Source organism: Oryctolagus cuniculus, chromosome 5 (genome assembly GCF_964237555.1).
Source record: "Oryctolagus cuniculus chromosome 5, mOryCun1.1, whole genome shotgun sequence".
Classification (NCBI taxonomy): domain Eukaryota; kingdom Metazoa; phylum Chordata; class Mammalia; order Lagomorpha; family Leporidae; genus Oryctolagus; species Oryctolagus cuniculus.
Window position 1 is genome coordinate 120736386 of NC_091436.1, and position 144179 is coordinate 120880564.

A 144179-nucleotide genomic window follows, 5' to 3' on the forward strand; every position below is an offset into this window, starting at 1 on the left:
AATAAAACAATCACTCAGAGTAGTAAAATAAGGGTCATATCAGTACCAGTCCTGATAAGGTTAGAATAAAAAAAGTTATGGAGGCAAGGCAATTTTTATTTCTATTACATTATTATATAACCAATGTACAGATTACCAGAATAGGGTTTTAAAAATTGTAAGAATCCTCAATAATATTTTACATCCAAAAAATTTCAACCCCCAACAGTTTGGCTCCATGTGGACATTTATGAATGTGCTATGTTATATCAACAAAGCAAAGAGTAGGTGGGAGATACTGTCTGTTGCTTGGCAAGTTCTCAAACAAGTTTATCTGGAATGTCCGTGAGCTCAAATAAAACAGTTAGAAGTAATCCTTGTTTATCTTTTATACATACTTCATAATTCACTCCTTAAGGACAAGGCTTCGGCAAAATGGGCAACTGGTAGAGTTGTTCAGCAGCCAACCTTACTCTCTCTTGCTACTTCCCCTTTCTTTCTCAACCTCCATGTTCAATTCCATAATTTCTTAGGAAATCCATGGAATTTAGGCCTCTTTCAATTGAATACTTGTGGCAACCATTTTTCCTCTGACTACACAGTCCATCTCTTTCAGGCTTTCTCCATACTTTTTCTCTTCCCTCTGTTAAATAATAATAATAATAATAATAATTCTTTTTGTATTCTATGTAAACCTTTCCTTATTTTCTAATGGGGATAGTGCAGAATTTAAGAGTGTGGGTAGTACAGCTAAACTTCCTATATTTAATTACTGCTGGTGTTATACATTAACTGTATGATTCCTTGGAAGGGATACATTATTTTTGCCTTAGTTTCATCAAGTAAAAAGTTAACATAAAAAAGCACCAATATAACATGGCAAATAATAATATGTAAAGCCTGTTCAATAACTCTGGCACTCGGCCAGCACCGCGGCTCACTAGGCTAATCCTCCACCTGTGGTGCCGGCACCCCAGGTTCTAGTGCTGGTCAGGGCCCTGGATTCTGTCCCAGTTGCTCCTCTTCCAGTCCAGCTCTCTGCTGTGGCCCAGGAGGGCAGTGGAGGATGACCCAAGTGCTTGGGCCCTGCACCCACATGGGAGACCAAGAGGAAGCACCTGGCTCCTGGCTTCGGATCAGTGCAGTACAGCCGCAATGTGCCGGCTGTAGCGGCCACCTGGGGGGGGTGAACCAACGGAAAAATGAAGACCTTTCTCTCTGTCTCTCTCTCTCTCACTGTCCACTCTGCCTGTCAAAATAAAATAAATAAAATAAAATAACTCTGGCACTCAGTGAATGCCATTTCTTCTAGCATGAAAACAGGGATTCTGTTTCTCCTGTTCACGATGGTGTAACTATCACTGCTATATCTCCAATAGCTAGAACAGGGCTAGACATCACTGTTGGATTAATCAGTGTGGTCTGTTTTAAATTTATCTTTCTATATTTCTCCCCCTTTAGAGGCCTGCTTACTCTTTCTTTCCTCTGTGAGATGTCTTTGTTTCCATTTTAGCATTATTTCCTTCTGAGGTTTCTATCATCTATCGCTGACACTCTTCTTGTCACTTATGTCTGGGTTTAAGATTTTTAGAGTAAAGCACTGAAAATTCAAATTTGTTAATAATTATTAATAATGGAGTTACTTATGAAAACATAAAGAAGAAATCCTTAACCGAGGAAAAGTGAAAATAAAATAACATTCTAGATATAATCGCTTGCATTAAATTTTAATTATTTTTGTTTCAGTCTTTTGTAGTTTCAGCTGTTAATCTGTCACTTTCTATTGGTTTTATTTTGATTCAAATATGAAACTAGTTAAAAGAATGGTATAATAAATAGTGTACATTCTTCACCTGGACTCATTAATAGCATATTAACCCATTTGATCTCTCTTGTTTTCTCTCTCCACACACATACACAACTATGTATGGATTCTTTCAATACAAATTATTTGAAATTAAGTTACAAAAATCATATTTCACTCCTAAATATTTTAGCATTCACTTAGAAATGCCAATACCTCCAACAGACCTAAGAAAATTCCCAGGAAATCATAACATTATTTAATTTAGAATCCATACTTAGTTTTTTCCAATAGTCCACAAAATGTATATCTTAGTCTTTAGTTCTTGAAAGTTCACAAATGGTTACCTTCCTTTAGTCTTTTATAATCTAGAATGCAGCACTCATTTTTTCCCTTGATATTGATTTTTTTTGAGATATCGGGCCAATTGTCTAATAGAATACTCCTGTATGTGTTTTTCTGATTGTTTTCATTCTGTTTTTTAAAAATTTATTTATTTATTTGAAAGTCAGAATTACACAGAGAGAGGAGAGGCAGAGCGAGAGAGAGGGAGAGAGGGCTTCCATCCGATGGTTCATCCCCCAGTTGACCACAACGACTGGAGCTGCACTGCTCTGAAGCCAGGAGCCAGGAGCTTCTTCCAGGTCTCCCACATGGATGCAAGGGCCCAAGGGCTTGGGCCATCTTCTACTGCTTTCCCAGGCCATAGCAGAGAGCTGGATGGGAAGTGGAGCAGTCAGGATTTGAACCGGCGCCCATATAGGATGCCGGCGCTTTAGGCCAGGGTGTTAACCCACTGTGCCACAGCGCCGGCCCCTGATTGGTTTCTTATATGCCATTCTTATATGCCATTCAAGAGGTAGAGTCAGAAAGAGAGACAAAAGAGACCCATAGAAGGAAAACACATTCACTAGTTCACTCCTTTAAATGCCTGCAGTGTCTGGGGCTGGGCTGGGCTGGGCTGAAATTTAGAACCAGGAGCACAATCCAGATCTCCCGCCTGGGCGGCAGGAACCCAGTTACTTGACCCATCACACTCTTTTCAGGGTCTGCAGTAGCAAGAAGCTGGAGTCAGGAGCTTGAGCCACGTATGGAACCTAGGTATGCTGATGTGGTATAAAGACATCTTATCTAGAGTCTTAACCCCTAGCCTAAATGCTCAGTCCTAGTTAAACGCATTTCCTTATGGATGATATGTTGCATTTCTCATTGAATCATATTAGAAGGTAAAGTGTTAGATTGTTCCACTGTTACTCATCTAAGCTGATCATTGGGTTTAGATGGTGACCTCCAGATATCTTCAGTATAAAGCTGTAGTTTACCTTTTACAAGTAATAGGTAATATGTAGAATGAGAATTTGATACTATGTTATTCTTTTTCCCAATAGCCCTTTATCCATTGGCTTTACTATCCATTGATAATCTTTGCTGAACAATTACTAAATTGAGTATTACAATACTCACTGGCAATTTTCTGTTTTGCCATTCTTTTTACATTTACTTAGTAGATATTATCTGTAAAGAAGAGCTTTTGTGAGCGAGCACTGTGGCTTAGTGGGCTGAGCCTCTGCCTGCAGCACCAGAATCCCATACGGATGCCGGTTCATGTCCCGGCTGCTCCTCTTCCAATCAAGCTCTCTGCTATGACCTAGGAAAGCAGTAGAAGATGGCCCAAGTGCTTGGGCCCCTAAACCAGCATGGGAGACCTGGAAGAAGCTCCTGGCTTCTAGCTTCAGATTGGTCCCACTCCAGCCATTACAGCCATCTGGAGAGTGATTCAACAGATGGAAAACCTTTCTCTCTGTCTCTCGTCTCTCTCTGTAACTCCACCTCTCAAATAAATAATAATTTTTTTTTTTGCTTGCCACCTACCTCAGCATTCATATCACTAGGGATTCAAGGATTTATTTTTTAAAACTCAATGTGTTATGCATTAGTATTATTTTTAAAATATTTATTTATTTATTTGAAAGGCAGAGTTACAGAGAGGCAGAGGCAGAGAGAAAGAGAGAGAGAGAGAGAGAGAGAAGGAGAGAGAGAGAGAGAGATATCTTCAAAATGCTGAATGCCCACTGCAGCCAGGCTTGGTCAGGCCAAAGCCAAGATCCAGGAACTCCATCTAGGACTTCTACATGAGTGGCAGGACCTAGGTACTTGAGTCATTATCTGCTGCCTCCCAGGGTACACATTAATTGGAAGTTGAATTAGAAGTGGAGGAAGCAGGATTGGAACCATGGTACTCTGGGGATGCAGGCATCCCAAACAACAGCTTAATGCAATGTGCTATATGCCTGGTCTTGATGTAATTGCTGATGCTCAAATTATACCAAATTTTGCAAATGGCAGCTGTTATTACTCCAATTCTATTTCCATTAACATAACCTTATTTAATTTTTGAGCATTTTCTCATTTTTTGGCTCAAGATGTTCTTTCCCTGCCTCAGTCCAGGAACCAGCCTTTTCTCCAAGCGTCCTCCTCCTCCAGAAGCTGTTTAGAAATGAATATCTGAGCCGGCGCCGTGGCTCAATAGGCTAATCCTCCACCTTGCGGCGCCGGCACACCGGGTTCTAGTCCCGGTTGGGGCGCCGGATTCTGTCCCGGTTGCCCCTCTTCCAGGCCAGCTCTCTGCTATGGCCAGGGAGTGCAGTGGAGGATGGCCCAGGTGCTTGGGCCCTGCACCCCATGGGAGACCAGGAAAAGCACCTGGCTCCTGGCTCCTGCCAGGATCAGCGCGGTGCGCCGGCTGCAGCGGCGGCCATTGGAGGGTGAACCAACGGCAAAAAGGAAGACCTTTCTCTCTGTCTCTCTCTCTCACTGTCCACTCTGCCTGTCAAAAAAAAAAAAAAAAAAAAAAAAAAAAAAAAAAAAAAAGAAATGAATATCTGACGGCAGTCTCACTGCTTCCCAGGAGTTGTTACTTGTAGGCCTTTTCAGTGGAAAGAGCTAGGGAATATATATTATTTTTAATCCCAGGTTCATACATTGTTAAAAAAGTCAAAATTATGTAAAAAGAATATATTCAGAGAAATCTTGCCTCAGCTTTGTCTCTACTACTATTAGGCCACTTTTTTTTGTTGTTGTTAAATTCATTTCTGGTTTAATTTTCCTGAGTTTCTATTGGCAAAAATAATCAGATACCACTGCAGATATATACTTTTCTTATTCTTTCTTGCATACTTTGTACATATAGCTTTTTTCTTTTACTTAAAAATATAGAGAGCTTATAGATTCCAAGCATAAAAAAAAGAGAAATGTTAATTACTTGATTTGACCTGTTTGTGCTGTATATATATATATATATATATAGAGAGAGAGAGAGAGAGAGAGAGTGCTAATCGAATGTACAAGTAGCACATGCTAAATAAACATAAAATTAGCAATAAGTCATGGAAATTATTTCATGTCATAGAGAACTTTTTAGTACTCCATTGTGTGGATGTATCATAATCTACTCGACCAGATGATTAAAGATGGAAATTTAGGTTGCTTCCCATAGCTTACTACTATAAATTAAATTGCATGAATGACTCTATGTAAATATTTGCTTTATATTTATAAGAGAATCTCCAGGGTAAATTCCTAGAAGTTGAATTGCTAAGGTAAATGCATAAATATTATATTCACTATTACCAGATTCTCCTCATTGGATTGCAAAATATTGAATGATCATTATTGATGTATGACTAGGCCATATTTCCATAGCTTCATTAACCTGTATTTTCAAGATTTTTTATTTTTGTCAATCTGATAGTTAAGAAATGGCATCTCCTTATCGTTTAAATAGTGGGTTTTTTTTTGTTAGTTAAGTGTCTTTTTGTATGTTTAAGGATCATTTTGTAAATTTTTTTGTGAATTAATCATCTGAGTTGTCCATTTTTCTGCTGGATTTTAGTATTTTTTCACATCTCAATTTTTTTTTAAGATTTATTTATTTTGCTTGAAAGTCAGAGTTACAGAGAGAGAGGAGAGTCACAGAGAGAGAAGTCTTCCATCCTGGTTCACTCCCCAATTGCCTGCAACACCGGAGCTGCGCCGATCCGAAGCCGGGAGCCAAGAGATTCTTCCATGTCTCCCACGCGGGTTCAGGGGCCCAAGGACTTGGACCATCTTCTACTGCCTTCCCAGGCCATAGCAGAGAGCCGAATACGAAGTGGAGCAGCTGGGACTTGAACCAGCGTCCATATGGGATACCGACACTGCAGGTTTGGTAAGCCACAGTGCTGGCCTCTGTTTACATTTTTTAAAATAAAGATTTATTTATTTATTTGAAAGGTGGAGTTACAGACAGACAGAGGGAGAGATAGTGAGAGAGGTCTTCCATCTGCTGGTTCATTCCCCAAGTGGCTGCAATGGCTGGAACTGGGCCCGTATGAAGTCAAGAGCAGGAGCTTCTTCTGGGTCTTCTCACTTGGGTGCAGGGGCCCATGCACTTGGGCCATCTTCCACTGCTTTCCCAGTCCATAGCAGAGAGCTGGATAGGAAGTGGAGTAGCTGGGATTTGAACTGGCGCCCGTATGGGATGCCGGCGCCACAGGCGGAAGCTTAAACTACTATGCCACAGTGCTGGCCCCAAAAGGCTGTTTACATTTTACAGAAAATAACCCTTTATCTGTGATATAAGTTTCAAACACTTTCACATAGTTTGCCATTTTTTACTTTGGCTGTAGTTATGCTGTTTTGCCATTGAAAAATCACATGCACATATGCAGATGCACACACACATGTATATTTAATTTATTGACAATAATTTTTTTCTTTTACTGCTTCTGAATTTGGAGTTTTTGTTGGAATGGTTTTTACCTGTCTAGGTTAAAAAATTAACAGGTGTTTTCTTCTAGTATTTGTAAGGCTTCTTTTCTTTCAACATTATTTATTTATTTACTCCTTGGATCAACTTGAGGTTTATTTTGGTATAAAAATGGGTATCCAATATTATTTGATTCTTTTCTAAATTATTGTCTAATTTGCTCATTGCCATTTATTTACATTTAAATTTCATTTTTATCTGAGTGATTTGAAGTGATACTTTTATCTTATTTGAAACTTTCCTAGGTACTTGTAATTATTTCTGTACTTTTTCTTTTTTTTTCTTATTTTACTGTTCTACATAATCATGGGTCATTACATTCAAATTATGGAAGCTCCACTGTATGTTTAATACTGATGAGACTACTCTCCCTTTCACTATATATTTTTCAGATTCTATATTGCTATTCTTATTTTACATATTTACATATGAACTCTAGAATAAGCTTATCTACTCTTAGAAAGATTAAAAAAAACAAATTGTGTTTCTCTCCCTAAACTGGCATCTTTATTATACTGAATCTTCCATTCAAGAACTTTGTGTGATCAATGGAACATTTTAAGAGAAGTATCATTTTCCTACTTTTACCTATAAAACTGAAAAAGCAAAGGCTTTATGATCTTGACTCTTTTAATAAAGAGATAAGAATCATTTGTAACATAGTTATACATGAATTGAACATGTTAATACTTAAGTCATTGCTATTTAAAATGCACAAGCCTTCTGTATAAACTTCATAATAATTATAAATGAAATTAGAATTCAATGCACATTAAAACTACTACATATTACAAATTATATTATCTCATTTTATAAATAATCAAGTATATTAATGTGTTTTTTTATATACTACACACCTATCACCCACCCTCCACACAAACAGGAAGGAGAGAAAGAGAGAGAGCGAATGAGAAAGAAAAGAAAGAACTCAATTGACATACAAAAAGAATTTGTAATATGCACAGAATAAAAAATATATGAAAATAAATTCATTAAAATCAAAGAACATAACTTTCAATAATAACTGTTTCTTTCTCTATAAAATTAAAATATGTTTATATTTGTTACTTGTTTAAACTATTCAGCTATTGGACAGTAAGGTCAAATGGGAGATTATGGCAAAATCATTTGAGATAATTTCAATGTTATGTAACAAGATTTTAGAATGTCATCTCCTTTAATGTGGTAATTAAGCTTATAGGAATCTGCTGAAAAATAGCCTAAAACTAGCAAAAATTCTAATGAAATAACTAGAAACAATTCAAATGCTCCCTCTACTGAGAAATAATCTAGAACTAAAATCTGACATCTAGTGTTCACTGCAGTAACTGCTAGTGTTGACTAATGATAGTCCTATTATTAAAAGCAATGCCTTTAGAACTGGGAGGGAGTGGGGAGGAAGAGGGTGGAAAGGAGGAAGGGAATATCATTATTCTTAGAATTTTATTTATGAATTACACAGAATCTGTTCTCTCTCTCTTTTTAAAGATTTGTTTATTTGAAAGTCAGAGTTACACAGAAAGGAGAGGCAGAGAGAGAAAGGTCTTCCATCCACTGCTTCATTCCCCAGTTGGCCACAATGGCTGGAGCTGTGTCAATCTGAAACCAGGAGCCAGGAGCTTCCTCTGGGTCTCCCATGCTGGTGCAGGGTTTTAGCACTTGGGCCATGTTCTACCGCTTTCCCAGGCCATAGCAGAGAACTGGATCAGAAGTGGAGCAGCCGGGACTTCGAACTGGCGGCGCCCCTATGGGATGCGCCAGTCCTGGAATCTGTTCTCTTTGTTTTAATATTACATTAACAAGGAAAAAAGTTCCAGAAAAAAATAAAAGCAATACCTTTTAATAGAACTTAAAATCTAAAAGCATGGGGGCCGGTGCTGTGGTGTAGCAAGTAAAGCTGCTGCCCCACAGCACCAGCATCCCATATGGCGCTGGTTCCAGTCTCGGCTGCTCCATTTACGATCCAGCTCTCTGCTGTGGCCTGGGAAAGCAGTAGAAGATGGCTCAAGTCCTTTGGCCCCTGCACCCACATGGGACACCAGGAAGAAGCCCCTGGCTCCTGGCTTCGGATAGGCACAGCTCCAGCAGTTGCTGCCATCTGGGGAGTGAAGCAGCAGATTGAAGGCCTCTCTCTTCTCTCTCTCTCTCTCTGTAACTCCGCCTTTCAAATAAATAAATAAATCTTTGAAAAGTAAAAAGAAAAAAAATCTAAAGCATGGTTTGCCTTGGAAACTTGTAGATAGATTTGTTAACAGAAGAGAAAGTTACATATATATTAGCAAGGAGAATATCCAGATATTATAGTTTTATAATTTTTTAAATCACAAAGCAGGAATTAGAAAAGATAAAAAAAAATTCCCTCATGAAAAAAACTCCACTCATAAAGTGAGTAAAATTGAGATAGAGCTGGGAACATATATGATACCAGTAGGTAGGAAGTGGTAAGGAAAATAGGAGAGTCTGAAAGTGGCTACCTTTTGTTTTTTATCCCATTCTTTGGGTACAGCATAGGGCCAAGATCAGAAAAAACAAAGGGCTATCAGCAACTGAATTTTAGAAGTGGTGGTAGGGTGGAGAATCTTTGATTACTAGAAACTTGGGGAAAGTGAACTAGATTGTTAATTATAGCTACCCTGTCACAGAAAAAAAAATCTGTATTTTACACCTCTACTATTTTAATTTTCCCTACTGACATAATGTTAATGCAACCATCTGACACAAGAAGTCGTCTGTGTATTTGGTGCTACACTGTTCCATCAGCTACCTTTTGCTTCAGTTTCATTTATTTGCCCCTAATGTTTACCAAGGTTAGGGAGAATAGATATCAAATGTCCAGTGTGTTATAGACAATTTAAGAAAATGTAAGATATAGTAATTTCCTGCTCTTTCTCAAAATACAAATCTTATATTATTAGATGACATTCTACTTGAGAGGATGTATCCCAATATTGTACTGCCTTATTTTTCTCCCAAAGTTTGAACAGATTGAATTTTTAATTATTCACCTTTATTTCTCCTCAGTGGGCCCTGGATAGAATGAGTATTCATTCTTGCTAAGATACACAGATGCTTACAAGACCTAGCCAAGATCCATTCGGAACAGATAACTACACGTCACAGCAGAGCTAAGTGTGCTGCCTATACTGAATTCTCTGATTGTCACATCTAGCCATGGCTACACCCCAGAAAACTTGATGCCAATTATCAAGGTATCCTCTCCCTCCCTAAAAGCCATTAAGTTGTTCTGAGAACTATTCACCCATCTCTTTACCCTGTTTACCACCATGGTTGAATTTCAAATAGATTGTACATACTTTTCTGTAAGAGCTTTACATTGAGTATTGTCATATATATCTTTCCTGTATTTGCAATAATAGTTTTCTAGTATTTTATAGAGTTCCATTGAATGGCTGCACTCTGTTTAATCAGTGAGTTCTTAAAATACTTTTTGTCATTACAAACAATGCTAGAATGAACACAGATTTATATAAATTTTAATATTTTATATAATTATATATTATATAATTTATATTCTTTTAAATAAATTATATACATTACATAATTTGTATTATATTAGTATGATACATTTTAAAAATAAAATTGTCAGGTCAAAGGAATATACATTTTTTATATTCAAGGCTGTTCTCAGTTATTAGTTCTTATTGTGGTATAATATACATAGAGAACAGTGAAGTGCAACTGTATAGCATTTTCACAAAGTGAATGCCTTTGGGAAACCTACTCAGGTCAAGAATATGAATGTTACTAGAATTCCACAAGCCGTTTTCATGTCCTCTTCTAGTCACTGTCTTTCTTTTTTTAATTTTTTTTTTTTTTTTGACAGGCAGAGTTAGACAGTGAGAGAGAGAGAGAGAGAGAGAGAGAGAGAGAAAGGTCTTCCCTTCGTTGGTTCACCCCCCAAATGGCTGCTACGTCCGGCGTGCTGCGTGGATCCACAGGGCCAGCCTCTAGTCACTGTCTAAAGCTGTGTTAATGAAGCTGATTTTGGACTCTATATGAATGGAAATAGAATCATAAAATTTGTAACCGTATTCCTGGCCTCTTTTTGGAACGTGTATTTAAAATATGTGATGGTGCAATGGACATTTTTTTTGTTTTTTGTTTTTTGTTTTTGTTTTTTTTGTTTTTTTCTTGACAGGCAGAGTGGACAGTGAGAGAGACAGAGAGAAAGGTCTTCCTTTGCCGTTGGTTCACCCTCCAATGGCCGCCACGGCCAGCATGCTGTGGCCAGCACACCGCGCTGATCCAAAGGCAGGAGCCAGGTGCTTCTCCTGGTCTCCCATGCAGGTGCAGGGCCCAAGGACCTGGACCATCCTCCACTGCACTCCCTGGCCACAGCAGAGAGCTGGCCTGGAAGAGGGGCAACCAGGACAGAATCCAGCGCCCCAACTGGGATTAGAACCCAGTGTGCTGGCGCCGCAAGGCGGAGGATTAGCCTATTGAGCCGCGCCAGCCGCAATGGACATTTTTAAACTTATTTATTCTTGACCTCCCAGCATAGATTCACTCCACTAGCCATCCTCTATCTTGAACATTCTTTCCTTTCTTTTCCAGTTGCCTCATGTCTTTCCGCCTATCTTTTGACCATTCCTTCTATTCCAGAGTATTCTCCATTACTCACCTTAAATATCAGAAATAATCAAGGCTCAATTATAGCAGTCTTAACCCAGCTCATGGATTTTGTTACCATCTACAGGCTGACATTTCCTAAATTTGTATTTCTATTCCAGACAACTTCTTTGAGCTTAAGATCAAGAATCTAACCCAGTCCCATCAAGACCCAGCATTCCCAGAATGAACATTTTCCCCTCTCCTAATCACCCTAGATGTGGCACTTCCCAGTGCTTCTGATCTCAGGGAAAAATACAGCTGGCTTTGGATTTCACAATAGAGATTTCTAGGAGCCATAAATAGTTTCTCTCTCACCATACATGACAGTCACTAAATTTCTAAGGCTGGTAACTTTTTCTCTAAAGTAGCTCAGGTAATTATCTGCTTCTCACCATCATGATTACCAGCATTCAAATCCAAGTTATCATCATCATCTCTTATTTATACTACCCTACTAATTTCCAAACAGTCTGACACTCCAATTACAGGTTAGCTATATATTACATCAGAGAATTTTCTTCAATCAGCAAATAAAGCACATGACTTAGATCCATCCTACTTCTTTTTTAAAAAAAAAGATTTATTATATTTATTTGAAAGTCAGAGTTATACAGAGAGAGGAGAGGCAGAGAGAGAGAGAGGTCTTCCATCCATTGGTTCACTCCTCAATTTGCCGCAATGGCCTGAGCTGTGCCGATCTGAAGCCAGGAGCAAGGAGCTTCTTCCGGGTCTTCCCACGTGGGTGCGGGTGCCCAAGAACTTGAGTCATCTTCTACTGTTTTCCAGGCCATAGCAGAGAGCTGGATCGGAAGTGGAGCAGCCGGGATTTGAACTGGCCCCCATATGGGATGCCTGCACTGCAGGCAGTGGCTTTATCCACTACCCCACAGCTGCAGCCCCTATCCTACTTCTTGAGTCTCCCTCTTCTTTTCCTTTCCTTTCTCTCCTTATGCCTGATATTTCTCTTTATAGTCCTTAAAAGGGTCAGAAACAGGGTGAAAGTTGAGCAATTATAGCCAATATGGTCATCTAGAAGATTAAAATAAGAAAAGCAAGGAGGTAAATACAATTTAGTAAAAAAAAAAAATTAAATCTAAAGTCCGTTGTTGGGGTGGAAAATTTAGAATGCAATGAAGGGGTCAGTGCTGTGGCATAGTGGGTGAAGCCACCGCCTGCAGTGCTGGCATCCCATATGGGTGTCGGTTCAAGTCCCTGCTGCTCCACTTCTGATCCAGCTCTCTGCTTTGGCCTGGGAAGGCAGTGGAGGATGGCCCAGATCCTTGGGCTCTTGCACCCACATGGGAGACCTGGAAGAAGCTCCTGGTTCCTGGCTTCAGATCGGCGCAGCCCCGGTAGTTGTGGCCATTTGGGGGAGTGGGCCAGTGGATGGAAGATCTCTCTCTCCCTCTCTCTCTGCCTCTGCCTCTCTGTAACTCTGCACTTCAAATAAATAAATAAAATCTTAAATATGGAATGAGATAAAATAATCACCTTCAAAAGAACTCCAAGCCACTTATGAGGCCAATTAGCATCATGACTAATAGTACAGTGCAGTTGTACACTGTGTTTGGACTCTAACAAACCCAGGTGATGATCGTGACATGGCCACTTAAAGCATGCATATATTTTGGTGAATCATAAATCCTCTGAGCCACAATTCTCACAAATAGAAGATACCATCGTTCACAAGGATTAATTTATATATATCCAGTGTTTGGTGCAATCATCAGAACATAGCTAAATGTCAAATAATAGGCAAAATATCCCTAGAAAGGAAATAAGTCTATAATAATATTGCCATATAACAGGCAGAAGTAACCTATGCTTAATCAATGCCAAAGATAATAACATCCCTGGGGTAGAAACTAGGCCATATTCTCCCAAGAGATTTATGGACTCTGGTTACTAGTGCTCTTCCCTCTGCCTCCAAGGATAAGTTTCCAGGTAACCACTGGCTCAGGATGACCTACGATTATATTCATTCTCAAGGTGTCTTTTTTTATTATTATTAAAATGTGCTCACTTTAGCTAGTTTTTTCCTTTCCTCAGAATAAACACTGGATTTTCCATTGTCATTGCAGTGAGGATTTTGTGGACTTGATGAGGGTATGAAGTCAATATTTTATATATGGTTAAGTCAACTTTCTCTAGAGTAGAAAATCCAGTTATTGTATTCATGCTATTGCAAGTAGAGAATACAGCCTGGGATGTTTATCTTATTTTCCACTGTCCTTGACTTATATACACAATCAATTTGAATCCAAATTATAAAAAAATGGCAAAGATAAAAGAATAATAAATGTATTCATTTAATTATTTATGCATTTAAATTTCCAATGTAAAAAGGACACATGATTTGATGAAATAAAAGATTGAAATAAAAATGACAGCCTTCTGGCTTGATCTTCATCCTGATTCCATATAGAATATGATCTTGAAGAAATCATTTGTTTTTCCTGGTCCTCAAGTTTCTCATATAAAATGAGAGAGTTAAAGTTTATTACTTTATTGGGGCCAGAGCTGTGGTATAGCAAGTAAAGCTGCTGCCTGCAGTGCCAGCATCCCATGTGGGCACCAGTTTGAGTCCTGGCTGCTCCACTTCCGATCCTGTTCTCTGCTATCGCTTGGGAAAGCAGTGGAAGATGGCCCAAGTCCTTGGGCCCCTGTACCCACATAGAAGACCCAGAGGAAGCTCCTGGCTCCTGGTTTCAGATGGGCGCAGCTCTGGCTGTTGTGGTCATTTGGGGAGTGAACCAGCAGATGGAAGACCTCTCTCTCTGCCTCTTTAACTCTGCCTTTCAAATAAATAAATAAATCTTTAAAAAAAGTTTATTACTCTATCTAGATCCCAAGAGTATCTACACATGCATATAGAAAATATGAATGGGATATAATACATAAACACTTCTACACTTGTTTGTGCATCTTCACAGCTAAATGTGATTTTTTTTAAATGACAAAGAAGACTGTAAGACCAGGGTCCTATAGTAAGGTTATAGGAAAGGTTTAGTACTATGCTAACTTTTGTTTATAGCTAGAATACCTACTTCTTCATATATCCAAGGCAACTGAGAAGTGGGAACCTGTGTCTATTATATATTTACCTGAATCAGGAACTACAGTGGAGGGTCTATTCTTCTGTGTTGCAACCTGCCCTCCAGGTGCCTCAGTGAAACACTAAAATGTGCAAATGACTGCATTTGAACATTCCCAGTGGAGAACACAGCTGAGAATCTAAGCAGAAAGGGAAAGCCAGTAACAAAGAGGGAAAACACAGGACAACTTACAGGGAACTTAATGTAGAAGTGGTAGGAACAGAGGCTGGTGACACATAGCTGGGTAGTTTTTCTGCAGTAGGGAACTGGTACAGTTGTGAGAAGCAGAAGCTTAAAACTCAACAATAAAGCAGTAGCCACAAAGTCCTTTGATAATCGTTTATTCGCATGCAGTCATTCCTGCAACTGAGCTAAGAACTTCTGACTTCAGGAATTTTTTCCTACAGTGGATCCTAAAGGAGGATAATCATTTGTCTGTTGTCAATGACAGCTCCTGCTGACCCTTGATGTTATTTACCATGGAAAACTGAGGTGGGAATAATCAAAGCTCCTCAGGCTAACTGAGTATGTCTTTTCCATGCCCCTTTCAACAACCCAAGGTTCTCTCCTTATTTTGGTTTAATTACCTCTCATTGCCATGTAAGAGAGTGCATATGTTCAGGTAAAGTAAGAAAATTATTGGAGTTTCACTGAATTAGACCGGAGAAAGCTTTTGGGGTGAGAATAAGCCTATGAAAACGACAAGGCAAGAACTCAGCATGGACACTCTTCAGGAGGCTTATAGATGCCTTGTTGTCATCCAGGACATTTCCCTGAGAGGGGAATCCTCGGCTTTGCAACTTCCTGGCTAGCGTGAGGGCCACCAGCCGGCTATAACCTTTTCTACGATGATCAGGCAGGGTATAGCCATGGCACATGGTGGCAAACTGATCTGTGATAGCCCAGGAAACTGGCTTTCCCTTGTCATCACGTACACACACACTGGGGAAGCAGGAGATGAGGTTGGCAATGTATCGGCGACACTGCTCATTGCCGCCCCTTGACCAAGTCTGGTTGAGTAGATCAGCATCAGCAACACTCAGGTAGGTTAGTCGTGGGGAAGACCCCGTTCTAGAAAAAAAAAATTGGCACAAGAAGAAATATGAGCACAGAATTATGTGACTTTAAATAAATCTCTCTTCTTACTGATTCAAACTGAGACACTATCCTTGGGACAATGTCCAACACTCAGTGAGTTGGAATCTACCATTTCTCACTTATAAGCAACTTTCAGGGTTTCATTTTGGATAAGACAAGATACTTAAACCAAATTAAATCTTCTAATTTTACGACCACTTGTTTTTGTCCTCAGTATAGATTAAGGAATGTGTTTCAGTTGGAAAGTTAGGCTTAAGGTTTCCTCCATACTATAAGTCCACTATACTGGTATACAACCAACTGCAACTTACTTTATTTGTAAACAAATCAAAACATAACCAGGAGTATAACAAAGAGCTGAATTTCATCCAATTACAAGCAGCCAAGCTAGAGCCCATCACGGGCATCAAATCATGCTCCAATAAGACAAATGCCTCATGACACCATGCCTAACTAAGGCAGATATCTACCTTCAGACAATCAACTGATTTCTCTCTACTTTGCTACTACATCTAGCCTAGAGAAAACGCTCTGATTTTTTTTTTTTTTTAGACTTTATTTATTTGAAAGGTGGAGTTACAGACAGAGAGAGGGAGAGAGAGAGAGAAAGGTCTTCCATCTGCTGCTTCACTCCACAAATGGCCACAATGGCTGGAGCTGGGTTGATCTGAAGCCAGGAGCCAGGAGCTTCATCTGGGACTTCCACGTGGGTACAGGAGCCCAAGCTCTTGGGCCATCTTCTATTGTTTTCCCAGGCCATAGCAAAGAGCTGGATCAGAAGAGTAGCAGCCGGGACATGAACTGGTGCCCATAAAAGATGCTGGAGCCACAGGAGGAGGCTGCACCAGCCTCATTTGGTCCATATTTATAGGCCTTTCAATCTACTTACTCCAATGTTATATGTTTCTATTAATTTACTGTATAAAATCTCTGATGTTAAATTTTTTTTAAAAAGGAATTGGTGCAATTCCTAAGAACTGAAACAAATTACTTAGTTGAAAACCCTTAAGGCTGATCATGCCTCAGAATTTGTTTTCTTTCTTGTAGTTATCAGTATCACAAGACCATCCTCAGTTATTGGTAACAGACTAGTAATGTCACTCTTGCTATAATTGTTTTTGATTTTTTTCCTTTAATTTTTATGAAATATAAATTAATATAAATTTATGTTTTCTTTTTCTAGGGGCTGTGTGATGTTAGCTCACATTTCAGGCATACTATCAGCTTTGGCACTGGGCTAGTCAGCTCTCCATGAAGCGTGAGTAAAAACAAATATAACTGGTTTGATAGCATTTTCAATCCAGTTTTTGAAAACAAACTTTAAAGCAAGGGCAAAGAAGCCTCAGGCATAAATGTGGCTGCAAACAAAAACTCTGCCAAGAAAATGTTTTAGGAATAGTAGCATTAGACTTTGATCTTGCAACTGAGAGCAAGGTATTCAAAACAGAGTCTACAAATTTGAGTAATGACTTAGATATTGAGTAATGACTTAGCAATGGCTTAGACATTAAAACCAAATTGTCTAACTTCCTTTGCAGAAGAGAATGGTTCAAGTTAAAATTTGACTTCACAAAGTAATGATAAATGAGATTGCTATATCAATTGCCGAATGTTATCATTACACATTATACACATGGTATTGAAATAGCACACTGTGCCCCATAAATATGTACTACTATTATGTCAATTAAAAATAAATTAAAAAATTTTTTAAAAGGCCTGATTAGAGAAAGAGGAAAATATTAAATAACACCTCAAGGATACGACAGTGAGTGGAAATTCAAAAGGACAAATGGCCTTCAAATGGACAAATCTTCAACAAAAAAGTAATATAAGAAATAAAAAGTTGAAGGGAAACCTATATGCCACAATAAACTTCAGATATATTAACCAATCCCAATGTATGGACTTTATTTGGATGTTCATTCACTTTTAAAAATACAATTTGGAAATGTGAATGCTAAATATTGTCAACAAAATTTTAAGGGGTTATGCATTAAAGAGTTAACATAATGGGCTTGAGGCCATTATCCTTAGAAAGGCCAGATTGCCTATCTGGAGTGGTGTCTGGGATCTGAGTGGTGTCTTGCCATTCCCAGGACTGACATAAGTAACTGATGGTCTTACTGTGATTAAACTGTTCAAACTATGTGGTTTATTCTGAACACCTGAATTCTTTCTGGGACTCTAGGAATTTGGACTGTGCTAGGCAGAGGATGCCTCCAATAAAGATCTTTGGCACTGAGTCTAATCAGCTTCCTTGGTAGATAGTTCCTCCCTCCCTCCCTCCCTCCCTCCTTTCCTTCCTTCCCTCCCTTCCTCCCTTCCTTCCTTCCTTCCTTCCTTCCTTCCTTCCTTCCTTCCTTCCTTCCTTCCTTTTAAAAATATTTGTTTGAAAGGCAGAATTATAGAGAGGCAGAGGCAGAGAGAGAGGTCTTCCATCTTCTGGTTCACTCCCCAGATGGCCACAATGGTAGGAGCTGCGCCAATCTGAAGCCAGGAGTCAGGAGCTTCTTCCAGGTCTCCCACATGGGTACAGGGGCCCAAGGACTTGGACCATCTTCTACTGCTTTCCCAGGCTATAGCAGAGAGCAGGATTGGAAGTGGAGCAGCCAGGACTCAAACTGGCACCTACATGATATGCCAACACTGTAAGCGGCGGCTTTACCTGCTACGCCACAGCTCCAGCCCTGACAGTATTTCACATATGTTATCATAATTCATTGCTGAGGAATTAAGCACATCCTATGTGACTCCACAGGGAAAGGATTTTTGAAAGCTTCAGCCTAGATTTCTCTGGACTTCATCCATCTATCTTTTCCTTGTGTTGATTTTGCTTTGCATGGTTTCATTGTAATCAACCATAGCAATCAGTATGACTGTATTTGCTGAGTCTTATGAGTCAAGCTAGTGAATTACAAAGCCAGTGAGCGGTCTGGTGGAGCCTTGATATATGAGTGATATTAAATTTTTGCTTTCTTTTTTTTTTTCAAAAGAAAACATCACTTTTAGTGACACATCTTGAACTATTTAAGGATAGTATCTGGAACATTTCCTTCAAGACAATACAAAAAGTTGGAACAAAGTATATAAGAGTATGAACTAAACCAGGTTAACCAAATAATGGTGAGAGGTTCTTTATATTATTCTCTCAATTTTTGCATAATTTAGAATTTTAATAATTTAAAAACAATATGGAGTAGCTATTAAACCTAGGGGTTAAAGAAGCCCATGTTGCATATTGGAGTGCCTGGCTCTGGCTTCTGATTTTAGCTTCTTGCCAAGGGAGACCTTGGGAGGCGGGAGTGATGGCTCCACGGTTAGGTCTTTGCCACTCACATGGGAGTTTGGGATTGAGTTTCCTGGCTCCCAGCTTTGCCCGTGGCCTAGCCCTGGCTGTTGCAGATTTTGGGGGGGAATTGATTAGCAGATGGAAGTACTCCCTCTCTCTCAAATTTATGAAATGCAAAGACAATAAAAAGAAAATCCAATTCCTTTTCTATGACTTAGAATGCCCATTCTTCTTTAAGTTTAGTCTGTTTTGCTTAACAATTACTTAAAAATTCACCACAGAGGTGAAAAAAACTAATATTTACTGAAGTGGGTACCTTTCAAGTAACTTACTTCAGCTTCTTACCCCCAAAACAGTAAAGAAGATCTTCTAATTTAATTTTTGAGAATAGACTAGGCTCAGAAAGATTAAGCTGAAGAGAAGACAGTTAGTAAATGACAAACAGGGACTCTAACACATGATAGAAGAATGAATGCAGATAGAAATAACCCATTTGGAAGTACTGAATTCTGGAAATAGACTTCGTAGGATTATTGCCTGGCTGCCTAATTTATTCCTGTGATTACCTTACTTCTTAACAGATGGAATAATAAAAATAATACTATTTAGCCATTTCCAAGTTTTATAAGAAGGCTAATAGGTTTCATACATTCTGTGCTTGTCTCTAGAAAGCTCACCAAAATTATACAGTGTCATGACATCAACAAAAACAACAACTTTGAACACAGACAATAGAAATTATGTAAAACTTTTTTGGAGATCAGGACACAAAAGAATGATTTTTCTATGTATATTATAAAAATAACAAGTATTTTGAGTTAATTCCTAATAATAGATAAAAACACTGATTTGGTTTTTAAGGAAATTGAGTAGTTAAGTACAGGGAAGAGAAAAGCAATTGGTACTCTGTCTCAATTGCTTCACACTCATACACACACACATTCAAACACTCACAAATTTAGTCTCAATGACCCAAGTCCAAAATGACTTCTATCTATCTTTCTACAGCTCTAAGTCTTGCCCCAAGTGCAGAACTTGATTTACATACAGAAAATGGGTATCTGGCAGAGATGAAATAGGAGAAAAATGAACAGCCTTAAAGGAAGTTAGTTTTACATCCAACTGTTTCGAATTGGCAACAGCTTTGGAAACATCATATAACTCATTCTGAAGCCCTGAATAAAGACATAAACAGAGATGTAGACATTTTATTTGAAAAAGCATAAGGAAAATTTGTTATATTTTATATGGAGTATCATTAATAACACTTTTGCCACCTGTGTTATTCTAACTACTTTATATATAGACTATTACATATATTCCCTGTCTTATTGTCAAACTTTTGTAGAACTTTCCAATTTCCATCATGATGCTCATTTTGGCCACCCACGTGACGTTTTCTGGAAATTTCTGGTGAGAAGTTGTAATTTATTGTAGAAGTTTTTTTTTTAATTTTTTTGACTCAGATTAATTTAAGCCTTTTGAAGTGATGGATCATGTTTCATAACTCTAATAAAAGTCTGTGACTTACCATACAGGTGGAAGTGTAAGAGTGTAGACTTGTCTGGTATAGCAAACCAATTTGAAAGATTCTCTTCTAGTATGTTGACAAAATGTAAGTTGCAGCATCGGAGGTGTAAGCTCAGTGCTAGTGAGGCTTATCCTGAACTTAAATCACTCAGATCCCACTTGTTTATCACAGCTATCCTATGTTATCTATAAATCTTTATTCAGTACTTGTGTATATAAAGCTCTGTGCTGGGCACGGCTTCACATTGGTACATGAAAATGGTGTGGTCTCTGCTCTCATAGAGCTTCCAGCAGGACTCTTCTTTACCTTTCCAGATCCGATCTACTCTATCCTTTTCAGTATTTCCTGACTGACTGAGTCCTCTAGAAACTGAGGAAGAGGCTTCTCCTCTTCCTTCCTTATGTAGTGGGGCTTGTTTCTTCCTCTTTGGTGAATGTCTTCTAAGCAGAGCCCTAAGACTTCTTGAACACGGGAGTCGGAAGGCATGGTAAATACAGTATTTTATCTAAAACTTGGCTCTTTCCTCATAAAATTAAGCCACTGAAAACAAGCAGGTTAATGCCATTCTAGTTAATGCCATTAAAAATCACAGACACTATGACTGGCATCCCATATTATAGCACTAAATGACATTTAAGTAACTCAAAAGACATGAGAAAAAGTAGGCAGTGCTAAACAAAGGCGTTCTTGTAACACTACAACACAGAAATAGTAAAAACATAAAATGTATGTATATGTGTTTGTGAATGTGTGTATATCTATATATATACTTATATCTCATATATATAAAATAACTATATACATGATAAAAAGGAGAAAAGCATGACTACATAATAACCTCACCTTGTATTTGAAAAACTTGGTCCCAGTTAATAACATCATGTTCTTCTAGTAACTGTTGGTAAGCCCTTATATCCTTGTAGAACACAGCATAGGCATTAGTATAATGGTCAAGGTTATCCATCTCAGTCTAGGACAGAAGATGTAATCAGAAAAACAAACATATTCTCTGCAAAACTCAAATTCTAAATAGATTTGATATTATTAGTTGGACAAGCCTATATAATTTTCCATGATCAAAATCAGCTACCTAACAACAGGGAGGTGGGCATTAGGCTAAAATGTTGTAGTGAGGGTAAGAAGATATTTTGAAACTTTTGCTCGACTCCTTTTTCCTGAGATTAGGAAGGTTTTAAGACATATTTCACATTTTAAAAATATTTATTTATTTATTTATTTGAGAGAGAGAGAGAGAGAGAGATCGATCCATCGATCTTCCATCTGCTGGTTCTCTCTCCAGATGATTCCAACAGCTAGGGCTGGGTCAGGCTGAAACCAGGAGCCAGGAGCTTCATCTGAGTCTCCCACATGGGTGGCAGAGGCCCAAACAATTGGGCCATCTTCTGCTGCTTTCCCAGGCCATTAGCAGGGAGCTGGATTGGAAACAGAGTAGCTGGGACTCAAACCAGCACTCATATGGTATGCCGGTGTCACAGGGGGAGGCTGTATCTGCTACTCTACAATACTGAGTTTTATTTCACATTTTACAGGATTTCATTTATGTATCCACCTTTGAGAGTCAGAACTCTCAGAATCTTCTCAGTGTGGTCAGGACAGTACATCTTTGGTCACTTGACCTTCCCTCCGGTCCCAGAAGAATGAGGTAGATGTTTTCTTTTCAATCTTTCCTATTTATTAACATGACCAAAGTCACTAATCACAAGGAATCATTCATCTAGTGGAAAATCTAGTATCTACAAATCAGTGTGTGTGCTTTATGCTTCTAGAGATTTGGAAAGAAAATACTTTATTGTTTGGGCTAATGACCTTTCATATCCCTGACACTATGAAGCCAAATTAAGAAACTAATGGTGAAATATGTAGCATATTAATATAACATATATGGCTATAGTTATACTATACTCTATATCAAGTCATTTCTTTCCAGTTGATGCCAGTTCTTTTACTGTTTTATTAATTTATTTGGGAATCAGAGAGAGAGAGAGAGAGAGAATGAACCAGACAGAGATACAATCACTGATTCACACTCCAGATGTCCACAAGGGCCAGGACAAAGCAAAAGTTCCTGGGAGCCAGGAACTCAGTCTAGTTTTCCTTGTGAGTGACATGAACCCAACCACTTGAGCTTTCACTGCTGCTTCCCAGGGTTTGTATTAGCAGGAAGCTGGAGTCAGGCATGGAACTCAGGTCCTCCAATGTAGGACGTGAGAATCCCAACCAGCATTTAAACTGCCAGGCTAACTACTCACACCATGATATCAATTTATTTTTATTTCCTTTCAAAACTATACCTGTTTTTGTCGCCGAGTGATAACAACTTTGAAGTCTGGCCATGAATCCAATACCACTTCCTTTTGAAAGGGATTCCCACGATTTATATTCATCACTGCTCCAAAAACCTGAGCCAGACAACATTAGGGTTTGGTTTGTCAAGTCAAAAACTGCTGTTTCAATTGCATCTCCCCTTCTTCATTTCCTGTTCTACCATTCAATCATAGCAGAGAGGGGAAACTGCAAATATATTCACACACACTCACACAATATACATACATACAAATTTCTCTATTGTTATTTTAACACAGTGCACATGGAAGCTGATTAAAAAACATATACAGAAATCTGTGAAACTCCAAATTTATGTTCTTACAGTATAATAGCAACAGGTACCAAACTGATAGGTTTTCTGAGTGGGTGCTTGACACCTAGGTGGGCAATAAATACTTGTAGAATGAGTCAGAAGTGACTATCTCAATTTAGATTTAAGGCTCACACATATTTAGAAAAGTTCCATAGATAATTTGGATGCTCATCTCTTTTGAAGTTGACTATATTATCTGAAAACAACCTGTGAGATATAACTTCTCCAATTCTGAACTAAATCAAACGTCATTGGCAGGTGATATAAACCCATATTTAAAAAATAAACACTTGCAGGCCGGCGCCGCGGCTCACTAGGCTAATCCTCCGCCTAGCGGCGCCGGCACACCGGGTTCTAGTCCCGGTCGGGGCGCCGGATTCTGTCCCGGTTGCCCCTCTTCCAGGCCAGCCCTCTGCTGTGGCCAGGGAGTGCAGTGGAGGATGGCCCGAGTACTTGGGCCCTGCACCCCATGGGAGACCAGGAAAAGCACCTGGCTCCTGCCATCGGATCAGCGCGGTGCGCCGGCCGCAGCGTGGCGGCCATTGGAGGGTGAACCAACGGCAAAGGAAGACCTTTCTCTCTGTCTCTCTCTCTCACTGTCCACTCTGCCTGTCAAAAAAAAAAAAAAAAAAAAAAAAAAAAAAACAACAAAAAAAAAACACTTGCATTCCAGATTTGTTGGGGCAGGCTTTACAAGCATTCTCTGTGTGTCAAAGCTCTGCCTTATTCATTATTGTATTTACGAAGCTTAATACAGCTGATTCTGATGTTTGGTGACTGAACAATATTGGGATAACATTAGAATTTTATTCTGTGGCATTTCACAATTTATTGGCCCACTAAGAAAAATGTCCATCTTACAAAACAATTTTTATATGTCATATATATGCTTATGCTTACAAAAGTTCAAAAAAGTTATGGTATTAATAAGGATGGCTGAGCTATTTGCCAATGCTCACATCATTTTTATAATAAACAAAAACTGGAAACAATTTAAATGCCCGCCAACAGGGGGATGAATAAATAAATTGTGGTATTTTCATTCCATGGATAACAAAACTACAATGAAAAGGAATAGACTACAACTACACGGATTCACTATGAATGTCATAAACACACAAGAAGTTAAGTAAAAGAAGCTAGACACAATAACAGACACTTCTTGTGTGATCCGATTTATACTTCATTCAACAACAGGCAAGACTAAATTATGCTTTTGAAAGTCAGGATTTTGATCGTTTTTGGGGAGTGGGGAAACAGTGATTAGAAAGGAGCGTTGCAGGTGGGGAGAAGTGGCATCTGAAGACAAAGGTATTTATACGCTTTGTGAAAATTCATTGAGCACTTTCTAGTATGTGTTGGAGTCCCATGAAAAAAATGGAAAAAATGTTTTGAATTATAAGGGCATTGGAATCTACTTTTCACTTTCTTTATCACTAAGTTAAATTACTCAACTTTCCTTAGTCTAAAACATTACATAACGTTCTTGTTTTACCAGTCTGTGACCTCACTCAAACATGTGTCTTTCCAAGTAGAGTTTGGCTTATATTAATGTGTAACATAGATCACACTTGGTGCAAATCCAAAGACTGAAGTGATCTGGAAGGATCATGTTTGTTTTGTTAATCATTAAATTCTGTGGTTGCTCATCTTACATAGGCAGAGTGATGTTTACCAAAATGTTTTCATATGAGGAAACTATACATCCATATTCAAGAATGTGGCCTACATATGACTGGAATGTTCAGAAAGTTAATTGGGAAAAACTTTCAATATTTAAATTCTGAAAGAAAAAACTCTATTTTTGTAGATTTGGAACCAATGGAAAGATTTGGCATTGGTTAAAAATAAACAAAGAAACAAGTGAACTCTACCAATAGCTATTTATTCAAAGGGTAAACATTGAATGAGAAGAGGGAGTGGCTAGAAGGAAATAAAGACCCTGGGCAGGTCAGCAGTTAGAGCTTGTGAAAAAAATGTGGAATATCTTATCACTTAAACACTAAGCCAAGGTTACAAGACACAGTCATAAACTGCACAGATTGGAGGAAGACTGGACAAATCATATTTTCATTATGTTTTTATTCTCTAACACCTTTTACCACCCTGTGAAGGTTGGTGAAACTGTAATCCAGAGTATACCATTTAGACTTAAGCACAAGATCATGGGCAGTGAATCTGAAACAGTTTACTGGTTCGAGCTTTTTTGTTTTCAATTGCAAGAGGCATAGTTTTGAACACACAATGCATGAAAATGTATATTGCTCAGGGAGGGAGAGCCCTCTCTCTTGACCTTTTTCATTGTCCTAGACACTCCTCTAACTCTTGCTACAAAAGCTGTGGCAAACTGCTTCTCAGTGTGGCAGTTTCTTTAGGGAAATATTTCTTTGCACTCTCTCTTTTGCTTGTCACAAGGAAAAACAGCTTTCCTTGGAGCAATTCCTGCTGGAGGCTGATCATTTGATGACACCCCAAGTGAATGGGGCCCTGTGTCTGCTAACAAGAAATTTTTTTAGGTATTTCAGGCAGAAGAATTGGCTAGACATGTTATTAAAGCAAAGGAGCCTAATATCTTATTCCATTAAATTATTAATTTATCTCAGTGTCAATCTTCAAATTGGGAAATTTGGGTCAGATGGTCCTTTTAGTACTTTTCAGACCCATCACTCTATATTATTATTCAGATTTTTGCTACCACATACCATTTAAGCACAATCAGTAATGCAAGATGGCCTGATTCAATCACCATAGTTCTGTGCACTAGATGACCCCATTCAGGTCACTTTTGTTCAAGTTTTAATGAATAGGATTACCCAAGGTATCTGTTAAAAATAGTCTCTCTCTTCAAAAATTCTGATGATTTTTCCTCCTGGGTGATTTGCATTCCACTAACATTTGAAAAGCACTGTCAAGGGGGCTATCTCTGCTTAGAAAATTCAGCCCTTAAGAGAAATTTCATTGCACTCTGTACTTCCTTTCCCATTATCAAGTGCTTATTATAGTTCTATCTTACATTTATTGTAATCTTTGACAAATGACAACTTCCATAGTAGTGCTGAGTTTTCAGTGAGTACTCAGAAGTTTAGAACAAATAGAGGCTTTTAAATCAAGGGTCATTTAAAAAATTCAAAAATAAAGATCTTGAAATAAATTAAAATAATTTTCTAAAACCACCTCAGGGCCAGTGTTGCAGTGTGTGGGAAAGCCACAACCTGCAACACTGACATCCCATATGGGCACTGATTGGAGTCCTGGCTCCCCCACTTCTGATCCAACTCCCTGCTAAGGGCCTGGGAAAAGCAGTGAAAGATAGCCCAAACGTTTGGGCCTCTGTGACTGAAGCCATCTAGGTAGTGAACCAGCAGGTGGAAGATCTTTGTGACTCTCTATGTAACACTTTTAAAATAAATAAAAATCTTTAAAAAAATAAAACTTTCAAAAACAACTCCTCTCCCCGCCATGAGCTTTAGTATCATTGTTTTCCTCTTAACTTCGAGGGTACCTTAATTCATACCCTTTGACATTTAAAAAGTCATACAATTTGAATTTATTTTAGAAATATTCTAGCCCAGCATTATCTACATTTGTCCAGGAGTCATGTAGTGTGACTGTAAAATATACAATTCCCTGGGCCTTACCCACAATTCAATTGAATTAATTTCTAGCAGGAAAGGGCTGGGAAGCTGTATGTTTAACAAGTGCCCCTAGAGAGTCTTATCAGAAAAAATGAGAAACAACCACAAGCCCAACATTATGTTATGGATTAATACAATAAAGAAATTAAATACTATTCTTAAGTTTTTAGTACCTTGAGTGATTCAGGAAAATGACTCTTCAATATTTTCTCCAGTATCAACAATTTGGTAGAACAATTTAACACCAACATCTTCTCTGGAGCTGCTGCAATTCCACACCTAATTAGAAACTTGGAAGTGAACATTTTTAATTTTTGCCTGTTCACATGCATTTCAGTTTAATAGTATCCTGTTTTCATTGGGTATAATTCTGACTGCCATTGCTTCCTCTGAAGAGGGAAGGAAGGGAAGTGGAGAGGCCCTACGGTGAATAACTGAGAGAACACATGGAAATGGAGAGTGTGAATGACCTAATCCTGGACAGATAAGAGAATGATTAGAGTTAAGTCTTTCTTATTACACCCATTATTGTACTCAACTCTTTCTTCAGGGCACTTACAACACTTGTAATTTTACATTTAATTATTTGTGCTTTCTTTGACTTAGAAATCTTTTTTATTTTTTAATTTGACAGGTAGAGTTATAGACAGTGAGAGAGAGAGACAGAGAGAAAGGTCTTCCTTCCGTTGGTTCACTCCCCAAATGGCCGCTGTGGCCTGTGCTGCACTGATCTGAAGCCAGGAGCCAGGTGCTTCTTCCTGGTCTCCCATGCGGGTGCAGGAGCCCAAACACTTGGGCCATCCTCCACTGCCCTCCCGGGCCACAGCAGAGAGCCGGACTGGAAGAGGAGCAATCGGGACTAGAAACCGGCGCCCATATGGGATGCTGGCGCCACAGGCGGAGGATTAACCAAGTGAGCCTCGGCACTGGCCCAGAAATCTGTCTTAGGTAGCCTGTGAGTTGCATGAAACTAGGGATCATGTCTGCTTTGTGTTCTACTGTGTCCGCAGCACCTGCTACAGGGCCTGGCACATAGTAGGAACATTCTAAACAGACATTGAATGGTTTAATATGAAGCTCAGGGTAAAAATTGTGGGGTTAAATAGGGAAACTTTTGTAACAATACAATGTGAGGCGAAGACTAGAGACAAACCTGGGAAATTCACATGGTTACATGGAACAGTCTCTAGATAAATACCTAGACTGATCAAGAATCTGATATGGGCAGACTTATTCCACATAAAATTAAGAAAAAAAGGCATAAATATAATATATACAGGCACACCTATTCCTATACACTTGTATTTTCTAGATTGTAGGGCTCTACCTTCCCTGAGTGTTTTTCTCAAGAAAACTTTCCCGTAGCACTCTAATAATCAAGATTTGACTGATTTTGGGGCCTGTGCTCTGCTGTAGCAGGTAAAGCTGCCGCTTGCAATGCTGGCAGCCCATATGGGAACTGGTTCAAGTCTTGGCTGCTCCACTTGCCATCCAGCTCTCTACTATGACCTAGGAAAGCAGTAGAAGATGGCCCAAGTGCTTGTGGCCCTGAACCATGTGGGAGACCTGGAAGAAGCTCCTGGCTTCTGGCTTCAGATCAGCCCAGCTCAGGCCTTTGTGGCCATTTGGGGAGTGAACCAGTGGATGAAAGACCTCTCTCTCGTTCTCTCTGCCTCTGCCCCTCTGTAATCCTGCCCTTCAAATTGTAAATAAATCTTAAAAAAAAAAAAAATGTGACTGATTTAAAGAAAAAAAGGCTCCCATACAGTCATTGTAGTGGAGCTAGCCACTTAAATCTGGGCAGTCAAGCACTAGGATGGTGAAGTTAACTAAACCAGACATGAGAACCTGATGCTTCTGGGATTGTTGTAGAGAATAAACTTGCCAGACAGAAAAAGCTATTTGAGCTCCCAATGTGGTATCTCTGGGTGACTACAAGGTACTCAGAATGTTCAACTATGATCTACCTAAAAATAGCAGCAAAACCATCATGACAATTATGTGAATATGATCTGGGAAGCATACAATCAAGCCTTGTGGGAGCTAGTTTACTGAGCGGTTCAACTGAGGTGTTTGTATTCTCTGCAGAAGTCAGGAGATACCGAGAACAAGGGCAGCACCAGACACATAAGAAGTTTTTTTTCCATTTGGGTAATCTCTAAATACAATTTTACTTTTACTCAATGCTCATATTAAATCCATTTCAAAATGAAATTATTTTGTAGAGCAGTTGATCATGAATCTCTTTATTAGGTTTTATGTATAGAAGATTTTTACGTCCTAATACTTTGCAAAGTAACTAATGCAAAGAGTAGGAATTACAAGTCATTGTTGCTGATTTACTGATTTATTACCTGGTTTGTTCCCAAAAGCTCCAAAATCATGTAAGAAAATAAATAAAGTGTATCAAAAAAAAATTAAGCTTAAAATCGCAAGGTAAAAGCAGAGGCATAAAATATGGAGTCAAAAGTGAGGCTATCATGTAAAGCACACGGAATACAGCACTATACATCACAGATTCCATATTTGAGAATTCACCTACTTGCTAAAATTTGTAACCCCAGATCAGTACTTGCAGTGTTTTGCAGTCACTTGCAGATGTGTGCAGAGCAGCAAAACACAGGAGTCCCCCAAAACATGCTTCTGGCTGAGGTTTGACAGTGTATAATCTGCTCTCTTGTTTCAGTTCTTGTATTGTAAACAAGTGTAATTTTCATCCTCTCCTGCTTGCACTTCCATTCTTTTGGTCAATGATTTTTCTGTTTAAAATGGCCCACAAACCTAGTGGCTAAAAGCTTTTCAGGTGCTTTTAATTCCAAAATGATGTACCTTACAGAAAAAATACATATTTTAGATAAGTTGGGCATGAGTTATACTGCTCTTGACCATGAGTTCAGTGACAATGAATGAACAATATATATATAAACTAATGTGTCTTTGTACAAAACACACAAAGAAAGCAGGGTTATGTATTGACTGATGAAACCAGAGGCCTTTTGGAACCTAACTATTTCCACTAGGAGCAATGTTTCAAACACTGGCTAATTCAGTGTCTGAGGTGACTTTACTGAGTCTAAATATCACTAACAATGAGAATTGACTGTGCTTGCAGGAGGGAAAATCTCGCTTTTGACTACAAGCTTTCTAGTAGCTAACATGTAGAGAGAAACAAACATGATTTGTTACATGAAACAATTTGCCTATAAAATTATTCTTGTGCTCTTCCTTGGCTTTTACTTGCTTTTCACTTAAACTCTCTGAAGTTCAGCTCTCCTCTTGCTTACAGTCCAAACCCTCCTTGATCAGGCATCAATCTCCCTTCCTAGCTTAGGAGCTTGCAACTCACAAACAAATTACTCAGAGTGACAAAATCAGAGGCATCACTCCCATGGGTTCACACAGAGAGGACATTATAATGAACACTCAACATTGGACAAATTAACATAAACTTGTCAAGTGCTCTGTGTTAACACAAAGATTTTTAAAAATTCAAAGATTTATTACAATGTCACAAAACAGAATGCAGAAATTCTCAGAGAAGTGGGATTTCTTTTAAACATTTAAAAATTATATTAGAAAGTCATAATGATAATAATTAACCGAAAGCTACTAGATCATAATGTCATATTCTTACCACTCAATTAGATTCTCCATAATATGTATTACAGAATCGGGAGGTAAAGGTTTGTAACTCCTTTAACCAAATTGGTGTCCAATGTATTTGTCAAGGAAAAGGAATATATGTTTTAGAAACTAAAGTTTCTGTGGGATATTTGTGTATTCATCAGCACAGAGCAAGCACCTAAAATATTTTATTAATATTAATAATACAATGAAAGTACAATTTTTCCCCTTGAGAAACTTAATTCTTATAAACAAATAAAAGATGTTTTTGTGGTGTAGCATATGTCATGTAAAATGCAGTAGTGAGTATTTTTTAAGAAATAAGAGATTTTTTGTAAATATTTGCAATCAATGCTAGGAATTATTTTCATACTATAGGTTTTTTGTTCAGATTATTCTCTTCTCCATTGCTCTGGTTATGCCTCCATCACAATGCAAAGAATTTAATATTTTGTAATGCTTATTTTCCTTAAAAAGAAAATCTGAATATAGGATGCTGATTACTTAAGGCTGGGAAGGGTAGAAGGGACAAAAGGAGTTTAGATAAAAAAAAAAAAAAACAGAGGAAGCTGGGTGTGGTTCATTAATTGTGACACACTAATATGAGGTATTAATAGGGAAAATTAGAGGAAGGGTATGTGGGAAGCTGTACTACTACCTCACAATCTTTGTTTTGTAACTTTAAACTTAATAATAAAAAATAAGCCAGTCTAAAATGTTAAAACAAAGAAACAAAATAAAACCACACCAACATAAAATAATCTTTTTCTATGAACTTGAATGCAATTAATTCTTTCTATAGGCAGTGAATTTCACTTCTCTATTTCTGCATTATTTCCTGTAATTATAAATTATACCAATAATTTGTAACTTATTAGTCCAAAGAAAAAATACTTACCTGTTGTTGAGTATACAATCTGAAACTGAGGTCTTTAAGCTGTGTACTAGTGTGCAATAGCTCCTTTAGTATCAGTGGTAAATTTATACTTCTAGGCTACTTCCCTAATTAGTCCTTAGTGGGAAAAAGAGGGAGGGAGAAAAGAAAAAAGTGCCCACACCTGTGTAAGGGGAGGCGCGTATGAGATCAGTTAGGTGAAAATCACCCAAACACAGCACAAGTGTTTTCATTTCATCTCTTCCTATCACACTTGGGCTAATAGTGTAAAAGTCAATGAATACTGATCTTTATTTAGAGATGTATGTATTCTGTACACAAAAGCTATCCATTCATCAGGATCTCATGGAAGAGAATAAAAAGGAATGGGAATACCAGGCAAATGCGGGTTAGGAGAAGGAAACATGATACAGGTACTGATTCTTGAGTTATTTTAATCTGTTCAGAAGAAAATGATTTTGCTGCACGAAATTCCCAAGAGTTTAATGTTTAAAGCAGTTATTTGTGGAATTGAGAATAGTTGTGAGAATCTTAATTCCTCTACCATATTGTTTCAAATGAAAATTTATCCAGAATTTATTCACTTCCCTTAAGTGGCTGTAATTTCAACGGCCATCTAAGTGCTTACTTGGGCAACTCAGCACACAATACCTAAGTCTGTCTTGGGATAAAAGCAATACAAATGCCTCAATGACATACGGTGTACTTCAATTTGAATGTGGCCAAATGGAGGGTACTATTTGTCATCTTGATCTTTCAGAAATACTGGGACATTCTTTACTGGATAAGACACTGGGATAAGTAATACAATGGCAGTTGGTACTGGAAAGTGGCAGGATGCAAATAATACTGTCTCTTCATCATCTTTCTCTTTGTTCAATCTTAACAACACCACTTCAAACCAATCTTTAATATGCTAGCACTTCACAGCAGAGACCATAGTAATGAGGACAGCGAACAGCAAGGCTAAGAGAAAGTGGTTCCATGGTGCCTTAGGAAAGAAGAAATACATTCACTAGTCCCTTAACAAGAAAAACTAGTCCGAACACAAAAAATGCTCAGTCATGTTAGAAAGGTTAAAGCCCAACTGAGAAATCTGAATTTCTCTCTGCTTTTGCTTTTCTTCTTTCCTTTCTCTTTCTCAAAGCTGAATATTTTTTGATAATGAATGAAACATGAGAGGATTTACAAGGCTTATGCTTAGAAACTAACCCAACTTGAACAATTCAAATACTAATTTTGCCAGCTGCAACTGGGTATTTACGGTAAACAGAGAATGAAAAAAATTCTATACAAACCAACAAAAGAAAGTAAATCCCTTAATTATAGGATCCAGTGCAGGTGTCTCATATTTAAACAAAGCCTGTTTGTTAAACATATAAGAGGGTAGGAGAAAATGAAAGGGCTCATACATAAAGAGTTTTAGATGACTGACATTACACTAAGGTCTGCCATGAATATCTGCAGTCTCTTGTCATGTATTTCTCTTCCTTCAGGATTACTAGGCACCCACTTTCCAATATATTCAGAAATTTTCTCTTTCAGTTTTTTTAGATTTATTTGAGAGTTACACACGTACACACACAGTGAGTGAGAGAGATCTTCGATCTGTTCACTCCCAAGATGGCTGCAATAGCAAGGGCTGGGGCAGACTGAAGCTAAGAGCCAGGAGCTTCGTCTGGTTCTCCCGTGTGTGTGGCAAGGGTCCGAACACTTGAGCCATCTTCTGCTGCTTTCCCATGCCAGCAGCAGGGAGCTGGATCAGAAGTAGGGCAGCCAGCATAGGAACTTGCACCTATGAGATGCCACTGTCACAGGCAGTGGCTTTACTTTCCATGCCACATTGGCTTCTAGGTCCCCACCCCCCCAATCTTTGTCAATCTGATAGGTGAAAATACTTCATTGTTTTAAATGGGATGTATGTGATTATTATAAGGTTGGTCATTTTTCAAATACTTGCCATTTATAAATTTTCTTTTGAGAATTAATCATTTTGCTGTTGGTAATCTATTTGTTATTGATATTCTTAGGACTCTTCACTAATAGGGATTTGATTTCTTTATTTTATATATGTTGTGGGTATTTTCTACTCCATGCTGCCTTTGGTTTGGTTTAGTTATTTTGAAAATTTTAACTTTAAAATGTTCCAAGTTTTATGCAATATTTTATTTTCTTTATAATTTTAATTTACATGCACATAAGGCTTTTGGTACACTGAGACCTACTATTTACTCAGTTTTTTGTTTCTATTACTATATGGAATTTTCTTTACTTAGACTCTATTTAACATTAAGAAGCTGCTCATGCTGTATGGTTAGCTAGTTTTCTCAGGACAATTGACTGAATTTGCTTATATATAGTTCCAAATTTCATTTGAAACACTATCTGTATCAATTGCTACATTTTCCCCTCTTCCATAAAATGTATCTTAGAATATAAACTTTCTGGCATTTACATTTTCGGTTACTAGAGAAGAGCGGTCCCATATGAGTATTTAGCATGGCCAGTGCACAGGAGAACTTACATGGGGGGCACTACATAGGAAGAATGCATTCTGAATTATTAGGGCCATGTGCAGTTGAAATCTAAATTAATTTAGATCTGTAATTAACCCTTAAATTCTTCACTCAAAAAAGAGTGTATCAAAATGTCACCTTTAAAGAAAATATTGTAGATTCCTCAAAGTTAGATCATATACATATTGAAGCCACAACAGGGCAGCATGACCAGTTTATGCGTGGTGATATGAACAGAGGCAAATAAAATTTTGGTTGACTTTTCATAATTTGTTAAACTGATGTTCTGAGAGATATGACATATAAAATGCACATTCTTCTTCTGACCAAAACTTACTATACATGTCATGATTAATGATAAAAATTAGTTAGGATTTGACTAATCACTCTAGAAATATGGAAGCTTTAGGTTTCCAAGTGAAAGGATTTCAAGACATTTTGTAATATCTTTTACTTTCAGTTGCCTAGCCATGCTTAATTTCCTTCAGACTTTCTTTCCCTCTAACATCTATTAATGGTCTTCTTTGGCATTATTTTCCAAGAGGATATTGCTTTATTTTTTTAAAATTTATTTAAGTTATACAAGTTTCATGTATTTCATATATAAATATTTAGTTACATAGTGATACTTCCCTCCCTACCCTCCCTCCCACCCATGCTCCAAGCCTTCTTCCTCCTCTCTCTCCTACTCCCTCTCTTAATTTTTACAAAGATTTATTTTCAATTTACTTAACACTCATAAGGTTAACCCTACACCAAGTACAGAGTTCAACAAATAGAATGAAGAATACTATTCCTCAAAAGAAGAGACAAGGGCTGTAAACAATCATCATGTAAACAGTCATCTCCACATGTCTACTTCACTCCAATACATTATATTTTGAGTACTCTAATAGTTACCCCAGATCAGGGAAAATATATAACTGTCTTTTTGGGATTGGCTTATTTCACTAAGTTCATTGGTTTCCAGTTGCATTCATTTTTTTGTAAAAGACAGAATTTCATTTTTTTGCATTTTTCTTTATCCAGTTGATGGATATCTGTGTTGATTCTATATCTTAGCTATTGTCAACTTAGCTGCAAATAACATGGGGGTACAGATAGTTCTTTTATGTGCTGATTACTTTTCCTTTAGGTAAGTCCCCAGGAGTGGGATGGCTGGATCATATGGTAGGTCTATATTCAGATTTCTGAGGTATCTCCATAGTGTCTTCCATAGTGGTTGTACCAGTTTACACTCCCATCAACAGTGGATCAGGGTAACTTTTCCCGCACATCCTTACCAGCATTTTTTGTTTGTTGATTTCTGTATGAGAGCCACTCTAACTGGGGTGAAGTGAAATGCCATTTGAATTTCCTCTTGAAAAATGCCTGGGGCCAGTGCTGTGGAGTAGGGGGTAAAGCCACCAACTGCGATGCCAGCATCCCAAATAGGTGCCAGTTCAAGTCCTGGCTGCTCCACTTCTGACCTAGCTCTCTGCTATGGCCTGGGAAAGCAGTAGAAGATGGCTCAAGTCCTTGGGCCCCTGCACCCACATGGGAGACCCAAAAGAAGCTCCTGGCTCCTGGGTTCAGATTGGTCCAGCTCTATCTGTTGTGGGAATATCTGGGAAGTGAACAAGTGGATGGAAGACCTCTCTCTCTCTCTCTCTGCCTCTGCCTCTCTGTAGCTCTGCCTTTCAAATAAATAAATACATCTTTAAAAAAATATTAGGAAATTAAAAATTAAGAAAAATGCCTGTTCAAGTCTTTTGCCCTTTTCTTTACTGGACTATTTGTTTTGTTGTTGTTGAATTTCTTAGTTAATTCATAGATTTTGGATGTTAACATTTTATCAGTTGCATAGTTTGTAAATATTTTTTCCCATTCTGTCAGATGCCTCTTCATTTTGCTGAGCGTTTCTTTTGCAGTGCAGAAGCCTCTCAGTTTGATGTAATCCCAATCATCAATTTTGGTTTTGATTGTCAGTGCTTCTGGGTTCTTTTCCAAGATGTCTTTGCCTATGCCAATGTCTTGCAGAGTTTCCCTAATATTCTCTAGTAGTTTGATGTTATTGGGTCATAGATTTAGTTCTCTGATTTATTTTGAGTGGATTATTGTATAAAGTTTAAGCTAGGGATCTTGTTTCATACTTCTGCATATGGAGATCCAGTTGCTTTTGACTCTTGTGCTGAGATGCTTGAGAGTCCCCATGACATGTGGTCTTTCCCATTACAACAACCATTAAACTCACCTTGTTTAACTACAGAGGTGTTTCTGATGGTCTCTGCCTGAAGAGTATTAACAGAATCATGGCACTTTCTAAACTAACTGACAAAATATTTTCGGCCAGACAAATAATAAGAAATTGCAGTTATTTTATTTTACAAGTAGGTAAAAATAACCAAGAAAATATTGCTTAGGCATGATTTCTGATATATTTAAATCATAATTTTTGTATTTATGTGTATAACTTTATTATCATAATGACAGACAAGGGTTTTTGTTTTAAGTGGATAAATGTGCATAGATTCTTTTTTAATAATTTTCTTAAGTGAAAACATGCATTGAAAGCAGCAGAAAACAAACATCCAATATCTATTCACTAACCAACCAAAAAAGTAAATAAAATGTTGATGCTACCTTCGAAGTTAAAAATACCCAACAAACCTTAACTCTACATAAAGACTAAGGAATTAGGAAACATAGTGCAGGCATTTGAGGGTTTCTCATGTTCCAGTTGACCAGAAAGAAACTGCAGCTATAGAATGAGTGATAGCAAATACTTATGGTTTATTCATTAGGTACCACATAAACACTTTACATATATTAAATTATATTATCCTAAGTTCTCTGTGGTAACCAATAAATGAATTCCAAACAAAAAGATCATAACTATTTTTAGTTTACAGTTTTAGGCAAATAATTAAAGATATAGCAATATAAATACTGATTTATTAGATTAGCAATTGATGAAAAAAGTTCAGGACTATATTAGATATTAATGATAGAACTACAGAGACTAATTTTATTTTTTAATTTATTTTTAAAATGTTATTTAATTAAGATGAAGATAGATGGATGGATTGATTGACTTACTTCCCAAATGTCCACAACAGTCAGGGATGGGTTCGGGCCAAACTCTGGGGTCAGGAACACAATCTAGGTCTCCCATGTGGGCTGCAGGGACTCAGCTACTTGAGCCATCATGAATGATTCCCAAAATCTGCACATGAAAAACTAGAGATAGAGGCTAGGCTAATCCTCCACCTAGCGGCGCCGGCACACCGGGTTCTAGTCCCGGTTGGGGCGCCGGATTCTGTCCCGGTTGCCCCTCTTCCAGGCCAGCCCTCTGCTGTGGCCAGGGAGTGCAGTGGAGGATGGCCCAGGTGCTTGGGCCCTGCACCCCATGGGAGACCAGGAAAAGCACCTGGCTCCTGGCTCCTGCCATCGGATCAGCGTGGTGCGCCGGCCGCAGCGCGCCAGCCATTGGAGGGTGAACCAACGGCAAAAGGAAGACCTTTCTCTCTGTCTCTCTCTCACTGTCCACTCTGCCTGTCAAAAAAAAAAAAAAAAAAAAAAAAAAAAAAAAAAAAAAGAAAAACTAGAGATAGAACTCCAGGAAGCTGTAGCTAGAAGGTAGCTGAACGTAGGCACTACAATGTGGGGCACAATGGTCTTAACCACCAAGTCAAACACTTGCTTCCAGAAGTTAATTTTAAAGTGCATATTAGGAAATAACAAGCTTCAGTGCTTATAATATCAGTATATGTTAACAACTACAAATTCAAAAGTAAAAATTTAATATGGAACAATATAAAAAAATTCTTCAAGAGGCATCTAGTTTCTTATAGGCTTCTTCGATGAAGATTAACATGTTTTTCACCTCGGATGAAGTATGAAGAACATCCAAGTCCTTTAGGAGAGCATCCTGGTTTGGAATTAGTGTCAAAATTTCTTTCTGTGGGTAAGATAGTATAATTCATTTTAACATTTTATTAGGAAAAATGTCAAATGTATGATAGAGAGAATTGTATAATAATCTCTAGTACACATCACCCAACTTCAATAACTGTCCACTCACAGCCATTCATTTTTCAAATCTATCTTTCCCTGTTCTTAGTCCTATTGATGGATTATAGGTAGGAAAATCCTGAATTATTTTTTGAGAAAGTATGATGATTTTCAACTGCTAAAATCATTTACACTACACTATCTACTGAGATCCTTTGAAGAAAGATAAAAAGTATCAGTGTAGAATTTACTACAAATAATACAGTGCTATCTTATAAAGTGCTATAAGCAATTATTAGAAACATATGCAAATATAACCATCAAAGTTTACTTCAAGAAAGATATCTTACAGTTAGCATATGTACAAATGTATAGATATAAGTAATAAGGGTGTACCCTGCATTATCTGTAATACAAAAATTATTTCTATCAGTAATTTACAAAGCATAGTATTATGTATCATGTAATCAAATGTTATACAGCTAGTGATGAAATAGGATATGTTTATATATATATCAATGTATGTGTGTGTGTGTGTATATATATATATATATATATATATATAAATGACTAATTAGGTACAGTGAATATGGTAAATGAGTACTTACCTGAAGTGTGGGTGCTTTCAGACTGTTCTGAGAAAGCTGTGGAAGAGAGAGTACCCCGCTACTACTCATTTGAAGCATCTAAAGTAGAAAAAGAAAGTTAAAGATTATTTCAAAAGGCTTATTTCTCTCATCTCATTATACTCACAAGTGATTCTGATAAGTTTTTTTTGGAAAACTTTTATTTAATAAATATAGATTTCGAAAGTACAACTTTTGGATGATAGCGGTTTTTCCTCCCATCTCAAACCATCCCATCTCCTATTCCCTCTCCCATCCCATTCTTCATTAAGATTCTTTTTTAATTATCTTTTTATACAGTAAAGATTTCAACAGATTGTACCCCACAGACACACAAAGTTAAAGTACTGTTTGAAGACTATTTTTACCATTAATTTGCATAGTCCAACACATTAAGGACAGAGATCCTACATGGGGAATAAGGGCACAATGACTCCTGTTGTTGATTTAACAATTGACACTCTTATTTATAATATCAGTAATAACCCGAGACTCTTTTTTTTTTTTTTTTTATTATTTGACAGGTAGAGTGACAGACAGTGAGAGAGAGAGAGAGAGAGAGAAAGGTCTTCTTTACGTTGGTTCACTCCCCAAATGGCCGCTACGGCTGACGCTGCGCCGATCTGAAGCCAGGAGCCGGGTGCTTCTCCCTGGTCTCCCATGTGGGTGCAGGGGTCCAAGCACTTAGACCATCCTCCACTGCCCTTTCAGGCAGAGAGCTGGACTGGAAGAGGAGCAACCGGGACTAGAACCTGGCGCCCATATGGGATGCCAGCACTGCAGGTGGAGGATTAACCAAGTGAGCCACGGCACTGGCCCTTTTTTTTTTATTTGACAGGTAGAAGCTCTTGTCATGAGCTGCCAAGGCTAAGGAAGCCTCTTGAGTTCACAAACTCTGACCTTATTTAGACAAGGCCATATTCAAAGTGGAAGTTCTCTCCCCCCTTCAGAGAAAGGTACCCCCTTCTTTGATGGCCCGTTCTTTCCACTGGGATCTCACTCACAGAGATCTTTCATTTAGGTCATTTTTTGTCACAGTGTCTTGGCTTTCCATGCCTGAGAAAGTCTCATGGGCTTTTTAGCCAGCTCCAAATGCCTCAAGGGCTGATTCTGAGTTCTGATAAAATTTAAACATTGAAAATTACACCCAAAGTTTAGCAATACTTTTACTCTAACAATAAAAAATGTTTTACCTTCTGCTCCTCCTCTTCCACCTCACTTGCCAGAATCCGTATTTTGTTCTTTAGGCTTTGAATCTTCCCAGTCATCAACTCTGTGGTCTCCACTAGTTTATCTATTTCTTCCTGAATCAGAAAAAAAAATTACTATTTTTAATTAAATATATTATTAAGCTCTAGCATATGTTGCTATATATGTGCATTTTAAAACATCATGGATATTAAAGTACTTTTGGAAGAAACTGGTGAATTTATTTTTATTACAGACTTCCTAGAAAGCTGGTTTGCCAATATAATATTTCATCACAAGGGAATAATTTTCCTGGAATGTGGAGGAGAGATATCCCATGTACATAAATGCTTCCCTAAAAATTTAGCCAAGGCTTCCAGGAACAGACATCCTGGAAGAACCAAAATTAAATCTTGCAGAGCCCAAGGACTGATGACAGCAAATAGAGCAGACTTCCTTAAGAATCATACAGCTTGGTGTAGCAGAAAAATTCCCAATTTAGTTTTTCATTTATTTAGTAATGTTTGAGTATCTGCTACTTTAATTTGCTAAAAGAAAGCAGGCTAGGAATGCATATTAATGAAAAACAATGTTTCCCACATTAAAGGAATATATGATTTAAAGAGAATGACAACCTAAAAATGAGAAACCAAAGAAAAGAGTATGAAAATATCAGGGATGTGCTATTTGCAAGCCAACTAGACAATCAACTACCTTCTAGTTTTCTGAAGGGTATTAAGTGCTGCCCTACTTTGAAATCTAATCCTAGCAATAGATAATGATAAGCATTGCTTGTAGGGATTAAAGAACAAGTGATTAAGTCCTATAGAAAAAATATAGACATAATCACTCTTAAATCTTGCTCGCAACACAGTCAAACTCTGTTTCTATGTCTTTCTCCAAATAGCAGAAGCAGAAATGTTGTTGGTAACTTCAGAAGTCTTCCTCAAGAAACATACGAAGGTTCTTCAAAAAGAAATTAAAAGGTAAGTTTATTTTTTGTGCAAAAAATTTTGAAATCCATGCATACAATGGGGTTTTAAAATTTTCATAGAAATGCATATTATGAAACAACTATTTGTAGATTTCAAATATTTTGTCAACAAAATAAACATCTTTAAATTAAATTTTTTTCACAAATATTTTGATGTATCTTTTACTGTAGCTTTCTGAATTAAATTTTTTCAAAAAAAGGGTACAATGATACCTGCAATGGTTTGCAACAGCTCATGGGATGCTTTTATATAGTCCAAGAACTATGAACTAGTTATTACATTTTAAAGGATGGGTAGAACAATAACAGAACAAAAGGATATGCAACAGAGACTCTATGTGGTACACAAAGGCTAAAGTAAATGTCTAGCCCTTTATAGTCAGAGTGCCGATCCCTGGGTTTGTAAGATTTGGGACCATGAGCTCCACTCACTAGAATGTAAACTCCACAGAAGAGAGTTCAATTTTTTTATTGTGGAAAATTTCAACTGCAGAAAATAAGACAAGATGTTATCACGAACCCTCATATACCTATTCCAACTGTAATTATTAACTCATGACCACCTTATTTTATCTCTAACTCCATTCATTTCTCCTTCCCCTGTACTATTGTGAAGCAAATCCTAGATATCCTACCATTTCATACATAAATACTTCAGTGTGTAGCTCTAAAGGACTTAATAAACACATGACTGGGGCTGGCGCTGTGGTGCAGTAGGTTAATCTGCCACCTGCGGCACCGGCATCCCATATGGGTGTCAGTTCGTGTCCCAGCAGTCCTCTTCCATTCCAGCTCTCTGCTATGGCCTGGGAAGGCAGTGAAAGATGGCCCAAGTCCTTGGGCCCCTGTATCCACATGGGAGACCCAGAGGAATTTCTTGGCTCCTGGCTTCGGATCAGCGCAGCTCCAGCCATTGTGATTTGGGGAATGAACCAGCGGATGGAGGACCTTTCTCTCTCTCACTGTCTGTAACTCTCTCAAGTAAATAAATAAAATCTTAAAAAAAAAAAAAAAAAAAAACAAAACACACACATGACCATAAAATCATTATCACATTTTAAATCCTAATACATTCCTTAGTACTAATTATATAGTTAATGCTCACGTTCCTGATTTTCTCATAAACTGCAACTATCTTTACATTTTGTTTGAACAGGTTCCTAACTGGATATGCTTTGTTGATACATATTTTTAAAAACATTTCAGAATAGTTTTACTTTATAAAACAAAAATTTTAACGCAGTAATACAAAGAGTTCCAATATATCCCCCATTTCATTTCCCTGTATAACATCTCATGTTAGTGTCGCTGTCACAATTAATGAACTGCAACCAGCTCCCCTTATTATTTTTTTAACCCAAACTCCTAGCCTCTCCAAGCCTCTACTAATTAAATAATCTGTATTGGGATTTTTTTTTTTTTAATCTTAGTTCTCACATATAAAGGAAAACATGTGGTGTTTATTTTCCTGTGTCTGGTTTATTTCACTCAATGTGATGTTATAAATGACAGGATTCCGTTCTTTTTAAATAGCTGAATGGTATATATACCATATTTCTTTAACCATTCATCTGATGATGGACACCTTGGTTGAGTCTGTATTTTGGCTCGTGAGCAGTGCCGCTAAAAACATGGTAAAGCAGGCATCTCTGATATAATCAATTCATGTCTTTTGATACCCAGTAGTGGGATTGCTGGATCACATGTTAATTCCATTTCCAGCTTTTAAAGAAAGTTCCGTACTGTTTTCCACAGTGGCTGCACTAATTTAAATTCTCAACAGTGTGCAAGAGTTCCCCTTTCTCAATAGCCTTGCTATCATTTGCTGACTGGGTGGGGTGGTATCTCATTGTGGTATTTTTTTTTTTTTTTAATAGGGGAAGGCCCAGGCTCCATTTTTTTTTTTTTTTTTTAAGATTTATTTATTTGAAAGAGTTACAGAGATGCAGAGGCAGAGAGAGAGGGAGAGAGAGGGAAAGAGAGAGAGAGAGAGAGAGAGAGAGGTCTTCCATCTGCTGGTTCACTCCCCAGATGGCTGCAATGCCCGGAGCTGCGCTGATCTGAAGCCAGGAGCCAGGAGCTTCTTCCAGGTCTCCCACATGGGTGTAGTGGCCCAAGGACTTGGGCCATCTAACTACTGCAGAGAGCTGGATCAGAAGTGGAACAGCTGAGACATGAACCAGCACCCATATGGGATGCCAGCACTGCAAGCAGCAGCCTTACTTGCTATGCTGCGGCGCTGGCCTCCCTCAATTCTTCTTAAAAACGTCTTTATGATTCTGAAAATTTTGTTTTTATTTTATCTTCTATTTATAACAGACATTATCTATTTTTTATTTGCTTCAGTGTTTCTTCTATTCTGCAAATCTGAAAGATATTTTTTCCTTTTATGTATAATTCTTTCCTGAATTTTGTAACATTATTTGTTGACACTAATCTGGTTTAGGATTTTTTCTATACCTCTGTCAGTTTTCCACATTTCTTTCAGTTAGCTTGAAAAATGAGGTTAAGTAGTCAAATATTTTGTATACATCCTTTAGGCATACTTTTGTTGTCTTTAAAAATGTTATTTTTAGTCTTCATTTTCAAAAATTCATATGCCAATTCTGATTTTGAAATCCGATGTCACAGTTTTTATAAGATTAGTTTAGAAGTTTTTATAAACTAATTTTCTTTCCACAGGACTCTCAGAATTTTGATCACCATTGATTGCCCTTATTCTACATCATCTCTTAGGTTAGTTACAAAGAACATGTGGCTGAATGAGTAAAACTTCTGATACTGTTAGAAGTTCTAGAAAATTATCATCAGAAATAACTACACTGCAGTAGGAAAAGATATGTTTCTAATTAAGCCACACACTAAAAAAATTAATGGATAAGACAGCTTACTAACTGCTAGTTAAACGATCTCTTGTGCGAAGAACTCTTCTGCCTAAAAGGCTGATGGTGCTTCCACTGAGTAACTGACTACCAAGGAGACCATGAACTACACTTATGCTCTGTCATTTGGATGTCTAATTTAAACTGTAAACAAGATACGTTTCCAACAACTGAAAAAAGCACATTAAGGTTTATTACTTCAGAAAAACTTAAACTGATTTGTAGAAACAGTAAATGTTAAAATAAAATACCATTATACTTTAAATTATATTAAGATAAATTAATGCCACCTAAATGTTTATTAAATAGTGGTATTAGTACCAATACTGAAAAAATGCCCTGAAAACAATGTAATATTAGGGTAAAAATTAAATATATGTTAAAACTATGAATAAAGTGAAGCACCCACAATGAAACATAGCCCTATTATCTAACAATATATGTAGATTTGTTTTCCAGAAACCTATCCCTTCAACTTTATTCTCAATCCTATGCAAGAACTGGATTATATTGTTTGTGATTTTTGAATTAGAAATTCTTGGTGATGTATTCCTTGCATAAGCTATTGCTATTGAAAACTTACTGAAATGTTAAAAAAGATTTAAGCACCACATCTACAAACTATTTAAAAAAGCCCAAAGGATATATGTGGCCTGATATTTTATTTTATTTTTTTTAGTTTTTGTAATTATTTGGCAAGTTTTTAAGGTTGTTTACAGATCTACTAATTAAATGCTTAAAATTAATTATGACAGTTAATATTATTTTCCATTAGGATGCAAAATAACATAATGCTTAAGAATCATGCTCTTGGGACTGGCACTGTGGTATAGTGGCTTAAGTCACAGCCTGTCGCACTGTCATCCCATATAGGCAGTTTGAGCCCCACCTGCTCCACTTCTGATCCAGCTCCCTACAAACACTCCTGGGAAAGCAGTGGAAGATGGGCCAAGTCCCTGGGCCCCTACACCCGTGTGGGAGACCCGGAAGAAACTACTGGCTCCTTGGCTTCGACCTGGCCCAGCCACAGTCATTGCAGCCATTAGGGGAATGAATCAGTAGATGGAAGAACTCTCTCTCTCTCTCTCTCCTCTCTAACTCTGCCTTTCAAATAATTAAAAAAAAAAAAAATCATGTTCTGAAGTGAGCCTAAGAAGGTTTATGTCTCACGTTTAAGCAGTTTGCTGAAAGCTCAGTTACAAATAGTAGTATTCTTTTTACTGCATTTGTGAAATGATGATTATTTAAGTTATAGACTCTTTAAGCCATTGAAAGAAGTAAAGGATATTACTATATTATAATATTCAGTACACATTAGCTATTATAATGACAAAGATGATGATGATTGTATTTTCTTGTCATATATAAGGAAAAATAAATATGTTTTGAAATTTCATTTAGTGAGAAGTTTCTATAATTTGTTAATTAGAAATAATAAGATAGTTCAGTTCAAGTTAGTAGTCTGGTGAGAAGAACAGGACTGCTATTTGACAACAAATAAATCAGAAAAACTTCAACTTAAAGGTCCGAAAGTCAAGCAAACTTTTGACTTTGATTAAACAACAACAAAAAAATTAATGAAAAAGTTTGCCCAAGAATTAGCATTCAATACTGAAAGAATATCATGTTAATTTTAAATACTTTTAATCTCTTCCTTTTCCCTAAACCCTCTAATTATGGATTCTCTTCAAATTTCATACCTGTAGTAATGTCAGACCATCTTCATTAACTCTTTCTTGTGCTCTTTCCATATTCAGTAGACTTGACACATTAGTTAAATCTTTTAGCTTTTTGGAAGGGGCTTTGAGAGTTTCATACAGTTGTAGCAACCTAGAGAATACAATCAAAACATTATTTATTTATTTATTTGAAAGGCAAAGTGACAGAGAGGAGAGCCAAATAAAGAGATCTTCTATCTCCTGGTTAACTTTTCAAATGAAAACAGTGGGGTCTGTGCCAGAATGAAAACCAGGAGCTCAGAACTCCAATCTGGGTCTCTTACATGGGCGCTAAGGGTCCAAGTATTGCAGTCATCTTTCCAGGAACATTAGCAGGGAGCTGAATCTGGAGTGAAGCAGCCTGTGACTTGAACTGGCACTTTGACCCTGAGCCTTAAATCACATTTATTTAAGAGAATGCAACCAATACAAGAATTTTCACTTGTTACTCAAAGCAATTTCAAAGAAAACTGAGTTTCATAAAGTTTAATACAGATAAAATACTAAGACTAAAGAGCTGTGTTCTAAACTATTATCAAGATTTCAAGATATACTACAGGGCAGTTATAATCAAAACAGCCTGCTACTGGCAAAAAAAAAAAACAAAAACAAAAAAAAAAACAAAAAAACAAAAAAACAGAATAGAAGGTCCCTTTCTAGGAAGTTTGTTCTAAAAGTTAATTAAAGTATATAAACAACACATAATAACCACTTATAAAATGTTTTTTATAGAGCAGTTTCTTCTAGGAACTATAGTGACTAACAATTTTGTTGGCCTAGGAACACCATGTTTGATCACTATGTTAGGCATATTGTATCAATCACACTCTCTGTAGCTGTTGTCACAAAATCAGTACAAGGATAGGTTGTACAAGGATAGGTTTATCCCCTCAAATGGACCAATCAGAGACTACCTCTCAGAAGTTTCTAACTGAAACTAAGGGTCATTTCTTCTTTCTTCACAAGACTAAAAAAAAATATATAGGGAGTTGCCTATGACCACAGTTTTAATCTACTGAGAACCACTGAAAATTAAAAAAAGTATACTAAAAGAAAGGAACCATCATGCAGACAAAAGAAGAGAAGCGACTAATGTATGAAAAAGAGTTCCTATGGTGAATATCAATTTGGGATGTGCTAGGTTAGACAAAGTGAAACAAACTTACTTACTACAGGGCTTTTTATATGTTAAGGTGCCCAAATATTGCTTCTCAAACAGGACTTTTATTCAGTGATTATCTATAAGAACAAGTGTTTCAAATATACTTTCAAAAATGCCACCCTACAAAATTTATTAGAGTCCATTAGGATCAGTTTGCTATATACTCCTCTGCTGTATCACTAGAAGTTACAGTATCTTTGGTATGGTTACTCTGGGAACTAAAGAGAGTTGTGAAAGTAAAAGTGGGAAAACAAGCAGGCCTTGAGATATAATACATACACACACACACACACACACACACACGTTTGGGGAGTGGAACTGGTTGAACTGGAAGGTGGAAGATCTCTATGTAACTCTGTTTTTCAAAAAAATACTTAAATTTTTTTTTAAAAGAACATTTGAGAAAAAACCTCTATTAGTGACTTGCCACAGGTGAAAAGCTATAATATCACAGAAAACAATTATGTCTTGCTTGTGCAAACAATGGAATACAATATGAAGTGAAGGAAAAACAGCATTAGCAAAAATATCAGATAGAGGAACGTGGTACAAAATGAAACAAAGTAGTTGAGAAAATAATTTTCAAATATCAACTTAGTACAGTGTGATGTAGTTTTGCAAACTTCTGTGAAACTTATCAGAAACATCTAGGGAGAAAGAATATATATTTCCAAATTGTTCAACATCTTAAAAAAATTTTACATTCCAACAATGTCTGTTTTAGCAAAATTATTTTCTAACCATTTCCAATTTCATAACTACATTACCTTTTCTTCAGACAGTTGAGATGATATTGAATTTGTTCTTTGTCTTTAATACTATTACTCAAAATTGTTCTAGAAAATAAAAAAAAACTAAATATTAGTTTAAAACACAAATAATACAATGTGTATTTTTTCTCTCTTATTTCTCTGACATGTCCCATTCACTCGTTAGGCAGGATCTATCAATTTGCCTTTTAAATTAACTACATCTTAAACAAGGGTACATTAAAGTTGTTTTTCTTTTGTTATTTCTATTACATTGTAGAGTAATAATTAATTTATATTTCTGAATCCTCTGACAAAGTTCAGTTCCATGACAGCAGAATAGTTTTAGTTTTTCTGTATCCCCTCTAAGATAGTGGCATCCATATGAAGTATCACTTTCAACGTAACTTCTTATTAAAGAATCTCTATTGACAAAACAAGCTAAAATTTTATATACAGATCAGGCTACATAGACTCGGTTTTTATTTCACTGATGGAATCCCAAGTTTCTAGAATTAAAACTTTTTTTATTGATGGCTAATATCTTCTTCTGAGATAGAAAATTGCTCCATTTCCATATATATATATATAGTAATATTTAGAAAGATGTTTATGGCAAATACATAAGTAGGAACCAAGAGTGAAACAGAAGTATTTTAGACTCACATTATTACTGATTCCATCATAGTTTGCAAATGCTCTCTGGTACTCCTTGAAAGAGGCTGCCAAGTTTTTCTCTTGGTGGAACTTATCTTTACCCGTTTTAGATTTGTTTGCCCTGTCATTGGTGATAGAAGAGACTGTTCAATCCAGAAGGTTGCATGTTTTTACTTAAAAATTGATTTATTCAATTTAAAAAGTTTATGTACATATAAGAATCAAATACAATAAAGTTGTATAACTGTTTATTTTGTTGTATAACTGTTTATTTTGTAGTGCACAGCTAAAGCATGTCAGGTGTTGAATATAAAGTTGCTATTAGGTTAACTGGAATACTATTAACTAATACTAAAATATAAACTCAAAGCAAATGATTTAAAGTGAAGAATAAAGCTATAATTATTAAAAATTTGGTTTTCAAAAAAAGACCTGAATTCCTTAAAGGTTTCATTGGGAAGACTAGAAAACTATTTCTATCAAATAGCAAATGGCAACTGGAACAAAACAGCTCAACGAAACCACAATATTCAGTGTTGACCAAACTTAAAAGAAATAAACAAGGGAGATATAGTATCGGCTGTCATTAAAACTAGTTTTAGAGAGAAAGAATACTAAACAAATTACAGATGTGCAAAACAGGCCAAAAAAAAAAAGAAGTACCGCTTGCTATGGAAGTATAAAACCACAATCTGGTCTTGAGTGAAGAGAGGTAGGGAATCCTTTCACAAAGAAGCAATGCTTAAGAAAATACACCGGGGGGCCAGCACAGTGACAAAGTGGGTTAAGCCCCTGTCTGCAGCACCAGCATCCCATTTGGGCACTGATTCAAGTCCTAGCTGCTCCACGTGTGATCCAGCTCTCTGCTAATGTGCTTGGGAAAGCAGCAGAGGATGGTCCAAGTGCTTAGGTCCCTGCTACATATGTGGGAGACCCAGATGAAGCTCCTGGCCAACGCAGCAACCTGGGGACTGTATCAGATTTCTCTTTCTTTGCCTCTGTCTCTCTCTCTCTGTAACTTTGCCTTTCAAATAAACAAATAAGTGTTTGAAAAGAAAAGAAAATACAGTGGGGCTGGCACCTGCACCTATATGGGACACCTGAAAGAAGCTCCTGGCTCCTGGCTTCAGCCTGGCCCAGTCCTGGCTGTTGCAGCCACTTGGGGAGTGAACCAGTAGATGGAAGATCTCTGTCTCTCTCTCTCTTTCTAACTCTGCCTTTCAAATAGATAAATAAATATTAAAAGAAAAGAAAAGATGTCTACTCCAAAAAAACTCACTCCAAACTAGTTCCTATCAACTTAGTGGCAAAGAAGCCACAACAGTATTTTACTAGAGATGCTAAGAAAATTTCAGCTGACCAAATTACCTGAGTAACTAGTAGTACATATTTTTCCAAAAATGCAAATGCAGTTATTACTATCTTTTGCTATTGTGGAATTCATAAGCAAGATGCTGAGAACTTTCTCACAAATACACACAAACTTGAAAAAGACACAGGTTAAACAGTATATACGAATTAACTACCTTCAGAAGACAGACGTTTTGTATGATTTTTATTTCTTTTTACTGTTTTTCTAACCTATAGGAGAAAACACATACACACACACAGAATAAAATGTTAGATAAAAAGAGCCTTTTTTTGGGCAACAGAGTTATCTAACAGTATCCACATACTTTCTGATAGAACAAAAATATATTACTACTTTTATGTGGCACATAGGCAGAGAATATAAGAAAGTGGTTCTTGGACAATGGTGAAAGAATTTTGTACTTCATCAAAAAATGTTTTAACTAAATCTTTACTCTTACAGCCAAAGTATTACATACTTTATCTATAAAACAAATATAAGCATTGCCTAACAAACAGGGTAAAACCCAGGCAAAAACAAAAAACAAACAAACAAACAAAACCCACCCCTGAGTAAATCATTTACTCTTTTTTTAAAAGAGGGGCAAGATGATGGTAGGAAGGAGCTAATTCCTCCCAAACTACCTTTTCTCTATGTCAATAAAAATCTAGTCAACCACAGACATATTTCACTTTCATTTAACAAATGTCTTTTAACAAATGGATTTGTCCATTTTATTTCTGGTCTTCCATTTTAAACATGCTAGCAATGCCTCATGATACTCTTTTCTCCAAAGAATACTATGGTAAATGCCTTTTAGAAACTGAAGTAAACAACAATTTTTATCTGGTAACTTTACAAATCATGTTGCAAGAGCTCCCACACAATGATATGAATTACAATTTGTAGTAAAACCGACTCTTAGTCTTCACATACTTTTTCAAAGAACAGATGATATTTCTAACAGTTCTAAATGATAAACTTGATATTTTCATTACCTCTTTCTCTGGCAACTTTACTTCTTCATCATCAATTTTTCTTTTTGGATTTCTTTTTAACTGCTGAGACTTCTTGGAAACATTTGTTTTACCAGGCATCTTCATCTAAATAGTGCAATTATAACAGTTCTCCAAAAATCTGTGCAGATGAAAAAAACACAGAAAAATGCTAAAGCTTTACAAAATGTTTTGCTTTAAAGATTAACTATAATAGTTCCAAATTCTTTAAAAAAAATTAAAAGTTTGGAAATAGTATGCTGTTTTAAAAACATTTAAATGTATTTCAATACAACTAACTTTGGCTGTCACCAGAAAGAGAATATCTAACCAAATTATCTAATTAAATTTTATTCCTTGAAATTACTTCCATTTGTATGGCTTTAGAAAAGCTTTCAAACCTCTTACTTTATACTCCCCCATACAATAACAATATCTCCCTGTTTAAATTTAAGATAATGAAAACATAAAGTGGTTAAGTATAATGTCAGTCCAAAGAGTATTACTCAGGTCTTAAGTAATGGACTTAACATTCCTCAACTTATGCCAAAGACTAAAGGAGATACTTTTTAGAATTATATTGTCACTCTATGCTGTGGAAACTCATGTGATGGTCTGTCACTTATAAGGATTTAAGTTGTAATACAATTTGTGCTATCTGCATTTTAACAAGGGTACAGGGGATACTGATTACCCTGTTCTCCGATGTCAGTGACAAGAATGAGAGTAACTCCTTTTCCCTTTCTAATAATCATTTATTAACAATTTCATTTCTGATAAAAGGAACAGGGGAATAGGCTACTTTTTTATATTAGACCATAAATAGTATAGCTTAGGGTTAGGTGCAGTATACAAAGAATATGTGTACACATGTATGGGTGTGACTTTTTTTTAATGTGTATAAAGCTACCAATATAAATTAGTCATTAGCACTCTCCTAAACATCCAGAATTAATTACATCAATATAGTTCAAATATATATGTAGAGTTTGTAGAGCTAGAAACAGAAAATAAAGGAAGTACTCTGGTAAATCTATTTCCTTACATTTTAAAAGCATCAACTTTTTTCTTTCTTTCTTTTTCTTTTTCAGTAAGACTGAAAAATATAGTGGGAAAAAATTAGCTGAATGACCACAAGCTACTTTTAGGGACTACATGTCAAATCAGTTAAAATCGTATCAGGTAACAAAATATCAATTTTACTCAGGTCTCCAACAATGTGCTATCTTCTTCCACACTCAGTCTCTATGCTTTGTTCTATTCCTAAGACATCTGATTCCTTCACTTGACATCCATGCCCTATACTGAGAGTGCCACTTCTGGATCTCTCCTGGAAGGGTTGACATGTAGGATAGTTCAGTTTGCTAACTGAATAAAAGCACTGAGGTAAGGGGCAAGTAAGGGCAGAGATATCAGATGAATAGTGATGCAAATTCTTCTTTATTACTATTAATTAGAGGTAAAGTCTACATCCACTTGTCTTTTTTTTTTTTTTTAAGATTTATTTAATTTAAAAGGCAGAGTTAGAGAGAGAGAAGGAGCGACAGAAAGGGAGGGAGGGAAGGAGGGAGAGAGAGACAGACCTTCTATCCACTGGTTCACTCTCTAAATGGCTGCAATGGCTAGAGCTGGGCCAGACTGAAGCCAGGAGCCAAGAGCTTCTTCTGGGTCTCCCACATTCGTGAAGAGGTCCAAGCATTTGGGCCATCTTCCGCTGCTTTCCTAGGCACATCTGCAGGGAGCTGGATTGAAAGTGGAGCAGCCAGGAATTGACCTGGAGCCCCTATGGGCTGCAGGTGTTGCAGGCCGCAGCTCTAACCCACTAAGCCATAGTGCTGGCCCCTCTCCCATTACTCCTTAACTTTATCTCCCTAACTAGATTTGATTTTCTTAATACACTTTGAGTAATTCAGCCTCCCTTGCATACAATGTATGCTTTTCCTGAGCTGCTTTTTCCATCTCTTCCTACCCTCTCAGATCATGAGCCACCTCCATCCCAAAGTCTTCCTAACTACTACATTTTACTTCTGAGTCTGTGGGCTCTTGCCACTTATCTACATTTTTTTTTTTTTTTTTTTTTTGGACAGGCATTGTGGACAGTGAGAGAGAGAGAGAGAAAGGTCTTCTTTTTCTGTTGGTTTACCCCAATGGCCGCTGCAGCTGGCACGCTGTGGCCAGTACAACGCGCTGATCCGAAGCCAGGAGCCAGGTGCTTCTCCTGGTCTCCCATGTGGGTGCAGGGCCCAAGGACTTGGGCCATCCTCCACTGCACTCCCGGGCCACAGCAGAGAGCTGGACTGGAAGAGGAGCAACCAGGACAGAATCAGGCGCCCCGACCGGGACTAGAACCCAGTGTGCCAGCGCCGCAGGCGGAGGATTAGCCTAGTGAGCCGCAGCGCCGGCCAAAACAATTTGGTTTTGTTAATCATCTTTCCTTGATAGTTTCTCTTTAATGTGCAATCAGCACATTGAATTCTTAATTTAATTTACTAACTGGTATAATCCTTTTCAAGTACAGAAAATGAGAGTAACAAAAGTTTCAATAGCAATTTGACAGAAGAATTTTATTTGTGTTTAATCTTACCTGAAAATAATTGGCCTTGACTATGGTCTTTTGAAATTCATTTTTCTAATTAATATATTATTTATTTTTAAATAGACTTTACTTTTCAGATGTTTTAGGTTTACAGCAAAATAAATAGGAGTTCCTATTTATTCCTTGCCGACACCCAGCCACTCCAATCTCTCCACTATCACCATTTCATACCAAAGTGGTACATTTGCTACCATTCAAGGACCTACACTGACACATTGTATCACCCCAAACCCATACTTTACATTAGGGTTCATTCTTGGTGTTATACATTCCATTAGTTTGACTTTTAATTTAATTCACTTTTAATTGTATTTTACAAAAGTATCAATTGTGACTGAAAGCAAAAACAAAATCAGCCCTCTGCCCCAGTTTGCTAAGTACTGTTTTTGCTGGTACCTATTTGAGGCAATTGATCACAGGCACGAAAGTTTCTCAACCTTAGCACTACCAACATTTTGGAAGAGATAATTCTTTGCTGTGTGAGGCTGTCCTCTGCACTTTAAGGTGTTTAGCAGCATTCATGTTTTCCATCCATTAGAAGATAGAATATCCCCACCCCAAAGTAGTGACAACCAGTGTAGTTCCCAGACATTGTCAAGGTCCCTTGGGGCAAAACAGACCTAGGCTGGGATCCAGTGCCATAGTGGTTAAGTGCAAGACACAGATGAGAATACATTGTTCAGGCTTCAAATTCTAGCTCTGCCACTTAACTAGCTGTACCAGCTTGGGGAAGTAAATCAACTCGGTTTCCCCACTGGTAAAATGGGTTAATAAAAATATCAACGTCAAAGACTTTGTAAGGCCAAAATGATTTAGTACAGATTACAACATGTGTATATATATATGGCACTTAGGACACAGTAATAACTCATTAAATAAAAGCTATCATTTCCATTACGGTTGTGCAGAATGCAGTCTATATAAAAATGAACAGAAAGGCAATATTTCTAGATCTACAGGAAACCACAGCCTAGTCAGTAGGGAGAGAGGAATACAATACACACAATGTGATAAATTCCATCAGACAAATGAGTAAATTACTATCTCCAACTGGTTTGTATGTGTATGTGTGGGAATATAAAGTATTCAGAGAAAAATACTAGAACTATGTTTTGATATAGTTAGCCAAAAGTAAGAAAAATGAAATATTCAAGAGAAAACAGTAAAAGCTGAATGACAGGGCAGTTCGAAAGAAACTGGAATGTTTAGGGACAGGAAAACTCTAACGAGGCTTTTAATGTGCAAGGGAGGAGTGAAAAGAAGGAAGGCTGGGCCGGTGGTTTCCGGCTGCAGGTGTACTGGAATACCAGCGCACCGTAGAAAGGAGGCATCCGGGCAGTCTTGTTTTCCTCACCCGCTTGCTCAAACTGCTGAACAAGTATCTCATTCTACACCTCCGAGTAGGCACAAAAGACGAACACGAACCCTGCCAAAGCAAACCTCACTACAGGCTGCGGGAGAGGCTCAAGAATGCTGATGACGATCAGAGAAACATGGAAAAACCATGTGTGGCCTCGCTCCCTCAAGCCTAACCAAATGTCTCTGCCCGGCTCTAAAGGGCAGATCTGTTTGAATACCAGACGTTTTCTCTTCAAAGGCTAGATCATACTCCTTTAATAAACCTGTGTATCACAAACACGTGGACTACAGAATCTAGCCCTCCACTCGGACCCAAGGGCATTAAGCGCAGACGCGACTCACCACAGACTGACGCTTCTTCAACCTTCCAAGTAATTCGCGCCCAAACACTCGAAAATCGAGAAGACCCGGAAGTAGACCGTAAGAAAGCGGAAGGAGGCGGGCATCTAGGCCTACTCGTAACGTCATCAGAAACGCGCCCTCGAGAGCGCGATCTGATTGGCTGGAGGGAAGGCGGTGTCGGCCTCCGCCCCCCAACGCTCTGCCAGGTGTTTACACTTGCGCAGTGCGGGAGAAAAGAGCGTCCCGCTGAGTGGATCCCTGGCTACTCCTGCCCCGGGCGCAGAAAAGCAGTGGTACTCACCCACAGGACGGAGAGAAACGGACGGGACAGTGAGTAGCTCTGTGCACCTGGAGTCACGCCAGCCTTTCGCATCGCTAAATTCTTGTGGCTTCTCGCGCACCTCTACTCTCCTGTGAGCCTCTGTCCTTTATTTCCTCCTTCTTTTACTTTCTGCTGTGACAGGTTCCCACTCTTCTCGGGTTTAGATTCTCATCCCGACCGATCACTATTTTCCGGCGAAGTCCTTGAGAATTCGGAAGTACTGCCGGGGAGAGTGGTTTTAGCACTCCCCGGAGCCATTGGCTCTGTCATGTGTGCTCACCAAAGCACCCGAAGTGTTCCCATGGGCAGAGGTCATGCCTTGTACAATTCCCGAGGGATGCACTGGATCTACGGCTGCGTCTCTTCTAGGTTCTGGTTCATGGTGTTGTTTGCTTAAGAGGTGGCGAGACTGAACGTGACTTCTGTGGGTGGGGTTAGAGTGACAGATGGGATAGGAAAGAGAAGTCTAAACTGAAGCGGAAATTACTAACGTTTTCAATTTTGTCTAGAAAGAGAGCACTTTTTTAGAAGTTCGGAGCCCTGGAATTTTAAAATCTGTATGTTTTCTCCCTGTATGTTTTGTATTTAATGATTACTTTATGCTAATATTACCTTTAATTTGCATGTGCTATGTTGCCATCTCCAATCCAGATTGGCTAACATTGGAGATGATTTAGCCCTTCTTGAAATGCCAGTGTGGAACCACGTGTGAATATATACACGTTGCAGGTTTTTTCTTTCAGAACTTATTTTCTCTTGACGGACGCGTTTTACAGCTAGTAGGGTTTCGTCATTGCTCTTTAAGAAATCCTAATCATCAGTAACTTGTACTCATTTTGCATAGTGCTTTGAATGCTTGGGATCTCTCTTGATGGATATTCAGAGAAAATTTTGAGGGCCCATTGCCACCAATAATAGTTGCCTTCTTATCTAAAAAAAAATGGTATCTGTTCCTGCCTCTGCCAGTTTGCCATGTTGATTGTCAGGAAATCGTTGTAAAAGCTCTTTACTAGCATTTGTCCAGGTTTAAGACAATCTTATGAATATTACGAGTAGAATGAACGGGATGTTTCCTCTCCAGATTAAAGCCTCAGGCAGTTTTCATATTTACCTTTTATATCATTACTACAAAAATGGTCCGGTTGTAACTTCATTATTTTTCTTGTTCACCTTTTAAGCTGTTAAGTATAAGCAGTGCTTACAAAAGGTGGATGGCAAGGACCCCATGAATTTGATAAAATAAAAGTCATAATAACTTTTAAAAAATTGGTGCTGTTTTTGTTGTGTTTCTGTTTAGACTTTGTTCTATTGCTTTTTTTCTATTTGGAGATTCTGTGTTTACAATGATGTATCCTGATTCTTTTGCTTAATACTGTTTGAGCCTGTCCCTCCTCCCACCCTTGTAAGAAACTAGGCATAATATAGTTTTAACTTTTTACTTATGTATAATATACTTCTAGAAAGTACACATGTTATAATTGTAGTTTGGTGAATTTTCACAAAAACTTGAGTTATCAGCTGCTACTCAAAACTCCCCTATTGTTCTCTTTCTGTACTAGCTACCACAAATAACTACTCTTCCAACTTCTGACACCAAGGATTATTTTTGTCTATTTCCTAAATATAGTTTAAAAACTACATAAAATTCTATCATTTGTATATGCTATGATTCACTTACTCTGACATTGTCAGACCTTATGAAAACTATTATTACAGCAACTTTCCCAGGAATGATATTTTGCAGTGGAATGGCTGAGACATTTCTAAGACTTTTTACAAATGTTACAGTTTACTTTTTAAAGTAGTAAAATCAGTTCATACTCACACTAGTAGTTTGTGTCTTGTTTTGAAACTCCTTAATGAGTGTTATATCTTTTTCTTTTAAACTTCATTAATTTGATAGTTAAGAAATTGTATGAAAAATATAATTTTACACTCACTTTAGTTATTGTCTTATACAGAATAATGTGCAGTGAATACGTTAATAAAGAGTACATCTAGAAGCTTTTAAAATAATAGGCTCTATCTTGAGGCTGTGTGACTCTGACAAGTATTTAGGAATTCAGGCGAATAGTTTGTTATGTGGGATTTTGATCAAGCCCTTTGTCTCTGAATCTTGATTTCTAAAAATCTACAAAATGCTGACATTGGACCCAATCACATAGTATAAATCTATGCTATTTATCAGGAGTATACAGTCTTAGTGTTGGAATACTTTATAAATTGCTGGAGAAGTAAGTTACTACAGAAGTTATTCAGCCCAACTTATGTGTTCATGGAGAGTTTATGAGCATATTAGTTAAATGCGAAGACTTGAAACCTAGCTGTCTAGGTTCAACTGCTGGCTCTTCTGTACCTCAGTTTCCTAATCTGTAAAATGGGAATAATATTAGTCCCTATCTCTTGCTGGTGTTGTGAGGATTAAAACTGCTACTTTCTGAGAAGTCCTTAGAGTCTTCTATGTACTTGGCACATAGAAACCTTGCATATTGGAGATAATGCCTTCACTCAGTTAACCAAAGGAGATTCTGAATGGAAAGAAGAGCAAGAGCTAATACATAGAACCTGGGTATTTGCAGTGAACAGTAAGTAATCTAATATTTCTAGAACACAAACGTCTAGAGGACAAAGGCAGATATAAGTCCAAGAGGTAAGCAGAGACCAGGTCATGTAAGCTTTGAATGCCCAATGCCTGTTTGTCTTTTCACCACATTTTTCTGTTACCTAACCCAATGTTTGTTACAAAGTAGACATTTTGAATGAAAAAAAAATTAGGATGCTTTACTATATCCTCCACAGAACTAAGAGCCTCTGAAACATTTTGTGAAGCATGTAATAGAGTCAGATTTGCAATGCTGTCCTGGTGTAGAACTGATTAGAGGGAACTAACAATATAGTCAGTAAGACCAGCTAAGAGGCCACGGAAGAAGAGGACTGGAGCTGGAACAAGGATGGTGACTATGGAGAAGAGAAGCTAGCATTATAAAGTATCAGTTACAGGAAGCAGAACAGAGGAAGAGGTAAAATCAGACTGATATACCTTTTTCCTTTTCCCTTCTCACCAAATAGCTCCCATCTCTTCCCGTGTTTCTCTTCTAGGTCCGTTCTTATTCCTGTTGAGTGTATCCTTGCTCCACCATGTTGAGGGCTAAGACTCAGCTTTTTTCACGTTCACCCCATTACCTGAGGGGGTTAAAGGAACCAACAAGCTCCAGGATAATAAGGCAACGATGTCTACATCAGCAACAACCACTTCATCCAGAATGGGCTGCCCTGGCTAAAAAGCAGCTGAAAGGCAAAAACCCAGAAGACTTAATGTGGCACACTCCAGAAGGAATCTCTATAAAGCCCTTATATTCCAAGAGAGATACTAAGGACTTACCTGAAGAACTTCCAGGAGTGAAGCCATTCACACGTGGGCCATATCCCACCATGTATACCTTTAGGCCCTGGACAATCCGCCAGTATGCTGGCTTTAGCACTGTGGAGGAGAGCAATAAGTTCTATAAGGATAATATTAAGGGTAAGTTTTTACTCTGAGACATCATATTTATAAACCTCCTAATCGTGACTTTTTTTTTAACATTTTTTTTTTTTATTTGACAGGCAGAGTTAGACAGTGAAAGAGAGAGACAGAGAGAAAGGTCTTCCTTCCTTCCGTTGGTTTACTCCCCAAATGGCCGCTACGGCCAGAGCTACGCTGATCCGAAGCCAGGAGCTAGGTGCTTCTTCCTGGTCTCCCATGCGGGTGCAGGGGCCCGAGCACTTGAGCCAACCTCCACTGCCCTCCCAGGCCACAGCAGAGAGCTGGACTGGAAGAGGAGCAACCGGGACTAGAACCCAGCGCCCATATGGGATGCCGGCGCTGCAGGCGGAGGATTAGCCAAGTGAGCCTCACCGCCGGCCCGTGACTTTTTTTTTTTTTTTTTCAGAAGGGAAGCTAGTTAATCTCTGTAAAGATGATATTCGCTTTATAAATTTGTAAAGACTATACTCTGAAAAAAAAGGGATATTTAACTTTCCATGGTCAAATGAACAAATGAGTCAGAATAAAGTGCTAAATCCTTGAAAATAAACAACTCCTATGTGCACATTATAGAAAAAGACAGGTAAAATGAAATTGTATGGAAAAAAAAGAGATATAGCATTATTAGATTAGGAGCTAGATGGGAGGGTATTTTAAATAATACTCAAAAGAACTAGTAAATGATTTAATGTGTTGCCAATAAATTCAGTACAATCTGGTATTCATTTTCTGAAAATAGTATTTACTAGTTCTTGCTTATCTATAATATAATCATATTTTTGAATGTTAAATTTGAGGATTTTTATGTTTTTATTGCCCATGGAGGATTGAACTTATATTTAGTGTAGACCATTTTAGTTACTTAAAAATTTTGTGTGGTTTTTATAATTCTGTTCCCAGAATGCCAGGATAGTCAACACATCCCATTATGATCACGTAAGATAAAATAACAAGAAAAAGTAAGCATCCAAATGTTAAATATTAAATATGTTAACTATATTTGAAAAGTTAGATCTTTTCATGAATTATATAGATATTTTGATCAAAAACTTTGATATTAAAAAAATAGAATATCTCAGCTGGTACTGAGATAGGGCAGATATTGTGTTCCTTCCATTCTTATAGTGAGATTCAGAACTTAATTTCTGTACTTTAGCACATGAGAAACAGTTGACTCTCTTAGGAACTTAAATATCTTTAGGTAAATTTGTATTGGCATGTTTGGACATAACAATGTTATAAAAGTATGCTATGTTGAGACGAATCAGCACTCTTCATAGTGTTAATCAGTTACCTCAATGCGAGACTTTTTAACCTTACATTATTTTTCTTTATATTTTTAGCTGGTCAGCAGGGATTATCAGTTGCCTTTGATCTGGCAACGCATCGTGGCTATGATTCAGACAACCCCCGAGTTCGTGGTGATGTTGGAATGGCTGGAGTTGCTATTGACACTGTGGAAGATACTAAAATTCTTTTTGATGGAATTCCTTTAGAAAAAATGTCAGTTTCCATGACCATGAATGGAGCAGTTATCCCGGTTCTTGCAACTTTTATAGTAACTGGAGAAGAGCAAGGCGTACCTAAAGAGAAACTTACTGGTACAATCCAAAATGATATTCTAAAGGAGTTTATGGTCAGAAATACTTACATTTTTCCTCCAGAACCATCCATGAAAATTATTGCTGACATCTTCCAATATACAGCACAGGTATACTTTTTGACTCTCACAGGTTTTGCTATGGTTGTTTGAATGTAGGAATTTTTTTTTTTTTACAAAATGCTGTAAGCTAATTTGAATTTGGTAACTCAGTCTGAGGAGTAGTTATAGTATACAACTAGGGTGTTTTATTGTTTTGTAATAATTTTATGATCTGTCATTACCTGTAGGAATCTGAGGAATAGACATTTACTATATTGCCTTTATTGTTTTCTTCTGACATGTGGTAGAATCAAAGTCTCATAATTTACACTTTATTTGTATCCAGTGGTGTTGGACACATAGGGTGGATCATGATATCTGTTTTATTCCTTTTGAAAGCTGGATTGGGAGGTATTACTTACATCTGAACCCTTGACTAGGCCCTACTATTCACCCTTGGGTTAGATTCATCTTCCTCAATGAGCGAGAGAGAGAGAGAGACAGAGACAGAGACAGAGGAAAAGAAGGCTCCTACAGTGTTTCCATGGTAGCAGCAATCACTCTGGAGAGGAACAATTTTTTTCTGCATTTCCTTTGAGCAATTCATTTTTTAAGGTTTTTATTTATTTATTGAATACAAATTTCATATGTATAGCTTTTAGGACTGTAGTGTTTGTTCCCCCCATTCCCACCCTCCCACCCCCACTCCCTCTCCCATTCCATTTTTCATTAAGATTCGTTTTTAATTCACTTTATATACAGAAGACCAACTCCATACTAAGTAGAGATTTCCACTGTTTGCACCCACACAGACACACAAAGTATAAAGTACTGTTTGGAGACAGTCCTACATGAGGAGTAAGTGCACATTGACACCTGTTGTTGATTTAACAATTGACACTGAGGCGCTTGTCATGAGCTGAGCAATTCATATATATTTTCCCTATGTTTCACACTTTGGGTCTTGTTAGCAGTGATCTCCTTCTCCTTACCTACCTTAAAGTTTGCCCAATACTTCATGGCAAAGAGAATATCTTTGCACCATCAAATCTTTTTTTATCTCTTGCCTTCTTTTAATTATTAACTCAGAACTCTTGCAAGCATTGGCTACACTCCACATTTAATATTTAGCCTTTACAACTTTGCAGTTTTATTTCATTTCATGTATTACATTTGTCCACATGAGCGTATTGAATAGAATTGTTTGTTTCTTATCACTTTTTTAGATTTCAAGAACATTTACACAGGAAGATTTTGTTTGGGAATATATGGCAAACACAAATAGCAGTTGCTCAAACTATTTAGAAGTTAATTATCTTTCTTTTAAAAAATCAGAGGGTAGGTTATGGGCTTGCTTATATGCTACCTCAACAGTTACCAGGGTTCCATCCTCCTTTTAACTTTCTTGTCCTCTCTTGTTAGAGTTTCAGCTCGTGCTTAAGGGAGAAGGTGGACCTCCTTGGTGGCAGAGAAGGACCCCACACCTCTAATTTAAAGGGGGCTTGCAGGAGGAACACCCAAAGTCTCATTTGTATCTCAGTGGACACACATAATATTAAGAGAAAATTGTACATGTAACTCTTAATACATTGGCCCTCTAAATTTATGGTTCCACTACTACAACAGGAGAGAGGAGAATGGTTATTGGAGTAGACTGTAGTAGTTTGTGCTGCTAAATACTTGGGTATTTCACTGTTTGAAAGATTCTGATGTCATAAACAAATTCATAATTGCTTTATATAATCCCTCATACATGTGATAACATACCAGCTTCAGAGGTAGACCACAAATGTTTTATTTATTTATTTATTTATTTAAAAGATTTATTTATTCATTTGAAAGTCAGAGTTACACAGAGAGAAGAGAGGCAGAGAGAGAGAGAGAGGTCTTCCATCTGCTGGTTTACTCACCAATTGGCTGCAATGGCCGGAGCGCTACACCGATCTGAAGCCAAGAGCCAGGAGCTTCTTCCAGGTCTAGCATGCGGTTACAAGGGCCCAAGGACTTGGGCCATCTTCTACTGTTTTCCCAGGCCATAGCAGAGAGCTGGATTGGAAGTGGAACATCCAGGTCTTGAACTGGCATACATATGGGATGCTGGTGCTTCAGGCCAGGGCGTTAACCCACTGTGCCACAGCGCCAGCCCCCACAAATGTTTTATTAAAGTACTTTGTATTTTTTAAATTTCTAATTGTGACAAAATGTATGTAACATAAAATTATCTAAAACATTTGGAAGTATACAGTTCAGTGGCATCAGGTACATTCACATTGTGGTGCAATCTTTGCCACCTTCTAACTCCAGAATTCTTAGATTTTTCTTCTTTTTTTTAAACATTTTTTTAAAATTTATTTATTTGAGAGATAGAGTTACAGACAGTGAGAGGGAGAGACAGAGAGAAAGGTCTTCCATCCGCTGGTTCACTCCCCAACTGGCCACAACTGCTGGAGCTGCACCAATCTGAAGCCAGGAGCCAGGAGCTTCTTCTGGGTCTCCCATGAGGGTGCAGGGGCCCAAGCACTTGGGCCATCTTCTACTGCTTTCCCAGGCCATAGCAGAGAGCTGGATGGGAAGAGGAGCAGCTGGGATTAGAACCAGCACCCATATGGGATGCTGGTGCCACAGGCAGAGGATTAACCTACTGCGCCACAGCCTCCGGCCCCTCTTTGATTTTTCAAAGCTGAAATCCTGTGCTTAGTAAGCAAGAACTCCCCCTTCACCTCTCTACCCTCAAGCTGCCACTGGCAACCACATTCTTTCTATAGCTCTGAATTTGACTACTCTGGTTTCCTCATATAAATGCAATCATATGATATTTGTCTTTTATGATAGTTTATTTTGCTTAATATAATATCCTCAAGGCTTATTCATGTTGTAGCATGTGTCAGGATTAATTTTTAAGGTTGAATAATACTTTAATACTTCAATGTTCTGCTGTTTCTACTATTCCTAAATTCTGCTAGTAGCCTCCTCTGCATAGAGAAGTACATGTTTCCTTGTTTCATATATGTAAACTCTAAACTGAGTCTTTCAATTCCATGCAATTCTATGCCCTCATTGATTTTATGATAGACTATTTTTAAAAAACTCTTCGTTAATTATAAATTAAATATTTGAAAATGTAAAATATATAATTATATTTTGGATATATGGTGTAAATCATATACTACATATGATAGGTCCATGTTTTCTGTGTATATGGTATATTTAATCCATACCATACATTAACAATGAAAACGACATTTTTTTGTTCCTTTCTATGTTAAAGCCCTGGGCTGCATTTTTTGGCATCCTATATGGGCACTGGTTAGAGTCCTGGCTGCTTCACTTCCAGTCCAGCACTCTGCTAATGTTCCTGGCAAAGCACTGGAGGATGGCCCTAGTACTTGGACCACCACACCCATGTGGGAGACCCTGAAGAAATTACTGTCTCCTGGCTTTGAATTGGCTCAGCTCTGGCCGTTGTAGCCATTTGGGGAGTGAACCAGCAGATGGAAGACCTCTCTCTGTCTGTACCTCTCTGTGTAACTCTGTCTTACAAATCTTTAACAACAACAACAACAACAACAAAGATATTTAGCTCTAATTCGTTTCCACTAGGAGAATAAGAGATATAAACTTGATGGATGGTTCATGGATCAATTGGTTCAGTTTGAGAGTGTGGGCCAACATTGTGGCCACCTGTTGTGATGCTGGCGTCCATATCAGAGTGCTGGTTCAAGTCCCAGATTCTTTACTTCCAATGGAGCCCTCTGCTAATGTGCCTGGGAGAGCAGCAGAAGATGGCCCAAGTGCTTGGGCCCCTGTCATCCTTGTGGGAGTTCCTGGTTCCTGGCATTGGCCTGGCCTAGCCTCAGCCCTGGACACTCATTTAAGGAGTGAAGGTCTCTTTCTCTCTGATACCCTGCCTTTTACATAAATAAATATATAAATAAATCTTTAAAAATAATAGATTGGAGAATAAATAAATGTAACAGATAAGCAGTAAATATTTTCAGATAGCATAAACTGAGAATATCAGAGTTGAACATGATTTTAAGATAATATTTGCTTTTAGAAAATTAATTTCATAGAATCTTTTAATATTTTTATTCATTGTTTTATTTTTGTTGTTTTATTTAGCACATGCCAAAATTCAATTCAATTTCAATTAGTGGATACCATATGCAGGAAGCAGGGGCTGATGCCATCCTGGAACTGGCCTATACAGTAGCAGATGGATTGGAGTACTGTAGAACTGGACTCCAAGCTGGCCTGACAATTGATGAATTTGCACCAAGGTAAGTAAAGCTGGGGTATTGTCTCACCATTAAGAAAATATACAGGACCATTTTATGAGTATACAGCAAAATATAGCTAAAATGAGTTTTTAAATATAAATGTCATGCTAGATTTAGATTATCTTACATTTTATCTGAGTAATAATGAGGGAATAAGCCATTATTTTTTTAAAGGTTTATTTAAATTTTTTTTTTTTGACAGGCAGAGTGGACAGTGAGAGAGAGAGAGAGAAAGGTCTTCCTTTTCTATTGGTTCACCCCTCAATGGCCGCTGTGGCCGACGCACCACGCTGATCCGAAGCCAGGAGCCAGGTGCTTCTCCTGGTCTCCCATGCAGGTGCAGGGCCCAAGCACTTGGGCCATCCTCCACTGCACTCCCGGGCCATAGCAGAGAGCTGGCCTGGAAGAGGGGCAACCGGGACAGAATCCGGCACTCCGAATGGGACTAGAACCCAGGGTGCCAGCGCTGCAGGAGGAGGATTAGCCTAGTGAGCTGCAGCACCAGCCTATTTAAATTTTTGAAAGGCAGAGTTATAGAAAGGCAGAAGCAGAGAGAGAGAAAGAGGTTTTCCATGTGCTGGTTCACTCCGCAGATGGCCACAATGGCTGGAGCTGTGCTGATCCAAAGCCAGGAAGCAGGAGCTTTTTCTCAGTCTCCCACATGGGTGCAGGGGTCCCAGGACTTGGTCCATCTTTCACTGCTTTCCCAGGCCATAACATTGAGCTGGATCGGAAGTGGAACAGCCAGGTCTCAAGGGATGCCAGCACTGCAGGTGGCAGCTTTACCCATTACGCCACAGCGCTGACCCTGCCATTATTTTTTATAGGCAAAAACATCAGAATTAAATTTGGGCATATTTTTTTGTAGATTAGAGGAATATCATCAGCTGTTCAGAGAACATGATTAACTTGTGCATTTTAACAAATTATGCTGAAATGTGAACATAAGGCAAAGACAATTTTATTCTTTTTGGTTTTCCATTGAAAATATGGAAGTCATCTATTACCTTTTTTTCCGTTGTACTCATTTAATATAAATGTATTGAAATGCACAGTACTGTAGAAATGTTTTGTTTCAAAAGAGCTTGTCCTTACAGTTGTGTGAAAATTATGTAAAACTTAAATGAAGTTTATGATGTATTTGAATGTGGGAGTCAAAAATCAGTCAATGGTTCAGTTAGTGCAGCAGTCACTTATGAAGCTCTACTGGAAGCCAGGCACTACCATAGATGTTGGCAATACAGCACAGGGAAAACATGACTTGTACTTTCGGCAAGCTTTTAGCCTAGTGACTGCTCCTTTATATAGGATATTGAACACTTACTGTGACAGCAGTTCTCAAAGTGTAGTCCAAAGATTCCTAGGGTATAACAAGATCCCTTCTCGAGTCTTTGAAGTCAACACTGTTTTCACTGCTACCTTGAAACTTTACCTTTTACATTTTAATTTTCCCAAGCGTTTATAGTGGTGTTTTCTAGAAACCACATGTTAGGAGCCGGTGCTGTGGCGCAGCGGGTTAAAGCCCCAGCCTGAAGGGCCGGCATCCCATATGGGGGCCGGTTTGAGTCCTGGCGGCTCCTCTTCCCATCCAGCTCTCTGCTATGGCCTGGGAAAGCAGTGGAAGATGGACCAAGTCCTTGGGCCCCCGTACCCACATGGGAAACATGGAAGCATTACCTGAAGCTCATCTGAAGCTCCTGGCTTCAGGATCAGCATACTTCCAGCCGTTGTGTGCAATTGGGGAGTGAACCAGTGGATGGAAGACCTCTCTCTCTGTGTGTCTACCTCTCTCTCTAACTCTGTCTTTCAAATAAATAAAATAAATTTTTTTTTTTAAAAAAAAGGAAACCACATGTTATGTGATGTTGCAACAGATTGAATATAAAAGCAGAAAAAAGACTCCAAGTGTTTTTTCTTTAAGTACACAGCAAGGGGAATTACAAAAAAAATGTAAAGCAATTTTTTTATTTAAATTTTTTTGTTAAGATGTATAGTTATTTTTCCAGAAAAATGTTATTCATATTAATATGTAAGCTTATTTTTACTTTAAGTGAACTGGTAAATAAAATATTGATAGTTATTACCCAAGTAAAGAACTGTTCTTTAGAATCTTCAGTAATTTTTAAAAGTGAAAGAGATTCTGAAACCAAAATGTTTGAGTATTGTTGTGTTTAGAACTTCTTCCAAGTATACATTAAGAATTTTTGGGAGCTGGCGCTGTGGCTCGCTTGGTTAATCCTCCACCTGCGGCGCTGGCATCCCATATGGGCGCCGGTTTCTATTCCCAGTTGCTCCTCTTCCACTCCAGCTCTCTGCTGTGGCCTGGGAGGGCAGTGGAGGATGGCCCAAGTGCTTGGGCCCCTGCACCCACATGGGAGACCAGGAAGAAGCTCCTGGCTCCTGGCTTCGGATTGGTGCAGCTCCGGCCATTGCTGCCATTTGGAGAGTGAACCAACGGAAGGAAGACCTTTCTCTCTGTCTCTCTCTCACACTGTCTATAACTCTACCTGTCAAACAAAAAAAAATAATTGTTATTGTTTTGATTTCTTTAGACTAGGTTATTTTATGTAAGGAATCACAACTTTGTTCAATTAGAAACAGATAAGCAATGCAATGTGTAAATTAACTACAGAATCTAAAAGGGAGTAGTGGGGTTGGGAACAAATTGGAAAACTATATGCCTAGACAAATGCATGATCATTAAAAAAAAAGAAACAAAAACTTTGGAAGCAAGCATTTGGCCTCATGTCAAGACGGCCATGTCCTTTATCAGAGTACCTGAATTCAATACCCAGATCTGCTCCAATTCCAGCTTTCTACTATGGCAGATCCTGTGAAGCAGCAGTGATGAATCCAGTAAAAGGGTTCCTGCCTGGCACATGGGAGAATTGGATTGAGTTTCCAGTGCCCAACTTGAGCCCAGCCCAATCTGGAGCCATCACAGGCATTTGGGTAGTAAATTAGTAATGGTATCTCCTTCTGTCTTCCTGCCTTACAAATAAAAAAAATTAAGATTTATTTATTTGAAAGGCAGAGTTATATATAGAGAGACAGAAAGTGAGTGAAAGAGAGAGAGAGAGCGCTTCTATATTTGGTCTCAAAATGCCTGCAATAGCCAGGGGTGGGCCAGCCAAAAGCCAGGAGCCAGGAGCTTCATCCAGGTCTCTCACATGGGTGGCAGGGACTCAAGTACTTGGGCCATCTTCTGCTGCTTTCCTAGGTGCATTAGCAGGGAGCTGGATTAGAAGTCTCGAACTGGTGATGCTGTGACTTTACCTGCAGTGCCATTGTACCAGCCACCCAAAATTTTTAGAAATAAAAAAAAAAACTTTCATTAAAGAAAAAACACTTTTGGTGTTCAAACAAACTAGCCAATGTATTGTTTTATTCCCTTCATAGATGACCCCTGCCTTATATATTCATATTGTAAATTTCTAAAATTTCTTTCTTTTTGCGTGAATCTTTCCTTAGTTGAGGACACAGAGGAGATTCTTGCCTAAAGAAAACCAATTTCAAAGTAAATAACCCTTACCTGAAGTAAATAATCACAGTTATTTCTTTTGCATGCATAAAATTATGATTTTTTATGTTAGGTTTGCCATTACTTAAATATATGTTCAATCCTTTTAACTCAAATTCAGTTGTTTTATATTAAAATATGGACTGATTTTTCTAGTGTGTAATACAGTTTCTTTTCCTGTTTCATATTGTTAAGTTTTAATCAAATTCTGGACTTAACGTTACTGTTTTAGGTTGTCTTTCTTCTGGGGAATTGGAATGAACTTCTATATGGAAATAGCAAAGATGAGAGCTGGGAGAAGACTCTGGGCTCACTTAATAGAAAAAATGTTTCAGCCTAAAAACTCTAAATCTCTTCTTCTAAGAGCACATTGTCAGACATCAGGATGGTCACTTACTGAACAGGTACACATAGTTTCGAAAATAGAATTTCCTGGAGGGTATTTGTCCTTGTAGTTAAGGTACTGGTTAAGATATGTATGGTTTATATTAGAATTCTTGGATTTGATACCCACCTCTGGCCCCTGACTCCAGCTCCCTGATAATGGAGATTCTGGTAGGTAATAGTGATGGCTCAATTAATTGGGTTCTGAGAGAAACCTAAGTTTCCTGTCTTCCAGCTATGGCCCTGCCCAGCCTTGGCCATAGCAGGCATTTGAAGAGTGAACCAATGGACATGACATCTCTCTCTTTCTCTCTCTGACTCTCAAATAAATAAATTTAAAAATTTATTTTAATAATTTTTAGTAAATTAATTATATATATTCTTTTGAGCAACATTGGATAAGTCAGGTACTGGATTTAAGAACCTGTGTGCCAATATTTTAAAATGATAGGTATTCTGAAGCATAATTCACACTTCCATTTGTATTTACTACCCATATTGTAACAAATAAATTTGGCTCCCTCTAGTGGTTAACAGGATAAAAATCATTGAAGTCTTAGCTTCCGTGTAGTGCCCTTTGACTTTTTTAAAAGTAAAAGGGGCGGGTGTTGTGGCACAGTGGGTAAAGCCACTGTCTGCAACAGCAGCATCCCACAAGGGTGCACGTTCTTGTCACAGCTGCTCTGCTTCTGATGCAGCTCCCTACTAATGGTCTGGGAAAAACAGAGGAGGATTGTCCAAAGTATTTAGGCCCATGCCACCCACATGAGAGACTTGGAAGAAGCTCCTAATTCCTGACTTCTGCATGGCCCCGTGTTGGCCATTTTAGCCATCTGGGGAGTAAAATAGTAGATGGAAGATCTCTGTCTCTGTGTCTGTCTCTCTCTCTGTAACTCTGACTTTCTAATAAATAGATAAATCTTAACCACCATGTTTATAGCCAATATTTGGAATCAACCGAGGTGTCCATAATCAGATGAATGGGTAAAAAAATATGATATATATATATATACACACACACACGTACACACACACAGTGGAATATTATTCATCTATAAAATAGAATGAAATTTTACCAGTTGCATCAAAGTGGATGGGACTAGAGGACATCATGTTGAGCGAAATAAGCCAGAAAGAGAAAGACAAATACCACATGTTCTCCTTGTATGTAGGAGCTAAAATTAAATTAAAAAAAAGAAAGAAATGCTTGTGTGCATCAATATTGCTGCAAAAGTATTTTTTTCAAACTTTGTTTTATATTTATGTCAAACTAATAATTAAGAATGTTATACTACTATAGTTAATGATCTGTGTGATTGCTTTAAAATTTATTGGGTGAAATGGTCATTTTTCCGTTCAATTACTGTTTATAGCCACTACCTATATTCTTACTAAACTAGGATCTCATTGCTTTTCACTTGTTAAGCTTCTTATTTAGTGAAGCATTAAGCCTTTTTACTATAATGTAAATTAAAAATATGTTATCTCAAATACTAAAGAAAGAAAGGAAGAGGGAGGAAAGAAGGGAATATCATTGTATTCTTAGAATTGTATCTACAAACTATGTTAAATCTATTAAAAACTAATTAAAAATTAAAGTCTGAATTAGAAGTAAAACCATAATTTAATTAGTACTCTATTATATAATTTTAAAATGAATATTCTGAGTCTAAAGTTGCCTAGTTAAAATTATTTTACACACATTTGTTTTATTTGTTAAAGCTATTTTTAATAAACTTTTTAAGGATTTATTTATTTATTTGAAAGGCAGAGTTACAGAGTCAGAGACAGAGAGAGAGGTCTTTTATCGCTGGCTCACTCCCCAGATGGCCTCAACTGCCAGAGCTGAGCTGATCGGAAGCCAGGAGACGGGAGCTTCTTCTGGGTCTTCCACACAGGTGATCTGGGCCATCTTCTGCTTTCCAAGGCCATAGCAGAGAACTGGATCGGAAGAGGAACAGTTGGGACTCAAACTGGCCCCTATATGGGATGCCAGCACTACAGGCAGCGGCTTTATCCTACACCATAACGCTAGCCTCAATGTCAAAGCTGTGTTGTTTAAACAAGCAAACAATGAGACCATTTAAGCGTGATGAGTAATTAATGTTATTCTATTAAAATTGTGTGGTGATCTTGTTTGTAGACATGTTCTATTTACATATTAAATTATTTTGATACATTGTATAAGTTATAATTTTAAAGTTACATTGCTTTTATATGCTTAAAAATGAATAACAGCTAAATAGTGAGACTTTTATACATAGAGGTATAGAAATTTTCAGATTGGTAGAAACTTTAATAATCCTTTTTGCTTTAACCTAGTTATTTATACAGCTAAGGAAACTGTAGTTCAAGGAAGTCTAATGACTTGCCCAAATGATGATTAGGAACATAATATACTTGAATGCAAATTTGCTTTCTGATCATACTTTGCTTGTTTAGTCTCTGTATTGTGCTATATTTGTATGTACTATGTATACCTATATATATGTTATATATATAGGTATATGTTGAGATATATTGAGTAATTAAGAGATAGTGAATTCTGAGATGAAAGATCATATAATCAAAGTAGTAAAGGTATATTCTGTGATATACTTATGGAAGACTAGACACAACAAATAATAAGATAATGTTTTAGTGCCTAACCACAGATTAAACATTTTACCTCAGTTTTAGTTCTGGTTTGTTCACTAATATGTGTAAGTTTATTTAATACTCAGAAGCCTAATGTGGATGGGTATTGGCATAGAGAATATAAAGCAATCACAGCTTAATTATATTGTTTTTATAGCTAAGTAACTGTCAGCTGTTTGTTTTGTTTTTTATCCAACTGTTTTAGGACCCTTACAATAACATTGTCCGTACTGCAGTAGAAGCAATGGCAGCTGTGTTTGGAGGCACTCAGTCTTTGCACACAAATTCTTTTGATGAAGCTTTGGGTTTGCCAACTGTGAAAAGTGCTCGAATTGCCAGGAACACACAAATCATCATTCAAGAAGAATCTGGGATTCCCAAAGTGGCTGATCCTTGGGGAGGTTCTTACATGATGGAATGTCTCACTAATGATGTTTATAATGCTGCTTTGAAGGTCAGTTTCTCCTATTGGCAACTTTGCTTTTAACATTTATGGATTTATAAGTCAAGATTTATTGATTTGTTTGATTTATAACAAATCACATGTATTTCTATTGGTTTATAAAGATGAGAGAAAAGGAAATATAGATTTGATTTTATAGTTTTCAAAACTGAAACTTGATTTACAAATATGTTGGAATTTTGTATTAAATTATTCAAACAGTTCAAAAGAAAGCTAGCATTAAAAAAAAATCTTGTAGAGAAAAAGAACTGTAATCCTTTGTCTTTTTTCATACATCTTGGAGTAAGTTAGATCTTTATTGGTTGCTTTTTGTTTTGATCTGCATTTTATAAAATTACACATGCATACTGTGTATTCTAGTTTCATCAACTTTTGACATCAGACATTAGACTTCAGATATTATGCTGGTATGGTAGTTTAGTATTTTAGCTGATTCAGACTCTTTCTTTCCTTCCTCTCTTATGAGAGATCTTCAGAGTTCATGGACAATGTATATTATGAAAATATTATGCCTGAATTTCAGAATTTTTGCACAAAAATGAGCTTATCTTTTAACTCCATTTTCTATGAGGCTTGTGAAATAACTTGTATAATCTTATCTTAAGTCCTCTAGTGCTCTCATTTGATTTAAACTGGTTTCTCTCTAGGCCTACTGACCATTCCTGTTCTTTGATTTCTCTGCCATTATCCTGGAAATATTTTTATACTTCTCCATGATGAATTTTGAATCCTGTATCCTGTGTTTATCTCTATGTTGTTATGACACACATCTTGCAGCAACCTCCTGAAATGGTGTAAGAGATCAGTTATTTAAAGTTTGCATGTTTGAAAATTCCTATATTCTATTCCTATACTTGATTGGTAGTCTGATTAGGTTTGATATTTCAGGAATTTGCCAACAAGTTTATAAACATTGATCTGTTTTTTATTCTTGCTTCCAATATTTCTTTTTTTTAAAGATTTGCTTTTTATTTGAAAGGCAGATTTGCAGACAGAGGGAGAGACAGAGATAAAGAAAGGGGGAGAGAGAGAGAGAGAGAGAGAGATCAATTGATCTACCATCTATTGGTTTTCTCCCCAAATAGCTGGAATGGCTGGAGGTAGACCAGGCCAAAGCCAGGAGTCAGGAGCTTCTTCCGTCTCCCTTGTGGGTGTGGGGGCCCAAGCACTTGGGCCATCTTCTGCTACTTTCCCAGGTGCATTAGTAGGGAGCTGGATCAGAAATGGTACAGCTGGGTCTGAAATGGTGCCATATGGGGTGCCGGAGTCATGGCGGCTTAATCTGCTATGCCACAGTGTTGGTCCCTAGCTTCCAGTATTTCTAATCAGACATTTGATGCCATTCTCATCAGCATTCTTCTTAAAAATATCAGGATCTCATCTTTATTGTGTTGATGTATATCTACATTGACCTGAACCTTTGATGGGTCCTTTTCATACTACCTCTTTTTAAAAAATATTTTCATAGCTCTGGGAAATTTTCTTATGTTATTTTTCTTTACATAGTTTATTGCTTCTGTTTTTTCATGGGTTCTCTTTAGAACTAATCATAAGACAGTGGACCTCCTTAAATAATATACTGATACTCGTTTTTTGAATAATGCATTTCTGATTTTTTGATTTCTTCTCCTGGAGATCCATCACCTTTATCTTTCTACTTAATACTTTAGCATCCATTTGATGTATTTTTAACTTCTAAGAGCTCATTTTTGTTTTTCTGATTTGCCCGCTACATTGTATTTTGAACAATTGTTTCATTAATTTCTTTTTATTCCGAGGATAGTAATGATTGCAGTTTGTATTATCTCTGTTTTCTCTGTGTACTTTGTGTCTTTAGTCTTACTTAGAATTCAGGCTTTTATTTGAGCAACATATTTTACTCTTGCTTTCCTCCATAGTTATTGTTTGATAATTCATTACCTCTCTAGATCACTTTTTTTCAGAAAGTAAACTTCAGTTCTCCTGACTGAATGAGTGAGGCAGTTGCAAACTCTCAAGTAATCCCCTTCTTTTTAACTTCCCATCTTTCCTTATCATTCTTTGGAATCCAATATAGATTCTTCTTTCTTGAATTCTTAGGGAAAATCAAGATTGACCTTCTTCCTTTCTACCTAATTATATATCTTTCCACCATTTATTTTCTATCTTTATATCTGAGGCTGTGATAGAAGGTATAGATAGTTCCTTGTTTCATTAAAGAAGGAATTAAATAATTTCTCTATTGCTCAAATAAAAAATATAATTACATTTTGGTGGGAGGAAGGTTATGGGGGGAAAAAGCCACTATAATCCAAAAGTTGTACTTTGGAAATTTATATTTATTAAATAAAAGTTAAAAAAAAAGTATAATTACATTTTGAAGTATACTTTGTCTTTGCTTATATAACTAAAAATAAGTATGAAAAAACTGATGCTATCTTTAGTTTTCTTCCAAGTCTTAAATGAGAGGTTTTGTGTTTTCCAGAATATGAGCAGTCTTCCAAAAGTTCATGGAAGATGTGTCTTATGAAAAAAGCTACATATAGATTTCAAAACTTTTGCAAAAGAAAGTTATCTTTTGATTACCTCTTCTGTGAACCTTTTGAAGCACCTTTGTGAACTCGTTTTTTTACAAGTAACTTTAAACATATAAATCCTAATTAATAGCATTGATGTTTATCTTTCTTGTGAAATATTGATTTATAATTTTACTAGTAGTAATTATATAACATTCATAAATAATTTATATACTTTAAAAATTTCATATTCTCTTCTAGTTTTATTCACCATTTTTTCTTATTAGCTCATTAATGAAATTGAGGAAATGGGTGGAATGGCCAAAGCTGTTGCTGAGGGAATACCTAAACTTAGAATTGAAGAATGTGCTGCCCGAAGACAAGCGAGAATAGATTCTGGTAAGAAAGTGGAAAAATGTATATATGAAATACAATATTTGAAAGCATAGTTTTTTTTGAAGATAACAAATACAATGGTACTTCGAAAATTTTGTGGAAAGTAGGGGCTCACATGATGTACCTGTTTAAGCTGCTGCTTGTAATACCCATATCTCATATAGGAGTGCCAGTTTCAGCCTGACTACTACACTTCTGATCCAGCTTCCTGCTAACGTGCCTGGGAAGGCAGTGGAAGAAGGCCCAATTATTTGGGCCCCTGCCTCCCTGCAGGAGACTGAGATGGATTTCCTGGTTCCTGGCTTCAGCCTGGCCCAAACCTGGCCATAGCTGTCATTTGGGGAGTAAACCAGTGGAAGGAAATTCTCTCTCTCCCTATTACTGTGCCTTTCAAATAAGTAAATACATAAATAAATAAATAAATAAATAAAACTTCAAAAGTTTGTGGAAAACAGAATTTAAAGCTAATTTATTTTGGAGTAATTTTTTAAACTAAAGTTTGATATTTATTTAACTTTTTAAGGTTAAAAATTACATATAATGAAGTGTACAGAACTTAAAGATTATCATTCAGTGAGCTTTGAGGAGATGCCAGATGGTCAGCCTCATGAGTGTTGTGGGTCATTTGCAGTAACTTTGGGTATCAGCTCAATGGAAGGGCCAAAGGCTTTCAAGACCAAGAGGCCAGAATTAAGGTGCTTGGAAGGAACAGAAACCAGGAGGGGAAAAGGGTGGAAAGCCAAGGGATGAGCCCCAAGAATCCCAGGGACCTGATTTTTTTTTTTTTTTTTTAACATTTATTCATTCATTTGAAAGGCACTGTTACAGAGAGGCAGAGGCAGAGAGAGAGAGAAAGAGAGAAAGGTCTTCCATCTGCTGGTTTACTCCCCAAATGGCCACAATGGTAGGAGCTGGGCTGATCTGAAGCCAGGAGCCAGAGCTTCTTCCGGGTCTCCCACGTGGGTGCAGGGCCCCAAGGACCTGAGCCATCTTCCACTGCTTTCCCAGGTCATAGCAGAGAGCTGGATCAGAAGTGTTGCAGCTGAGACTCAGACTGGCTCCCAGATGGGATGCCAGCTCAGCAGGCGGTGGCTTTACCCACTACACCACAGTGCCAGCCCTGATTTAAAGAAGGATTTTAAAATTAATTTTTATTTATTTATTTTCATTTTATTTGAAAGGCAAAGAAACAGAATGAGAGACAGAGACAGAGAGCTTCCAGTGACTGGTTCACTCAAATGGTACAAAAATTTTTGAAATCCATGAATATGAGGGATCTTGAAAAAGTTCATGAAAATGCATATTATTGAAAAGCTATGAAGGATTTCAAATTTTTTGCACTTAAGTAAACTTATCTTTTAATTTCATTTTTTTAAAAAAACTTTCTGAGGTACCTTCATATGTGCCTTGTGACCAGATGTCACCAACATTTTGAGGATAACACTGTTGATGGTTGTTGTGCTGTGTTTTGGAGAGTTCTGATTCCACTAATCCATAATACTTTTAGACTATCTTTTTGGCATAAAACTGTGAGAAGGACAGACATGGTCTCTGTTCATAAAGACTTACATTCTATTACAAAAAAGAGAAAATGAACAAGTAAACAATAAATAAAAATACAGATTGTGATAAGTGCTATGAAGGAAATAGAATATAGCCTGGGATAGGGGTGATAGGATGTCTTTAGGTAACTTTAATAATCTGATAGTTTTCCATAAAATAAATTCTTTATACATAAAAAAGAACTTTTTAAAAACGATTTATTTATTTATTTGAAAGTCAGAATTACACACAGAGAGAAGGAGAGGCAGAGAGAGAGAGAGAGAGAGGTCTTCCATCCGCTGATTCAGATGGCCAAAATGGCTGGAGCTTCACCGATCAGGAGCCAGGAGCTTCCTCTGGGTCTCCCACGTGGGTGCAGGGGCCCAAGGGCTTGGGCCATCCTCTATTGCTTTCCCAGGCCATAGCAGAGAGCTAGATCGGAAGTGGAGCAGCTGGGACCCAAACTGGTGCCCATATGGGAATATATAAGAATATTAAGTGCAAGAGCTGTGATGTAGTGGGCTAAGCCTCTGCCTGTGGTGCTAGAATTCCATATGAGTTCTGGTTCATGTCTTGGCTGCTCCTTTTCCAATCCAGCTCTGTGCTGTGGCCTGGGAAAGCAGGGGAAGATGGCGCTAGTGTTTGGGACTCTCCCTCTCCTTCTCTCTGTATCTCTACCTATTAAATAAATAAAATCTTTAAAAAAAAGAATTAATGTAAAATATTAAACTTATCATGAAAATACATGACAATCACACTATACCTATTAGGCATTTGTTTGTGAATACAATTTACATATGATTTTTCTTTATGGGAAATCAACAGGTTCTGAAGTAATTGTTGGAGTAAATAAGTACCAGTTGGAAAAAGAAGAGTCTGTAGAAGTTCTGGCAATTGATAACACTTCAGTGCGTAACAAGCAGATTGAAAAAATTAAGAAGGTATTAATAGCTGTTTTTACTTTAGTTTTTTTTTGTGTTCCAGAAACTAGCTAAGTCCTTATATTGTCCTACTTAATCCTTACAACAACTGCATGAGGTGGGTATTATTTCCCATCATTTTAATGATAAGGAAACTAAAGATAAGAAATTGAAAAACTTGCTCAAGATGAGTAGTTGATAACCAGAATGCAATCTAGGTCTGTTAGTTATCTAAAGGAAACTTGAAATATCATTCAAATATTCTCTAAGTTCTATTTTTTCCTTTCTTCGGTGTTCTTTCTAAATACTTAATGTAATTGACCCATTTGTTTCTAGTGTCTTGCTGCTTCAGAAAAAAAAAAGCCTAAATAGTTTATACTTGGGAAAATCAGGGGTGTTATTACTCCTTCTTTCTGATTTATCAGGACTATACCAAATTAGAATTATTTTGGAAAATCCTGAGTAAATAAATTAAGTGGATGAATGAAAATTCCTTGGCAGAGTTACAGAGAGAGGTGGACAGGCAAAGGAGGAGAGAGTGAGAGAGAGGGAGGGAGGATTTTCATCCACTGGTTTACTCCCCAAATGGTTGCAATAGCCAGGGCTGGGCCAGGCCAAAGCCAGGAGTCTGAAACTCCATCTGGGTCTCCTATACAGATGGTATAGGGGCCCAAGGACTTGGGTGCATTAGCAGGGAGCTGGATTGGAAGTAGAGCAGCCAGGACTCGAACTGGTACCTGCTATAGGATGCTGGCGCTGCAAGCAACGACTTAACCCACAGTGCCACAATGCTGGCCCTTGATCTTTTTGTTTTTGTCTCTTATTTTTGAGGTTAGGATTATTGAACAATTCGCATTTACTATATGTCAGAATCTAATCTTCTGACTTCTGTCTCCTTGACCTTTTCCCTAAGATCAAATCCAGCAGAGATCAAGCATTGGCTGAGCGCTGTCTTGCTGCACTAACTCAGTGTGCAGCCAGTGGAGATGGGAATATCCTGGCTCTGGCCGTGGATGCAGCTCGGGCAAGGTGAGGACATGTAGGTCTAGAGATTTCCAAGTGCAAAAAGTGGCCAATGGAGATCTTCTTAGTATATGTAAATAAAAGATTGATCATATAAACCATGTGAACCCAAAATAAAATAATGAAAATCATAATAAATTTAATTCTGTTTTTCTTAAACATCTGTACATTTAAATCACTCATACATTTTGAATGGAGTATACTAATAGTTGTGTATTTTACTATGACTCAAAGCATTTGAAGCTTTTATGATGAATCCATTTCACTGATTTTCAGGTGCCTACCACCTTCCTGTTTCAATAATTAGATGACCCTTAGAGGGTAAAATATTTATCTGATGTCATACCATTGCTTTTGAGTTATTCTTAATCATGAAGCAACCAGAAGAAAACCAACTTCCTTCTTTGTTTTTTGTTTGTTTGTTTGTTTGTTTTAAAGTCTGTATATTTTAAGGGTAGAGTACTTTTAAAAATTGTTATCAATTTTATATCTCCTATTGACATATTGCCCCACTGGGTTTGGTTTCCTACTGGCTTTACTGTTTTCACCAGTCATTTCTTCTTTGAATGGTATGTGCAAAAAGATTTACTTCTTATCAAAGTTCTGCTCTTTATTCATTTGTATTGTTGAATGGTGAACCATTGAGATACTTGCCTACTTGGAGTTTTAAGTGCAGTCATTTTTTGGTTGACAAATATTGAGAAGAGTATAATTCTTAGGCATCAGGCATCACTTTTTCATACAGATTCTCAGGAAAGATGTTTTCATAATACATTAAAAACCTTATTTAGGTTTTTGACATTTATTTCTACTTATGTGATAAAGTTCATTTAATTGTATTGACTATTAAAGTAAACAGATGTCTTTACTTCAAAATAATGTTATTGGAACTTCCATATACTATTTTAGATGTACAGTTGGAGAAATCACAGATGCCATGAAGAAAGTATTTGGTGAACATAAAGCTAGTGATCGTATGGTGAGTGGAGCATATCGCCAGGAATTTGGAGAAAGTAAAGAGATAACAACTGCTGTCAAGAGGTAAAATGTCAGGTTTTTTTGAAGCCAGAATTTTATCTTTTTTGTCACATAATCCCCTTAGTTTTGTCATGTATAAATATTTGAATTGATTTTCCTACAAATCTGTAATACTAGTAAAACTAATAAATATTCACTGTAGTATTTATATTATATATATTAAATACAATGATTATAAAAACATATAAATATAATTAACACATAATTCCATAGCTTTGCGTTATATGTAATCATTATGTGTAAATATTTATACATACATATATTATATAGTTGTACACTAACATGTTGATGACATTTTGGTAAATGATGGACTGCATAAATTGTGGTGATTCTATAGAATTATGATAGAGGTGAAACATTTCTATCACTCCATGATGTCTTTCTTCCTAGCCATTAATACATTCTATAACTCACATGTATATGGTATGCTGCTTTATGTGTGTGGACAATTGTATAGAAATATAACACATAATATTATATTTATTGTATAATATTATATACAATAAATAGTACTGGATAAATATTAATAAGCAACTGTGTTACGGGTTTGTATATTATTTTTAATCATTATGTTATAGTTTATTTCTGCTTACAAAAAAAAATGTTTACTCTAAAACTGTATGCTATGTTACGTAGGCAGCTGCCTCATACAAGAGTTCTTTAGAAAGTTTTTGGGAAAATGAAATTAAAAGATAAGTTTATTTTGGTGCAAAAAACTTTGAAATCCATGTATGATTTTTCCCATAATATTTTCATGAGCTTTTTTTTTTTAATTTATTTTTTTATTTGAAAGTCAGAGTTTCACAGAGAGAGGAGAGGCAGAGAGAGAGAAAGAGAGGTCTTCCATCTGTTGGTTCACTCCCCAGTTGGCCTCAAAGGCCAGAGCTTTATGTGCTACGCCACAGTGCCAACCCCTCAGGAGCTTTTATAAGGTTCCTTATACATCTTGTGTTTATAGTGTCTCTAGATCGCATCATTTTATCCTGTGCTTGATTTAGTTTTGTGTTGTTTAGTTTATCACAGCTATAGAAGCGTAAGCTATAACCTGTTATACATCATATCCTAGGTGTATAGTAGGCTATATTACAATGATTAATGTGAATACACCATGAGATTTGTATACTGATAAAATCTCATTAACCATGTGTTTCTCAGAATCTGTCACTGTTAAGTGACTCATGATTCTATGTAAATGTATATATTTGTATTTTATATATAAAAATACCTACTACTTAACTAATTAATAAGGATTAAATTAAATATTAAAGTGAATATTTCTAGTTTTAGTAAAACCAACAATATTTCCAACTTTTACATAATGCCCTTTATAATTTCTCATTTCAAGTAGATCCTTATATATCACATTGATATTATCACTTAATATTCTCCAAATATTTAGTTTTCAGTCTGCTTACTGTGGTAGTTTTTAATATTTTAAGTGTATTTACATTATTCAATTTTTTGAATAAATATAAAACCTTAATTTTTCTATAGGAAGAACTAAACATCTGGTTGGCATCTATGCATAAATTAAACTCAATCTTCACTAAACCCATAGTGAATATCACTACTATAGCCTAACGTGTAAATTTAAATTAATGTGTTTAAGGTTCTCAAATAAAAAGCTGGCTTCTTGGTGAATGATGTTCTCAGTCTTTGTGACAAACTTCCCACTACAATTTTTATATTAATACTTTTATAATAGATAAATATCAAAAGTGCTAATGTGAAATTCATCAGAAGGAATGATTTTTAGCAAAAATAAATGTACTTTTTTCACATTGTTTGTGTCACTTTAAACAAGCAAACCATACATCTTCATATGAAACCATATTACAATCAGCTAGGAAGAGTTCACACTTGTAAGGAGTAGGTGAGATGTGGACAATTTAAAAGAGCTAATGAGGGAGCAGATGTTTAGGTTAATGGTTAAGATAACTGCATACCATATTGGAGTACCTGGATTCTTCTAGCTCCAGCTCCGGGCTATAGTTTTTTATTAATGCACATCCTGGCAGGCAGCAGTGATAACTTAAGTAGTTAGGCTCCTGCTAATAACATGAGAGACCTGGATTGCGTTCCCAGCTTCTGACGCTGGCTCCTGCCCAGCTCCTATTTTGGGAATAAGCCAACAGGTGGAAATTCCGTCTTTCTGTCTCTCAAATAAAACAGACAAAAACAGCAAGTGGGTTCAAACTATGTATAAATGACTCTGAAAGGTACTTTATAGTTCTATTGAAATATTTCTGCATGTTGTATTCTACTCAAGAAAATGTCTTTTTTTTTGTTTTCAGTGTTGTCTCAGACTTATGGGCTTATAGGGTGTGTTATATTTCAGACTTTAGGTGGGGGATGATAAACATACTTGGGCTTTAATACAGATTGATATAAAAGTAAAATAAAATAAAGATATTAGTAATACACGAGTAAACTGATTAGTATTTATAAGTAAACTTAAACAATTTGCTATATAGAAATTAAAGCTTTTAACCCTGCCTTTGGAAAATTCATATTTAACTATTGTTGTGTTTTAAAATATTTCTTAGGGTTCATAAATTCATGGAACGGGAAGGTCGCAGACCTCGTCTTCTGGTGGCAAAAATGGGACAAGATGGCCATGATAGAGGAGCAAAAGTTATTGCTACAGGATTTGCTGATCTTGGTTTTGATGTGGATATAGGTCCTCTTTTTCAGGTACTGAAATTATCAGGGGCAAGTTCAGAGTATCCCTTAAGTCACTTATATTTAGAAAAATTAGTAAAATGATAATAGACCAAGATAGAGCTTTAAAAGTTATAAAAGAATATGTTCAAGTAATTTTTGGCTTTATTTTTAAATGTATATTTTCTTGTCCAATTAATTATAACAGAAGTAAAAATGAAATCTAATTCATGTTAATTCTTTTTTAAAAAGATTTATTTATTTATTTGAAAGATAGAATTACAGAGAAAGAGAGAAAAACAGAGAGTGAGAGATCTTCCATCCACTGATTGACTTCCCAAATCGTTGCAATGGCTGGGGCTGGGCCAGGACAAAACCCTCCCGCATGGGTGGCAGGGGCCCCAACACTTGGATCATGTCATTCATATCATTTATAAATAAATGAAGTTCTGATACATTTCTATTTTATTTTGTTCTCTAATACAAACAAGATTATCATTCAATTCATGTCAGAACTACGCTTATGTGGCTTGTGCCAGCATGCTGGCATCCCATATGGGTTCCGGTTCGAGTCCCAGCTGCTCCACTTCTGAACCAGCTCCCTGCTAATGCACCTGGGAATGTTGTGGAAGATGACCCAAGTTCTTAGACCCCTGCATCCACGTGGGTAACCCAGAAGAAGCTCTGGCTCCTGGTTCTTGGTATCTGCCTGGTCCAGCCCTGGCCATTGTGGCCATTTGGGGAGAGAACCAACAGATGGAAGATCTTTCTCTCTCTGTCTCTCTGCCATTCAAATAAATAAGTAAATCTAAAAAAAAAAAAAAAAAAGAAGAATTACATTTATGCAACAGTGATGCTGAATCAACATAATTAAGCGTAGTCCATAGTTTCATTTTGTTCAATCATGGTTGAACTGTAACTACTACAAATAACAAAAGTTTGGCAAAATTTAATGATAGCATATTGTGAAAACCAGTTATCTAAAAATTATTTACAATAAACAAAGAAGTTATTTATTATAAACAAAATATTATTATTTGTAAATTGTGTGCCACACATCCTTTATAGCAACAAATTAATCATAGCAGTAAAATTAATGCATACTTCTGCTTTCTGGGGAGGTGATTGGTAGATATTTGCCAGCATACCATTTGAAGAGAGTTGTCTAATTAAAAATTAGTTGCTGAGTGACATACCTCTGCCAGAATCATGGTGCCATGGCATAGAGGTAACATGGGCAGATCTATCTAGAGTGAATGTGGCTCCGTTACCTCAGGGTGTAGAATCTTTTGTCTAAATACTAAAATTATGGACCTTAAAGTCTTACAATATCCAGAGATGAGTGATTTTTCCATTTTTATAATTCTACAGTTCTTTCTGAGGTAGCATTGTTCTTCCCAAATTTTTACATTTATAATGAGAAACTTAAAGGCACCTTTTATGGAAAATGATTTAAGTATATGCAAATTAGCAAAGCCATGTGACAAACTCCTTTTTGCTGACAATTTTTCTGACCTTGGACCACTCAGCTGACAGTTAAACACTTGAAAATGCCCTCCACAATTCTGTGTCCCAAAGTGGTTAAATCCAGTTAATAAAGCAAAGCACAGCTTCTTTGACACTGTCCCGTCTCTTTGTTTTATGCACTCGCTTGGGTGCTGTAGCTCCTTAACTAGTTTCTGTTGTGCTCATAAAGATTTGATCCATTTGCTGCTGTTAATTGGGGGGTCTCTGTAGAACAGGGGTCTGGAGCTCCCTGGTTATACATTTTACTAACAGCACTCTTGCCTATTATATTTTAAAGCCTAAGGTTCAGTTTTTTTATATTGCATTTTGGGTTAAGTCTTTTACTTCTTCATAAAAACTTTAACATACTGACTTCTTCTACACAGTCACTCAGTAAATATTGATAAAAAAGATAACAGTTGTACAGTAAAGCATTTGTGATGAGAGATACTGCTTTCTCTATATTACTTCTTGATCTTGAAGATTCTATGGGGAAACAATTTTTTGTTATAACTTAGACCTAATTGATGAATTTTAATTCTAAAAACAAGAAGCATTTTTGTTTATTGCATTATTGATGTGAATGAAATCAATATATTGATGAAAGATGGTGTGACATTGCATCAATATATTTTTAAAAATCTTATTAATTTATACAATTTTCATGTATTTGATATATACAGATTTAGGGACATAGTGACACTTCCCCCTTCCCACCCTCCTTCCCACCTATGCTACAACCCTTCCCTCACCTCCCTCTCCTATTCCCACTCTTAATTTTGACAAAAATCTATTTTAAGTTTATTTAATGATCATATAGTTAACTCCTCACTAAGTAAAAGAGTTCAACAAATAGTATGAAGAGAAAAAAAACCAAACACTGTTTCTCAATGGAAGAGACAAATCAAATCTCAAAATGTCTATTTCACTCCAATTCATCACATTTCAGGTGCTCTATTAGCTATCTTGGATCAGGGAGAACATATAATGTCTGTCTTTTGGGGACTGGTTATTTCACTAAGTATAATGGCTTCTAGTTGTGTCCATTTTGTTGCAAAAGACAGGATTCCATTTTTTTTTTACAACTGAGTTTAATGAGGAAGATCTTAGAATGTTGACTTAAGTAGTCAAGTACTTTGAAAACAGTATTTTGTTTTGTTTTGTGTCACTGTCTAGAAATAAATAAAGGTTTGTCTTTTGACTTTCTGATTGCTTAGACTCCCCATGAAGTGGCCCAGCAGGCTGTAGATGCAGATGTGCATGCTGTGGGTGTGAGCACACTTGCTGCTGGTCACAAAACCCTAGTTCCTGAACTCATCAAAGAACTTAACTCCCTTGGACGGCCAGATATTCTTGTCATGTGTGGAGGAGTGATACCACCACAGGTATTTTCTCTCTCATATTTTTCCAAACCTGTCATGGAAGCATTGCTCAAGAATACTGCCATGTTTTGAGCACCTTCATTGAGTTTCAAGTTTCAAATATGATTGCACATGTTCTGCTCTCTTAAGTACATGGACTAGAAGAAGACAAGTACAATAACATAAATGCCATTGCAAAATTATAATATTGCAAGAATTTTGCAAAGATATAATAGAGAAAGAAAAGAAATAATTGAGAGATCTACACGTCCCTATAATTTATCATCCAAATATAATCACTTGAGAGAGAAAATAGATGCTATTAAACAAGGTGCTGCAACAATAAGCCTAGACCAGACCTTCCTATCATATATTTACATGATTGCCTCAGGGGAGAAGAATCAGCACCTTAAAGTGCTTATTAAAATGTGTTAGTAAAATGTAGTTAAACTTGATATATAGCTACAAATATTCGGATGTAGGAATAGTCTAAAGCCCAGGGAAGTTATTTGTATCTTGAGAATATTTTCACTCTAACTTTGCTGCTGTTAAAATAACAAAGAGCAGTAGAAGAGAATGAATGAGATAATCTTCATTTGTATAAAATCTAATTTCATCATGAGTCCAAATGCAAAACACAACCATTCATTAGCTGCAAACAAAACACTTTGGAGGAAATACACTTGTAAACTCAATGCTAAAATACTATAGATTTAACACAAATTACCACAAATAATGAAAATTTAAGTTATAGAAACTTTATGATTTAGGGCTCAAAATTATCAGTGGGAGCCATATAGCATCTCACCACAAACAACACAATAGAGCATTGGAAAATGGACAGACTGTGCTTTGTGCTTCAGTACGTTGGGGTGGCAGGGTGCTGTTACTGGCTGTGGGTAGCAGTCCTGATCCAGGAAGAAAATTTTAGCTCCAATAATAAACTATTTGAGAAAGTTACAACTATTGGGAACAAAGAAAGGACATGGTTCCATTGTTCTTGTGATTTATTTCTTTGAAATTGAAAATATTGTCTCTTTCATTGATTAAACAATTTTTTTTGTCCACAGGATTATGACTTTCTGTTTGAAGTTGGTGTTTCTAACGTATTTGGTCCTGGAACTCGAATTCCAAAGGCTGCGGTTCAAGTGCTTGATGAAATTGAGAAGTGTTTGGAAAAGAAACAGCAATCAGCATAACATGCTGTTTTTGTTTTAGATTTTTTTCCAAAATATTCATTTCATTATAATTGAAGAAAATAAAGCCATGACTCCAACTTAATTTCAACACCTGATATATACTTTTCTTGAAAACTTTACATTAAAATTCCTTATTTACAAGCATGTTCTCACTTTAAAAGAAAAATTTTAAAATAATCTTTAAACAACACTTGAACAACACTTTGAAGACACTTTCTAAGCTGTTCTTTGAACAGCACTTTCTAAGACAAAGGTATTGTTTTAAAAAGTCATGATGATTATTTATTAGAAATATTTGTTATAAATCTATTTGCTTCTTAAAAATTAAATATTACCCAAGAAGAAACCTCACTAGTTCCACGCTTCAATTTAGCATTACATTGACATGAACAGCAGAAAATGAAATTCATACATTAGTAAAATAACACCTATTTTGGAAAATGGGTGAATAGGAGAATGCTTATGTGTAAGTAAATTGTGGTTGTAGTCTTTGACCACTTACTAGAATTGCCTCAATAAAAGAATATTAAGTCAGACCCAACAGATTGGAATAGGCAGATGGCAGAATATTTCTTCATTGATTTTACTTTCTTTCTTAGCATGAACATATGACATTGTTATTGTTGAGCTTGGCTCAAAACCCACGAGAGTAAATGTTTATGAACATTCCCTTAATTAAAAGTGCTTAAGCTGTTACTAAAGCTTCATCCAGAATGGTGATATAAGCTGTGACTGTGGGTCTTATGATTAAAAAAAAAAATGAGCTTTCCAGATTCAAAAAGGTGCCACCTTGTATAGATTTACTCACTAAAAGTAAGTTATAAAAATAAAATTGCCGAAATAAAACCTGTACTTTGCTGGTAAAATATTTGCTATTTAAAGAAGGAAAGTTACCTTTTATTGTTAATAGCAGATATTAAATTATAAAACAATGGTTCTTTTGTAATCCTTCTGAATTTTGCATTTTATCAGTTTAGAGAATAATCTTTTTGAAGGTGTTACACACACACATATAGCTATAGAATTTACAAACTACATTGTAATACAACCTGTTTTAATTTTCAAAACATAACTTGGAAAGGTATTAAGTCAAGATTATTGTTCCTATTTTAGAGATAAGCAGAGTGATTTCAAGTTCAGTAATACATTCACTATGGCATTCTATTTGCTTTTTCTTATAAACAAATGCGTACTCTTTTAAAGATTTATTCATCTGTGTGAGAGGCAGAGTTAAAGACAGACAGACAGAGAGGTCTTCCATCTGCTTGTTTACTCCCCAAATGGCCACAACATCTGGAGCTGGGCCAGTATGAAGCAAGAGCTTCTTCCAGGTCTCCCCCGTGGGTGCAAGGGCCCAAACCATTGGGCCACATTCCACTGCTTTTTCAGGTCATCAGCAGAGAACTGAATTGGAGAGGAGCAGCCAGGACACGAACTGGAGCCCATATGGATGCCAGCATGGCAGGCAGAGGCTTAACCTATTATGCCACCCACAGTGCCAGCCCCATATTAATTATTATTATTTTTTGACAGAGTGGACAGTGAGAGAGAGAGAGAAAGGTCTTCCTTTTGTTGTTGGTTCACCCTCCAATGGCCGCCGCGGCCAGTGCGCTGTGGCTGGTGCATTGCGTTGATCCGAAGCCAGGAGCCAGGTGCTTCTCCTGGTCTCCCATGCAGGTGCAGGGCCCAAGGACTTGGGCAATCCTCCACTGCACTCCCGGGCCACAGCAGAGAGGGGGCAACCGGGACAGAATCCGGCACCCCGACTGGGACTAGAACCTGGGGTGCCAGTGCCGCAGGCAGAGGATTAGCCTATTGAGCTGTGGCGCCGGCTAATTATTTTCTTAAAAGATTTATTTATTTTATTTGAAATGTGGAGTTACATACAGAGAGAAGGAGAAGCAGAGAGAGAGCTTACATCCAGTGGTTCACTCTCCAGATCACCGCAATGGCCAGTGCTGTGCTGATCTGAAGCCAGGAGCCAGGAGCTTCTTCCAGGTCTCCCACGTGGGTGCAGGGTTCCAAGGACTTGGGCCATCTTCTACCACCTTCCCAGGCCATGGCAGAGAGCTGGATTGGAAAAGGAGCAGCCGGGACTAGAACTGGAGCCCATATGGGATGCTGGCACTGCAGGTGGCAGCTTTACCCACTACACCACAGTGCCAGCCCCCATATTCTTTATTGTGTCTGTTTTCTTTTAAAATTTATTTTATTTATTTGAAAGACAGAGTTACAGAGAGATGTTCTATCCACTGGTTCACCCCTAAAATGGTTGCAATGGCCAGCGAAAGGCCAGCCCAAGGCCAGGAGCCAAGAGTCTCCCACTTGAGTTCGGGGCCCAACCACTTGGGCCATCCTCTGCTGCTTTCTCATGCACATGAACAGGGAGCTGGATTGGAACTGGAGCAGCCAGGACTGGAACTGGTGCCCATATAGGATGCCTGCATTGTTGGCAGTGGCTTAACCTGCTATGTTATAACATCAGCCCCAGTATTTGGTTTCTGGATGTGTTCAGTTTTGCCAAGTGACATGTAAAGTAAATTCATCTTTAAGGTATTTATAACTCTTGACATGTGATATCTTTTGAGTGTGTCAATTGGTAAACATAGCAGCTGCCTGCTGAAAATATGTATCTTTACCTGAACCCAAAAGTCCTGCTTCAATAACCCTACTGTTTGAAAAATCTATTTCCTGAAAAAATTCCAATGTGTGACCCTTAAGAATTAAATGTGGCCTAACCCTAACATTAATTTTTCTCATTTGTATATATGGACAATATCAAAATTTAAACAAATTGAGCATTAGAATCCAGAAAATTCCAAAAGAAATATTTCTTTAAATTTTATTTATGTTCTCATTTTGGATGAAAAATTCTATGACCACAAAAGACTACAATTTTAGATATGGTCAGGACAATGACTATTAAAAAAGTGAATATATGTCTTGTAGAGGTATCACATATTGACCAAAAGTAATAGAAAATAGCATGAATCAGAAAGACTGCTTCATTTATTTCTGATGAAAATATCTGGAATCAAAATAGAAGATCCAGTGATAACTACAGGTCGCAATCAAAACATACTGCAGAGAGCAATTTAACTTATTAAATGTGAGTTGTTTCACAGGTCAGCATTCTCATCAGCTTATTAAATAGCTTGTTTTTTTTTTTTTAACTTTTATTTAATGAATATAAATTTCCAAAGTACGGCTTATGGATTACAATGGCTTCCCCCCCATAACATCCCTCCCACCTGCAACCCTCCCCTTAAATAGCTTGTTAAAACATCTAGAGCCCAATCTTACTCATAGTTATCTTGGAAAAGATTAGTTTTATGTTGCATAGTGCCAGGGAAAGCAAGCTTTTGTATTCATGTCCAATATGATCTAGATACCTTTGCCTGCTTTAGGTTTTTACAGACTAACGATGAATGATGTGAGAAACTCATCTACACACCCTCAAACTGAAGAAATAAGGAACTCAGACATTAGATAGCTTAAACGGATTTAACTAAAAATAATCACTAGGATAAGTGTATGTATGTGTGTATCCAAGAGGTCTTCAAAAGGTTTATGACATTTCATTTTTTTAAACTTTTATTTAGTAAATATAAATTTCCAAAGTACTGTTTATGGATTACAATGGTCCCCCCCCCATAACTTCCCTCCCACTTGTGCCCCTCCCATCTCCCACTCCCTCTCCCATTCCATTCACATCAAGATTCATTTTCAATTCTCTTTATATACAGAAGATCGATTTAGTATATATTAAGTAAAGATTTCATCAGTTTGCACCCACACAGACACACAAAGTGTAAAATACTGTTTCAGTACTAGTTATAGCATTACTTCACATTGGACAACACACTAAGGACAGATCCCACATGAGGAGTAAGTACACAGTGACTCCTGTTGTTGGCTTAACAAACTGACACTCTTGCTTATGGCATCAGTAATCTCCCTAGGCTCTTGTCATGAGCTGCCAAGGCTATGGAAGCCTTTTGAGTTTGCCGACTTCGATCTTATTCAGACAAGGTCATAGTCAAAGTGGAAATTCTCTCCTCCCTTCAGAGAAAGGTATCTCCTTCTTTGATGGCCTGTTCTTTCCACTGGGATCTCACACGCAGAGATCTTTCATTTAGTTTTTTTTTTTTTTTTTTTTTTTTTTTTCCAGAGTGTCTTGGCTTTCCTGCCTAAAATACTCTCATGGGCTCTTCAGCCATATCCGAATGCCTTAAGGGCTGATTCTGAGGCCAGAGTGCTATTTAGGACATCTGCCATTCTATGAGTCTGTTGTGTATCCCACTTCCCATGTTGGATTGTTCTCTCCCTTTTTTATTCTATCAGCTAGTATTAGCAGACACTAGTCTTGTTTGTGTGATCCCTTTAACTCTTAGACCTATCAGTGTGATCAATTGTGAACTGAAATTGATCACTTGGACTAGTGAGATGGCATTGGTACATGCAAACTTGATGGGATTACATTGGAATCCCCTGGCACATTTCTAACTCCACCATTTGGGGCAAGTCCGATTGAGCATGTCCCAAATTGTACATCTCCTCCCTCTCTTATTCCCACTCTTATATTTAACAGGGATCACTTTTCAGATAATTTAAACACCTAAGAATAATTGTGTGTTAATTACAGAGTTCAACCAATAGTACTAGAACAAAAAAAGTACTAAAAGGTATAAAGTATTAAATTGTACATCAACAGTCAGGACAAGGGCTGATCAAGTCACTGTTTCTCATAGTGAAATGGACATTTCATTTTTTATGCAAAAATACCATCACTTAACTCCATTTTTCATTAAAGTTTTGGAAGATCTCTCTCCAAATCTCTTTCTTTCTTTTATACCCTCTCTCCCTCTTTTGATCTCTTTCTCAACCCCTCCCCCACTTCTTCTTTGCCTCTTCCCTCCAGCTGGTAAGATTTCCACCATCAATAAATCCTCCCTCCCCCTTTTTGTTTTTAAATAAAATTTTGGAAGTATCTTCACATATGATTTGTTGTGAGGAATTAGCTTACACCATTATGGAGGCTGGCGGAGTGTCCTGAAACTTACAGAGCAAACAGGGGCAAGATCATGAGCAAGCTGGAACCAACAAGCTGAAGCATGCTATCCTCAGTAGGCAGTAAGGAAGGAATGTTAAGGAAAGGAGAACAATTGTAGATCCAACTACTGTTTGAAGTCATTGTACCCAGGAATGGTTCAAGCCCTCTTAAAGGGTTTCTATCCAGTTTAATCAAATGACTCACTCAGGATAATCTCCTTTTTGATTAAAAGTTAACTGAGTAGCAATTTCACATCTATAAACTTCTTCCATAGTATGTCCAGAAGAATGTTTGATTACCTGGCAGAAGGAGTGTCTGTGTTGCAGAAGGTCTATTTTTGCAAATCCTTACAACAGAACACTCCCTGTATCCCAATTTTCTTGGAAATAGACTGGAAAAAGAATTTTGGAGAGTTTAGTTCGGTCATACTACAAAGTCATCATATCTTCTCACTATAAGACATCTGAGACAGAGAAAGGAAAATGTTAAACAAAAATGACACTAGTATGCCATGTCTAGAGACTGCATTGTTTGTTCAAGGCTCAGCACATTTTCATATTCATGTGTGAAAAAAGATACATGAATCAGATTCATAACTCATATTTTATTATCATACAGTAAAATAGCCCAAAATCTAGAGGTAATATGTGAACAGTTGGTAATAGAAAATTTGAAGAGGAAACACTTGTGTCAATTCAAATATTTGCATTGCAAGTATCTGGGGATGTGCTTTCTCAAAGCCAGTCATTTTAAAATATCATTCTAGGAGCTCTTGTTATATTGTTAGTGAAGCTGCATCAATTGGACGTGTTCATAGCCCACAAGAATATCAAAATTCAAAGTTTGAAGTATGTTTTCTAATGAATGTCATTTTGAACCACTGTAAAGGTGAAGAAGTAGAAATTGAATCATCACAAGTCAGGGACCAAATGCCTTAATCTTCAAGTATTACAGTGTTAGGTCATCAAAACACTCTGAATCAAATTTTTTAACAAAGAAAGATTTTTCTAACAAAATCATATTTTTCGTTCAGATACTGTGTTTCTTATCTGTAGAAGTTCCATTTGGATCTCTTTATCTTTTCATTTTTCTTGTGTTAGTTGCATCTAATTTTATGTCTGAAGATTTTCTAAGATAATAATTAGCTGGGCTGAGGTTTCTGTATGATAATTTCATTATACCTATTACTTTGGGGTATGCATCTATTCACTAATGCTTTTCCCTCCTTCTATGGGTTATGTTGTTTCTTTCTACAACTGGTAACTTTTGATTAGATGGCAGACATTGTGACTTATGGAGTGTTAAGTTGTTTTTATAGGTTGGACAGGATTTGGCTCCCCCAAATCACGCATATGTTTAAACTCTAAAGCGTTATGTTAATGGTTAATGAGTTACTATCAGCGGATTAAGGTTGGGGACTTTATATACTGGTGTCCAGGAAGTGGCACTAATGGGAAATCTTGAAGTCACTGTGTGCTTGCCCTGAGAAAATGGTTCTCCAGAGGAGTGGCTGTCTAAGTCCAGTGAGCTTCCTGTCTTTCTGCTTCCTGGTCATACGTGATTGTCCCTCCACCATCCTCAAGCTTCACCAGATGCCTAAACCAATGACGCTGCCCAATCTTGGATTGTCAACCTCCAAAACCGTAAGCCAAAAGAAATCTTCTTACCCTCTAAGTTAACTCTTGACAGGTAATTTACTAAAGTAAGGAAAAACTGACTAACACTTTGCTGCTTTCTGTTGCATTCCATTGAAGACTATTGAACTTTGTCTTGGCACAAAGTTAAATTACTTGCAGATCAGGCTGATTCTTGCTATGCTTGTTAGCTTTGTTAGGGTGGATCAATTAGGTCTTATTTAGCACCACTTTTAACATGGGATTGTTCAAGGAAGTACATTAAGAGCTCTCTTTATTCTGGCTGATAGAACAGTGAATTATTCTCAATCCTGTTTAAATGCTGAGAATTGTTTGTCCCGCTTTTATTTGTTGGTTCCTTGGCCTTGTGAAATTTAACAGCACAAATCCACAAATCGGTCCTCAAAGACTGCAAACTCCCACGTCTCTTTTTGTACAGAATCTTCCTCTTTAGTGTTGTGCCCTGCAAATTTTAGCCACGTTGACTCCTAATTATCTTCTCAGGCTTCTCAGTTTAGTGAGATTGCCTTGTTCTGCTTTGATTGTATCTTCTTGGAAAGTGCTTTTGTGCAGTAAATCAGGGTGAACAGCAAATGGTGCTGGAAAACTGTATGTACACACATGCCAAAAAATTAAGTTGGATCCTTCTTTATACCATATACAAAAATTGACTGAAATGATACAAAAATCTAAATGTGAGACCCAAACTATAAAACTCTTAGAGGAAAACATAGGGAAAGTGTTTATGACATTGAATTCGGCAATGATTTCTTGGATATGCACCAAAAGCACAGGTGACAAGAGAAAAAAAATGATGAGTTAGGTTTCATCAAAATGAAAACATTTGTGCACCACAAGACACTATCAAAAACTTGAAAAGGCTAATCAAACAATGGGAGAAAATACTTGCAACTTGTATGTCTGACAAAGAACTGATTGATATCTACAATATACAAAGAACTCTTACAACTCAAGGACAACAAAAAAATCCTAGTAAAAAAATAAAGGAATTCTGGGCCGGCGCTGTGACGCAGTGGGTTCAAATCCTGGCCTAAAGATCCGGCATCACATATGGCTGCTGGTTCTAGTCCATGCTGCTCCTCTTCTGATCCAGCCCTCTGTTATGGCCTGAGATATCAGTAAAAGATGGCCCAAGTCCTTGGGCCCCTGTACCCATGTGGAGGAAACTCCTGGCTCCTGGCTTTGGATCGGCGCAGCTCTGGCTGTTGCGGCCATCTGGAGAGTGAACCAGCAGGTGGAAGACCTCTCTCTCTGTCTCTACCTCTCTCTGTAACTCTGTCTTTCAAATAAATAAAATAAATCCTTAAAAAAAAAGGAATTCAAAAGACATTTCTGCAGTGAGGTTATGCAAATGACCAATAAACATATAAAGATACTCCACATCAATTATCATTAGTTAATGCAAATCAAAACCACAAGATACAACTTCACACCATTTAGGATGATGATTATACAAAATATAGAAAACAAGTGTCAGTAACATAGAGAAATTAGAATTTTATGCATTGCTGATAGGACTATACAACTAACTACTATGGAAAATGACATAGTAAAAAATTAAACATAGGATTACCATATAATCCAGCAATTCTATTTTTGGATAAATTCTCAAAAGAAAAAGCAAACTCAGTTTGTTTCCCCATTCTTATGGGCTGAATGTATCTTTCCAAAATTCATATTTTGAAATCAGAACCTCCAACATGCTTGCATTTTCAGGTGGAGCCTTTGGGTGGTAATCAGGTAATTTATGTCAGTATGAAGAGTCTTCATGATGGCATTAGTGTTTTTATAAAAGGAGGCCAGAAATCTTGATCCTTTTCTAGCCTCTACCCTTGCCATGTGAAGATATAGTAAGAAGCCAGTCATCGGGCTGGCGCTGTGGCTCACTTGGTTAATCCTCCACCTGTGGCACCAGCATCCCATATAGGCGCCAAATTCTAGTCCTGGTTGCTCCTCTTCCAGTCCAGCTCTCTGCTGTGGCCTGGGAGTGCAGTGGAGGATGGCCCAGGTGCTTGGGCCCCTATACCCGCATAGGAGACCAGGAGGAAGCACCTGGCTCCTGGCTTCGGATCAGCACAGTGCTGGCCCTGGAGGCCATTTTGGGAGTGGACCAGCGGAGGGAGGACCTTTTTCTCTGTCTCTCTCTCTCACTGGCTATATCTCTACCTGTCAAAAAAAAAAAAAAAAAAAAAAAAAAAAAGAAGCCAGTCATCTTCAAGAGATCCCTCACAAGCAACTGAATCAGCTGGCACCTTAAACCTTTGATTTCCTAGGCTGCAGAACTGAGACATAACTGTCAAGTGCCAGGCTATGGAATTTTGTTATAGTAGCTCAAGCAAACTAAGACATTAATGTTCACAGCAGCATTATTCATAATAGCCAAAAGGTAAAAGCAATGTCTGTTGACAGATAAATGGGTAAACAGAATAGAAATAGAAAATAAATGTCAGTAATATAGAGAAATGTGGACAGAATGTGGTATATATACTTTTCATGGAATATTATTCAGCCTTAAGAAGGAACCCACACATTCCACAAAATGGATGAAACTTGGTAAACCAAGCCAGTTTTACAAAAAGTCAAATATGGCATGCTTCCACTAGGAACATAAGGTTTCTAAGTAGTCAAATTTAGAGATACAGGAAATAATGTGGTTGTAGGTCTGGGCAGAGGTGGGAATATTAAGAATCAGTGTTTAATGACCACAAAATTTGGGGGAGGTAGAGAACCTTCTGAAGATGATATTGGTGGCCGGCGCTGCGGCTCAATAGGCTAATCCTTCACCTAGCGGCGCCGGCACACCGGGTTCTAGTCCTGGTCGGGGCGCCGGATTCTGTCCCGGTTGCTCTTCTTCCAGGCCAGCTCTCTGCTGTGGCCAGGGAGTTCAGTGGAGGATGGCCCAAATGCTTGGGCCCTGCACCCCATGGGAGACCAGAAGTACCTGGATCAGCCTTTGGATCAGCACAGTGCGCCGGCCGCAGCGCACCAGCCGCGGCGGCCATTGGAGGGTGAACCAATGGCAACAGAAGACCTTTCTCTCTGTCTCTCTCTCTCTCTCTCACTATCCACTCTGCCTGTCAAAAAAAAAAAAAAAAAAAGATGATATTGGTTATGGATACACAGAAGTGTGAATATTTAAAGGCAAAGAACTGCATACCTAAAATGATTAATGTACTCAATTTTATGTATATTTTACTACAATAAATACTATATTTAGGAAACACTTGGCATATAGTAAGGCTTTATTCATTTTAGTTAATATTATCATTTATTACTAATTTTCAATGAGTGAATATTAACACATGTATCACAGAAGCGGGGTGGGGCCAGATGATTTTAGAGGCTTGTACAGTTTGGGAGCTTATATCTTTGTCCCAAAGTAATAGAGAACTCTTTAAGGTTTCTACCAGCGATATAATATGCTAACATTCAGGTTTTAACACAGCAGCTGTGTAGAAGATGCCTGTTAATGGGTTCAAGACTGGAGATAAATGGCTGACTTAGTGATGTGATAGAGAAATCCTAAGTATGTAGGCTTATCTGCTGAGGTACAGCTCAGAGACGGCAGTGACGGAGAGGCTCTGCTCTGATTTTGGAAAACCAGAGAGAAACTTGGACTTTATCTCTTAAAAAAGTCTTTCAATCCTTAGGTGTTCACTGTGGGGAATCTGCCATGTCTCCTCACCTATCTTGGCTGCTCTTATGTGGAACTCTCTTTTAAAAAATTCTTACTTAGTCAAAGCCAAAATCAACTATTGGGATTGCATCAAATTGAGAAGTTTCTGTACTGCAAAAGAAACAGTCAGGAGAGTGAAGAGACAACCGACAGAATGGGAAAAAATATTTGCAAACTATGCAACAGACAAAGGGTTAATAACCAGAATCTACAAAGAGATCAAGAAACTCCACAAAAACAAAACCAACAACCCACTTAAGAGATGGGCCAAGGACCTCAATAGACATTTTTCAAAAGAGGAAATCCAAATGGCCAACAGGCACATGAAAAAATGTTCAAGGTCATTGGCAATCAGGGAAATGCAAATCAAAACCACAATGAAGTTTCACCTCACCCCGGTTAGAATGGCTCACATGCAGAAATCTACCAACAACAGATGCTGGCGAGGATGTGGGGAAAAAGGGACACTAACCCACTGTTGGTGGGAATGCAAACTGGTAAAGCCACTATGGAAGTCAGTCTGGAGATTCCTCAGAAACCTGAAGATAACCCTACCGTTCGACCCAGCCATCCCACTCCTTGGAATTTACCCAAAGGAATTTAAATTGGCAAACAAAAAAGAGGTCTGCACCCTAATGTTTATTGCAGCTCAATTCACAATAGCTAAGACCTGGAACCAACCTAAATGCCCATCAACGATAGACTGGATAAAGAAATTATGGGATATGTACTCTTTAGAATACTATACCGCAGTAAGAAACAACGAAATCCAGTCATTTGCAACAAAATGGAGGAATCTGGAACACATCATGCTGAGTGAAATAAGCCAGTCCCAAAGGGACAAATACCATATGTTCTCCCTGATCGGTGATGACTGACTGAACACCAAGAGGGAAACCTGTTGGAGTGAGGTGGACACTATGGGAAATGGTGGCTTGATCAGCATAGCCCTGACTGTTAATGAACAACTAAATACATTATCCCTCTTAGTAGTTTTTTTATCTGTTCTACTTAATATGACTGGTTTAGATCTGTAATTGATGCACAGTTATTCTTAAGTGTTGAAAATTAACTGAAATGTGATCCCTGTTGAACATGGTGGTGGGAATGGGAGAGGGAAGAGATGTATAATTTGGGACATGCTCAGGCTGACTTGCCCCAAGTGGTGGAGTTGGAAGCATACCAGGGGATTCCAATTCAATCCCATCGAGGTGGCATGTACCAATGCCATCTCACTGTTCCAGGTGATCAGTTTCAGTTCACAGTTGGTCATGGTGAAGGGACTGGGAGTCAAAGGGAGCACATAGACAAGTCTAGTACCTGCTAATGCTAACTGATGGAGTAAATAAAGGGGAGAGTGATCCAACATGGGAAGTGAGATACTCAGCAGACTCATAGAATGGCAGATGTCCTAAATAGCACTCTGGCCTCAGAATCAGCCCTAAAGGCATTCGGAGCTGGCTGAAAAGCTCATGAGAGTATTTCAGGCATGGAAAGCCAAGACACTCTGGCAAAAGATCTCTGCGAGTGAGATCCCAGTGGAAAGAACAGGCCATCAAAGAAGGAGGTACCTTTCTCTGAAGGGAGGAGAGAACCTCCACTTTGACTATGATCTTGTCTAAACAAGATAAGAGTCGGAGAACTCAGAGGGCTTCCATAGCCTTGGAAACTCATGACTGGAGCATAGGGAGATTACTGATGCCATAGACAGGAGTGTCAATTTGTAAAGTCAAAAACAGGAGTCACTGTGCACTTACTCCTCATGTAGGATCTCTGTCCTTAATGTGCTGTGCATTGAGATTTAATGCTATAACGAGTACTCAAACAATATATTTCACTTTGTGTTTCTATGGGGGTGCAAACTGTTGAAATCCTTACTTAATGCATACTAAACTGATCCTCTGTAAAAAAAAAAAAAAAAAAAAAAAAAAAAAAAAAAAAAAAAGAAAGAAATTATCAATTCCCAACTTGACTCTCACTGGGATTAAACATGACAATAGGTCTGCTCTGATTTCATCATCATTTAAAAAAATCATCTATTATTTTTCACTTTATGTTTCTGTGTGGGAGCAAACTGTTGAAATCCATACTTAATGTATACTAAGCTGATCTTCTGTATATTAAGATAATCGAAAATGAATCTTGATGTGAATGGAAGGGGAGAGGGAGTGGGAAAGGGGAGGGTTGTGGGTGGGAGGGACGGTATGGGGGGAAAGCCATTGTAATCCATAAGTCGTACTTTGGAAATTTATATGCATTAAATAAAAGTTAAAAAAAAATATGAAAAAAAAATTCTTACTTAAGTTATACAAATTTCATGAATTTCCTATATACAGATTCAGGAACATAGTGATACTTCCCACCGTACCCTCTCTCCCGCCCACACTCCCACTCTTCTTCTCCCTTTCGATTCTCACCCTTAATTTTTATGAAGATCTGTTTTCAGTTAACTTTATATTCATAAGTTTAACCCTACACTAAGTAAAGAGTTCAACAAATAGTATGAAGAAAAAAACACTCTTCCTCAACAGTTGAGACAAGGGCTATAAACAACTATCGAATCTCAAATGTCACTTTCACTCCTATAAATTACCTTTTACATACTCTATTAGTTACCACAGATGAGGGGAAACATGATATTTGTCTTTTTTGGGACTGGCTTATTTCACTAAGTATAATGGTTTCCAGTTGCATCCATTTTGCTGCAAAAGAAAGGATTTCACTTTTTTTTTTTTAACAACTGAGTAGTACTCCATAGTATGTGTGTGTGTGTGTGTGTGTATCTTTATCCAGTCTTCAGCTGATGGACATCTGGATTGATTTTATATCTTAGCTATTGTGAATTGAGCCAAAATAAACATGGGAGTATGCTGATTTCATTTTGTTTTGGTGAGTTCCCAGGAGTGGAATGGGTAGGTCATATGGTAGGTATATATTCAGATTTCTGAGGTATCTCTATACTGTCTCTTGATGTGCAGCGATTTCATGACTGAATACACTGGTATAGTGTCAAAATCAGAAAAAGGTAAAATTATGAAAGTTTTTTTCTAGTGTGTGTGTGTGTGTGTGTGTGTCTGTGTTTGTGTTTTTGGTGACTACGAGAGCTTTGTAAACTTTATTGGCTTTGGAAACACACTAAAATAATGTCTTGGGGGGAACACTGACAGCATCAAAATCCTTTCCCTGTAATTAACAGAAGGTTAAGTGTTTTATAAATATTGTTTAGAAGTATGGGATGTGGAGGAAAGACTTCAACAGGTCTTATTTATGAGCAAAATATGCTTGGCAGTAGGAGATAAGAGTTAAAGTAACAGAAAAGTGGATTATTTCTTCCTTTGATCTTTGTTTCAGGGAGTTGGAATCTATATTAAAAGAGGTGGGGAGGGAGAGCTGTTGAACAGCCCTGTGTCTGTCTATCCATAGGCGAAACTATGCTATGTGTCACTGCCACCTTCCATTGGTATACTTAAAAACCCACTAACTTCATACAGATCAAACCACTATTCTTTATAAAAGGATTTAATAAACTCGTGTTAAGGCATAAATGTCTGTTAATGTGGAATATGTTTATTTTACCAGAGATAATTTTATTTTACCTAAATGTAGCTGCTGCTTATTAGACACTCACTAAAAATTATAGTGGTGGTGTTGATTACGATGACAACAACAATGATGATATTGACAACTAATGTTATATTACCAAATCCTGATTCACTTACAAAAAAGTGTGGGCCTCCTTGGGCCATTAGACAAAGCTTGATTTTAGAAGTAGACTAAAGTTGAGAGACAAAACTGAAGAACTACATATCTATTTGTTATTAAGGAATTCTCTGTGCTGCCTATTGTGAAAGATACTCTCAGTATTCAAATATTTTTCAAAGAAAAATTATTGTGTTGTTTTTCTTAATCATAAAGCTGTGGTTTTCTGGTTTTCAAGACCTCCTTTTATGTTCTTCTACTGTGCCTGTAGGTGTCTCCCTAAGTTCAGGATTATTCTATATCCTTGGTACTGTAATTGAAATCATTACCATCACAGAAACTCTTAGGAGTCAAAACTCAGAAAAAGAACACGTGTTCAATAATCTACTAAGATGTTCTTAATATCTTTGTGACTGTGATCTACGTTCAACAAAACTAAATGCTGATAATTGTTTATGAACTGTGCTGGACATTGCACTAAAATGCTTGTTTCAATACCAGTGGTCTCAGAATAATGTAAGAGTGATATTGAATTCTATTCTGTAAATTCATCCTTAACTCACTGTGACTCAATTTAAGTTAACTAATTGTTCATGGTCTGTTTCCTCATTTTGCATTCAAACCTATTACTGCAGTATTGACCCCTTCTATTTATTACTCACCATGAGATCAAGGCATGATATTTAAGGTATTTACACATTAAATACAGTAAGCAATTAGCCCAAAATTCTCAAAAAAAGAGAAATGCATAATTTAACAGTTACTTTCAGGGTTATTCTAATATCCTTTTGATTCTGAGGTCATGCATGCAAAACATTATTTCAGATAAATGACATAAATTAATGATAATGTACATGTTTATTGGCTCACCACAATTTGTTAAACTTTTATATGCTGTTACTTTTGGGGAATGAAGCCACAAAGACATTCTTATGTTTTTGCAGAGCTACACTTGTCTGGTACACGTTACATATTTCTGCAGCAGGCTCATTTTTGCTGTAAAGTTTTCAGTGGGAGAATAGAGCAACAGTGATGATATTTTCAGGTTTTCTGAGCCATTTTTATTTGACTTCAAACTTCTATATTATGGTCTCATTTAGTTTTCTTATTCTCATCATACCATAAGGCATCAGAGCAGTATTAGTGACAATTTCCTGTCAAATAGGAAAAATGATTTTCTAAACAATAAATATTGAAGGGCAATAGATAGAGAACCTTCTCCACTTTGAAAATATTCTCTTTGGTTTGGAGTGGGGGAACTTATTTTCCCCCAAAGGCCATTCTGATATTTGTAACATTCTTTGCAGGCTATACAAAATTATCAATTTATAAATTTGCCTGTTACAAACTTATTGAATTTTGAGTCCCACCTGAAATTTCTTTAGTGGGACCAGACCATATGATTTCATGGGCCTTATACGGCCTGTGTGCTGGATGTTCCCTACCCCTGGTAGAAAATAACGCCTCTAAGAATGTTATTTAAAATTGCAAATACCTCTGAGGAAAACCCAATAGTAAGTTGTACATAACTGTGCATAAGTTGTATACTTTCCAGCTCCAGAGGGAGCCATTTACTTTGTCATCCTGTACTGTTGCAACACTGCATACTTTGTGTTCCAGTTTTCCCTCTTAAAAGAGGGAAAATAATAGAACCTGTCTCAAATGTTTAGGGATTAAATGAGATAATGCAAGCAAAGTCTTTGACTTTGCACCATATAGCAGATATACAGCAAATGTTCGCTATGAAAATTTTTATCATACTTTAGCCCTTTTTATTATACTTCTAGCCCTTGGGGAACATGGCTCTTCTCCCTGGGGAACTGATCCCCAATTTGCAGATGAATTCGTAAAAAGACTGTGTCTGCATGTGGTAAAGGAGGTCTCCACACAATGCCTTGCAAACACAAAAAGAATTACTGATTTTCTCCTGTGGGAGAAATGAAATCTTCAAAGAGAAAACATCCGGAGCCTAAGCAGTGGCAGGGATTAAATGGGCAGAGATATGAGTATGTATAATAGTGGTGTGAAGATGCAGAGTTTGGGCAAAAAAAGAAATTCTTGATGTTGCAGAAGTTTAAAATTCATGGAAAGAGATAAGATTGAAAACAGAGTTAGGATTTTGCTATTTACTAAGTTCTCAATATGATTTTTTATTTCAAATAAATAATTTGAAATTCAGAGTTATAGTGAGAGAGGAAGAGACAGAAAGAGAGGAGAGAGATCTTCCATCTCCTTTGCTATCTAAGCCACGTTAACAGGGTACTGGATCAGAAGTAGAGCAGCCAGGACTCGAATGGGTGCCCATATGGGATGCCAGTGCTGCAGATGATGGCCCTGTGAATCCTTTTTAAAAACTGAATTTATTGATGATTTCAAGTAGAAGATATATATATATTATAGATGCAACCAAATAATGTACATATATCTGTATATACGCATACATACATACATATTATCTAAGCTATTACACTTTTTTTTCCTCTTACATCTTTTCTATATCTAAGTCCTCTATGGTAGACTGTCTCAAATGCTGACGAAACAGGGGCAGGGAGACATTGTGCATTTTCTTTTGTCCTAGCATTGACCAAGTTCTCTGCCATTAGGGAGTTGTTTCCTGAGTTATGGGAATATGGTTCACCTACTTTGGAATCTTTTATCATTGGTTACTGAAAATGAAGCTTATCTCAGAACAGTTCCCTTATTTTCAATCTATTTTGTAAATTCATTTAAACCTAGGATCATTTTTCTACATATGAATTATTGGTCACAAAGGAATCTGATAAGTAGACCCACTGCTGTTGATACATTCCATTGTTTTGGGGAGAAAGCACGTTTTAGACATGTACTTAGATATATTTGGATTGGTAGCATCTTGCATATAAAATGGTTTGGAGAGTTGATGGTGCCTGCAATAGGTCAAAAATTGAGACAACCTGCAGTCATTGCTTTTTTTATATGAGAAACTGTAATTACTTCCTATTTCTGCCCCCAAACCTAGGCTTTTTGAATAGAAGAGTAATTTTGATCGCTAGGCAAGGAATCCATAAATATAACAGGACTAATTTTCTAACAAATTTCAAAGTCTTTTTTCTCTCCTCCAAAATGTCAGACCTCACTATACTAGACATTTGAGATAATTCTAGGTTTCCACTTTTTTTTTCCAGCTAACTTTTCAGCTGAAGGTTCTTGAAGCTACTCTTCAGTGAACTACAATGGTTCTATGTAATATCATTTCTCAATAGTTTTTCTAATCAGGACTATCATGTTATTTGTTGTAAAATAAATAGAAGTTTCACTGAAATTTTCTGATTTCATCAAAGTTACTACTCACTAAACAATAAATTTGTACAAGAGAAGAAATAATGAGCATAATTTTAGAAATTATGCCACCTTAGATATTATGCCACAAAATATACCTTACTACATGATAAATTGTGCTAGAAATTTTTTAAAAGCAGACTCATCTTTAACACTATATAGAAATGAGAGTGAACTAAATAGCTCAGGGAGAGGTGTTGGTGATCTATATTCAATCATTTCACACACATATAATTTTATCTGGAAGAGATTATAAATAAATTGTGGGTGTGAAAAGGGAATTGTGTGATAATACAATGGGGCAAGGGGCAGAAATGAAGGGATGATTGAGGTACTTTCTTGCAATGGGTTTTCCTGAACAATAGGCAATTGACAGTAGATTTTTTTTTTAAGTTTCCTGTGCATACTTTAGGATTTTGTCCAATCTACTGTTCATAATTTACTCTTTGTGAAAATATGGCTTTATTGAGGCTTTCTTGAGTTCAAGAACCAAGAAGCTCCAGCAAGTAAATGAAGAGCATGTCAACAAGAACTCTGTAGTAAAGAAGAAACACGAATGGAAAGGAAACAAGCCAAGAAATGCTGCCTATATACCTCTGCTGCACAGACACACTTCCTCTGTCAAATTCTTTATTCTCATTAAATAACTTAAGTATTTTTAGTAGGTATATATGTGTCTATTTACAATTTTGTGGGGGAAATTGAATTAAAAGATGTTAATTTTGGTGCAAAAAATTTTTGAGACCCCTGTGTAGTTGTCCTGTTATATAAGTTTTCCACAAACTTTTTGAAGATCCCTCATATGCCTAGTTTTCAAGAAATTTTTGAACAAAAGTAAACTTATCTTTTAATTCTATTTTCATGAGCATTTGAAGTACCTCTTATTTCTAGGACCCTGATTTCAACTTGAAAATGTATGTTCCTTTCCTGCTTTCTGTACCACTGATCAAGCTTTCTCTTTATGCTTTCATTATTGAACACCAGGACATAGCACCTCAGCCCAATTTTATTGAATTTTATTGAATCACATTGAGTGTGGAGTATGAACTGGATATAACGTTGACCTGTGTTCCAGTTCTAGTTGAGCTTCTCACCAGTTGTTGGATTCTGGGAAAATTATCCGCTTGCCCTGCTCAGTCTGTTTTTATAATACTTTTATATTCTCCTTAAGTGCTCTTTATGTGAATGTGTGTCTTAGAGTAAACTGAAGAAAAGTTAGTTTTATTTCTCTTAGAGACCCAATAACAGAAATGGACAAGTTTTTTCACTTAGTTAAGTCTAGAAAGAACCAGATTTTCAATTATATGTTGACAACTAGTGATAACAGAAACATTATTATATAAGATTATTTACTTAGTCCATATATACAGTATGTATTTTTGATATATAGAAATCTACAGCAGTACCTCCAAAGAAAGTTCTTAAGATGAATTTTATTTCAGTCACCTTGTCAGTTTAGAAACAATGTCATAAATATAAATGACAAAGTCCCAAGGAAAGGCAACAGACATGCCACTTTGATGGCTTTCACAAAACCTAATTTTCCATGCAATCTCTGGTGCATTAAAAAAATGAAATGTAACATCAGTGTTGAAGGGTGTTTCCAGATGGCCTTTTATTAGCTACTGAGAAGAAGGCTGCTTTTATTCTCCATCAACTGCACACATCACAGCAACAATTTTCACTTTTATATGCAATAGGCTATGATGTTTTAGGAGATGCTAAATGACACATGGAGGACTGTTCCCTGAAATACTAGTTCACAACCACAAATCTAAATTTACTCTGTTTACTTGAAGGCCAGACAATGTCAGCAAATACCCCTGCCCCCTTTTCCCACTATTTATGCTTTTGAACCCTTTTATGAAAATTCCATTGAAAGTAATGCATCCCAGAAGAATTTTCCATGGGCAAAAAGACATCGTTGTTTGAGAGTTTATTCAGTTGGGCTTACCCCCACTATTAAAGACTAAAAGTTCCTATTTAAAGACAAGTCAATTTTATTTAAAAAAATACTGAGAGTAGGGAGTAACTCCCATTCTTGTTTCATCTTAGTGTGAAACATCTTTTTGTCTACCTCTCATGAAATTCCCTGTATTTTCCAAAGGATACTATATTTTTCTAGTGGCCATACTTTTTTTTTTTTAAAAAAGATTTATTTATTTATTTGAAAGAGTTACACAGAGAGAGGAGAGGCAGAGAGAGAGAGAGAAAGAGAGAGAGAGAGAGAGGTCTTCCATCCGCTGGTTTACTCCCCAGTTGGCCGCAATGGCTGGAGCTGCACTGATCTGAAGCCAGGAGCCAGGAGCTTCTTCCAGGTCTTCCATTCAGGTGCAGGGGCCCAAGGACTTGGGCCACCTTCTACTGCTTTCCCAGGCCATAGCAGAGAGCTGGATCTGAAGTGGAGCAGCTGGGACTAGAACCGGCGCCCATATGGGATGCCGGTGCTTCAGGCCAGGGTGTTAACCCACTGCGCCTCAGTGCTGGCCCCAAGTGGCCATACTTTCACATGGGTCTTATCAGATTCAAAGTTTCATAAAGGTACAGATTTCAGAAAAAAACCTAGAATGTTAAAGAAAAGTAAGGGTCCCCCCCCTTTTTTTTTGACAGGCAGAGTTAGAGAGAGACAGAGAGAAAGGTCTTCCTTCTGTTGGTTCACTCCCCAAATGGCTGCTATGGGCTGCGCTGCGCCGATCTGAAGCCAGGAGCCACGTGCTTCTCCCTGGGTGCAGGGCCCAAGCACTTGGGCCATCCTCCACTGCACTCCCGGGCCACAGCAGAGAGCTGGACTGGAAGAAGAGCAACGGGGACAGAATCTGGTGCCCCAACTGGGACTAGAGCCCAGGGTGCTGGCGCCACAGGTGGAGAATTAGCCTAGTGAGCTGCAGCGCCAGCCAGGGTTCCATTTTTTAAGTGAAAAACTGGATAACTCCTGAATCTTGATATGTAGATTTTCATGGTTATTAGGAATATGAACCAGGCCAAGGTAACCCCTTGGTCTGAGTATGAAGAATTAAGGACTCTATTGACTAGCTTGTCACTGTCATCTAAGAGATCTACATGAAGCCATGGGATGTTATTCTCCCAACTCATCCTCTTACCAAAATTACTTGCAGCATCAAGAATATGGGATACTGGACAGCATTCACTTAGATTAGTTTGAATTCATGTCAAATGATCTGAGCACCAAAATGGTTTTTTTCACAAAAGAATAAAATTTTATTAGCAATGAAAATTGCACAGGAAGGAGAAGAAAATTGAACAAAAGACTTTGGTACCCTGTTATGGTGAAGTATTCAGTTAAAAAACAAAGGAGTGAAAGAAACAGAGAGGAAAAAGTAGAACAGAAGTAAGGCAGGTAACACTTGCCCAGAACCTTTTGGCTCCTTTTTGTTTTTTTTGAAGTACTTTCATATCCTTTTTTTAAAAAATATTTATTTATTTGAAAGAGAGCAAGAGTGAGAGCAAGAGTGAGAGATCCATCTTCTCTCTGCTGGTTCATTCTTCAAATGGCAACAGCCAAGTCTGGGTCAAGCTAAAGTCAGGAGCCAGGAACCTTCCTGGTCTAACACATGGGTCTCAGGGGCCCAGGTAAATTGGGCCACATTCTGCTGCCTTCCCAGGTGCATTAGCAGGAAGCTGTAGCAGAACTGGAACACCCAGGACTTGAACTGGCACTTTCATATGGGACACAGGCATCACAAGTGGCAGCTTAATACACAGCACCACAATGCCAGTCCCTGCCTATTTTATATTTAACTCTCATAAGCATTGCAAGAAGAACGTGTTATGGTCCTTAATGCCAGGTAAGACATGAGGTCCAGAATGCTCAAATGGCTTTTCAGAAAGTGTAGAATGAAAAGTTGAAACCAGGGATATCACCAAAATGCACTCCATGTCTAGATTATTGTCTCACTCTCCAGGGTGCTCCTGTCCTCTCTGTCTCAGTCCATTTTCTGTTGATATGCTGAAATGCCAGAGGCTTCTTATGTAACAAAGAAAGGAGGTTTATTTAGTTCATGGTTTGGGGAGTTCAAATGCACGGTGCAGGTGTCTGCATAGCTCTGCTGAGGGCATCTTGGCCAATGGGGTCACAATGGCAGGAACATATGCAAGAGTGGAGAGTGGTGTATGCAGATAAGGAAGTCAGGCAAGGTGCCGAACTCCCTTATAATAATCACTTTGTGTGGAAACTAATTCAATCTCAAGAGACTTGCATTAGTTCCTTTCAAGGCTGGTGCTCTCATGACCTAATTTCTTCCATTATGCTCCATGTTTTAAACCTTTCACCAGCTCAATACCACCACATTGGAGAACAAACCTCTATCACTTGAATTTTTGCATCACAAGCACCAATCACATTAAAATCATACTACTCTCCTTGCAGAACGATTGAGGTCACACACCAGGCTATTTCAGCAGGAGTCAGAGATACCCAGCTCTTAGCCATTTTTGCTATTTCTGTTTCACTGAAATTTGCCTCCCACTTGCCTCTAATATATAAGGAACTTATCACCTGCTGCCCTCTCATGTTAACTGCTTCAGATGATCCTTGAAACAAAAACCTCTTACCTCATACTTAAAGTGATTTTTCATTTAGAGGCAAAAAAAAAAAAAAATAGAATCAAGCTTTTACTCAATAACCTAAAGGCAGTATCTAACCAGGAGATAGGGGAGGGAGGAAAAATCTAGAAGATACAAAGAAATGACTTAAATATATTGTAGAAGACCCAGGATACTCTGAATGGCCTTATAAGGTAGGGATTCTAGTTGTTCAGTCATGAAGATATGATTTGGGTACTACAAAGTCAGATGGAGTCAAAGAATTTAGATGGGATAAGCATAAATCTCCTGGATTCAATTTTACTAGGGCATGTGACCTTTCTGAATAGCCAGCCCTCTCCTGTTCCCTCCACTAATAGATAGAAAACTGCCACCGAGAAGGCAGAGTAACTTCCTGAGACTTTCACAGCTCAGTGGTGGTGAAGCAAGGTGTAGACCCTCAGCTGCCCGTATCAAACTGCAGCATGAGACACGATGAAGGTCCACAACATCTCTCACACGATTCAGCCTCAGCAATGTTCCCTTGCTTTAGTTCCATTCTTTCCCAACCTTCTAGTTCAGGATCTCCTTGGTTCCAACAAACCATACTTCTGAACAAGGCCTTTCGAGCCAGTCTTATCACGTCACCACTTACGTGCGGCCATTTGGGGAGTGAACCAGTAGATGGAAGATTTCTCTCTCTATTTGTCTCTCCTTCTCTCTCTGTAACTCTTTCAAATAAATAAATAGGGACCGGTGCTGTGGCATAGCCAGTAAAACTGCCACTTGCATTGCCAGCATCCCATACAGAAGCTGGTTTGAGTCCAGGCTGCTCCACTTCCGATCCAGCTCTCTGCGATGGCCTGGAAAAGCAGTGGAAGATGGCCCACTGCAACCTCGTGTCAGGCCTGGAGGTAGCTCCAGACTGCTGGCTTCAGATCACCACAGCTCCTGCCGTTGTGCCATTTTGGGGGTAAACCAGAAGATGGAGGATGAACACTACTCTCTCTCTCTCTCTCCCTTTTACATCAATAAATAAATAAATCTTTACATACACACACACAAAGTAAATAAATACATCTGAAAAAAGAAAAAAGAAAAAGAAAATCCTTCTTTGTCACAGTCCTCAGATGTATTTAACTATAAAATGTTATATATTTTTATATATAGTACATTGAATAGACATTGTTTTTGTTTTTTTATATAAATGGGAAATTCTAGTTTTATATTTCCATGAATCGCATTTAATAAGTTTCACACATCTTATGTCAGTATAGTAGTTATTTTTAGTTCCCCCATATTTCAGACCTATAGTTGAATAACAATTCTTTTTTGATAAACATTGGTTTGTTTTGAATTGTGTACCTATCTGAATATTTATTTCAAGATGCTTCCCAGGATTGGAATTGTTGGTTCAATGCTTTTCAGCATTAATTTTCATTGTCCTGTTTAAGAATAGAAGCAGCCTCCCCTTGGTAACCTGAAGTTTAAAGGAAAACTCGAGATAACATGTCATCTTAGCCAGTCAAGGTTTTATAAAGAGGGAGTGAGGTGACCTCACTCCTGGAGAACAGTGACCAGGGTATAGCCTTGGTGCTTTCTCTAGATGGCTTTACGTGGGTCCACCCCTTCTAAATGTGTACTCTTTGCTGAGATCTTTGAAGGATAAGCAAAACCTTGCCTATGGAGACCTGAAAATCCAGCGCAAGAAAAATATGATTATCCCTTAATATTACACTGAGAGCCGGAAACAGACAGAAATTACTTTTGTAACCTTCTTTGGTCTGATATTTGCTTTTTGGAGTTGCACAACTTTTACTCCTTGTCATGGAGAAAGAATCTGTAAATAAATGGAACCGACCAAAAAGGCAGTCTGGTGTTTCTGATGCTTGGTCAAGAATTTCGCAAAACACCAGGATGATTTACTTGTGCTATTTTGACTTGTGCTTATTTTGTAAGAGAGGCCAAAGCTCTAAGGGCAGACGCATCATTCAGAGGGTAAATGGAAGGGGAGAGGCTCACTTTCTCAGCACATAGACAGATTGACTGCGCCCAGCTGAGTGCGGGCCCCTGCCTCAGCAGTCAGCCCCTTTACATTGGGGATCTTCAAATCTCACTCCTGCTTGCTTTTTTCTTATGTAGTTTTCCTCTACTCCCTTTCAGCCAGAGGGTTTGCATGAATGTCTGGGTCACTTGACTTCAAGAATATTATTAACTTGATTAAGATGACATACATGAGGATTAAAAAAAATGGTGACATTTTGAGAAATGACCCCTTTTCAGAATTACTAAGCTCCTCACTGCGGTTTGAATATCAGATGGAGGGTAGGGCATCCTTTTTCTCTTACTGAGGAAAACAGGCATTAGGACTATGATTTTTATGTCAGATAAAAATAGAAGTTTTTCATTAATTTACTTTTAAATCTAGCCTCAGAAAATGTGACTGTTACTGCATTCTGGTGTTCTGATTTTTTAAAGATTTTTTTTAACTTTTATTTAATGAATATAAATTTCCAAAGTACAGCTTATGGATTACAATGGCTTCCCCCCCATAACATCCCTCCCACCCGCAACCCTCCCCTTTCCCACTCCCTCTCCCCTTCCATTCACATCAACAATCATTTTCAACTCTCTTTATATACAGAAGATCAGTTTAGCATATATTAAGTAAAGATTTCAACAGTTTGCACCCACATAGAAACACAAGGTGAAAAATACTGTTTGAGTACTAGTTATAGCATTAAATCACAATGTACAGCACATTAAGGACAGAGATCCTACATGAGGAGTAAGTGCACAGTGACTCCTGTTGTTGACTTAACAAATTGACACTCTTGTTTATGGCATCAGTAATCTCCCTAGGCTCTAGTCATGAGTTGCCAAGGTTATGGAGACTTTTTTTTTTTTTTGACAGGCAGAGTGGACAGTGAGACAGAGAGAGACAGAGAGAAAGGTCTTCCGTTGCCATTGGTTTACCCTCCAATGGCCGCCGCGGCCAGCGCGCTGCGGCTGGTGCACCGCACTGATCGAATGGCAGGAGCCAGGTACTTAACCTGGTCTCCCATGGGGTGCAAAGCCCAAGGACTTGGGCCATCATCCACTGCACTCCCTGGCCACAGCAGAGAGCTGGCCTGGAAGAGGGGCAACTGGGACAGAATCCGGCGCCCCAACCGGGACTAGAACCTGGTGTGCCAGCGCTGCAGATGGAGGATTAGCCTAGTGAGCTGCAGCACCAGCCTACGGAAGCCTTTTGAGTTCAGCGACTCTGATCATATTTAGACAAGGTCATAGTCAAAGTGGAAGTTCTCTCCTCCCTTCAGAGAAAGGTACCTCCTTCTTTGATGACCTGTTCTTTCCACTGGGATTCACTAGCACAGATCTTTCATTTAGGTCATTTTTCCTTTTTTTGCCAGAGTGTCTTGGCTTTCCAAACCTGAAATACTCTCATGGGCTTTTCAGATGGATCCGCATGCCTTAAGGGCTGATTCTGAGACCAGAGTGCTGTTTAGGACATCTGCCATTGTATGAATCTGCTGTGTATCTCACTTCCCATGTTGGATCGTTCTCTCCCTTTTTTGTTCTATCAGTTAGTATTTGCAGACACTAGTCTTGTTTATGTGATCCCTTTGGCTCGTAGTCCTATCATTATGATCAATTGTGAACAGAAATTGATCACTGGGACTAGTGAGATGGCATTGGTACATGCCACCTTGATGGGATTGAATTGGAATCCCCTGGTATGTTACTAACTCTACCGTTTGGGGCAAGTCAGCTTGAGCATGTCCTGAATTGCACATCTCTTCCCTCTCTTATTCCCACTCTTATATTTAACAGCGATCACTTTTCATTTAAGTTTCAACACTTAATAACTGTGTATTGATTACAGTATTCAACCAAAAGTATTAAGTAGAACAAACAAAAAAAAATACTAAAGGGATAACGTATTAAGTTGTTCATCAACAGTTAGTGCAAGGGCTGATCGAGTCACTGTTTCTCATAGTGTTCATTTCACTTTAACAGGTTTCCTTTTGGGTGCTCGGTTAGTTGTCACCGATCAGGGAGAATATATGATATTTGTCCCTTTGGGACTGTCTTATTTCACTCAGCATATTGTATTCCAAATTCCTAACAGGGATCACTTTTCAGTTGAAATTTAACACCTAAGAATAATTGTGTGTTAATTACCGAGTTCAACCAATAGTACTAGAACAAAAAAAATACTAAAATGGATAAAGCATTACATTGTACATCAACAGTCAGGACAAGAGCTGATCAAGTCACTGTTTCTCATAGTGTCCATTTCACTTCAACAGGTTTCCCCTTTGGTGCTCAGGTTGTTGCTGATCAGGGAGAATATATTATATTTGTCCCTTTGGGACTGGCTTATTTCACTCAGCATGATGTTTTCCAGATTCCTTCATCTTATTGCAAATGACCGGGTTTCGTTGTTTTTGACTGCTGTATAGTATTCCATAGAGTACATGTCCCATAATTTCTTCATCCAGTCTACTGTTGATGGGCATTTGGGTTGGTTCCAGGTCTTAGCTATTGTGAATTGAGCTGCAATAAACATTAAGGTGCAGACAGCTTTTTTGTTTAACAATTTAATTTCCTTTGGGTAAATTCCAAAGAGTGGGATGGCTGGGTTGTATGGTAGGGTTATATTCAGGTTTCCGAGGAATCTCCAGACTGACTTCCATAGTGGCTTTACCAGTTTGCATTCCCACCAACAGTGAGTTAGTGTCCCTTTTTCCCCACATCCTCTCCAGCATCTATTGTTGGTAGATTTCTGAATGTGAGCCATTCTAACTGGGGTGAGGTGAAACTTCATTGTGGTTTTGATTTGCATTTCCCTGATTGCTAGTGATCTTGAACATTTTTTTCATGTGTCTGTTGGCCATTTGGATTTCCTCTTTTGTAAAATATCTATTGAGGTCCTTGGCCCATCTCTTAAGGGGGTTGTTTGTTTTGATGTGGAGTTTCTTGATCTCTTTGTAGATTCTGGTTATTAACCCTTTATCTGTTGCATAGTTTGCAAATATTTTTTCCCATTCTGTCGGTTGCCTCTTCACTTTCCTGACTGTTTCTTTTGCAGTACAGAAACTTCTCAATTTGTTGCAATCCCAAATATTAATTTTGGTTTTGACTGTCTGTACTTCTGGGGTATTTTCCAAGAAGTCTTAGCCAGTACCTATATTTTGCAGGGTTTCTCCAATGCTCTCTAATAATTTGATGGTGTCAGGTCGTAGATTTAGGTCTTTAATCCATGTTGAGTGAATTTTTGTGTAAGGTGAAAGGTAGAGGTCTTGCTTCATGATTCTGCACGTGGTAATCCAATTTTCCCAGCACCATTTGTTGAATAGGCTGTCCTTACTCCAGGGATTGGTTTTGGATCCTTGATCAAATATAAGTTGGCTGTAGATGTTTGGATTGATTTCTGGTGTTTCAGTTCTGTTCCATTGGTCTATCCATCTGTTTCTGCAGCAGTACCATGCTGTTTTGATTACAACTGCCCTGTAGTATGTCCTGAAATCTGGTATTGTGATGCCTCCGGCTTTGTTTTTGTTGTACAAGATTGCTTTAGCTATTTGAAGTCTCCTGTGTCTCCATATAAATTTCAGCATCATGTTTTCCAGATCTGAGAAGAAGGTCTTCGGTATCTTGATTGGTATTGCATTGAATCTATAAATTGCTTTTGGGAGAATGGACATTTTGATGATATTGATTCTTCCAATCCATGAGCATGGAAGATTTTTCCATTTTTTGGTATCCTCTTCTATTTCTTTCTTTGAGGTTTTGTAATTTTCATCGTAGAGATCTTTAACGTCCTTGGTTATGTTTATTCCAAGGTATTTGATCGTTTTTGTAGCTATCGTGAATGGGATTGATCTTAACAGTTCTTCCTCAGCCGTGGCATTGCCTGTGTATACAAAGGCTGTTGATTTTTGTGCATTGATGTTATACCCTGCTACTTTGCCAAACTCTTCTATGAGTTCCAATAGTCTCTTAGTAGAGTTCTTTGGGTCCCCTAAATAAAGAATCATGTCATCTGCAAAGGGGGATAGTTTGCATTCTTCCTTCCCAATTTGTATCCCTTTAATTTTTTTTCTTGCCTAGTAGCTCTGGCTAGAACCTCCAGAACTATATTGAATAGCAGTGGTGAGAGTGGGCATCCCTGTCTGGTACCAGATCTCAGTGGAAATGCTTCCAACTTTTCCCCATTCAATAGGATGTTGGCCGTGGGTTTTTTATAGATTGCTTTGATTGTATGAGGAATGTTCCTTCCATACCCAATTTGCTTAGAGTTTTCATCATGAAAGGGTGTTGTATTTTATCAAATGCTTTCTCGGCGTCTATTGAGATAATCATATGGTTTTTCTTTTGCAGTCTGTTAATGTGGTGTATCACATTGATTGTCTTGCGCACATTGAACCATCCCTGCATACCAGGGATAAATCCCACTTGGTCTGGGTGGATGATCTTTCTGATGTGTTGTTGCATTCTATTGGCCAGTATTTTATTGAGGATTTTTGCATCTATGTTCATCAGGGATATTGGTCTGTAATTCTCTGTCAATGCTGCATCTTTTTCCAGCTTAGGAATTAAGGTGATGCTGGCTTCATAGAAAGAATTTGGGAGGAATCCCTCTCTTTCAATTGTTCTGAATAGTTTGAGAAGAATTGGAGTCAGTTCTTCTTTAAATGTCTGGTAGAATTCAGCAGTGTATCCATCTGGTCCAGGGCTTTTCTTTGTTGGGAGGGCCTTTATTACTGTTTCAATTTCTGTCTCAGTTATGGGTCTGTTTAGGTTTTCTATGTCTTCCTGGTTCAATTTAGGTAGGCTGCATGTGTCCAGGAATCTATCCATTTCTAATAGGTTTCCCTGTTTGCTGGCATACAAGTCCTTGTAGTAATTTTGATGATTTTTTATTTCTGTGGTGTCTGTTGTTACATTTCCTTTTTCATCTCTGATTTTATTGATTTGCGTCTTTTCTTTTTTTAGTTAGTTGGTCCAATGGGGTGTCAATTTTGTTTATTTTTTCAAAAAACCAGCTCTTTTCTTGGCTGATTTTTTGTAACATTTTTTGGATTCAATCCTGTTGATATCTTCTCTGATTTTAATTATTTCTCTTCTCCTACTAGGTTTGGGTCTGGTTTGCTGCAGATTTTCTAGATCCTTGAGATACTTGAAAGCTCATCTATTTGGTGCCTTTCCAATTTCTTGATGTAGGCTCCTATTGATACAAACTTTCCTCTTAACACTGCTTTTGCTGTATCCCATAAGTTTTGGTATGATGTGCTGGTATCCTCATTTATTTCCAGAAAGTTTTTGATTTCTCTTTTGATTTCTTCTATGACCCATTGTTCATTCAGGAGCATGTTGTTCAATCTCCATGTGTTTGCGTATGCTCTAGGGATTCCTGAGTTGCTAATTTCCTACTTCATTCCTTTATGGTCTAAGAAGCTGGATGGTATGATTCTAATTCTTTTGAATTTGCTGAGACTTGCTTTATGGCCTAGCATGTGGTCAATCCTAGAGAAGGTTCCATGTACTGCTGGGAAGAATGTAAATACTTTCTCAGTAGGATGAAAAGTTTTGTGATATCTGTTAGATCCATTTGGTCTATAGTGTCATTTAAATCTACTGTCTCCTTGTTGATCTTCTGTCCTGTTGATCTGTCTATTTCTGAGAGTGGAGTATTGAAGTCCCCCAGTACTATTGTATTGGGGTCTAAGTCTCCCTTTAAGTCCCTTAACAAATCTTTTAGATAAACCGGTGCCCTGTAATTAGGTGCATATACATTGATAATTGTTATATCTTCCTGCTGAATTGATCCCTTAATCATTATATAGTGTCCCTCTTTGTCTCTCCTAACAGTTTTTGTGGTAAAGTTTATGTTGTCCGATATTAAGATGGCTACGCCCACTCTTTTTTCATTTCTGTTGGCATGGTATATCTTTTTCCAGCCTTTCACTTTCAGTCTGTATGCATCTTTGTTGGAAAGATGTGTTTCTTGTAAGCAGCAAATAGATGGGTTTTGTTCCTTAACCCAATCAGCCAATCTGTGTCTTTTTACTAGACAGTTCAGGCCATTAATGTTCAATGTGACTATTGATAAGTAGTAACTTTGCCCTGCAATTTGCCAAAGATATTTTCTAACATATGTTTTGAACTTCCTGTGATCTTTTGCTGTGAGGTTTCCTTCGTTTACCTTCTTTCATATTGATGACCGTGTTTCTGTGTTTCTGTGTGTAACACATCTTTAAGCATCTTTTGCAGGGCTGGACGAGTGGCAACAAATTCTTTCAATTTCTGTTTGCTGTGAAAGGTCTTTATTTCACCTTCATTCACAAATGATAGCTTTGCAGGATATAATATTCTGGGCTGGCAGTTTTTCTCTCTTAGTACCTGGGCTATACCTCGCCATTCCCTCCTAGCTTGTAGGGTTTCTGATGAGAAGTCAGCTGTGAGTCTAGTTGGAGATCCTCTGAGAGTAATCTGACGTTTCTCTCTTGCACATTTTAGGATCTTTTCACTGTGGTGAGTTTAATTACAATGTGTTGTGGTGAGGATCTCTTTTGGTCATGTTTATTAGGGGTTCTATGAGCTTCCTGTACTAGGATGTCTCTGTCCTTCTCCAAACCTGGGAAATTTTCTGCTAGTATCTCACTAAAAAGGCCTTCTAATCCTTTCTCCCTCTCCATGCCTTCAGGAACTCCTAGACCCCGAATGCTGTTTTTTTTTTTTTAATAGTATCCTGAAGATTCCTGACAATATGCTTTAGATTTCTAATTTCCTGTTCTTTTCTTTGGTTTGACTGTATATTTTCCTGTTCTCTGTCTTCTAAGTCCGATATTCTCTCTTCTGCTTCACCCATTCTGTTTTTAAGGCTCTCTAATGTGTTTGTCAGTTCTCTATTGAGTTCTTCATTTCATTATGATTTCTCATCACTATCACAGTTTTATGTTCTACTAGTTGTTTCATTTCATTTTGATTCCTCCTTAATATTTCATTTTCGCAAGAGAGATTTTCTATCTTGTCCATTAAGGATTTCTTTAGTTCGAGAATTTGTTTTTGAGAACTTCTTAATGTTCTTATCAATTTTTTGAGATCTGCTTCTTGCATTTCTTCTATCTCATCATCTTCATAATCTTGAATTGGGGTGTCTATTTCATTTGGGGGTGTCATAGTGTCTTCCTTGTTCTTGTTACCTCAGTTTCTGCATTGTTGTTTGGCATATTGGAGATATTCTTTGGTTTCTTTGGTGTGGTGTTTTTTTCTCATTATACTGTGACTCTAGATTAAGTGGACTGTCTGCTTTTGATGGATCCTTAGAGGCTGTGATGGGTGTGGCCAGAGAGCTCTGTTTGGTTCTTCAGGGTTAAGGGTGTGCCAAAGGTGACTCACCCAGATTGTTCTCTTGCTAGCTCGATCTCTCTCTCTCTCTCTCTCTCTCTTTTTTTTTTTTTTGACTCAGTTGGGAAGTAATTCCACATAGCTGAGTGGAGTTGAGGATAGTTGATGTATGAAATGTGGGTATTCTTCTGCTTACTGCTGGGACCACACAAGGAGTTTATGCAGCCCTCAGTGTGGTCTCAAATTTCCCCGCAGTCTCTCACCAGGTTGCCCACGTTACCGAGTTCATGTACTCGGTGAGTTCTCTTGCCACCCCCTCCCTTCAGATTTTCACAGTCTCAGTTCGTTAGCTCCACACTTTCACTAGGTCTTAACCTCCTGTTATTTCTCCCCACCAGAGTCAGGTTTTTCTGCTTGGGTAATGGCAGGTGCTGCTTTACATATGTAAAATGGTGCCTGCTCTTTGTCTTGTTCGGCTTTGTAAGGTGAGTGGAGAGAGAGGCTAATGTCCGTGCTGGTTCCCCTTATTTATTCATTTTTTTCTCTCCTCCAGTCAGCCTGATGAACTTTCCCCAGTGAACTTTTCCCCAGGCCTCGTTCCCTGTAGGCTCTTTCTGCCTTTCCCTTCCAATGGCTCGGGTTACTGGGGTTTTTGTCTCACCTCCCCTTCCAGTGCTGGCGTGCAGACTCTGCGGCTCAGCTGCTGCGGCGGCTCGGCTCCCGCGGCTCGGCTTCCACGTGGTGGGCGACCTTGCTCTCCCCGTAGGTCCTGTCTTCCATGCCACATCCACTAGATCTGGAAGAGTTTCCTCTGCAATTTTTTCCTGAGCCTTTTCCTGAGGCTACAGTAACTCCACTTTTATTAAACCATCTTTTCCCAGACTGTCGGTGCGCGCCCTCACTATTCTGCCATCTTGGCTCCACCCTCTAAAGATTTATTGATTTAGAAGGCAGAGCAAGAGAGAGAGAGAGAGAGAGAGCGCTTCTCTCTGCTGGTTCATTTTTCAAATGGCTTCAACAGTCATGTCTGGGCCGGGCCCAACCTAGGATCCTAGAACTCCATCTAGGTCTGCTGTATGGATGATAGAGGTTCAAATACTTGGGCTATCCTCTGTTGCCTTTGCAGGTGCATTAGCAGGAAGCTGGATGGTAAGCAGAAGAGCCGAGACTCAAATAGTGCTCTGATGGGCCGGCGCCACTGCTCACTAGGCTAATCCTCCACCTAGCGGCGCCGGCACACCGGGTTCTAGTCCTGGTCGGGGCGCCAGATTCTGTCCCGGTTGCCCCCCTTCCAGGCCAGCTCTCTGCTGTGGCCAGGGAGTGCAGTGGAGGATGGCCTAGGTGCTTGGGCCCTGCACCCCATGGGAGACCAGGAAAAGCACCTGGCTCCTGGCTCCTGCCATCGGATCAGCGTGGTGCGCCGGCTGCAGCGGCGGCCATTGGAGGGTGAACCAACGGCAAAGGAAGACCTTTCTCTCTGTCTCTCTCTCTCACTGTCCACTCTGTCTGTCAAAAAATAAAAAAATAAAAAAGAAAAAAAAGAAAAAAAAAGAAATAGTGCTCTGATATGGGATGCCAGTGTCATAAGCAGTGGCTTAACCTGCTGTGCCTAAATGCCAACCCCTGTTATATTCTGATTTACCACTTTTTTTTATCATGTCCCATGAGCCTATTTTTTTTAACTTTTATTTAGTAAATATAAATTTCCAAAGTACAGTTTATGGATTACAATGGCTTCCCCCCCATAACTTCCCTCCCACCCGCAACCCTCCCATCTCCTGCTCCCTCTCCCATTCCATTCACATCAAGATTCATTTTCAATTATCTTTATATACAGAAGATCAGTTTAGTATATATTAAGTAAAGATTTCACATGAGCCTATTTTTAAAATGTAGCTATCATTTCTTAAGCTTCTTTATTTACTCAATTACTCATAAAATATTTATTTAGCATTATGTCATTTGTTAAAACATAACATGTATAACCAGTTGAGTATAACACATATACCTATCTCCCTCCCTCCCTCCTTCCCTCCCTCCCTCCCTCCCTCCCTTCCTCCCTTCCTCCCTTCCTCTTTCCCACCCTACCTCTACTCCCTGCTCTTTCTTTCTGTACATGTTTAATGATGTCTGTTTGCAAGACAATACTATAAACTCTCAAAAAATAGTGTAGCTTAGGCAATCTTACAGTCCAATGTGGCAGGTAGAAATTATACATATATTCATTAAAATGTATATTTTTAGAATGTGATGGTTGTTATGAAGAAAATGAAACAGGTGATGTAATAAAGGTTGATAAGTGGCCCTGGAATGGGAATGTGGAGAAAGAAACACTGAATAACACAGAGAATGCCTTGTAGAGGAGGTGGCTGTAGAGAAACTGGGGTAAAAGGGCAGTAGCTATAAAGCATTCATTCCTTCAAACAGTCTAATTTTTGCTTTTCAGTAACTGTATTTTTGGAATTAATACTGACAATCTCTCTCTTATTTCAGTGAGTGAATCTTTGTCTAAATCATCTATTGGCATCTCCACACTGACATTCCTAATCTGCTCTCTTGCTGGGTCATCATTCTTTCTATTTTATATATATATGATGTTATAATGCTGATTTTTTATGGTTAATCCCCCCAAAAGTCTAGTTACAATCTTCCTCCTGAATTTTAGTCGAAGGCCCTATATTTCTAGAATTCTGTCATTTACACAGTTCAGTATATCTCAATGCAGACATTATTTTACCTCCCAAATTATTTGTCATAATTTGAACACACATTCAGGGCTAGTTGTTACTTGTTTGCCAATTTCCTCTTTCCCTAGACCATCAGCTAATTTTTGTAATGATTCTGCTGTACATCACCTGATTTTCTGAATCAGTCTCTGGTTTTAAAGTTCTCCATTCCAGTTCTGATTGATATATGTGGTTCTTAAATTTGTATACTACCAGACCAACAAAGTTGAAGTTCCTAATTCATGCTGTATTACTAGTCATATTCATTACTGCTTGAGTTTTCTTTATAATTCTATTCTAGCTAGAGATTAACTCTTAACATGAAGAAAAAAGTATAGTTTAAATACTGACAATATCCTTACCAAGGGATTGTATAGGGCTCATAATTAGTTAGTGGCTTTTAAAACTTTATGATCTATGCAATTGTTTTAGTAGTGTAGGATTGTTCATACAAATCGATCAAAAAGGCTCTGTTTTCTTTCTTCTTTTTTAAATATATATTTATTATTTACTTGAAAGTCAGAGAGGGAGAGGGAGATACACACACACACACACACACAGAGAGAGAGAGAGAGAGAGAGAGAGAGAGAGAGAGGGAGAGAGAATCTTGCATCTGCTGGTTCAATCCCCAAATGGCCACAACAGCCAGCATTGGGCCAAGCTGAAGCTAACAGCAGGAGATTTTTCCAGGGCTCCACAAGAATGCAGGAGCCTAAGCACTTGGGCCATGTTCCACTGCTTTCTCTGGTGCATTAGCAGGGAGCTGGACTGGAAGCTGAGCAGGTAGAACTAGAACTGGTGCCTATGTAGGATGCTGGCATTGCATACTGTGGCTTTACCCTCTGTGCCAACACTGGCCCCAAAGGCTCTGTTTTCAATCATACTTGGAGACCCCTACAGTCCTCTTTCAGATATTATGATAGAACTCCTTACATTTAAAGTTTTCCAAAGTGACAGATGGGATGTGAATGCTGAGTTCTGTAGATGTGCTGCACAATATAGTGCATGTAGTTAACAATATGATGTTTTGTAACTCAAAATAAAGGAAGGGGGTTGAACTCATGTTGTTTCTTTAGCAAATGAACAAACAAACAGAACAAAGAGAAAGGGATACAAGGAAACGTTCAGAGGTATTGTTGATATCAAAACCATTCCCCCAAGGGAGCGAGGCAAGCTAACTTGCTTTCTGTGTTTTGAAGACAAAAAAAAAAAAAAATGAGCTTTGTATAGTAGGAATTGTTTGGGGTTTCTAAATAGTGGATCAGAATTTCCATCTGGAATTTGTCCACTCTTAATCAATCATTTGATCCTTTACAATTTGAGTTTCCTCAATTATTAAAATAGAATTGACAATATATAGCTAATCTAGTTATTGTTAAGTATAAGTCTATTGTGGAAAGGAACAAGTATCTGGAAATTATATTTTAAGAATTATAAGGACTTTCATTTCTACTAAAAGGGAAATAAGCAAAGTAATTAAAAGAATAGGGAAAATTATACAAGTAACAGTTCTAGGATCCAAAAAGCAAAATGGAACTTTTTTAAGAAGGAAATACAATAGGACTTTGAATTTAAGGGAAAGCTGAAGAAATAGACTTAGAATGTGTGAGTAAAAATTTGGAGTCATGCAACAGCAAAAATTCCATCCTCTGAAAACTTGTGATGATGCTCCTTGCATCATTCTCACTGGATTTGGGCTCACCAGACATCAGTTCCTCTTGCCACCATCATCACCATCCATAGATATTCTGCTATTGCTTCACTCTCAAGTTCACTGCAGCTGTGCTGAGAAAGCACTAATTCTTTATTTCTTCCAAACATAATATTGCAGTTGTGTTATACAGAGCCATGGTAGGTAAATTCACAAAAGATGCCTCTATGAGAGGCTGGTGGTTAGCCCTGGGATTAGTAACCACCAGAAGATGTGATTTCTAGAAGCCTGCTTTGAGCTGCTTAGTGAAGGTTCTGGAGGTGAAGCAGCCAGCAATAGGAGTAGCTTTAGTGGCAGCAGGAAATTTCTGCACAAACCAGTGTTCCTGGAATATATTACACTGACAACAGCAGGGTTTTCAATGGCAACAATAGCAGGAGCTCTCAACAGAAGCTTCTCCCAGGTCCTCTTCAGATTTGTGATGTAGTTGCCATCACATTTCCTTTTGTAGATATGCTGTTCCACTTGAACATTTCTGTTTTCTTTCTGGTCTTAGGGGGAAAGCATCCAGTCTTTTACTGTAAGTAGTACTATGATAGTGTAGTTTTTTTGATAGATTTCATGCTATCAGGTTGAGAAAGCATCTGTCTGTTCCTAGGTCATCAAGCATTCTTCTAACAGGTATTGGATTTTGTGAAATGCGTTTTTCCTTTATATATTATGATCATGTAAATTTTGTTCTTTATTCTGATAGTGTACAACATTAATTTTTCAAATGTTAAACTACTGGTCATGGTGTACAGTTCTTTTTGTATATTGGATTCTGTTGTTATTTTAATGAGGTCTTAATTTTCTCTGAACCTGTGTCGCTTGCTCCTTCAATTTGTTTGCATTATACTACAAGGTTTCAAAAATTTCAGTGGGGATAGCTATTGGTTAATGCTAAGCCTGACTCTGGTGCTCTGACACCAGATATATTTAAGATAGTAAGAGACGGGTGGAAGCTCAGTTTTAATTCTTTACTTTAGCACTGAGGATTCCATTATATTAGAAAGCCATTTTATTAAAATACAGTATACATACCAAGAAATGCACTTAAATGCACAGATCAGTGATTTTTTTTTGTTATCTGATCACCATCATAACCAACACCCAAATTAAGAATAAAACATTACCCCAAGAAAAAGTACCGCAAGGATTCCTTTCTAATAAGTAAAATGTTTGGTTACCAGATATTAAAAAATGACAAACACTAATTACAATATTTCATACAAACATCCAGAGTTTTAGGGCCACTGTGTTATATATTAATGGTTATATTTATAAACACAGTCTAATTTCATGAAAGGATAGTAGGATTTTTAAATTTTATATAGTAAATTGAGTCATAACCACTTGTGCATTTTCCCTTTTTTTATTTGAAAGGCAGAGACAGATAGAGAAGGGGGGATAGAGAGAAAAGAGAGAGAGATTGATCTTCCATCCACTGGTTCACTCCCCAAATGCCCACAACACCCAGGGCTAGGCCAGGTTGAAGCCAGGAGACTGGAATTTGATTCACGACTCATAGATGCGTGGCAAGAACTCAGGTACTTGAACCATTACCTGTTGCCTCCCAGGGCAATAAGTTGGAATTGAGAGTAGGGCCAGGTCTGGAACCCAGGCACTCTGAGAAGAGATGTGGGATCCCAAGCAGCTTCTTAATGCCCACTCCAGCATTTTCACTTTGATATGTACCAGGCTAATAATGACAAGATGTTTATGATCTAAATTACACATGCCAGTAGTAATACTTGAGATGATTTTTGATGAAATTTATTTCATGTGATAGAGAGCCTCTTTTTGTCTTAAAGCCATTGTCTGCTTCTGAGTGAATATGATATTGACTCTTCTCAGGAAAATTAGAATTCACCTTTTTCATTACTCAGTTCCCAAGTGTCTATATTAAGTCTTCCCCTTTACACTGTATTTTTTCTCTCAATACATACACACATGTATTAATAAAGCAAATATGGTGGCCCTCACAAGCCCCTGCATGAAATTTGGAAAACGACTCAGAGGAGAACCGTTCTAGGACAGAGAGCTCATCAGAATCAAGGTGGCCCATAGATGAGTACAAATTGATTGTCTAAAGTTCTATCATTTAGTACAATGATGTCTCTCCAGGGCAGTAGGGAGAGAAAAGGAAATTTCATTGTTCTAAGTAGAATTAGCTTGTCATAAAACCAGCAGCCCTGTGATTGAATTGTTCTCCTGTTACCCTTTGGTTTACTCTGTATGGAGAGCAAGAGTTAACAGAGAGAAGGAAAGAGGGCAAGATAAATCTTCCATCTGCTGGTTCACTCCTCAAGTGGCTGTAATGACTAAGGTTGGCCAGACTAAAGCCAGCTCCCTACTAATGGCCTGAGAAAAGCAGCAGAAGATGACCCAAATGCTTGGGCCCCTGCCACCCATGGGGAAGACCCAGATGAAGCTCCTAGCTCACGGTTTCCTCCTGGCCTAATCCTGGCTATTGTGGCTATATGAGGAGTGAACAAGCAAATGGAAGATACCACTCTCTCTTTCTTCCCTTCCTCTCTCTAAAATGCTGAATTTCAAAAAAAAAAAAATAAACAAATCTTATAGAAAGATGTAGAGGTTAATATTTATAGCACTGGGCTCTCGAGGTAGAGCAGTGGGAGATTGGTGCATCAGTGAGAAAATATTTGAGTCAGGAAGAGTCCATTTCATCATACATAGTTTAAATCCCTTCCTATTCTGTGGATCTATGGTGTTGTTTTTGGTGTTGGCCTTATTCTCAAATGGCCTGGGAAGGAACAATAATAGAGACATAACAATTACTTTAAACAAAGATGCTAGTACAGACCTACTGGTTTCAGATACTGCAGATTAATACTTTTGTCACCTATTACAAACTGGATATAACTCATCAAAGTGTTATGAGACAAATGCTCAGGTCAAACACAAAATGAATGAGATATAAACAAGTAGCAACATCTTCATTAACCAAAAATGTGGGAAAGAATGCTCTTTTTGTAAGACTTTTTAAAATATTTATTTATTTATTTGAGAAGCAGAGTTACAGACAGGCAGAAGGAAAGACAGAGCCAGAGGTCTTCCATCCAATGGTTCAGTCCCTAAATGGCTGCAATGGCCAGAGCTGAGCTGATTCAAAGCCATGAGCCAGGAGCCTCCTCCAGGTCTCCCATGTGGGTGCAGGAGCCCAAACATCTGGGCCATCTTCTGCTGCTTTCCCAGGAAATAAGCAGAGAGCTGGATAGGAAGAGGAGCAGCTGGGACTCAAACCAGCGCCCGAATGAGATGCTGGTGCTGCAGGTGGAGGCCTAACCCACTATGACACAGAGCCAGCCCTTCTCTTTGTAAGACTTTCCAAGGTCTTTTTTTTAACTCAATGAATTAAAACAAATTTTAAGATCTGAAAGTAATAATGTTTCAGAGAAATCAATGTTAATTAAACAAGAACAGGCACTGTTCTTTCCAACAGTACCATTGAGGAGGAAACCCTGACGTTCCCCATTGCCATAAGACTTACTGACAGCACATCAAGTCTTAGTGCAGGTGATGACTGCACAGCTGCTCTGAGAATCTACAAACTGCCCACCTGGAGGGCATGTGTTTAGCTGAATTTGATGAGTGTGTTTCTCTAAAGATGAGAAGTTGCATATTCAGTCCTTTAGGATGAAGATAAAAGATTGTGAAAATGGAAGAGGATGGTATTCCACACGTTCTTCAGAACTAACAAAAATTGACTATGCTAACCTAGCGTTTTGTTCTCTAAAGTGTAAGCAACACAAACAAACCAAATTCATCCTTTTATCACTGGCCAATATTTCACCCGTGTCTCCTCTTCATGTAAAAAAATGAGGCTTTGATGCTTTCTCTCATTTCCCCATTGACATAGACACATTTAGCTCCTTAGTCCTATTTCTGGGTGACTTGGTTGCTCCTTCTACCTTTCTACCTTGTTTTTCTTTTTTTTTTAATATTTATTTATTTACTTGAAAGAGTTACACAGAGAGAGAGAGGGAGAGGCAGCGAGAGAGAGAGGCCTTCCATCCAATGGTTCACTCCCCAGTTAGCTGCAATGGCCAGAGCTGTGCCGATCGGAAGGCAGGAACCAGGAGCTTCCTCCGGGTCTCCCATGTGGGTGCAGGGGCCCAAGGACTTGGGCCATCTTCTACTGCTTTCCCAGGCCACAGCAGAGAACCTGATTGGGAGTGGAGCAGCCAGGACTAGAACCAGCACTCATAGGGGATGCTGGCAGTGGAGGTGGCGACCTTATCTGCTATACCACAGCGCCGGCCTCTCTACCTTCTAAGATCTCATTTTCTCATACCTCATCTGTGAGATTGCCATTTTAGATATCTCCTCCCCTTTTCTATATCCTTTATTTCCTTTTCTACTGACTCACTTCTCTCAGCCTCCCCCTTGCCCCCAGATGCATTCCCTGTCATGCAATAATTCTCTTCTCCAAATGTTCAAAAACTCCAAATGAGCACGCTCTGTCACCTGTTCTCACTCTTTATTTACTCTAAATTCCATGGTTCTCTAGTTTCTGCCCAGCTGCTCAAGTGAAACTGGTCTTATTAAAGGCATTATTAATTTCCTAATTAGAATTCCACTGGACATTTTCAGTCATTGCTTTTTTGGGTTATTTTATTTAACTAACTACTGTTGCATTATCTTCTAGAAAATTTCATTTTTAATATACATTTAAAATGTTAATTGAAAATTAAAATTATCGATATTATAGCATGCCTGTGATATCTGGATACAAGTATGTACTGTGTAATATCCAATCAGGGTAATATATCTATCTCCTAAAAGATGTCAATCTCTTTTGACTTCTCAAAATGGCATCCTGTTTCTTTGATAACAGCACCACAGTCTATAGCTTCTCTTGATACTTCTCTGCCTATTCTTTTAAACTTCTTTAGTGGGTTCTCCATTTTTCTTTTAAAATCCTGTTTTCCCAAGTTGCTTAATCAACTCATAGCAATTAGTCCGTACATGTATTTTCCAGGTGTCTACCAAAATGATCTATACAAAGTTCAGGTTTTATGAGACTATTTGTTTGCTACATCCTATTTTTTTTATAGGACAAATATTCTCGTTCACAGTTTATCCCCTGCCTAGCTTTGTAGCTGTTGGTCTCTTCATTCTCTGCTCTGTCATTTGTATTCTAACAATGTACAGCTTTTCTAGTTCCCCATCATACCTTGTCAGTGTGTTGTTTTTGGTCATGTTACCCCTTCTGCCTGTCCTTCCCCATCTACTCTACTCCACCTTCACCCTTTGCATGCTTAACACAGGTACATATTCTTGATCTCTGCTCAAGTAGGTATTCCGAAAGCCCTTCCACTACCCCAAAGGTCTGTTAGGGATTGTTCCCTGGTGTACATATTACACCTGTGCAAGTCTTCATCAGTGCGCTCGCCTCATAATCCTGTGATTATCTATTCACAGATCTAAATTCTCCATAGACAATGAGTTCCTTGTGATCAAGAGCTATTTATTCATCTCACTGAGCTCAGCACAGTGTCTGGAATATCAATTTAGTTCATCTTTTATTATGGTTTCTCAAAAAGACTTCTCAGGAGTAAATTATGTCTCTTTGTCTTATTCTGTCAAAATTTTTTGCACTTGACAATAGTTAAATTCTGGCAGACATGTATTTCGCATATATTTATTTATTTTGCTTATATTTATTTGCTTTGAGGTTCTGGATAACAAAACATAAAAAAGTAAACTAATTGGAAAGATATATTATTTTCTACAAACTCATATTATGAGAATTCAAGATAATTGTTTTATTCTGTAATGCCAGAACTTATAGTAATTAAAAAGTGACATTTCTATTTATAAATACTATATATAGTACTTTAAAAAAAGAGAAACACCTGTCTTTCAGGACTTTCAGATTCAGCTCTCATTATTTGCTTGGGAAGATTTTACTTTTCTTTTTAAAGATTTATTTATTTGCTTGAAAGTCAGAGTCACAGGGAGCAGGACAGACACAGTATTTTCTGGGTCACTCCCCAGATGGCTGCAATGGCCAGTACCAGGTCAGCTGGAAGCTAGGAGCTAGGGGCAACTTCCAGGTCTCCCATTGGATAGTAGGGGCTCAAGTACTTGGCCATCTTCCTCTGCTTTTCCTATGCCATCAGCAGGGGGCTGGATCAGAATTGGAGCTGCTGGGACTTGAGCTAGCTTCTATATGAGATACCACGATCATTGCAGGTGGTGGCTTTGCTATGCCACAACACTAGCATCTATACATGATACTTCTAAAAAATGTCTGTGTGATCCATGAACTAGGAATTCAAAGACCAAGTTATCTTGAGATATCTGTGATATCTCAAAGAGAAGTTATCTTCAGATATGTGTCTGAGAAATATACCAAAAGAATGAACAACCTGGATCTTCTATTCCCAGCATTCATGCCCCAGCACTTGTCCCAAAGTTAGGGAGGACAAATTAGGACTCTACTTGGAAAATAGGTAGCTCCAAATTTTAACATTCGATAGATAGTTTTTTTTGTTTGTTTGTTTGTTTTTTTTTTTTTTCAGGCAGAGTGGACAGTAGGAGAGAGAGAGACAGAGAGAAAGGTCTTCCTTTTACCGTTGGTTCACCCTCCAATGGCCGCGGCCGGTGCACTGTGGCTGGCGCACTGCGCTGATCCAAAGCCAGGAGCCAGGTGCTTCCTCCTGGTCTCCCATGCGGATGCAAGGCCCAAGGACTTGGGCCATCCTCCACTGCACTCCCGGGCCATAGCAGAGAGCTGGACTGGAAGAGGGACAACTGGGACAGAATCACAGAATCCGACTCCCTAACCAGGACTAGAACCCAGTGTGATGGCGCCACAGGCGGAGGATTAGCCTATTGAGCCATGGCGCCGGCCTTGATAGAGTGTTCTAACTCATATTCATATTTCTGAGCTACATGGTAACTGGTTTAATCAAACTTGGTTAAATATGAACTCTAGTTGTGGTATTTGGTGCAGGGTTTATGATACTACTTTGGATGACTGTATTCCATTTCCGAGTTCCTGGTTTGAATCCTGGCTTTGCTTTTAATTCCAGCTTCCTGCTAAGGTACACTCTGGGAGGAAGTGGTGATGGCTCAAGGAGGAGACCTGGATTGAGATTCTGGCTCCTAGCATCAGCTTGACCCAGCCCAAGATATTGAAGGCATTTCAATTAGTAAAACGAACTAGGAGATAGATTTTTGTCTGCCTTTGTCTTTCTAGCTCTGCCTTCCAAGTAAATAAAAATTTAAAAAATATATATGAGCCCCAGAAATGAAATTGACTACTTCATATATACTGTTATGGAACTCAGTGCTGTCCTACTTTCCTTGTATAATGCTAGCATTTACCTTCAGGCCTACATTCTTTAATTAAAGTTACAACAGTAGTCAAGCATAATGCCCAGGGGTATTACTAATGGCATAACTGTTAATTATTAAAAACGCTCCATAAAGCCTTGGGACTGCACTTACAATTATGATTTTTGTTAATATATCGCAGCAAAAGACCTTTCTTTTCTGGTTCATTCATTCTTTCACAGCTGTTAAACCTCCTCTGATTGCTGTTTTATTCATGTACTCTTGGGATGCCTTGCTGCCAAATGAAAGAGCATGTTAAAGGAAAGAAACAAGTTTCTGTCCCTAAAAATCATCTGGGACCTTCATTAAAAAATCAGGAGACTGTCCTAATAAATTATAGGAAAGACAAGTTGATTAGGCCCTGGTAACTCCTAAAAGTATCTTCTCCCAGGATAGAAATCTCTACTACAACTTTCTTAATTACTGGTAATTTAGCTCCAATCTGCATAGACCAGTGAGGAACAACATTCTTGATCAGGATATGCATATTTTCTGTATATATTTTAAGTAGTGAAGTTTCATTTTATATTTTATTCATTTGCTTAACATTGTAACTTTAAACATTTCCCAGGTCTATATGACTTGCTCCTCTCCCTTCCTTTCATCTGTTTAACAGAGAGCAGCATTTAGCAGCAATAGAATTTTTGAGTCAGACAGATGTGCATCTGAATTTGAATTCTATCATTTCTTTAAAATTTTTTTTAAATTTGGTGCCGGAGCTATGGCATAGTAGGCTAAGCCTCCACCTGTGTTGCTGGCATTCCATATGGGCACTGGTTCGTGTCCTGACTGCTCTGGTTCGAGTCTCAGCTGCTCCACTTCAGATCCAGCTCTCTGCTAGGGTCTGGGGAAGCAGTAGAAGATGGCCAAAGAGCGTGGGCCCTTGTACCCATGTGGGAGACCAGGAGGAGGATCTTGTTTCCTGTCTTTGGATCGTCCCAACTCAGCTGTTGTGGCCATTTGGGGAGTGAACCAGTGGGTGGAAGAACTTTCTCTGTCTCTTTCTCTCTCTGTCTGTAACTATACCTCTCAAATAAATAAATAAAATCTTTAAAAAAATTAAAATTTATATGAAGGGAAGAAATTTCATGTATTTCATATTTACAGTTTTGAGAACATAATACTTCCCATCCAACCCTCCCTCTCTCTCACTCCCACCTTCCCGCTTCCTTCCTTTCTTATTTTTCTTTTAACATTTCAATGACACACTTTCAATTTACATTATAATCACAAATTTAATCCTCCATTAAATAAAAAATTCCCATAATTTTTTAATGAGGGACATTAGCTGAGTTACTTAATATGTCTAAGCATTATTTTCATCTGTAAAATGGGGATAATGATGATTAGAATTGTGATAGTGATTAAGTTTGATATGCATGTACATTAATTTCATGCTCTTTTCTTTCAAAAGAATTGAGTATCCAGAAATATAAAACAAAATACTCTTCCTAACCTTAAGGAGCCCTAAGTTTACTAAAGAAGACTGATGACAAGTATTGGTTAGTACAATGTCAAGTGTGTTATCAGAGTTATACACACATTATAAGCTTTTATATAGTAGGGCACTTCAGAAAATTCATGAAAAAGTGGAATTAAAAGTTGTTTGTTTTAGTGTTTTTAATTTTGAAATATTTTTTTCACAGTATGCATTTTCCATGAACTTTAAAATTTTTTTTTATGAGGCATGGAGACAGAGAGAGGGAGAGAGGGATAACTTTCATCCATTGGTCATTCTCCAAATGCCCACAATGGCCTTCCAGGTGATGTTTGGAGGCAAGAAGTCAACCTAGGTCTCCCTCATGGGTGGCAGGGATCCAACTACTTGAGCTCTCCTCAATGCTTCCCAGGGCCTGCAATAACAGGAAGTTAGAGTCAGAATAAGAGCTCAAATTCAAACCCAGGCACTCTGATATGGGATCCGAGAATTCCAACCAGTTTCTTAACCGCCAGGCCAAATACCCACCCCTCCAGGAACTTTTTGGAAATCTTGTGTATGTAAATATTTCAAAAAAAATTTGTACTAAAATAAGCTTGACATTTAACTATGTTTTCCACATTTTTTCTGATGTATGCTTGTATATTCACAGTTTATTAGGCTGTCCATAAATATCTAAACATAACCTTTAAAATTTCAAAGTTAAATGTATGAATAATAAAACTCAGAAGCTACAGATAATCAAAAAGAGAAAAGCAAATGATATTCTACTTTAAGTACGGTGGCCATCTTGTACTGCTTATTTTCAGATGTTTTGTATGTATCATAGTTCTATGATTTTCTTTTACTTCTATCTATATATTACAGATCTATAAATCAGAGGGAACATGCTAAACATTAACTGGCCTTGCTTTTTCCCCTAACAAGAGACTATGGATTACTTTCCATGGACATACTTTTCTGTTCCCCAAATGCTGCCTTTAGGAAATTTCCATCTCTACCTCAATGTTTCTGTTCGTCTTTCAAGGCACCCCACTGTCATTCAGTTCTTTCTTTGTCAGTCTCTTCCCTCACTCCCCACATGGGTAATTCCTTCCAAAAGTTGCTGTGACTCATTATTGTTGTAGCAGTATACCATTAAGTTTGGTTTCCATATTTCCAAACATTACTATTAATGTCTGCTGTTTTGCTGGACACCTTGTCAGAAAAAAATTAAATATACAATAAAATTTTGTTCCAGCTTCCCTCCTACTGCCCCACTCTACTGTCTCAAGTGATGCAGCATTCTTTATTTGTAGTTTTTAAAAAGGCTGATTAACTGAATCCATGAACTCATACTCCACACTAATTCAAGGAACAAAAGGCCAAAGTTTTCTATTTTGTAATCTATGAAAAAAATTTTATAGACAAAACAGCACACAGATTCATGGGAAAGAATAGCTTATACTCTATGAAAAGAAATTACTTTTTTTTATCTTTTGGGCCCCCTAATTGCAAACACTATTTATATACATATATTTTGGACACATTGTTTACTTTCTAAGTGTGTATTACATTTTTAAGTGGAGAGTGATGTAACAAGTCTTTCTTTTATCACTCTTGGTATTAATAAGAGTATCAAAATATGAAAAGTATTCATTATGTTAGTACCTATAGCAAGTAACTTAGTGTTTTTGAACCTTAGTTTCACCAACCAGGAGTAGAGGATACAGTAACTCTTCTTTACTAGGGTTTTTGAAAGACTCTATAAAGAACACTGTACAGATGGAAGTGTTCACTCCTCTTATTAAGTCCCATCTACTATATGGACTTGGGTATAATAATTGTGCTTTCCTTTGAAACATCATACATATTACTTTTCGCCCAATTTGAAATAGTCTTTTTCTCACAATCAGGGATGCTATGTCTTACTTGTGCCATTATTGTTCCATTTGTTTCTCTAAAATGATGTATTCTTAATCAATTACCATCCCCCTCAAACTCACAGGGCATGATTATTTTTATGACTATGTCACAGATAAATTAGGGTAGGAAGTGGGTCCAAAAACTGAAGACAAATTAGAATTTTGGCCCAGAGGCTTTAATTTCAATGAAACCACACTGATTCTTATTCAGACTGGGCTGGAGAAAGTGGTGTCTGGTTCTGTGCAAAGCTGTCTGGTGGAGTTGAATATTCCAAAGGCTGCTTTCCTACATGCTTCAGAGAGTACTTCTTGCAGGTCCAACAAAAAGCAAAGGGAATCAATGGGTAACAGGATTAGCATTTTCCTTCTGTTCTTGCAGTTTGGCATAAGCTTTGCTGCACCTGAGCAGGTAGAAAACACACCGACAAATCTGAGGTGTTAGGCTTATTCTTAACACCCAGGCTGTTCTGTGCTACAGTCAGCCTAGTACATTTGCTTCCAAAAACATGCCTTCATGATCATTACATTGATTTGGTTCTTGTTAGAACACAAATAAGCTGATTTAGAAGTTTTATTTAGAAATAAGGGAAGATGATCCTTCTTCCTGACTTTGATTAAAAAGGATGTATGAGACAGTAAATTTAGACAGCTTACTTTCTGATTTTTAAAATTTTTTTTACTAATATAAAGAGTACAGTATTCATGGATTTCATAGGTACAATTCTAAGAAGATAACAATACATCCATCCTTATTTCCCTCCCTCAATTCCTCTCCTTTCATTTTTTATTCTTTAATTTTGCAAAAACATATTTTCAATCCACACTAAAATCACAGGCTTACTGCAGCACCACTAACCATAATATTCAACAAGTAAAAAGTAGAAAGACCACAGTTCCACAGGAGTATAAACAAGGGCTAAAAACAACAATCACATCACAGGATATTCGTTTTACTCCTGTACATTATATTGTGTTCTAGATTAACACCCACATATCAGCAAAAACATAATATTTGTCTCTTGGGGAATGGCTTATTTCATTAAGCAAAATGGCTTCCAATTACATCCATTTTTGTTACAAAATAGGATTTCATTCTTTTTTATGGCTGAGGTATATAGTGTATTATGTATATGTATATATATATATATACATATATATATATATATATGCCACATTCACATTTTCTTTATCCAGTAATTAGTTGATAGTCATTTGGGTTGATTCCATCTTAGCTATTGTGAATTGAGCTACAATAAACATGGGGGTACGGATAGCTTTCATATGCTGATTTCATTTCATTTTGGTAAATTCCCAACAGTGGGATCACTGGGTCCCTCATATTTCTGAGAAATCTCCATACTGTCTTCCATAAAATTTGTACTTATTACATTTCCACCAAGAGTGTATTAGGGTACCTTTTCTCCACATCCTTGCCAACATTTATTATTTTTTGATTTTTGGACGATAGCCATTCTAACTGGGGTGAGGTGAAATATCATTGTGATTTTTACTTGCATTGCCTTGATGGCTAGTGACACTGAACGTTTTCTCATGTGTCTGTTGGCCATTTGCATTTCATCCTTTGAAAATGTCTATTCATGTCCTTGCCCATTTCTTAAATGAATTTTTGTTGTTGTTGAGTTTCTTGAGTTCTTTATATATCTTTATACATCCTAGATATTAATCCTTTATCAGTTGCATAGCTTGTAAATATTTTCTCCCATTCTGTCAGTTGCCTCTTCACTTTGCTGTGTTTCTTTTGCAATGCAGAAGCTTCTTGGCTTGATATTATCCCATTTGTCAATTTTGGCATTGATTGCCTGTGCTTGTGGGGTCTTTTCCAAGAAACTTTTGCCTATGTAATGTCTTGCTGAGTTTGCTGATGTTTTCCTCAAATAATTTGATGGCATCAGGCCATAGATTTAGATCCTTGATCCATTTTGAGTGGATTTTTATATAAGGTGTGTTTTTATATAAGGTGTTTGTGCATACTTCTGCATGCAGAGATCCCAGCACCATCTGTTGAAGAGATTATCCTTTCTCCAGAGATTGATTTTAGCTCTTTTGTAAAAAATCATTTGGTTTTAGATGTGTGGACTAATTTCTGGGGTTTTTGTTCTGTTCCATCTGTCCACATGACTATTTTTGTTCCAGTACCAGGCTACTTTGATTATGACTGCCTTGTAACATGTCTTGAAATCTGGTATTGTGATGCCTCCAGCTTTGTTTTTGTTGTTTAACACTGCTTTAGATACTTTGGACCTCTTGTGTTTCCATGTGAATTTTAGCATTGTTTTTCTAGTTTTTAATTTTCCAATTATTTGACAGACATACTCAGATAACTGACTAGCTGTTTAATTTTACCTTTCTTAAGTAACCTTATTGTTGCATGATTTTCATTTTTATTGTCAAATGGATCTCTCCCTCTCTTTCCTCCCTCTCCTCTAGAGGAAGGTAGAAGAGGAATTTCCCTTTTTTATTTCTATCTTTTTTCTTGGGGAATTCTCTTTGACTTCCATTTTTTATTGATGAAGGGTCCTACCAGACTTTTCTGCATTTGGATTAAGAGCTTATTCTTTGAAAGTCAGGGTCTGATCCTTTTATTCTTTTTTTGTTTCTCTGAGTGTGATTTACTTCAATATATTTTGGTTGAAAATACTGACTGACAGACCAAAGTTTTTAATGTCAAAAAGAATATTCTGTTGTATAGTACATAACTCAAAGGGCTTTTGAAGGCCAGAAATAGAAAACATGGAAATTCACTGAAGCCTCATTGATTACCACATAGAAGACAGAGCACATCAACTATTCCCAGCTCTCAGGGAAACATCTGGGATGATGTGCAATGCTTTTACTCCTCACTACCAACCACAGAAAATGATTTGACTATCTTTTCATATTTAAAGGTAATAAATGTTCTCACATAGTCAAAGTCTACCCTCTAGAAATTTATATTCTTACTTAAAGGCAAAGGAATATTACTGTCTGCCAAGAGAGGAATGCAAACAAAACAAAAAAGAATAACATGTTGACTCAAGAATAAACATAAGGATCTCTTTTTACTTTACCACAGATTCAGAAGCTCCATTAAGTGATGTGTGTTGAGATATACTCTATAGTAAAAAAAAAAAAAAAAAGAGGACCTGCAATGTTTCCCTCTCAATACCTGTACCTTTTATCCTTTGGCTTAAGCTCCTTATTCCTAAATAGAAAATAAGTTTCAAAAGTCCTGTATTTCACTCATCCTTAGAAAGAAATCCATTGCTAATGTTGCCATAACTGAGTGCCAAAGACTAGGTGACTAATGCCATGGAAATTTAGTTTCTGGCAGTTCAGGAAGTTGGAAATCCAAGATCAAAGTTTCAGTAGGCTCAGTATCTTCTGAAACCTCTCGTTTTGTGTTCTAGTATCTATTTACAGGGACATAAGGTGTATTGATTAGGGCCCACCCTAGTGACTTCATTTCAATTAAATTACCTCTGTAAAAAATCATCCCTTCAAACACAGTCACATTCTGACACACTGGAGTTTCAGATTTCAACACATGAATTTTGGAGAGACACAATCCTGTAACACATTGAAATAATACTTACCAATAATGCTTGATAATTCACACAAATAATAACAAAAGCTGTTCTAGACTTTGCTAATAATAATGATTTATATGATGAATTTCAAAAAGTGAAGAAATAACCTCATAATACATGAAGTATAAAGCCGGGGAGATCGATTACTAAAGAGATCAAGATTACTAAAATCACCAAGAATTTAGGTGAATATGGATCTTCCCATTTCATGTCAATTATCTAAATCAATAGTTCCATTATTATCTGTCACTTAATATTGCAAGGGAATTGAAAATACTTCTCAAAAATTCAGTTGCCGCTCATAAGACTTCCCTTATTTTCCTTATTTTTTAAAAAAAGACTTATTTATTTATTTATTTATTTGAAAGTCATAGTTACACAGAGAGAGAAGGAGAGACAGAGAGAGAAGTCCTCCATCCTCTGGTTCACTCCCCAATTGGCTGCAACAGCCAGAGCTGCGCAGATCCAAAGCCAGGAGCCAGGAGCTGCCTCCAGGCCTTCCTACATGGGTAGAGGGGTTCAAGAACTTGGGCCATCCTCTACTGCTTTCCAGGCGATAGCAGAGAGCTGGATCAGAAGTGGAGCAGCCAGGACTCAAACCGGTGCCCGTATGGGATGCCAACACTGCAGGTGGTGGCTCTACCTGCTACGCCACAGCACTGCCCCTCCCCACCATTTTCCTTGCAGCATTTCTGCATACGTGTTTGGGTGTAGTCAGTACAATGAGTTTACCTGGAGTACAGTGAACCCTTTGGTTTATATAAAGAGGGAATTCCATTTGCAGATTGGGTTTTTGTCACACTTTTGACAATTCCTTCTGTTTTCCCACTGATCATTGTATTTCTAAGGTTGAGTCTACATTTTATATATCATCCTCCTCCTATTTTTAATAGCTGTCATTTTTCTTTGTACTGTGAGAAAAGTACCTAGTTTTGATTTCTAACTGGCCTTTTATTTTCTGATGTATTAGTTGTTCCCTTTACAGTCTCCAGTATGGGTTTCAACTCCAACTTTGCTGTTTTAGTTTCCTTGCTTTCCCCAGATATAAAAATATATACTTGCATACAAATATATCCTCATTTATATTCATGTTTATTTCTCTACTGGAATTTCTATGTTGTATCATTAAGCAGAAATTTAATTTTAAAAGAAACTGTCAAACTTGTCTTTTTGTACTTCCAACATTAATATTCCAGGTGTTCTGAATGGTTGTGCTTGATATTTTCAGTTTTTGGAAATGTTTTCACTATTCCAATAAGTACGTAACAGTGTATGTATGTAATTTTAATTTACATTTACCTGATGATTACAAATGCTGATACAAGACATTCTTTCTGTGTTCAGGTTTCATTCATATCTCTTTTTTTGGTGAGGCAGTAGTTCAAATCATTTCTCCATATATTATTAAGCTGCTTTCTTAGTAAATTTTGAGAATTTCCTTTATATCGAAATATATTTATGTATTTAAACATTTACAAATGTTTATTTTATATGAATAAATAATATTCAATCCAGTCATATAGTAGATATCTTCTCACAATTTAAAGATTGTCTTTTCATTTAAAAATTTTGCATTTCAGAGGAAAAATGAGAGAGAGAGAGAGATAGAGAGAATTTCAATCTACTAATTCACTCCTCAAATGCCTACAAAAGTTAAAATGGGGTGGATTGCAGCCTGTAGCTGGGAACTCAACCTACATTTCCCCTGTGAATGGCAGGAAGCAGCTACTTGAAACATCACCACTAACTCAGGCTCTGCATTAGCAGGATGCTGGAGTCAGCAGCTGAAGCCAGTAATTGGACCCCGGTGGAACACAGTCATTTTAACCACTAGGATAAACAACTGTCTCTCTTTTTATTTCTTAATAATGCCTTTCTGAAGAGTAGCCTTCTTTAAAAAAAGATTTTATTTATGTATTCAAAAGGCAGAGTTACAGAGCAAGAGAGACACACACACACACACACACACAAACAGCTTCTGTATGCTGATTCAATTCCCAAACGGCTGCAACTTCCAGTCTGTGGCCAGAAAAGCCAGGAGTCTAGAATTCCATTTGGGTTTCCCATGTGGGTGCAGAGGTCCAAGCACTTGGACCATCTTCTGCTGTTTACTCAGGTTCATTAGCCTAAGGCTGTATGGGAGGTAGAGCAGCTGGGACTCGAACTGCCCATATGGGATGTGAGCATCCCAGGCGGTGGCTTAACTTACTTCTATGGTGTTGGCCCCAGAAGAATAAGCTTTTAATTTTGGTAAGGTTGCAATTTACATTCTTTTATTATAAGATCCTAGCTTTCTGTGTTCTAGTTAGCAAATCTTGGCCTAATGCATGGTCACAAATTTTTTTCTATATTTTCTCCTACAAAAGTTTTTAAAGTTTTGTTTATTTGAGAGGCAGAGTTACAGAGAGAGGGAGAGACAGAGAGAGAGGTCTTCCATCCACTGGGTCACTCCCAAAATGGGTGCAATGGCTAGAGCTGGGCCTATCCGAAGTCAGAAGCCAGAAGATTCTTCTGTGTCTCCCATGTCGGTGCAGGGGCTCAAGCAGTTGGACCATCTTTTACTGCTTTCCCAGGCAGTTAGCACAGAGCTGGACTGGAAGAGGAGTGCCAGGACTAGAACCAGAGTCCACATGGGATGCAGGCACAGCAAGGAAAGGCTTAGCCTACTATACCACAGTGCCAGCCCCTCCTCTACAAATTTTTTCATTTTGGATTTAGTGTTTAGGTTTATAATCCATCTCAGGGTATGTTTATATCATACTTTATGGGTTGAGCTTTATTTATTTTTGCATGTAGATAGCCAATTGTTCCAGTGTCATTTAAGACTATCTTTTCTCCATTGAATTGTCTTTGGCACATTTGTTAATCATTAATTAACCATATGTATATTGTCTATTTCTGGGTTTTTGAATCCTGTTTTATTGTCATATAGAAAATATAAATAATTCTGCCAATGCCATTGATTTGTAGAATTATTTTGCTAATAGCATATATTTTTAAATGCTGCAACCTTAGAGCACTTCTTGAAATCAGAAATATGACTTTCCAAATTTGTTCTTTTGTTCTCCAAAGTTGTTTTGACTACTCTGTGTCCCATGTTTCTCATCTTCATTGTACAAGAAATCTTTCTGGGATTTTGAGTTTTCATTTTTTAAGGTACAAAGAGTGATAACAAAATTTATTCAATAGATGAGAAAGTAAACACACATACACACATGAGTGTGGATTGCTCTATATGGACAAATATCATCATGAGTGGGCAGTGGGCCAGAAGATTGCTTAAAGGGAGGAGAGATGGGGGATGGGAGACAGTGCCTCTGTCTGTAGTCTGGGACAAAATGAAAGCCCCTACCAGTTTTTGGCCACATTTATGAGGCGGGGTGGGGGGGCTCTCTGGGGTGAAGTCACCTGGGAATTACATGGCACTTCTGCAAGTTCCATGTGGAGTTTAATATCCATATTTTCATATTGTCTCCCTTAGATCCCAAATGAAGGTTGCAGATGCATCCCAGGAGAGAAGACATTTTTTATTTTTATTTTTTTTTAATTTTTTTGACAGGCAGAGTTAGACAGTGAGAGAGAGAGAGAGAGACAGAGAGAAAGGTCTTCCTTCTTCCGTTGGTTCACCCCCCAAGTAGCCACTACAGCCGGTGCGTTGCGACTGGCGCGCTGTGCCGATCCAAAGCCAGGAGCCAGGTGCTTCCTCCTGGTCTCCCATGCGGGTGCTCGGACCCAAGCAATTGGGCCATCCTTCACTGCACTCCTGGGCCACACCAGAGAGCTGGACTAGAAGAGGAGCAACCAGGACAGAACTGGCCCCCAACCAGGACTAGAACCCGGGGTGCCAGCACCGCAGGCGGAGGATTAACCTAGTGCGCCACGGCGCCAGCACAGAGAGAGAGAAAGAAGGTATTTTGATTGACTAGTAGGAAATTACAATTACATCTGGGGGCTTGCAGTGACTTCTAGCTCAGTAGATCTAAATTAACTACTGCCTACTTATGCTGCCTCATTATGCTTCTAGAAGTTTCCATTCCTTAATCTTAAAAAGATGCTGAGGGATGATGGTCCATCTTCTGTATCTACTTCCTCCTGATCAGGGTCATGGACCCTGTCTATCCCAGGTATGGAAACTCTACTTATCTCATCTAATGTCTCCCAAACTAAAAGATTTTCATCAGTTACTGCCAATGATGCTGGCTGCTACATAGTCATCACTACTTGTCAATCAGGATGAGTTCAGTTGGCAAAAGACAGATTATAGATGGATCCCTACTCGAAAGGGAGAATATATTCTACTGTTTCTCACACGGTGGGAGTTGATAAACTTTCCCTGCCTAGGTATAAAGATTTCTTATGCCTTTTCTGATGAACCTACTGCTGTTAGAATAAATATGACAGATTCCATTAATCACTGTACGTGTTCCTCCTTGTTCTATCTTGCATACTTGTTCTAGTATTTATTCTAAGGCTTGTTGGTTATCTGTGACTACCTTAGCTAGAGCACCCACAAACTTGTGTATTTCTTGTAACAACTGTCCTGAAATGTGGGCTATGTTGCCTCAGGTAAAAATTTTTACAAGTGGCTCCATGAGGCAGAGCAGTATCTCCTCCTATTATGATAGAATTGACTAGGGAGTTTTCTTGTCAAAAGCAGCTGCCTGAGAGAATCAGAATAAGTAGATAAAACATGTCTCCCATAAAGTGAAACAGCTTTCATATGACAAAACTAAATAATTTACTTATCATTTTGTTTTTTGAATTGGTATTTGAGATCTTCACTGGTTTCTACAAAGCAAAAGGATCCAACATTTTTGGTATCTCTTACTCTTTCCTGTAGGCCTTTTTCCTTCTCCTTTTTATGGTCAAATTTTCTTTTTTTCATATCTTGCTATTTATGATGATATGCTGAATATGTTAATGCCATGTTTGATATTTTGTTGTCATCTTTTTAATAGTGTTTGAGTTTTATTGATAGGCAATTGGTTTGCTACTGGATTACATTTATTTTATTGAAGTTTATATTTGGGGTTGTTTGTGTGGGTCTAGTGTAATTTACTGTCAAAATGTGCCATTGTGGGAACCTAAACTCAGTATCTGATCTGCTTTGCACTTTATTAACTCCAACAGCTGTGCAACCTTCAGAAATTCCATTCACCTCACAATCTTTGTAGATTTTACTTACTTATTCATGTGAGACTTTTTGTCATTTTCAAGCATAGATTAATATCTAAATGACACTCAACAGCACTCCCATGTAGATTTCCAGAGTTTTTCCTCTGTGAACCTCTGTCCTTACTGCTATTCTCCTCAAATCCCAACTGCTTTATTGACTCGTAATATCTAGGATCTGTTTTTTTCCACTTAGAAGTCTGCTTGTCTCTGAGTCCCTCTTCCCTCTGTCATGTTTTGGACGGTATTTCCTGACAGCAACCGGGGAAACAGCAGTGCTTTCTGCACTTACCTCACGGGTTTCCTTTCTCTCCAAGGACACATTTCTGAATTATCTATTGTTCAGTGTCTGAAAATAGTGGCTGATTATCTGATTTTATTTATCTATCTAATATTTATAACTAAAGTGTAAATTTAATAACATTTTCTACTATATGTTTAATCTTTTTTAGTATGAATATATCCTTTTTAGCCAATAAAATTTTTTATATTTTTCTTAATGTGAAAGAGGTTTTTAACTCTGATGAAATAAAATGGGTATTATAGGAAAATTCATCATGTCTGTATGATTTCTTCATGGATTTCAGGGCAATCACCATGTAACCAGAGTCTACCTTCATGTTAGGAAACCTAATCTTTACACTTCAGTGCAGATCCTGTGTTTTTGATTTTGAGAGAGTGGTTTGCTGTAGGGATGGACAAAATACCTTCTTTGCTGCTATTGGAAACATTCTGTATTTTGCCATGGCATTGACTTTTATTCCAAGGTGATTTCTAGCTACCCACTTAGTTTTAAAATTCTTGCACAATGATTCTCTTTTAGGAATGGCATGAGAGTTAAGGTGCAGAAATATAGTCTGTTTTTTCTGATTATTTTTCAGAAGTTATTGTTCTCAAACCTGTATTTGGCAGCATGATCTTAAGAAAAGTTTTCCAAAGTCCAATGTGTTTGAGAAACATTATTATATTGATTATATTGGTTATTTCCTATTCTCAGCGGGACACAGAATACACTTTAGAAACTACATAAGGCCATGGAGAAATGAATTTTGCTTTGTAGAAACCAGTGTTTTCTAACTGTATTTCCCCTGGAATGCTTTTCATTTACTCAAAACATTTTAAAGTCTCCAAAAGCTAATGTTTTATGCTCAAGAATTTGAAAGCATATACTCTGTAAAGTACTAAAACAAATTCATCAAGCTAAAAAGAGTTGAATAAAATAACTTTTCCCAACATCTCAGGGCTGCTCTGTGTGAGCTGATTGCTTCAGCAACATTTCTAATATTTAGCAGCATTTCTTAGTGATAAGATGATTCACAGTATGGCTAATTATTCCAAATCCATGCATTTTAAATTTTTATAAAGTGAATCTTGGGCATTTTCCTTGTGGAAAATTAATGGACTAAAATTCATTGCTAATGAATGTGGCCTCTTTCTCCTGTCTTCCATCAAAGAAAGAAGATAAGGCTGGAAATGACATTTATCTGAGCGCCTCAACTTTAATCTTCTGCTCTGGGAAATCTGATGCCCACAGGATATTTCCATTGTCTTCAATATGAAGAATGGTATCTTGTGTGATTTTGCTCAAGAAAAATTGCTTTTATGTACAAAAACAAAGGAAAAATATTGCACATGTGATATCCAAAAGAGGAAAACCAACCGCCTCTTATTTTTTTCATGGTTCTTTTTTTTTTTCTAAAAAAAGTTTCATTTATTTGTTAGAAAATTAGAAATAAGGATAGAAAGAGAGAGAGAGAGAGAATCTTCCATCTGCTTGTTCATTCCTCAAATGGCCACAAAAATGGCCAGCACTGGCCCAGACCAAAGCCAGGAGCCAGGAGCTTCATAATGGTCACTTACTTGGGTGCAGGCGCCCAAGCACTTGGGCTATCTTCACCCTGCTTTCCCTGGAGCATTAGCAGGGAGCTGTATCGGTAGTAAAGTAGCCAGAGTTTAGCCAGCACCCATATGGTGCTGTAGGGATGGACAAAATACCTTCTTTCCTGCTATTGGAAACATATGGAATACTGGAGTTTTATTTGGTGGCTTAACCCAATATGCCGCTTTTCAGGGCTTTTAATAAAAAGGTGTGATTTTGTGTTTTGAATTACTGTCAGAATTACATAAACAGTTATGACAAACTTTTTTTTAGACGATATTGTGCTGTACTATAAAATATCTGAATATTTGGGACCAGCACTGTGGTGCAGTGGGTTAAAGCCCTGGCCTGCTGTGGCAGCATCCTATATGGGTGCTGGTTCGAGTCCCAGCTGCTCCACTTTTGATCCAGCTCCCTGCTATGGCCTGAGAAAGCAGTGGAGAATGGCCCAAGTGCTTGGGGCCCTGTACCTGCATGGGAGACATGGAGGAAGCTCCTGGCCCTTGGCTTTGGATCAACACAGCTCTGGCCATTGCAGCCATCTGGGGAGTGAACCAGCGGATGGAAGACTCTCTCTGTCTCTACCTCTCTCTGTAACTCTGTCTTTCAAATAAATAAATAAAAAATGAGTATTTAAATTTCTTGTCTTTTTCTGTATGTGTTTTACATTTAATATGTTGAACCACTGGAAATATGTAAGATTAATTTGTGACAGGAGTTTAAATGTGTTGTCATTGTGCCCATTTTCTTCACCTTGTCCAGAGTATTATTATGGAAACAATAAAATTTGTTGTGTCAGTTGAAAAAAAAAAACAAGAATTATCTCTTAGATACCCTTACTAATGTAGCAAAATTTATAAAATAAAAATAAATAACTTATTTTTACTAAAATTATTTCCAAGTACACTTATCTATTTCAAATTAAACAGGTTATTCTTTTTAAAAAAGTTTTATTTTATTTATTTGAAAGGCAGAGATACAGAGAGAAAGAGAGAGAGAGATCAATTTTCTATCTGCTGATTCACTCCCCAAATGGCTGCAACAGCTAGAGCTGGTCCAGGCCAAAACCAGGAGCCAAGAGCTTCTTCCAGGTCTCATACATAGGTGCAGGGGCCCAAGCACTTGGACCATCCTCTCTTGTCCTCCCAGAAGCATCAGCAGAGAGCCTGTTGGGAAATGGAGCAATGGGACTCAAACCGGCGTGCATTTGGGATGCTGGCTCTGTAGGTAAAGGCTCAACCTTCTATGCCACAGAGATTATTTTAATGAATTTTATTTATCTAAGTATCTACACTTTTATCTCAAAAAATAAGCAATTGCATCTCCCTGAAAACTTTGCAACTGAAAATTTATTTTCTTTTAGTGTGTTTCCAATATTGGTCTATGATGTGTTTTATCTTTCTTTTGAAGAAAATTTTACCCATTTTTCCTTTATATTACCCTACTTTATATTACTTTATAAGATACTTTTATGTGAGCTTTCATTACCATGCATATAATAAACTGACCCAGCATATCTTGAAGAGGTTAAGCATATTTAATACAAATAGTAGCATTTGTTCCCTTCACACCAAAAAGAATGTTAGAATGTTGGAAAAGAAAATTCCAGGGGACAGTGCTGTGGCATGGCAGGTGAAGCCACCATTTGCAGTGCCAGCATCCCATATGAGCAGTAGTTCAAGATCTGGCTGTGGGCCGGCGCCGTGGCTCACTTGGTTAATCATCCGCCTGTGGCACCAGCATCCCATATGGGCACTGGGTTCTAGTCCCGGCTGCCCCTCTTCTAGTCCAGCTCTCTGCTGTGGCCAGGACGGCAGTGGAGGATAGCCCAAGCACTTGGGCCCCTGCACCCGCATGGGAGACTGGGAGGAGGCATCTGGCTCCTGGTTTCAGATCGGCGCTGTGCAGTAGCGGGTAATGCTGCCACCAGCAGTGCCAGCAACCCATATGGGCACCATTTCGAGTCCTGACTGCTCCACTTATGATCCAGCTCTCTGCTACGACATGGGAAAGCAGTAGAA

General features: G+C 37.7%; 3 protein-coding genes across 5 annotated transcripts; 1 reads left to right on the forward strand and 2 right to left on the reverse strand.

Annotated features, from left to right (window-relative positions):
• Positions 1 to 14696: 14696 nt before the first annotated feature.
• On the reverse strand, positions 14697 to 27608 carry GLYATL3 (glycine-N-acyltransferase like 3). Its single transcript, XM_002714378.4, has 5 exons — positions 26706 to 27608; positions 22551 to 22658; positions 21082 to 21208; positions 19756 to 19882; positions 14697 to 15388 (listed from the first exon to the last, which is right to left on the reverse strand). The coding sequence occupies exons 1-5, from the start codon at positions 26862 to 26864 to the stop codon at positions 14965 to 14967; spliced, it is 945 nt and encodes a 314-aa protein (XP_002714424.3). The 5' UTR covers positions 26865 to 27608; the 3' UTR covers positions 14697 to 14964.
• A 9648-nt stretch (positions 27609 to 37256) lies between these two features.
• On the reverse strand, positions 37257 to 54314 carry CENPQ (centromere protein Q). 2 transcript variants are annotated; one of them, XM_008263028.4, is made up of 9 exons: positions 54180 to 54314; positions 49886 to 50024; positions 49063 to 49117; positions 47546 to 47657; positions 46898 to 46966; positions 44951 to 45080; positions 39380 to 39490; positions 38169 to 38246; positions 37257 to 37507 (listed from the first exon to the last, which is right to left on the reverse strand). In XM_008263028.4, the coding sequence occupies exons 2-9, from the start codon at positions 49988 to 49990 to the stop codon at positions 37376 to 37378; spliced, it is 792 nt and encodes a 263-aa protein (XP_008261250.3). In that variant the 5' UTR covers positions 49991 to 50024; positions 54180 to 54314; the 3' UTR covers positions 37257 to 37375. The 2 variants fall into 2 exon arrangements, with proteins under 2 accessions (XP_008261250.3, XP_069930766.1); XM_070074665.1 differs by lacking the exon at positions 39380 to 39490.
• MMUT (methylmalonyl-CoA mutase) lies at positions 54270 to 85176 on the forward strand. Of its 2 annotated transcripts, none has more exons than XM_008263026.4 (13): positions 54270 to 54509; positions 57601 to 58024; positions 59371 to 59738; positions 63792 to 63949; positions 67702 to 67873; positions 70696 to 70944; positions 73736 to 73847; positions 76212 to 76327; positions 77220 to 77335; positions 78239 to 78370; positions 80914 to 81061; positions 83752 to 83919; positions 84966 to 85176. In XM_008263026.4, exons 2-13 carry the CDS (start codon positions 57640 to 57642, stop codon positions 85092 to 85094), a joined length of 2253 nt encoding a protein of 750 aa, XP_008261248.2. In that variant the 5' UTR covers positions 54270 to 54509; positions 57601 to 57639; the 3' UTR covers positions 85095 to 85176. The 2 variants fall into 2 exon arrangements, with proteins under 2 accessions (XP_008261248.2, XP_002714535.2); XM_002714489.5 differs by having other exon boundaries at positions 54327 to 54592.
• Positions 85177 to 144179: the final 59003 nt, after the last annotated feature.

Bases quoted from the DNA above. Each gene is read 5' to 3' on its own strand.
- GLYATL3 (XM_002714378.4), bottom strand. From the start codon at position 26,864: ATGCATGTGAACAGGCAAAAATTAAAAATGTTCACTTCCAAGTTTCTA. The intron at 22,659-26,705 runs GTACTAAAAACT...TGTCTGGCTCAG, and splicing joins ATTTTCCTGAATCACTCAAG to GTTTTTGGAGCAGTGATGAA. The intron at 21,209-22,550 runs GTATAGTTTTGA...CTTCTGTCCTAG, and splicing joins TCACTCGGCGACAAAAACAG to ACTGAGATGGATAACCTTGA.
- CENPQ (XM_008263028.4), bottom strand. From the start codon at position 49,990: ATGAAGATGCCTGGTAAAACAAATGTTTCCAAGAAGTCTCAGCAGTTA. The intron at 46,967-47,545 runs GTGAGTCTAAAA...TTTATTTTCTAG, and splicing joins ATGATGGAATCAGTAATAAT to AACAATTTTGAGTAATAGTA. The intron at 38,247-39,379 runs GTAAAACATTTT...TTTCTACTTTAG, and splicing joins TGGAAGAGGAGGAGCAGAAG to ATGCTTCAAATGAGTAGTAG.
- MMUT (XM_008263026.4), top strand. From the start codon at position 57,640: ATGTTGAGGGCTAAGACTCAGCTTTTTTCACGTTCACCCCATTACCTG. The intron at 63,950-67,701 runs GTAAGTAAAGCT...TTACTGTTTTAG, and splicing joins ATTGATGAATTTGCACCAAG to GTTGTCTTTCTTCTGGGGAA. The intron at 83,920-84,965 runs GTATTTTCTCTC...TTTTGTCCACAG, and splicing joins GAGGAGTGATACCACCACAG to GATTATGACTTTCTGTTTGA.